This window comes from Zeus faber, assembly GCF_960531495.2.
Source record: "Zeus faber genome assembly, chromosome: 13".
In the NCBI taxonomy this organism is placed as follows: Eukaryota; Metazoa; Chordata; class Actinopteri; order Zeiformes; family Zeidae; genus Zeus; species Zeus faber.
This window is the reverse complement of record NC_137198.1, coordinates 9874567-10004566: the sequence shown is the minus strand read 5'-3', so window position 1 is coordinate 10004566 and position 130000 is coordinate 9874567. Positions and strand designations below refer to the sequence as shown.

General features: G+C 45.8%; 2 protein-coding genes across 3 annotated transcripts; both read right to left on the bottom strand.

Annotated features, from left to right (window-relative positions):
* Positions 1-9923: 9923 nt before the first annotated feature.
* fermt2 (FERM domain containing kindlin 2) lies at positions 9924-63411 on the bottom strand. Of its 2 annotated transcripts, XM_080012607.1 has the most exons (17): positions 63325-63411; positions 61561-61718; positions 45055-45288; positions 31599-31727; positions 27976-28008; positions 26034-26259; positions 25828-25930; positions 25556-25663; positions 22478-22612; positions 20913-20962; positions 20168-20292; positions 19533-19639; positions 18821-19042; positions 14184-14204; positions 12739-12863; positions 12114-12255; positions 9924-11616 (listed from the first exon to the last, which is right to left on the bottom strand). In XM_080012607.1, the coding sequence occupies exons 2-17, from the start codon at positions 61715-61717 to the stop codon at positions 11443-11445; spliced, it is 2091 nt and encodes a 696-aa protein (XP_079868733.1). In that variant the 5' UTR covers position 61718; positions 63325-63411; the 3' UTR covers positions 9924-11442. The 2 variants fall into 2 exon arrangements, with proteins under 2 accessions (XP_079868733.1, XP_079868734.1); XM_080012608.1 differs by lacking the exon at positions 14184-14204.
* A 6697-nt stretch (positions 63412-70108) lies between these two features.
* Positions 70109-90360, bottom strand: ddhd1a (DDHD domain containing 1a; the record flags this gene model as incomplete). The annotated part of the gene is made up of 14 exons (XM_080012750.1): positions 70109-71150; positions 71303-71497; positions 71859-72046; positions 72149-72213; positions 72838-72987; positions 73112-73187; positions 74439-74701; positions 74815-74921; positions 75528-75637; positions 78508-78655; positions 79771-79899; positions 82948-83049; positions 87584-87760; positions 89496-90360. 14 exons carry the CDS (start codon positions 90358-90360, stop codon positions 70963-70965), a joined length of 2763 nt encoding a protein of 920 aa, XP_079868876.1. The 3' UTR covers positions 70109-70962.
* Positions 90361-130000: the final 39640 nt, after the last annotated feature.

Below are 130000 nucleotides of genomic sequence, written 5' to 3'. Positions count from 1 at the left end.
ACATATATACACAGAGACACAGACACACACACACACACACGCATACACACACGCACATACATATATACACACACATATATACACACAGACACAGACACACACACACACAGACACACACACACACACACACACACACACACACACACACACACACACACACACACACACACACACATACCAGTGGAGAGGGTTCCTGTTGGTGAGTCTGGGAATCGAGACATGTGCGTCCCCCCAGGGAGGGTTTGGCCGGCGCGAAACTCTGACGAAAGACTGAAAACACAGCGCAGAGCCAAGGCGGGCGTCCTGTGGCACTACCAGCCCAACAAAACAACAACCCCCCCCCCAAAAATAATTCTGCAAATTGATTGCAAAAATTAAAAAAAAAAATCTACTCAAAAGTCCCAACGGCGGCCGCTGCTCAATGCGAGGCTAAAAGCTTTATTTAGGAACCATGACTCACGCCACGACCGCAGAGACCGGACACCCTGCTCTCAGCCGGTGTACGTGGAGATGAGGGATCTGTGGGAAGGGGAACACGGCGTCAAACAACTGTTTTCAAAAGGTCTCCAGTGATGAGCGCAGGCTGTTGGAGGAGGGAGGCGATGCTTCACTTGTTATATTCAATTAAAACCTTGCTTCCCCTCCTCTATTTCAACTTTATTTTCATTGATAGATATGTCATTAAGAAGTCCAATTTTTTAGTACAACACAGGGTTTCTTGATCCACCTCTGGAATGCGTTTGTTATTTTTTTTTGGGGGGGGGGGGGGGGATCTCACATTTTTCTGTCTATCAAACCCAGATTTGGGGGAGAAGGTCGATCCCAATTTCTCTCCGCTCGGTTGGCCTCATCACCTCGCATGCTTCTTCTGTCTTCCTTCTGTTCCTCTCTCTCTCTCTCTCTCTCTCTCTCTCTCTCTTTCTCTCCCTCTCTCTCTCTTTCTCTCCCTCTCTCTCGCTTTCTCTCCCTTCTTCCAGCCGACCACAACATAAACATCCTTCCTGTCAGCCAGGGATGGAGGGAGTGTCCTCAGGAGGAGGGAGAGCAGGGTAAACATGGAGGTTGGCGAACGAGGGTTATGTGCATCTCCCGCTCAAACTATCTTTCATCTATTTAGTTAAAACCCATACTGCATTCCAGTGTGTGTGTGTGTGTGTGTGTGTGTGTGTGTGTGTGTATGTGTGCGTAGGTATGTACACATGTCCACTCTTGAACACCAATTACAAGTGTATTTATTTGAGTATGTCCGTCTGAGAGCATGAGCACATGTGCAGATGTCAGCTTCACACACACGCACACACACCGACACACACTCACACACGCACACACACACACACACACACACACACACGCACACACACACACACACACACACTCACAAGTTGAATATACATGTCACAATTCATTCCCAAAGATGTTCGGGAGGTGGACGCTGTGTTTACGTGAAGAGGCGTCTGATTCATCTTGTTTGGATTGCCTTTGTAAACTGAGATAAAAACCATGTGCGTGTGTGTGTGTGTGCGCGCGCGTGCGCGTATTCTCCTCTTTGCAGCCTTTTCTTCATCATTTCTCCATCATTAAACTAGAGCGTAACAATCCACTTTGTCAAAAAAAACCTTGCACGGATTTAGATTCAGAATTTGTCAGAGATCCCTGCGCACAAAAGCCCTTTCTGTCTGTTTTGTTTTCAAAGATTTGGGCTCTGCCGTAGCGTGTATATTTTAGCTGCTTAGAGCCCGTTGGCTCATTTATTAGCTCCACATCCATTTCAAACTCGAAGGTAATTCCGATTATTATTTTTTGGCAGGGATACAGAATCAGAATCAGTTTATTCTGCCAAGTACATTTTCATAAAGGAGGAATTTATCATGCTGAGGATTGGTACATTTCTTTTCAGGCGATTAGCATGAAATAATTTTAATAGATAAAAAAGAAAGAAATGAAATAAAATTAAATTAAATTAAAATAAATTAAATTAAATTGGATTGAATTAAACAGAAAATTACAAATCAAACAGAAAATGAAATATGATAAAATAATAAAAAATGATAATAAAATATAAATATTCAAATACCCAGAAACAGCCTAGTAGCCGTCAAGGTTCTTCAAACTGTGTCTGCAGTTAAAGGGAAACGCCAAAAAACCTTTGAAACTTGCCCAATAACGCTATATTCGATTTTTCCAGCGCCAGAACTGACCCTTATTCCCTTCCATCCCAATTCCCGCGGTGCCATGTTTGTGAAAACACTTTCTAATGAGCCCCGTCTGGGCACAGATCCCTCAGATAAAGATAAAGGGGACTTTGTCCGCATGACCCATCACCACGGCAACAGACGGCTCGGTGGCATAGGGAGGAATTTAAGCAGCGGCCTGAACTAGGGCCGACATCAATCCCGACAGGCTCTCGGTTTAATTACGTTTGAAAAGCAGACGTTCTTGCATCCATCACCTCCACGTCAGGGCGGTGCCACGGCGGAGTCAGATCCGGTTCAATCAGACTCCAACTATCTGACGCCAATTGTCATCTTATATATCTGATGGAGGTTTTTTTCTTGTTCAAATTCCCATTTTATATTCCATCTCATCGGTTAAAACGAGGCTGATAAAACGCTCGTGTTTTTTTTTTTGTTTGTTTGTTTTTTCAAATTGAATGTTTGAAGTGTTTTTTTCCAGGTTAGTTTTCATTTGGGAAAACCACATTTGGTTACTCCACGTCTCTTCAACGGAGCTCGGGGTCCTCACCTTTCCATCTCACATCAGGCAAAACGTCGTCCTTCCTGGAGATCGTTTTGCTTTGAGTCCAGACAGTAAGGAACAGTTCTGCTTTTCCCTTTTCGTCACCAACGCTCGTCTTCTCCTCAGCAGGTGAAGTGCTTTTGCTGGTCCAGTGGTCATGGAAGGGGAAGGTGAAAAGGCAGGAAGCAAGTGGAATATATGTATGGAATAGATGGAATACATGGAATATATGGAATATATGGAATTCACGGAATATATGGAATATATGGAATATATGGAATACATGGAATACATGGAATATATGGATGTGGCAGTTTCACCTGCCACACGCCACCCAGACCCTCCGGCACAGAGACACCTGACGACGGGGTTGGAAACGCCCCAGTTTATTGTAGAGATGGGGCAAGATGGAACAAGCCCGGAGCAGATGGACACCATGTCATGACAAGGGCTCCTCACCTGTGTGTGTGTGTGTGTGTGTGTGTGTGTGTGTGTGTGTGTGTGTGTGTGTGTGTGTGTGTGTGTGTGTGTGTGTGTGTGTGTGTGTGTGTGTGTGTGTGTGTGTGTGTGGGGGGGGGGGGGGGGATGGGGGCTTCACCTGTTGCTCATTAGACCAACCAACCAGCAACAGGTGTGCAGCCACACTGATCCTGGGCCACAATTCTCTAGACCCAGGACAGGTGTGGCTGCTCAATCCACACCACCCCCACACCAAAATGTAATACATGGAGTGTATTTAATACATGGCATTATGGAATATATGGAATACATTCCATACATATGGAATTAATGGAATATATGGAGTAGATAGCATATATTTAATATGTGGAATATACAGAATATATGGAATATATGGAAGGGAAGTTTTTTAAAGTAAATATCCACTTCTCAATCTCCACAATTACCATTGCAAATGGATGTACTGTATATCTATCTATGGCCTGCAGGCGCTCTGTGTTAGCGCACAGTATTGCCCACATGTATGTACACACACACACACACACACACGTGCACACACACACACACAGGACCTCGCCGCCTGGGAACGCCATGCTGTCTTCAAACAAATAATTAAAGACAAGGTTAGGGGGTCGCGGGGAGGTCATTGCTCTGAATGTGTACATTACTCTGGGAGGGAGGTGGGGGCGCGGGGCCAGACTGCTGTTTCATTTAGGTAACCGGCTTCACGCAGCCCTCCGGGCTGTAAACCCTGCTCTTTAAAGAGTTCAAGTCAAAAAGCTGCACTTGTGTCCTTTTCGCCCGGTTCCCGGCGCGACGACGGGCGGGCGTGTCTTTGAGTGCGAGCGTTAAAACTAATACAGCATGTGTGCGCGCACGGCGTACCCGGAGCGGCGGGTGTGTCTGTCTGTGTGTCTGTCTGTCTGTCTGTCTGTCTATTTATTATAGAGCTTCCACTGAGTACAACATTCCACAACAATGCGATATTTTAACATTTCATTCCATCGTAGTTTCTATGTAAGGTCACGAGATGACCCCACCGTCTAGTGTTAGCATTAGCATTAGCATGAAGGCGGAGTCATACGAGGGATGAGAACACGCTGCTCTGAACACGCTGCTCTGAACACGCTGCTCTGTTAAAGCCGTTATCAACAGACCAGCGGTCGTTTTCCAGGAATGACCGGCCGCTGGTTGCAGCTGTTGACCACTCAGAGTGGAGTATTCCGGGGCGGGGTGCAGTAATAGGTCTTGTCAAGGCGTTTTTCAGTAAATATTACAGGATGTACGACTATTATAGCAACAGTAGCGGTGTTATTATCTTTGAGTCACAGCGTTGTCGGGGTTACCAGTGATGAAATATTTGACTCACACACAAAGGAAGTGGTGTTTGTCCTCTGGAAAAACAAAACAAACCTCTAATGTGTGTGTTGCCGTCGGCAGCAGCTTTATCACGGGAGTGAAACGGGATTTTCAAAAGGAGAGTTTGAGGATGAATTCACACACAGCAGACTCCACAACACACACCATCCATCTCCGTCACCGCTCCTCCGCTGACAACTGTGTGTGTGTGTGTGTGTGTGCCTGCGCGTGTATGTGTGTCTGTATGTGAGTGCGTGTGCGTGTATGTGTGTGTGTGTGTGTGTGTGTGTGAGTGTGTGTGTGTGTGTGTGTGTGTGTGCGCACGTGCATGGGTGCGTGCGTATGTGTGTACACGTGTGCATCCGTGTCTGTATGTGCGGGCATGTGTGTCTGCACTTGTGTGCATGTGTGTCTGTGTGTGTGTGTCTGTATGTGTGTGTGTGTGGTGTGTGTGTGTGTCTGTATGTGTGTGTGTGTCTGTATGTGTGTGTGTGTGGTGTGTGTGTGTGTGTGTGTGTGTGTGTGTGTGTGTGTGTGTGAGGCTTGTTTATACTGCGTTATGTGATGAACCAAATGACTGAAGAGAAGTACACTCTGAGAAGTACACAGTGTGTTTTCTGAAGTAGACTTAGTGTTTGTAATCTACTTGTTATTTAGTCACTATGCATGTAGTACAGTTATAGTCACTACTTACTGTATGATGTCATTCAACATGGAAAAAAAACGTTTAACGACCAAGTACATTTTTATTAAGTGTACTTTCACTCCACCTAATGTATATTCAGTAGTAATATTAAGCAGTTCAAATAAATTGTACGTCACCTTTTCTATCTCATACGTTGTCATATAAAACTGTTTATTTTATGTGCTTTTATTTTTTGTTGTTTTTTGTTAATTTTAGGTCATATTTTTCACATTATTGTTATTATTACTTAAAGATAAGTTTGTGGTTTATTTTTAAATTTTTTCCAGATATTGTCATTTGTTTTTCATATCATTATTGTTTTGCTTTGTTATTATTTTGCTGATGTTTTGATGTGAGCTGTCGAGACGATGCAAGTTCCCTCCGGGCTTGAATAAAATATCTGTCTATCCATCTATCCGTCTATCATCAATCTGTCAGTCTGTCTGTCTGTCTGTCTGTCTGTCTGTCTATTTATCTATCTATCTATCTATCTGTCTGTCTATCTGTCTGTCTGTCTGTCTGTCTGTCTGTCTGTCTATCTATCTATCTATCTATCTATCTCTCTGTCTGTCTGTCTGTCTGTCTGTCTGTCCATCCACTTCTCTGTGTTTTTATTTTTTATTTTTTTCACCTCATTTCAACATGTATTTCAGGAACGTCTCTCGGAGGACGACCGCTGTCACTCTTTTCCTGTTTTTATTCAAAGGATCCAGTAAAACAGAGACAAACAGCCTCAGGGAGAGACACCGTGCCCTCAGCAGCAGCAGCAAAATAAAAGCATGTTTTGTACTACAAAAAAAAAAATATATATATATATATATATACACACACAGTATATAGTACCAAACATGCATTTAACCCTTTCCCTTCCAGAGCCATATCTGTCCCTCGGACTGTTTACAGGTAATCATCATGCATGTGTGCTATCACCGGGTGCGTTGCATTACATTTCACTGCATATATGTATGGAAGTATGTATATGTATGTGACAAATAAAAATCTTGAATCTTGAATCTTGAATCTTGAATCTTGAAGTGATGATGATGATGATGAGGATGATGCTCACACCTGGGGCCACGTCAGCTCGGTGCAGGGGACACGACCACCTGAGCCCAGGAAGGAGGACAGACGCCCTCTGGACCCAACGACATTATCGTAACGTCTCGTGCTCGGAGGCTCGGGGCGGTGAACACAGATGGAACGACCGACCTGTTCCACAGGTGAGCCTGGAGCCTCAAACCTCATTAAAGAAAGCAAACTGTGGTTATTTGTTTTAACCCCTGGTCTCGGCACTCAGCTTGTGACACACTGGCAGTTGCAGCTGCGATCGCCCCACTGATGCCAGTCACTCGGGTCGACGCCCAATGACCAATGAAAAATAAGCTTCAGGAGTTTTCCCTTTATGATGTTAAAATGTGAAATATGAATGAACAGACACCTGTCACCTGCATACGTTCACCATCTTTACAGTGAACTCACAATGATCTGTTTGTGTCAGCGTTTTGGGAGGAACTGAGATATATTCAAAAAGTTTTATTCCTGCATCGTGCACTCCACCCCCACCCCACCCCACGCCACCGACCCCTGAATTTATACAAAAACACGCCATTGTTCCAGTGTTTTTGTTTGCATGCCGCTTGCTCCTTATTGTGAATGGAATTTGTGGGGGGGGGGGAGCACAAGAATGAACCAGGGAATTCATAAAAACACTGGAAACACACCAGAGTGGGAGGAGATTTAAGCTGCTGCCCTCAGTTTGCCCTGAACAAAAAAAGTGAATAAATCTCTTAAAATGATCAGAGTCAGCTTTTATGATTCAAAGAATGTATTTTACAAAACAAAAAAATCTGAATCCTCTACACGAGGAGTTTGTCATGGTGAGGGATCGGTGCGTTTCTCTGCAGACAAATGCCATGAAAGAAGATCAACACATAAAAACAATAAAATATACATATATATATACAGTATATATATATATATATATATATATATACATGTACAGAATGCATGTAGCATGGCTGCTGAAAGTCGGTTATCTCTGAAAGCAAAACAAGGAATGAAAGGGAATCAACAGAACATCTTATCTCTCTGGAACATATTCACAACAAATATTCCATCACGAAGCACAAAAAAAAAAGAAAAGAAAGAAAGGATTTCTTAAAATGGCCTTTCGTGGTGAAACCAGCAACTGCCTGGAACAAAAGACAATAAATCATCTTTCCAAAACCATGCCTCTTCCAGGAGACGCCTCCTTGCACTCCGACCTTGACTTAACCTCAACTTCAACAACTCATTCTTCCCAAATAAACAATTTTGACGCAATCAAACGATCCTCGCCAGAACTGCATTCACACCCGGGAGCCGAACCGACTCATTAAAGTGAAGTGTTTTCCTCCTCTATTCCCTCCCGTTGGTCAGCGTCCTCTCTCCCGGTTGGAGTTCCAAAATGGGGAGGCGATCCCAGGTGGAGGGACGTCCGTCATGTATCCCCAAAGTTCCCCCTAAAAACATACAAACAAAAAGGGTGGAGGGGTTCTCGCAGACGGAGGTCAGGACGGCGGTCGGACGTGCCGCACCGAGCTCGGCCCGGAGATGGATGAGATCGTAAACGTCCCGGGCGGTTTTTATTGTACCTTGTTTAACTTTGAAAAGACATCACGCACAACCTTCCGAGTCCGACCCGGGCCCCCGGTTTGATTTGATACGATCTGGACGTCGGATTTTAATGAAGTGGCCCGAGTGTCGCGTTCAGCAAAATTTATTGTTCGGAACCCATTTCACCTCCCCCTAAAACCAAGGATACCGGCGAGCAGGCTCAGCACCTGACTCCGAATCTACGTCCTGCCAAAAGTTTACTATTGCACTTGGTGCTGCCACTCGACATGAGAGGAGCGCTGCGGTAAAAGGGACGGTCCAGGGACGAGAAAGTCGATACCAATGTGATCCGCGTGTGTCCAGTACAGAGATGGCGACGGGCGGCATGCTCACTGTGTTAGCGCCATGCATGGCCGCAGAGGGAAGCAACTAGCCTAGCTCCTCTGACAGTGGGGAAAGAAACACCTTCCAGTAACTCAAAAAGTCAAAACAAGACCATAGTTTTAAATATGGCCACGTAACATACTATTTTTGACGCGTCTTCATCCGGCGCCGGCCGGACACATAAGCGAACCAAACGCCTGCTTAGGGCCCCCATGGCCACCAGAGGGCCCCCAAGAGTGGTGATGGGGGGGGGCCCTCATCAGTGGTGTCACTAGGGTGCGCAACACAACTGGAAATGGGTAATGGAGAGGGAGCGATCACCGTTCCCCGTTTCTCCAAACAAACAAATATAAACAGTGTGTTTTTGTTTTACATATATTTTATCTCCCTCCGTTAGTGAGACCACTGCCCCCAAATCAAATTCCGCTTCGGGCCCCATAAAGGCTTTGAGCCGGCCCCGACAACCATTTATCCATCAGCAATTATTAGCTGTGAAGTGAATTGGCGGTTGCCAGGTATGAACTGCAATGATTCGGTCAGAATATTAACAATCGACAAAACTCAGCTGACTGAACTGGCAACCCACGCACTGAACTTCACAGGTGGCTTCAGAAGATAATCATAATCAGGAATAATTACTGGGTGAGGAGGGCAAAAAGCGAACCTCCCCTCCCCAAAAAATCTGCAATACGCCTTTGCCGCTTCCGGTGATTCCCAACCTTTTTCATATCAAGGGCCCTCACTTTGTCCCCACGTTGGGGACACTGCCCCAGTTGAGCAGCAGGTGAAAACTATGACAATGAAGTCAGAAGTATGAATAAGTGGCTGTCTTCTGCCCTCAGGTGGGGGAACAGCAGCGTTGCATCACTGCTTCGTCAACATGTACAGTAAGCTCATAATAATAGAGAACTGGTGATCACATGCAGAAATTTCTGGGATTTTTGTGATGTATAATGAACAATAACATAAATATAATGATTAAGACTCAAATTGCAAAAACAACAATAAACCAAGGATTTTTTTTTTTTTTTTTTTTTTTTTTTAATAAAAATTATTTTTTATTTTTTAAAATAAATGCATTTTTACAGTCTGAAAACAGCAGGACATGCACCGCTGCTCCGGGACGAAGGAGTCAAACACAAACATGGCAGAGAGAAAGAAAACAACGTGTGTTTCTCCGTTTATTCCAACCGCTTTGTCTCAAACTCCAGGACTGAAACTCTGAGGCTCCTTCATACGACACATGCCTTTATTAACTGTGATTAAACCTGAAGCTTAAAGTGATATAAAAGAAAAAAGGCATTGAGCAAAAAAATTTATTTATTTATTTTTTTAATAACGTGTAGTTCATAGAGTGAGCAAAACGCAACTCAGTGCCTCAAATTGCTAGAATAGAAAAGAGAAAAATTAAATTACACTTGTAAGTAGAAGCGATGAGGAATAAAGCGTAATCGAAAAGGAAAAAAAAAACAACAAAAAAAAACAAGAAAAAATAATCATAATATGTAGTGTGAGGACAAAATTCTTCATAAAAATCCTAAAAAACCTGGAGTTTGAGACTAGTGTCATCTTCATATATATTTATATATATCTTCATCTGAAAACTCAATAAGACAGAACAATTGGCGGCCACAAAATTTACTAGACAACGTCGACAGCCGGACCCCCGACCCCACCCCACCCCGCCCCCGCAATATTCTCTGCAAAACAATACACTTAAAATAAAAAGCAGCAACAAAATCAACAACTGTACAATTCTATAAAACCTGTGTTTTTACATTAGTTACAAAAAACTAACACTTCATTTACTGATCCTTCACACAGAGGACAAAACAAAAAAAGAGGAAAAAAAAAAAAAATACTTTTGCATATTCCTTCTTCAAAAACTCAGTGACCTATTGCTGGTGCATAATGATAATAAATGATAATAATAATAATAATAATAATAATAATAATACTAGATGGTGGAAAAAAAATAAAAAAATTCCTGCGGTGTAGTTCACATGCACTAAGCATCATTTAATCTGAGTGCAATTCACTACATGCTTATTGATAAACTGGATAACCACGGATGCATGTTTTGGCAAAATACAACTCCATGTCCTTGGATTTCATAATTTAATAATTTGCATTCCAGGTACAATACTTGTCTTGAAGAAAAAAGATTAAGAAATAAAAAAAAAATAAGAAGGAAAAATTCTGAGCCAGAAATTAATTCATAGCAGTTCCCCTGACTGACCATAAGGGGGCGACTGGGAATCTCTGTGCATGAATTTTTAGTGTTTTAAATGTAGTGTTTTTTTAAGTGGGGGAAAAAAATAAAAAAAAATAAAAAAAAAATTTGAGCTTGGTTGTTGTCGTCGTCTCGAAACGAAAAAAATGAGAACGTTGAAAGCATGAAAAGAAGTAACAGTTAACATTTTTTAACTACAGCTTATTATTCGCAAAACCGACTTACTGTCTTCAAACTGTAAGAAGTGCTTAAATGTGATTTTATACAAGCTACTGAGGATGAGGTGAAACGAAAAGTCCTTCATAGAAATGAAGTGTGTGCGTGCGTGTGTGGTGTGTGTGTGTGTGTGTGTGTGTGTGTGTGTGTGTGTGTGCGCGCGCGCGCGCGCGCTGTGATAAATAATTCAATGGACAGTGGGTGTTTGTTGGACGTCAAAAAGATATATTCTAGTTAATTATGTAAAAAAAATAAAATAAAAGGAAAAAAAAGACAAGATGAGCTCCCTCAGCCCGGATGAAGAAAAAGACAGAGAGAGAGAGAGAGAGAGAGAGAGGGATGGAGAGAGAGAGAGAGAGAGACAGAGAGAGAGAGAGAGAGAGAGAGAGAGAGGGATGGAGAGAGAGAGAGAGAAGGTCTTTGGGATGAAACAGATTCCTGCGAGTTTGAGCAGATCTGATCGTTTCTAGTTCCCGTCAAGGTTTTCGGTCGGGGTTGGAGAACGAACAAGAAAAAAAACAACCAAAAAAAAAAACAATAATACAAACAAAAAAACGTTTCGCTGATGTGCGAGTTCGGCATCTTTTCGCGAAACGGAGGCCGCGGCGGCGGTGGACATTCTGGGATTCGCACTCGGGGGGGGGGGGACTAGTGTTATTATTACAGGAAACGACCTTGTCAGTGTTAAGGGGAAAAACACGGAAAACAGAATAATAGAACTTCATCCAAACCCTTCCTCTTGACCCCTCAGACGCCCCCCCCGGGCCGCGCCCCCTCAGACCCAGCCGCTGGTCAGCTTGTAGAACATCTCCTCGTCCAGAGACTCGTTCTGGTCCTTGGCGCGCGTCGACAGGAAGATGTAGCCGCCGATGAACTCGTGCACCACCTTGCAGTCCACCTCGGCGCAGGTGAACGCCAGGCTGGGCTCGTCGGCAAACTCCACCGTCACCTGGAGGACGGAGGGACGTCCCCAAAAAAAAAAAATTAAAAAAAAAAGTTAAAAAAAACAGTTAAAAAAACACACACACACACACACACACACACACACACACACACACACACACACACACACACACACACACACACACACACACACACACACACACACACACACACACACACACACACACTTTATATATTTTTTTTAATTGTTAAAAAAAATTCTGAGCTGAATTCATTCTTTTTACTAATATAATATAAATTTGATTATCATAATATAGAGTGTATTATAACATATACTATAATATAATATATATTTTTTATATATATGAGAAAAAATACAATTAAAAAAAAAAACATTTAAATATGTAAATTCTTTACAGTGGTATTGATATCACTACCGGGTACAAAAACAGAAAAAGTCATAAAACACGTGATTTTCCACAGCTGTATGTATGTTTGCCAGCTGGCGCGTTCTCTGCGCGAGGTGTGAAGCCGACTGCGTACCATCTTGATCTCCCAGTTGACGTTCCACTGCTTCATGTTGCTGAAGCGCCAGGTCTTGATGGCGTCGCCGGTGCCGGCGTCCATGCGGATGAGGCGGTTGTAGGTGATGCCGATCAGCTCCTCCCTCTTCTCGCCCTGGAACCTGGGGAGGAAAGTACGCGAGGAAAAATTGAAAACACGGTTAAACACCTACTCTCAAATAAATACATATTCAAAAAATAATTTTATATATATATATATATATATATATATATATATATATATATCTGAGAACATCACAAGGAGGCTTAACTCAAAAAAATACTTTTTTTATGAAAATCACAAAATAATAAGCCAACCGCGGCCTTAATGATGTTTAAATGTTGAATTTATTTTATAGTCAACCCTCACAGATCCTATATTCGCCACTTTTTCAGAATTTGGGATTCCAGAGAGCGACAGGCTTTGGAAAGCAAAAAAAATGATTGGGAGGTTTGTCCTAAAATAACATTTACAGTACAGGAGAACCTCGGCCTGGGTAGAAGAAATGACGAGGGCTTTGAAAATCAGATGGGAAAAAAAAAAACAAACACAACAACCCAGAATAAAGGTTGAGTTTGAGTGTGGTTTCAGGGACGGGACCCACTTGGCCAGGAAGTGGGTGATGCCGAACTCGGGCAGGGACTGCCAGGCCTGGATGAAGCGCATCTTGGCCTCAATCAGACTCATCTGGGCCACGTTCTGGTGGGCTTCCAGAATCCGGGCGGAGATCTGGACATCACACGGGAAAAGAGAGAAGAACAAAAAGGTTGATAGAACCGTCCCAAAGCGGCGGACAGACGCGCCCCGCAGCGTCCGTCCACTGTGGAACCGGAAGCCACCCAACTGGAGTGCATCTACGCCCTGGAAACCACCGCGTCGTGCCCGAACAGTCAGGAGGAACCCAGAGGAAAACACTACGGGACGATGAGGACTAAACAAACAACAATTAAAAGGATACTTTCGCCGTTTTTCAACCCAGGCCTTATCGACATGTTGGTTCCTGTCATTTATAACTGTTACTACTGGGGAAACTTACCACTGCGCTTCAATGCAGTCAAATGGGTAAAATGAAAATGGGAAAGTCACAATATGGACCGTCTTGGTATGTTAAGGAGGAGGGTTTTTGGGGGGGCTGGGGGCTGTTGGCTTAAACGCTTGCCCCATTGGATTGCATTTAGGTACGGTGAGAGAGCTGCAGCAGAGTGGTAAGTTTGTCACTCGTAAACTAAGTTCAGAGAAGTTGTTGCTATGACCATGGAACTTACCACTCTGCTGCAAGCTCTCCTCACTGTTCTCCAGTGCAGGCCGATGGGGAAAAGCGTTTAAGCCCTAAAAGCCTTGTCGAATTTCCTTTTTGGAAATGGGGAATGTCAGAATATTGACGTTGTTGGTATGTTGAGGAGATTTAACTTTTTGTTATTATTATTTATTTTTTTTAAGGTTTGAACATTTGCCCCATTGGACTGCACTGGAGCACAGTCACAAGCTGCAGCAGAGTGGTAAGTTTCTCAGTAGTAAAGTAAAGTTCCGTGAGCCGTTACCAATGATGGAAATATACATTTTAATTAGACCTGGGTTGAAAAATAATGAACCTATCCTTTCAATATAGGCTCAACACGTGGATTTCTGAGCCATAATTATCTGCCTCCTGGGGTGAGTGTCCTTTACATTCAAAGGAAAACTCTTCTAGCTATTAATACTGCTAGATCCATTTTTTAAATAGATGCCGATTGCCACAATCACTCTTGTTCAATCCCAATAAGGTTAAAAGAACAACAAAAGAGTTTTCCTTTATATGTAAAGCTGGCAAATCCAACCTCAAACTGCAATCCATATCATTTGATAGTATTTACACCGCTGTTGTAAATGTGTTAGGAGGTAAAAATAACAAAAAAAAACACCCGCAGTGTTGTATTGAACACTTAAAAATAACACAATCTACTGACACACATTAGAAGGTGTTAGGGACCGACGATTTGACCTAAATCAGACTAAAAACTACAAACTAGAAGCGAGAGAAACTTGGATTTCGATCTCGACTGAACTTACCAGGTCCCTGATATAGCCTGGCTGAAGAGGGGAGGAGAAAAAAAACAAACAAAAAACAAAACAAAAACAGGAAGAAAGAAACAAAAAAGAAGAGAGAGAGAGAGAGAGAGAGAGAGAGAGAGAGGGGGGACAACAGTGAACAAGCAGGTGAGAAACAATGCTCAGGCGAGAAAAATAGAGAGAAATAACACTGTTTTTAATGTGGAAGAGCCAAGAGAATTTAAAGGGTTAAAAAAAAAAAAAATTAAAAATAAAAGCTTGCTTCCACACACGGGAGGAGGGCACCGAGTTATACAATGAGGATTCAGACAGAATAATATTTATCAAGATACTACTCAAAAAAATCAATGGGTAATGATTATTCAGGGCATCAGCAGGTGTGAGAGAATTACATGTGATCATTTTTAAGGCTTTTTAAAATCAAGAATTTTATGGATACCTTTTTTTTTTGTGAAAAATAACTTAATAAATCTCCTCAAAATCTAAAAACAGACAAAATGTTCATGTTGAAATGACTATTTAATGACATTGAAGGCCTTATATTTGTGAAAAATATTTTTTTTATAAAAGGACCCGTAGACGCCCTGCTATTCCTTATCCAACTTTATATAAAGAAATCCATTCAATTGTATTAAATGAAAGTTGAATTATTTCACTACCACTTGTCTGTCTGGACACGTGCAGTGTCCCTAAACCGCCGCCAGATGGCGCCACACCCCGCAGCAACACACCCTGACCCCAGCCGGACCCCTCCACCCTGCTGAGTTTATTATTGCAGCCTCCATGTTTGTTTCCTCTCGTGTAAAATGATACGTCGTGATTCCCAACGTCCGAAAGCAGCAGCGGCCTCCGTGATCTGAGAGATTCCGCCGCTTGATCTTCCTGAGGACGGAAGCGATTTTCGGAGGGCGTGTGGCGAGGAAGTGGAGTTGTAGAGGGAAGGGGTGTCGACGATGAGGGGGTGGCGTAAAGGGGTGGAGGCGGTGATGAAGGGGTGGAGGAGGTGATGAGGGATGGAGGTAAGGGGTGGAGACGGTGAGAGGTGGAGGTGGTGATGAAGGGGTGGCGTAAAGGGGTGGAGGCGGTGATGAAGGGGTGGAGGAGGTGATGAAGGGATGGAAGTGATGGAGGTAAGGGGTGGAGACGGCGAGGAAGTGTTTAAGGAAAGGGAAGGGGTGATGACAAAGTGGTGGAGTAAAGAGGTGGAGGTGACGATGAAGGAGGGAAGGGGTGTCGACGATGAAGGGGTGGCGTAAAGGGGTGGAGGTGGTGATGAAGGGGTGGCGTAAAGGGGTGGAGGAGGTGATGAAGGGATGGAGGTAAGGGGTGGAGACGGTGAGGAAGTGTTTGAGGAAAGGGAAGGGGTGATGACAAAGTGCTGGAGTAAAGAGGCGGAGGTGACGATGAAGGAGGGAAGGGGTGGAGGAGGCGATGAAGGAGCGGACGTAATGGAGGAAAGGGGTGGTGCTGATGGAGTGAAGGGACGATGGCGATGACGGGGAAGGGCGGCGGAAATGGGTGGAGGTGGTAAAGGAGTGGTGCTGATGGAGAGAAGGCGTGGTGGCGAAGGGCGGTGGTAATGGGCAGAGGCGGTGAAGGGGTGAGGGAAGAGAGGGTGGCGATGGAGGGAAGGGGTAGAGGTAAAGGGTGGTAGTGATGAAAAGGTGGAGCGGGTGAAGAAGGCTCCCACAGCTCAGACTGGCAACGCTTCCGTGCACAGCTCATTTCCTGCACACACACGCCCACTCTGCAGATGAAGCACACACACACACACACACACACACACACACACACACACACACACACACACACACACACACACACACACACACACACACACACACACACACACACACACACACACACACACACACACACACCTTTCATGTTGTGCACTGTAACAGTGTTTAACTAGAGCTGGAGCAGCACAGACAGGACACCCCGGCCTCCTGCTCCAGTGTGACAGCTCGCCGTGGCACCGATCCCACGTCCCGTATCATTATCACGCCGGTCGCAGCAGAAAATGCAGGATCGGTCGTCGGGGGGTGGACTTTGTGATGATTTATGACGTTTTGGGGGTTTGTGACTCGTTCAAATCCTTGAAATGACTCAGAAGTCGGGAGTGACTCCCGACTCCGAGCTTGTGCTTGTTCTGATGGAACACAGAGCTGCTCTGCTGCTGGCAGTGATGAATTACTGCAGCCTTGCAATTTCTACCATTATTCAAGTACTTTAAGTGGAATATAATACGTTTTCACGGCAGCTCTAATGGCAATGTTGGCACAGGCTTTTTGTTGCCACATAATGTAGTAGTCCACGGTATAACGGTAAATATTTTTGTTTCAACAGCTCTAATGTTGCACCAATTTGCACTTAAACTGATATTGACTTTTTTCTTTTTAGCATGTTTTGACTGTTGTGGCGCATTTCTAAGTTGCATTTTTGATACTTGGTACTAATGGATGGCCATCATGAATGAAGTGCATCAATAAAATATGGCTCGTACCAGTTGAGAAAATTAATATTGGATCGCATTGGTATCGGTGTCGGCAGATACTTGAGATTTAAACATTCGGTACAGGAAAAACAAAAAGCGCCATCACTCTTTTTATCTTAAACACGTTTCCCGTGAGTTTTTGCAACAATAAGTCAGCATACCAGTAACTTTTTGTTTCGTTTTCCAATAATAATAATAATAGGGGAAAGGTTCCATTTTACAAGCTAAAAATGGTGCACAACCCTTGTCTCTGCCTGGCAAACATTTCCTGTCTGAGGGCTCTCCCCCGTCCTGCTGTCTCTCTCTCTCTCTCTCTCTCTCTCTCTCTTTTCACCGGGCGACGCACTAGAGTCCAGACAGACCATCACTGAGTCATCACCAATGACGTCCCCCAAAAAACACTCCTCTTTTCCTACAGAGCTTAATCAGAGCCAGATTGAGTGAGTAAGGTCCGGAAAACCCTCCCCCCCACTCTCCATCAGGTATACTATATGTATATATACATATATATTCAGCTGTTCCAGTGCACGCACATGGACACACGGACACACACATACACACATAATCTCAAAACAAAACAAAACAAAACAAACAGTGATGCAGTATATGAAATCTCGCCCCCTGCTGGATGCCCTCAATCCTGACAATGCAAAAAATTGGAGAAAACGAGCGCCTTATTGTATTTAAGGGTGAATTGTGACCGTATTGTCTTGTCGGTTATATATAGCTAAATATAACTACGAGAAATGGAGAGAAACATTTACATATGTTTTTTGTTGTCTTGAGTAATATAAATACTAAAATATATACAGTAAGTATAAAATATTCACTCTAAACTGCATATATATATTTAAACTCTACATACCTTTTAAAATATTGGCACGCTATTGACTTGATGACTTCTGAACGGACCTAACGCATCATGACATGAATATTGTGAGTTGTAGGAGACAATTTTTACTTGTACATTAGAGGGTCCGTTGATGGTTTTAGCAACTGACCGCTCAAGGGTGACCGCTTTATACCGCTCGATCTGGGTGTATGCCGTAACAAGCAGTTTTGGAAAGATGCGTCAAAAAAGAAGAAAACACAGGTACAGACAAGATCCGGATCCATCCTATTTGTTTCTTTTGTTTCTTTTGTTTCTTTTGTCTGCCGATGAAAGGAAGGAGGCGGACGGGGAGAGAGAGAGAAAGAAGGTAAGGAATCTATTACAGCACTGACTGGAGCAAGTCTACTGAAATCAAGCTCAGTGGTCGGAGCGGCTGCTGTCCTGGTTTCCCCTCGGTGAGAGAGAGAGAGTGAGAGAGAGATTAAGAGAGAGAGGACTGGCAGAGGAGTGCAGGGGCGGTGAGGCGGGTGGTGGTGGTGGTGGTGGTGGTGGTGGGGCGCATTCCAAGGCGAGACAACCCCGATGCCAAGAGGCGTCCATCTGGGAACCATCAGGCGCTCCATCCTTCTTACTCCTCCTCCTCCTCCTCCTCCGTCTCACCCCTCCAACGTGTAAACCACCTCCTCCTTGTCACTCCTCCACCTCACTCTTCCATCTGACTCCTCCAACGTCTCGCTCCACACCTCGGTCCTCCTCCGGCTTGCTCCTCAAATGTGAAAACAACCTCCTCCATCCCACTCCTCCAACTCGCTCCTCCTCGATGTCGCTCCTCCACCATCTCGCTCCTCCACCGACTGAGCACTACTCCATCTCATTCCTCCTCCTCCTTCTTGCTCCTTCTCCATCGCACTCCTCCTCCAACTCACTCCTCCAACATGTAAACAACCTCCGCCATCTCGCTGCTCCTCCTCCTCCACCACCTCACCCCTCCTCTATCTCACTCAAGTCTTATTGGATCTCATCTTATCTTAAACATTGTGATTTTTAAATTAATTTGAGAAAACGTGAGATATAATTTGACATTTAACAATTTATACAACATAATATATATGAAACAATATACTGAGCTTTCACAATGTATCACAAACATGTAGTGGGTCAGGCCGCCTTTAAGTGATTTAAAATCGCAGGGCCAGATGAGGCCCCCGGGTGTATGGTTTGAGCCCCCACCTGCTGTACTGTAGCATCAGAGCACACATCTGGAACAAACAAACCCAAAACATTTGAAGGTTAAATCGGGTCATGTACCTGCTTGTTCTTGTACTTCTTCAGGTATCGGGGCGACACCAGACACTCGGGGTTGATGTCGGTGGTGATGGGCTCGGCGATGAACTGGGAGTCCGGGTTCATGTGCTGCATCTTCAGGAAGGACAAGATGTTCTGCACCTCCAGGTTGTACGAGCTGTCCGCCATCGTCTTCCCCTTGGACGCCAAGCGGCACGCAGCCATCCAGTGGGCGTACTGCTTCTCCTGGAGGAGGAATAGAAGGAGGAAGAGGTGGAAGAGTGGAAAGAGGAGGAGATGGAGGAGGAAGAGGAGGAGGTGGAGGGAGAAGATGGGCGGGAGGACAAGGGAGAGGTGGAGGAGGAAGAAGAGCAGGAGGAGGAAGAGGAATAGGAAGAGGTGGAGGCGGAACAGCAGGGGGTGGAAGAGGAGGAAGATGGGTCGGAGGGAGAAGGGAAAGAGGAGGACGAGGAAGATGGGAAAGAGGAGGACAAGGAGGAGGTGGAGGAAGAGGAAGGAAAGCATTAGGTGGAGGACCACAGAACCTTGAACAGGTGGGTGCAAACTCTTCTTGGACATCCATCTACAGGTCCAGTATGAAGGCCAGTATTGAGCTCAGTGTTCTAGGGTTTTTACAACTTTGGAAATTCTGAGTCTGAGACATTTTAGGACTTTCTGAAAGGACACTGCACACGCCCTGCGTGCAGGGTAGGAAAAGCTTTTATTTTGGTTTTACCATGTCACACCGCAGCCAGATCTCGTTCATGCCGTCAGCGACGGGGATCAACAACTTGATGTTGAATTTCTGACCCGAGATGTTGACGTCCGGAGTCACCTCACAGCCTGAGACACAGGACACAGGTCAGAGGTCACGCTCGCCCTTCCTCCTCTCCCTGTCTCACTCTCTCTCCCTCTCACCGCCCTCTCTCCCTCTAACCACATCCATCCACCCCTGCTTCTCTCTCCCCCCTTCTCTCATTCTCTCCCTCCCCATTTCTCTCTCTCTCTCCCCATTTCTCTTTTCTCTTCTCATTTCTCTATTGCCATCCCTCACACCCCTTCCCCCTCTCTTCCTGCCTCGCTCCCCTTGCCACCCTCCCCATCTCCCTTAATCTCGAGCCCTCCCCCCCCCTCTTTCCTCTCACACCCCCTCCGTCCTTCTCCTCATCCCTCTCTCCCTCCCTCACTCATCCCTCACACCCTCTCCCTCTCTTTTTCTACTTTTTCCTCTCTCCCCCTCCATCACATACACACAACAGAATACAAGTTGCAGTCTTGTGTACAAGCATATACTGTACATGTACTTTGCGTTTGTGTGTGTGTGTGTGTGTGTGTGTGTGTGTGTGTGTGTGTGTGCGTGCGTGTGCGTACCTCTGAGATTCATCTGCAGAGTGGGTGTCCCGTGAGCCTCCTCTTTGCTCTTGTAACAGGAAATGGTGATATCCTTGAACGTGCACCAGTACTGCTTATAACCCTTCAGGGTGAGCTTCTTAGGCCTGGAAACACACACGCACACAGAAATGAAGACATGAGGTTTTTCCATTAGACAGGAGAGAGTGAGAAAGAGACACCAAATGAGCCCAGAAAAAGGGGGGTGGAAAGAGGGCTGGATTTGGGAGAGCGGCCAGTGTTGGGTGTGAACATTAATGGAGGAGCATTATAGAGGAAATGCCTCTTGAAATAATTCCCTCCTGCAGTTTGGATTTATGAGCCAATCAAACCACAAGGGCCACCTGCCTATCAGCGGGGGCTTTGATCCCCGCCCTTGCCAAAAAAAAAATAATAATAAAATAAAATAAAAAAACTGAAACAGAAACAAAACAGGCCTCTTAATAATTATTTGGGACCATCGGGCTCTGAAGCTAAAAAAAAAAACCGAAAACTCAGCTTGTAATGTCCTTTGGCACATAGAGATGTGTCCAATTAGCCCTGACACGAAACACAAAACAGACACAAAGCCTCAGATTTAGCCGAACTATGTTACGATACAACCTCCTTGGAGACAGATGTGATCTTTGCACGCACAGACAAATGTGTTCAAGCAGGGATAATAATTGTGGATGGGTGGAAGGATGGATGGCTGAAATGGGAGAAATATTTGAGCATCTGGACTTACTTGAAGACCTTGACGTAGTCGGCCAGCTCAGGAATCGACGTGATATCGCCCTGGGAAGAAAACAAGAGAAAGAGAAAAACTGAGGATGATTTTTTTTGTTTTGTTTATAGAATGAGACACGGTTCTAGATTAGATAGATGAAAAAATATATAGAAAAATTGAAAATAAACAATGAACAACAAAATGTGTCAATATGCAATAAATAACAATTCATAACTTTTATCACAGTAAAAACAAACCTGACCATAAACAATATACCAGAAAAATGTAAAAAGAAAAAATAAACCAATAAAAAAATATCATCACCCTATAAAAAAAATTTCAAATCAGTGTGGGTACAATTGTTTTTCATTTTTTATTTTGCAGAGCAAGACACGGTTCAATGTAACTAGAACAATGGCCTCCTCCGTCTTGACTTTCCAGGTTGGGATCAGTCCTTCTTCAGATTGGGAAAACTCTGCATATTATGTAAAAACCTCCAAGCTCAGCTTCCTGGGATAAGCTGAATAAACAGCGCAGCCGAAACAATGGCAGCGTGTAACATATTGCGCTCCCGTTAAGGTTAGTAACTTTTTGGGCTACTGTACTTTTACTTTGGCGCAACTTCCCCCTGCCCATATAGGGCAGGGGGAAGTTTATTCATTTTTTAGCATAGTGCTTCCTGTTAACTGCCGTTTGTAGATTTGTACATATGTACATATGTTTAATTTTATTTCAATACCGTATACATTATATCGCTGTACCCATTTTGTTTTCCACCCTGGTGCACACAGTATATATACAGTTTTAATTGTATAGACATCGAATACATTTTTATGCAGTACCCTACACAGTGTTATGCAAACTTGCACTATTTCCTATTAATGTCAGAATGTGAATGGTTGGTTCAGAGGTTTACTGTTAATATTTTATGTTTATTGCATATTGTCAATTTCGTGTTCATTGTTTATTTTTAGGGCTATTTTTCTTGTTTCTTGTTTATTTTAGGTTTATTGTACATAACCAATTTATTACTATTCTTATGCTTATTTTACATTGCCAATTTCTTACAATTTTTTCTTCTGCTACTTTATTATTATTACCTATTGTTTTGATGCTGCTCTAATACTGTCATTTCCATCTGGAGATGAATAGTATCCATCTATTTAACTTCCATCTCTTTTATTTATTTTAACACTCGCAACTGCTCCGTCAATTTCTGCTGCAATAACACCTGAATTTCCCCCTCTGGGGAAAAAAAAGTGTTATAGCTCATCCACACACACACACACACACACACACACACACACACACACACACACACACACACACACACACACACACACACACACACACACACACACACACACACACAAATAAGTAAGTAAATAAAAACATTTGAATGAATGAATTAATTAATTAATAAATAAGTAATTAAGTAAGAAAGTAAGTAAGTAAGTAAATAAATAAATAAGTAAGTAAATAAATAAGCAAGTAAATAAATAAATAATACGTAAGTAGTTTGTTAGTAAGTAAGTAAATGAATAAGTAAAGTAAAGTAAAGTGAAGTGAAGAGCCCTGGTTACCAGTGCGTTGGAGGTCTTCCCTCCCTCCAGAGTGATCTCCAGGTCCGACAGGGCGGCGTCCACCTCGTCCACCTCCTTCTCGCTGTTGTTCATGTGGTTCTCTGAAGACATGATGGACAGCTTGTTGATGTGGTACTGCGAGGGAAAGGTAGAGAGAGAAAGAAGGTTGACTCTGTGTTAATGTGAAAGGCAGCGACCGGGCAAAAGAGGAGTAGGAACGCATAAAGAAATAATAATAATGACCGTGGCCAAAAGCGGATTCTGTAATAACATGATCACCACGTGTGCATTCAGGAAAACAAAGCCTGAGAAGATTCATCTGCCATCTTGTCAAGCTGTGCCTGAAAAAACAGAATAAGCCAGAGTATGTTTGTCTGCCCTTTTCCTTCCTATTATGATAAAGGATGGATGAAAATGGCAGACTGTAATGAAATTGTCTATTTTACTTGCACTGCTTATCGTATTATGCAATGCAGTAGCTAGTACAGGCTTCAAACTATTACTGAAAGGAAAGTGGGACTGCTGCAGTTTAATACATGGCAAGTGTGCGGGAAACAAATATTTTCTTGCTCAAGCTGTTTTGAATTCATGTAAATATATGTATCTACTTGTTTGCATGCCTGTCATTATTATGTGTGTTACAATGCAGTAGGGATTGATCCAAACGTGACAATTGAATCAATAGTGCAAGGCACGTCTCTGCCTGATTTAATGATTACATTGAACCGTAATCATAAAATCACGTCACTGTTGAAGCCTGCACAAAACACACATCACAGTTACGTTGCAAAACTAAATTGCCAACTGCCAATAACTTCCCAATAAATAAATGGATTCCGGGCGCTGACCAGTACAGTATGTCCAGTGAGAACACTGTGAGACAATGTCCAATGTCAGAGATTATGCATTAGTGAAGCACTCATAGTACACGTCTTTAAACTATCACAGGCTATAAATTTGCCTTTACTTGGACCATAAATTATACTACAATTGGTTATTTTTTTGTATTAACAATGGAAAAACGGGTCGTTCCACAGTGACCATTTTATTAAAACGCGACCATGCACTCCCATGAGTCACACACACTAAATACAACCTGTTGACAAATGGTATTTATAATGTCAACCTTCCATCACTAACTCCCACAAAATATGAATTAACAGCTGTCGAGAGAGAGAGAGAGAGAGAGAGAGAGAGAGAGAGAGAGAGAGAGAGAGAGAGAGAGAGAGAGAGAGAGAGAGAGAGAGAGAGAGAGAGAGAGAGAGAGAGAGAGAGAGAGAGAGAGAGAGAGAGAGAGAGAGAGAGAGAGAGAGAGAGAGAGAGAGAGAGAGAGAGAGAGAGAGAGAGAGAGAGAGAGAGAGAGAGACAAAGCCAGAGAGTGAGAGATTTGAGGCAAAAGCCAGCTAAGGTTACACAATGTGGGACAAAGGGTTCTCAGTGACAACAGTGAGCCCTCTTCAGCCTCACTTTGCCACACCCTCTCGGCTGGCTCTTTAAAAGCCATGTAGACGCTGGTGAGCTATGTGCTTGTGCGTGCGCGCTCCCCGAATTGACTGACTGAGTGACTGATCGCATGTATTTTGAGATACAAAGCACAACACCCATCCAAGCTCAAGAGTCGTAGACCTAGTCCTACCGACATGGTGAGCTGATGGCTAATTCCTATGGTGTTGCCACATGCCAAAGTGACACATCCAGGTGATCCGGGCTTCGGTAACCCAAGCTAACCAGCTCTCGGGTCTGGACAATGATTCATCTTTTTTTATCAGCTCCCCCAGTAACATGCAACCATCTTCTAGCCCCCTTTCCAAACGTCGTCAGTGAAAACCATAGCCACCAGCCCTGAGCGAAGGTCGCCCAGCTGAAACAGAGTAAGAGAGGCAGCACAGCGCGAACAGACAAGTAGCGACAGACTAACGCCCCAGTCTAAACACACCAAGAGCATCAGCATCTTCGCTCCTTTCTAAGAGGGAAGTAACAGGAAGCCCGTTAGGTGTAATTATAACTGGACCCTCATGAGACATAACCCGCACCTCAATGTGTACGCAGGATTTTCGGGGAATGCCAGTGAGTCTCCCTGACTCTTGCTAACTGGAGTGGGTGGTCCCGGTCGAGAGGCTGCCTCATGGCCCAAAACACTCTATAATTACCTCAGGGGTGAGGACAAGGTGGCGTCCCCAGGTCTTGGCACCCAGGCTTTATGAGGGGTTGGAAATAGCAGGGGCACCAACCCCCAGGCTGAGGGTGCAACCCGAGGGGGCAAAGGGGGCTCACATCCACTCCGCTTCCCGTGTTCCCTAATAAATCAACGGACACAAGTTCTCTTCCTCCCGCTCTACTGTTACAAAGATCAGAGAATATGGTGTATTACTCAACAAGTTTAAGCACTTTGAGTTAAGGTCACAGCATAGTCTTGGTTATTGGAAGGCACTTCGACTAGACAACTTTTGAGGGAGGGAAATTAGGTTCTGGACCAAAGTTTATTTTTAAATACACCTGTAACAAAGTCATCGGCATTAAGAAACACTTCGCTGTTTGCTTGGGTTCGAATAACTACATATAAAACCAAGAACATTCTCCAATTTCTGCATTTCCTCCCTTGTTCTGACCAACCAGTAGATCCGAGACTTAAAAATACCAAAGTTCCATAAGAGCAAAGTTGTACTTTGCTAGATCATAAACTGAATGTGACAATTAAATAAATGCCTCCCCAGTCATGAATCATTCATAATGGATGTTTTCCAAAGAGGCCCGCTGAAAAAGTTGCCAACTCAGCAGCCCATTTGGAATATACGTGATAATAACCTCTATTAGCTTCTTCTGCAACAATGTACAATAGCCAAGTTTAAGTGTGCCTACCACAGCAGAAGAGGAAGCCATATGGCTCAGGTCTGGGCTGAAAGCCCATCCAATTCATTAGCTTGTGGTTGAGAAGGCAGTGTGCCCAATGAGAACAGGGTTTGCGGGTCCTCAAACTGCATACCCTGACGAGGCAATAATTAATCGGGCCAAGTGAGATCCCACACAGACATACACAAACCAGCCCAGTAAGCATAGACGCACACATGCACACCTTACCTGCAGGGCAGCAAACATCATCATTTCCTCCTCGGTGCACTCAATTTCCTCCAGCAGGATGGCCCATTTGGCCTGTTCATAGAGCTGGTTGACCCGGATGGCATCATACTGCATGGGAAATAAGGTTTCAGCGGAAACGTTGGATGAGCTAACATGCATATAGCGATGAAATATATTATCCAGACATAGACCCATGGACCCATGGATAGTCACACTCACACATGCTATTGTGTAAAGCTAAGTTTTATTTTGAAGAGTGCGAGGAGTCGTACCTTAGGGTTGAGGTCAAAGAAACTGTGGTACTTAAACCGCAGGAGCAGAACCTCATTTTCTTTCACATCCTGCTCCATGAGGGACCTGGATGAGTCCAGCCACCTGCACAGACATGCATATTTACATTGTGCATACAATTTCTTCATACATAAAATCATTCAACGTTACAGAAGCTTTTCTTGTGTTTACACAAGATTCAGCTCACCCCTGGTTGATTTTGGCTTTGTCGAGGAGCGACTGTGGCTTGTAGAGCTTGACCAGAATGTCAGGAGAGGAGATAGGCTGGCTGACGGCGAGGATGCTGGGGTTGCCCTCGGACAGGGGGCTGTCCCCAAACCAGGCGGAGGTGGGCGACAGGGGGCTGCCGTCCCTGGAGTCGTAGGTGGGGGTCATGGTCTTACTGTACAGGCCTGGGCTGGAGTAGATGCTCCCTGGAAGCAAATACACATCAGTTAGCCACTTGATGGTCAAAGTGCAAAGACTTTCACAGCTACTAAATCAAGTGATCTCACGATATTTAACATTATAGCGTGGTTTAGTCGTTCAGTGACTCTAAACATTGACACGATATCCTCACAAAAGAAAGCACAGTTACAAAGACATAATCACAACAAGACAGCACGCACGCCGCAGCCTAGCCAGGCCAGCTAGAGGTCAACAACACACTGTGACTACCAGCCAGGACTTTGCAGATAAGGGGCTTCAACTAGGTCCTTCTGCTGTTTGCTCAGCTATTGCAGTTCAGCATGCAGATAATGCACCAAATGATGAGGGTCACCGACTTACTTTATCACAAAAACCTGCAGGAGTGCAATGCACACAGCAAACTGCAGCATAACCAGCCACATAGAAGGGAGAAAGGAAGGACTGGGGTATGGCACTAGAGTGCAAGAAGTGGACAAATGATTTAGCAATGTCAATCAAAATTTTGAGCTAAAACAGAACGTTTGGGTAACAAATGTTGATGTGCAGACTAATATTTGTTGGTTTAGTTCTTAGCAAATAAATTGATACTGACATTTGGATCTTTGCAGAAAGACAAACAAAACAAGGAGGGTTTCACTTCCTCTGGGATGGCCCCGTGGAATATTTTTGGCCCCATGTCCAGTTCCCCGCTCCCTCTGCAGGTCAAGAAGCAACACTGGCCAAACCACTAAACAGGAAGTGGGCTTGGTTTGTATTTGTGTGTTTGTGTGTGGAGCTGAGGTCATGAGAACGGGTTGCAGGCCATGGCAATCCTTCCTTCATTGAAGAGTTGGATGTTAAGGGCTGCTTTAAAGATTTCTCCCTGGTGCTCGGGGATGACCAGATCAGGGACAGTACTCCCATTTCCCCTGTGGTCTTGCATGGAATCCCAAATATCCAGAGTAGGAGTATGTACAGAGCTAGTAAGCAGAACAGTGAAAACACCACGGGCAACTTCCCATGTTTACACTGATCTCCGCCCTGATGACTTACACAAAGACTAAAAGACATCAAGAATGCGAACATGCCTTCACTCCCTAATCCTCTCACAGTGGGGACTATTAGAAATGTAGAAGGAGCTGGACCACCCTGGGATGCAAGGCCAAGACGGACACTCAGAGTGGCATAAACACATGTTGATGCCACGTACACTAGAGATCGTGTCTGTAGTGTATGTGGCTTATAGACACAGATTGTGTGTGGGCTGTAGTAAAAGATATGTTTATAGAGCAATATTAGAGGAATATCATGAAAACTTCCAAAACAAACTGCACAATCTGTTTTTCTCTAGCATTGCTTTCTGAGCTTAAAGGTGAGCTTAAAAGTGATCCAGCAAAACAGTCATCAAGCACAGTGAGCAGACCTGGAGATACTATAAAAACATTTTTTTTATTAAATTAAAATTAAAAAATAGACGCTGAGCTTTGACCTGAACTCTAAATGGAGGCAAGGCCTTTATGAAGTGACTACCCAAGTCAGCTGACATCCTTCCTGGAAGAAGTCAGGTGTTTTTGGTTCCAGTGGTTGGAGCTAGTCAGGTGACCTGAGCATCATGTCACTCATGGGAGAAGGTGGGAAGCGGTTGGAGGAGGGGGAGTGTAAAAAAAAATAATAATAATAATAAAAATAAAAATAAAAAAGCAGTGCAGAAAGGTAAGGGACAGAAGAAGAGAAAGGCTTACCTTTGACAGGCCCGATGTATATTATCTCAGAAGCTAGGGTGGATAGGGAAAGAATATAACAAGGGAAAGAAAGACAAGAAAAGAGATGAAGGGAAGCACTAGGAAAGAACAAAAAAAACCATCAGGAACACGGATTAACAGTCAGAGACTCTAAAAGGGAAAGGGGTGGAAAAAAGAAGGAGGGAAAATAGAATAGAGGAACATGAGGATGAAGAGATCCATGGGGTTTTCATGGCCATGGCCCAGCTGCCAATCTCGAAGCATATGACTCAGTTTGCCCTCCTGGTAGAGGGAGAACACCCCTCTCATGGACGGTACTTCCACCATTCCACTCCACGTTTCTATTCTTCTTTCCACCTATGAGCGTTCAAGGCAACGTGACAGATTCAAAAACCCACGGCAGGGTGTTGGTGGCCTGGTTGCCGCGACGCTGCCATGCACGCATACCGCGTGGGTGAACATCCAAGGCATGTTGTTGTCCACGACGAAAGGGCAGATCACCGGATCCAGTAGTTAGTGTAGATGTGGTGAGCCCCAGTGGGTCCCACACTGAGCCGGCATCATGGTCATGCTCTGTGCTCTTATAGTCTGAGTCACAGCAACAGCTGGGGATTAGCAACATGGCTTTTCCAAAGAGACTACCAGTGTTGCGGTTTGTCAACGTGCGGGTGGACAGGAGAGCTGGAGTTTCCGAAAATTAAAATTACACACTTTAAAACTGGTGTTGAGGTTTGGAATCAAAAGATTGCAAAGGCCAGTCATAAGGAAGCCTTAACCAGGCTAAAGGACTTCAATGGAGGCACTTCATGTGATTTTACCCTTGAGAGACCATTGGATTTTGCAAAATATGGTTATTTATGCAATACTAATATATTTGAGCGAGTGCAAATGAATTTTATTTGGGGTCCAGACTGCAGGACCGGTTCGAGTTTGATGAGTATCAATGTACATTTGGAGCAGAAATTTTACAGGAAGAAGAAGAAGAATGTTGAGGCGATCCGATTAATTTCAGGAGCGGGCCACTTTGTGACATCATCATCCGAAGTTATACAAGTCCAAGCTTCGTCTCTCGGAATTCCTTCATATCCAGCCACTTGCAACGCGCAGACAGACAATGCAGCCGATGCTGCGTTTAAAGGAAACTTGGAAAACAGTAACTTGTGCTGCGTTTTACAAAACCCTGAAAACTATAATCAGTCGCAGAAGGCGTCTTCACACCGCAGGAAGTGGAGGAACGGTCCTTTTCTTCTGTGTTCGCACTGCATGACCCAGGAACGATCGTAATTAGGGATGTAATGGGCATACCGTTTTAAGTATACCGCAATATCAAGCAACCACAGTTCTGAACCGTAAGCCTTTTCCTGTAATAATACAATGCCCACGGGCTAAATTTATGTTGCACAATTTAAGGTGTAAACTTCACCTTACGTTGCCGCTGCGCGGTAACAGACGGCCAAATGCTGTAAAATCTGGCGTTTCGTCTGATTTAATCTCACCCTCTTCCAAATATGAACAGAATTATTATTCAGTGATGGTGTGATAGAAGGCCATAGTCGATAAGGAGAAGGGGGTAGTACACAAAATAGGTAATATCATCTATAAATGTAAGAATTTCACCCTGGCATACAATAAATTTAAATTTGTCTTGTTGAATCTCAGCCTCGCTCTCTCTCTGGAGGCTATAGAGGAGTATACAGAAGCGTTTTTTGGCGGCCTGCGGTTCCGGTCGATCTCCTGCATGCCGATTACATCGCTGCCTCCCTGGAGAGCCGAGCCCCTTGTGATCCTATCAGGAGACCTGGGGCTTGGAGGCCAGGGCCCTTCCCCACAGAGCCTCAAATAACTCCCTGTAACTTGGCCGTGAGACGATCTTTACTACCGCAGCATGTGATCTGATAGGGGTCAACAGGAAGTGTTTGTATGCACACAAAATTTTTTAAAAAGATAGGAAGAACAGGGTAAAGACCAACTCCTACACATTCCTCGAGGTACTTTAGTTAATCTCCTGCTGCTATAGTATCACCACATTCACCAAATGGGAGGGTGGGGGTGTTATTTCACTGTGGTATAACTTAAATTTATTTTTTATATAACACATTTCAAAGAACAGTATCAACAAAAAGCACAGGGTGTGATTGTCATGTGCCGTGTCCAGAAATAAACACTGGCTATGATTCAAGCTCACTGCATCCTTAAACAGTCTGCAGCTGTAATTATAAAGTGTACGGATTAAATGAGGCACAGGGCTGTCAAACGATGCTTCGTTATTCGAATACTATTCGAATTGTAAAAAAATAAAAATAAGAATAAGCATGCTTTGTTTCAGCAGAAGTGTATAATTTTTATAAAAATGTTGCACACATACGTCCACATACATCCTCTTTGCGCGTGCAAGTGAATGAGCTTTGTCCGTGCGATTTGCTGCTTCTTCCGTCGCTCTCCGGTGTCTGTGTCTAAGTGTATGTACCCGGTGGTGTCGCTGGATTTCCGTAAACACCAAAACGGGCACCAATGACCGCTTTCACCGCCAGGATTACCAGCTGTCCGCCAAACGGCGATTACAGATAAATTGACCCGTTTTCTCTGGAGAGATATGCGGCCCCATTAACATCTGGCAGGGGTGTTGGATTTAAAGGTTCCATCCGCGATTTCATTCCGAATATATTCGAATTGATGTGTTTTATCAGAAGCAATATTCGTACGTGATTTTGGACCAATGTTGACAGCCCTAGTGAGGCAATACTTACTTGGGAGGGGGAAACAGGTCCCAAAAGTCAGTCGTGTGTATACAGCATATATATACACACCCAAACCGATAGCGTATCAGCGTATCGGGGACACCTAGGAGGCTATCAGACGACGGGTTACATTCACACTGCTCATGGTGTAAGCATTAGGGGCTAATTCTAACTCAGACGTCTGTTTCTACTCACATGTCCATCGCTCTCTCATCGCTGTTGGATGGAGGGAAACGGGTGGGGGGGTGGGGGGGTTGGAAAAGGGAGGGCCAGTACAACTGCAGTAGTGTAGCCCAGTTTTGGGTTTAAAATGGCAGCGTGACCAACTATGTGCGGAATTTCAACCATTCTTCACCCTCCCTGCCAAGGAGCTGGGAGCCAGGTCTGCAAGATCCCACGCTGGCCTCAAGCTCACACTTTCATATTTGGTCACTACAAACAGGGTGCAGCGATTTGCACTTATCTCAGTGGTTTTCTAACCACCAGAGCAATTAGAACAAGAAAAAAAAAAAATGGGAAAGAAGCCATCGGACACTCCACCGGAGCCAAACTAGAACCTGCTATCCAACCTGTTGTGCTTATACATTATTAAACTGAATTAATTTCATTAAACTCACAATCGTGTGGGTCATTTCTGACCCATCATATATATATTCTGGGGTTTAAGAAAATAACAATAATAAATGCCCTGCCTGCAGACGGCCCAGGTTAAAGTTTTACATTAAATACAAAATAATCTTGTGATATTGGTGAAAAGAAAAAGTATGAATAAAAATAGGCGTCATTGAATTACGTGTGATTAATGGGGGTTTAGTGTGTGACACAAAGCATACAACGGGAATAACATTGTGTTGTACATTATTTGGGTGGCGTCAGCCGGCTCACCTGATCCGGGGGTCAGCAGGGGCCCCTCGAGCTCCAGAGCCTCCTCTTCCGCCTCCTCCAGCTTTTTCTTCTTCTTCTTGGGATCACGGGGCTTACGCAGTAAAGATAACTCCTCTGGGTGGCGGATATCTGTCGGGAGGAACCAGGAGGGGGGTGGAGGCGGGGGGAGAGGGAAGGGAAGAGAGAGAGAGAGAGAGAGAGAGAGAGAGAGAGAGAGAGAGAGAGAGAGAGAGAGAGTCAGAAAAACATTGTCTAGCAACACAGCTAGGCCAGCTGATACGATGAGACACTAGATCTGATGTCACGGTCATAAGAGACACAATTTGGAATTTTTTTTGGGGTGGGGGGGGGCATTTGGATCAACCGCTGGCTTCCAAAAAGAAAGAAAGAAAACACAGAAAGAGACTGAATCTACAGATTAATTTAATAATAATAAAACATTATAATAATAAATACTTTGCATACAGTATCACCCATAATGTATCCTGTGCATAGAATCGCACTTTGTATATATATATATTTTTTTTTTTAAATATATGGCTATTTCTGTTCATTATTTTTGGCTTTTCCCCCCCAGACTGTTAAGCTTCATTTTTTTCTGAATGCTTATTGTCTGTACAGTAATGCACCCATCCTTACCGCGTCAAATTAAGAAGAAGAAGAAGAAGAAGAAGAAGAAAGGAGCGGTGGGGAAAGAAAGGAATAAGAGATCCAAAAAAAAGAAGACGAGGCGAAATAGAAGACGAGGCAAGACTGAAGAAGGAGGAACAATCATCGACAGCTGTGCACTCGCAGGGGATGGAAAGAAAATCGAAAATCCCTTCTCTCAGGAACCCCAACAAATCTGCCTCAGAGTGTAATCCCCAAATGAGACGGGCAGGACAGAACCACCATCCGTCTGTCTCTCTCCCCCTCTTTTTCCCTGTCAACGCCTCACAGACACACACGCACAGTCACACACACACACGCGCAGTCACACACACACACACACACACACACACACACACACACACACACACACACACACACACACACACACACACACACACACACACACACACACACACACACACACACACAGAAATGAATAATGTTCTAGTAGCAGCACTGTGGCGATTGTCTAAACACCTCTAATAGATTCCCTGATCTCTAGATGCTAAAATATTAAGTAAACAATTATATTGTAACCCTTCTTTTGTATCTGTGGAAGTGTGCGTGCGTGTTCTGCACATGACAGTAATCAAAACAGTGAGATACACACACCAGATTTAGTATATAATGACTAAAACAGAGCAGTGGTAGGAGGCCAGGAGGGAATCATCACTCAGCAGCCATAGTGACGTTTTGGGACGTTGAGAGGGTTTGGGACGGGATTTGGGATGGCGAAGGGGGTGGGGCGGTGAGGGGGTTTGAGGCTGTGAGGGGGTTCAGGACAGTGAGGGGGTGATGGACGATGAGGGGGTGATGGACGATGAGGGGGTCTGGGACGGTGAGGGGGTTCGGGGCGGTGAGGGGGCGATGGGCGGTGAGGGGGCGATGGGCGGTGAGGGGGTTCGGGGCAGTGAGGCTATGGATGGTCAAGGGGTTTGGGGCTGTGAGGGGGTTCGGGGCAGTGATGGGGGGTGATGGATGGTAAAGGGGGTTTGGGACGGTGAGAGGGCTTGGGATGGTCAATGGGTTTGGGGCGAGGTTAGGGCTTTGGAACTTCGAAGGGCTTTGGGACGGTGAAGGGGTTTGGGATGATGGAGAGTTTTGGAACGTTGAGGGGGTTTGGAGTGGGTCGGAGGTGGACCATGAGACACACAGACAGACAGACAGACAGACAGACAGACAGTCAGTCAGTCAGACTGTCAGACTGTCAGACTTGGAGATGGATGAGTTGGTGTAAAAAAAAAAAAAAAAAAAAAAAAAAGACGCAGGGCTGGATGGAGCTACAGCCTCACATGGTCTCTCTCTGGTTCTTGGATGCCTTCAGAAATCAGATCAGAGATGACGGACAATGATGTATAACAACTGTATTTCATTTAAACTTTCATTTTTTATTTTCTAGATCAAGATTAGATAGAACTTTCACTCTCTCACATCCATTTAGTGTCTGGTGGTTATTATCCAACCCTTCTGATTTTTTTTAAAGGAATGAAACTGAGAAATATGAGCGAGCGAGAGAGAGGCACAGTTCGAGCTGAAGCTCCTTGGCTTGGCGAGAATCACTTGTTTAGTTTGCGTAACTAAAGCAAAGCATTCCAGGGGTTTTAAGGACTACCAGATGGGAGTCTCTCTCTCTCTCTCTCTCTCTCTCTCTCTCTCTCTCTCTCCTCTCTCTCTCTCTCTCTCTCTCTCTCTCTCTCTCTCTCTCTCTCTCTCTCTCTCTCTCTCTCTCTCTCTCTCTCTCTCTCTCTCTCTCTCTCTCTCTCTCTCTCTCTCTCTCTCTCTCTCTCTCTCTCTCTCTCTCCCACAATCCCTGTGCCCTTATACAGCCATGTGAGTGCAGGCGTACTGCTGAGCCCTGAGGAGTGTGTGTGTGTGTGTGTGTGTGTTTCCTCGAGCACGAGCATGAGTCTCGCTGAGGAATAGCAGAGGCATGTGGCATTTTACTACGGTGTCAGTCACTTTTATAATTTACGCCGCTGACCTCATAGTCAACAAGACGAATAATTTGAATTTCAGATCCACAGAGATTTGGGGAATAAATCTCTCGACCATCTAGAGCCAGAGCTCAAACAAATACGGTCGTTTCGTGCAGTCAAATTGAACTTTTTTGCTCAACGACGTATGGATGAAGACATCCCAGTACGCCTGAGGTGATTTGGTTGAAAAGGTGTCGATTCCTTTTTAGAATCAGAATATATGAATGAGGGATTTGTTGTGGAAAAGACTGGTGAACAAGAATGGCCAAATGTACAAAGAAAACAGCCAAATAAAAATCTTTTTAAAAAGGCAAAATATACAAATGGTGATTCTATGCAGGCTAAGTTAAGTTACAAGACAGTATCTGGGGACAAGTGGCAGTATTGTTTGCTGTATGAAGTTTGAATTTTTTGAGTGTTGCTCTTTAAATTGTGGAAATCTTACTTTAAAAAAGTAGTCAAAAAGAAAGAAATCTATTTCAGACATCATCTGAGGCAAACATCAATTCATTTTGTAATTTGTTTGTATAATATTTGTATAATATCGTGTGTTATTTTTACCTGTTTCTCAATTTTCCCACATATATAATACGCCAACAGAGAGAAAAATGGCTTGAAGTGAGTGCTAAACAATATATATTTCACCATCAGCGTTGTGGGGTGAGCATGTGCAGTCGCGAAGGTGCAACGTTGCCAAATTGAACAAAATCACTCGTATTTTTCCACCTATAAGCTTTACCTTCATTTTTCATCTGCCATCCACAGCATTATCTAGAAGACCTTTGCTCGATCTCCCTCCCTGTTTGGGAGGTCAATCAATTCAGCATGTCAGTTGCACCAGCATGAGTTATCGCAAGTATTTAATAGCTGCATGTGGACGCAATCAGGATTTGCCCTTTCGTTTCATATTGCGCAAACCACACTTTTATTGTCACTTTGAACTCAATGAAAGAGAGCCGCAACTGTACTGCTTGTACCGTTCACTTTAATGTTGTTGCCTTGCGACCGTGCGAGGGATGCCACGACAGGGGCGCCTGTCCTTTGAAACTAATTTTACTAAAACGTATCAACTTAGAAATATTCATAATATATTCATATATATCGACTGTATATGTTGTTTAAAAAAGTACAAGTATAATACAAGCATTGAAGAGATAAAGACTATGAAGATAAAGAGCTTTTCCACTTTCACACGGTTTCCACTATCTGCTTAATTCATGCGTGGGTGGATGCTTATGAAAGCATTTCCCAAACACACCTCGCACCTTATGAGACACGGTTCCCCCGAAAGACATGGCAGAGGATCTAAAACAGATAACTAAACAAATCAAACAAGGAATGTAATATTTGTAAACCATTTCACAACATATATTCTTTCATATGTATTACGTAAAAAAAAAAAAAAAAAAAAAAAAAAGTGCCAAAATGCGAATTTGTTTTTAAAACCGTTCAGGCCACTTCGGATTGTGGCGGTTGCTGATGAGCAATATTTTCAGGCCCAGTAACTTTTTGAAGTCACCGGCCCTGAAATGATTTTATTTTAACATCAGAATGTTTTTTCGCCTCGTGCCAGGGTTTCTACTGTATATATGTTCCATGATGATTAAACAAACGAGGATTGAGCGATATCCCACCATCTACGATGACTTCAAGTATTTATCAAAATTATTTTGAGTTCTCTCCCCATATCCACTGACCCATTCACTTAGGGGCTCCATTGTACATAATACTTCCAGTTAATTCAATTCATTCACAGACTGTGGTCTGGTGCTTTATCAGCTCTTCTTACTGGACTGAACGGATATTTGTGGCGAGTGGCAAAAGTGTTGGGTGAGCAATGGTTCAAGACCTTTCCATTAGCCGACATGGCACCCAAATGAATGGGCTCTCCAGCTCCCATCTCCAATCTCCAATCCACCACCTCCCACTCCTACGCTCCCGAAGCCGCGCCAGCGTCCAGGCTCGAGGCCCGGGGGAGGAGGTGGGGGGGGGGGGGGGGGGGGTGACTTGGAGCCAGCGGGTGCTCACTACGTCTACTCCTTGGAACTAATGAATCACTGGGGTGAGTAAGGCTAGCCACAGAACAATCACAAACACTGTCACGTTCTAATTTTACAGCACCATGGTTTACCACCTAAAAAAAGACAGACACCCTATATGGGGAGAAAATTAATAAAAAAAAAAAAAAAATTGGAAAAAAAAGTCATATCCTCTCAGCCTCCTCTTAACGACTTTGCCCCCCCGGTGTGAGAATGAGACGGTCGCAGGGCTGGGACCCAATCGATCGGCTAATATGCTGGGGGCAATAAATCAATGGCTTGTTTCCTTGGCGGATTGAATAACACTTAAGAGACTCACAAATTAAACCTATGAGAACAAGTCCATTATAACTCTCAGACAGTCCACGAGGAAATGGTGAAGGGGTACACTCCTACGGTCCATAGCATAATGACTTTGGAGACAAATTGGGTTTTGCACTCGGAAGCCAACTGTCAGAGCATCGAAGCTTGGGCTAGATGTTAAAAGGCCAATCAAAAAGGATAACCTGCTTTAATTTTGGAGATGTAGCTCCAGAGGCCGGACCACACTTCTCCAGTGTTATGAAAACAGTGGCCGGGCCACTTGGGCCAGTGAAGCACGCTGCGAGGAGGATGGTCCATAAATCAACCGGACCACGACGATAAAGCAGCAGTCCCATTCAAACCTCTCAGCTTCGAAAAATATTTCAGAGGACGGAGGACACGAGGTGCAGCCAGGGCGCTTATACTTCAGTCTTCCAACCGTGCGCGATGCCTGCATATGCTACATCCGCAAGTCCAACATCGCCCCTCTCAGTGCCAATCGCTTGAATCGTGTACCTTACGTGCAACCGAGAGCTGATTCCCGGCGCTGCAACCGTCCAGAGAATCCAGACCAGTCTGAGACACTGTGGAGACAGAGGCTTCAATAAACAACTCCGGCTGACGGCGGATAAATGAATCAGCGTGACTGCCGTTAGCGATGAATAGTGGTCATTTCTTTGCCCTGCAGTGGGAGAGAAGGGAGCCGTACTTTATGCTCCCTTCCTTGGATTCATACCCGGCCGCGCGTGAAGCTGCGTGCCTGTATTTCTCAGGATCACCATAACGAGAGACGATATCTAGATTGCGATTAGGATAATCGCTGAGCGCCTTCGTGTCAATGGTGACTTGAAAGAATCCGTGGCTAAACTAAACAGCGCACACACTCATCGTGCGTCACTCCTCATCGGAGAGACAGATCCTTCACAAACCTGTTTCAAAGCCATCCCAGCCACTCCTGCAATTTCACAACCGCATATCTTGCCTTTTATAGAGCCTTTCTGATTTCACAGATGTCGTCTATGACCAGTAAAACTCGCAGCACACCATATGACACTGTGAGAATTCCTCTGGACTTCAGAAACAACAGATAAATATGTCCTCAGAACTATCAGAGCAAGGTCTGCAAAGTTTAAAAGGATGTCTGGAAAGGTCAAGTCGTGCCCTGGCCTCACCGCCGCATGTCTGACACACCAACTAAGCCATACAGTGCAGGATCCAAGGGCAGTCAGTGAGAAACGAGAGATTAAAGCTGGAGTGGAACTGATTTGAAATTGATTCCAAGTATTACAGTAAATTTTCTTTCTGGGGAGACTGCCTCGGTCTGCCTGTCCAATAAGGCCAGATGGACTCTGTCCATTTCGGGGCTGGGACTATACCCAGCTGTTGCTTGCTGCCATGAGAGGAGTTCAGTTATGTGCGGGATATTAATCGTCGACTCAGCGTTATGTAAGTTCCATGAGAGGCTGTGCGAAAGGGGTAAAAAAAAAAAGAAAAAAAAAAAAAAAGTAATGCAATATGAATTTAAAAAAAAAAAGGACGGATAACGAGCTTTCCCATTGTTTGAACGATTACAAAACGAGGGCTGCATATCCAAATGTGTGGGCTGTATCAGCCGAAAAAAATCCCCTCCAAATCAATCATTGCCTGAAATTGGAATACGGATTCCTCTTTTGATTTGCTTCTCATGACCACTTCCCTTTTCCCCCTTCAGAACGTTTCCTTGACAGTGTGTGAGTGCTTGGAATTAGCAGCGGGGTCAAATTGCCATATAAATGCCAGCGCTGGGACAAAGGGCAAATCAAATAAACTTGTCTTGGACAATAAACAGGAAAGGGGCTGGTGGCCGGCTTTTCATCTCCCTGAATATTTGAAGGGAAAATTTAAAAGGAATATTGAATATTTAAATATCCCCGTTTCAGTTTCTCTTCTTCGGTCTTGCAGTCCATCAACCTTCTCGCCCTCCCTTTCTTTGTCCTTGTCTGGACCAAAGGCCAGTTGGACAGACCTCATCTCTTCCTGTCCCTTTTGATTTTTTTTCCCTCGGCTGTGCAGTTCCCAGGCCGTCAGCAGAAAACCACACACAGGAAATTGTCAGACTGAATGAAAAAAACATTAACATTTCCAGTCCAGACCAGTCGCGAGTCACTTAAATCGGTCATCATAACCCTTATGGTGAAGATTGAAGATCCTCCTCGCTGAAGTTATGAGGAAAATAGAAGAGAAAATGAACAAGGCACTCAAACACTTACCAGACGGCAAAACTCAAATTTCACCATCGTGGCATGCGCCGAGTCAGCCAAAAGCAATTTGTCCTCAACAGTTTTTGCACTTAAAATCAATTTATCATGCAGGCAATGGACGCATGCCTGACTAGAACTCGCCAGGAGTAAAGCCTCATGTCAGCGTCTCCCCTGAATCCATTTTAAAGTGGACCTCACTTTTTCAGTGCTTGCGCACGTACATTTGGGTCTCTGGTGGTCCTACTCACACACAAACTGCGAAATAAGACAAGCCAGTCGGTTGTTTGTGAGCTGCGCATTTCATAAAACGTGTGGTCAAACAAGCCATACAGATTTGCGATCCCTTCCTACGTCACTTGTCATTCTCCGCCCATGGCTGGAGAATGACAAGCGCCGCTGGGAACTCCCCTGTTGGCGTAGAGACCAGCACTAATCTTTTAAAAGCAAGCGGAGTTAATACCAGCTGTCGGTGAAGAAACTGCAAACGGTGGAAACATGCGTTTTAATAAATCATTTTATAATTCTGCTGTGTTTCTTGAAAGAAAAAAAAAAGAAAAAATAAGTAGCGGTAGATAGACTGTAGGCTGCGACGCAAGATCCGCTGTGCGTTTCTCCAAACAAAAAACAATAAAAATAGTGTTTTAATTGTAGATGTATTTATTTTATTTTCCTACGTTTACATGAAACAAAAAAATCCCTGCGTGCGGTATCCCAGTTAGGGCTCGCACGATTCTCGCTACAATATGAATCGCAATTTTTCTCCTTATGATTCTCTCACAAGATTCTTATTTTTTTCAATAAAAACATTTTTTTTCCGCTTTTTCTATTTTAAACACAGAACATAACATATATCAAAGTGCTTGGCTTAAACTTAAACAAAATAAACCGTTTCGACTTAAACTCATCCCACTGACCAATTTCAACGGTTATGGTTGTAGCTTATATTTCAATCATTAAAAAAAAAAAAAAATGTAGACTATAAAAACATATTTTTTTTATACTTTCAGCTGGATAATTGCAAGACCTTGTTTACCTTAAAGTGTCTGCAGAGATCATAGGACAGTCTAAACAAGATCAAAATGTTGTAATGTCATTTTTAACCAAATGTATTGTAACGCTGTGTATGACTGTGGGGGAGTTTCCAGGTTCAATGCTGGGTTGTTATAATGTGATAAGTTCATCTTATTGGAGGAGAGGTGTCCAGGACAGTGGGTTATTGTCCCAGGTGTCTAGGGGGCAGGAGAGGAGGAGGGGCGAACGCTCAGCAGCAGCGCTGGGTGCGAGTCGAAGGAGAGAAAGAGAGACTGAAAATAGGCGTTTTTTGCACCGAACAGCTCTGGGACTCCCTGAGGGGAACTAGGAACTGGCGAGGTTCCCCGAAAACTAGATGCCTCCAAGGGCTATTTTTCTGGTTGTATTCGCACCGGCGGTAGTCGCACTGGGGTTTCAGCACGACTTCCGCGTTTCATGTTGTATTAACGCCGTAACTTTCAGCGATTTCACCTTAGCAGTGCACCAAAAGCCGTTTCTGAACAAATTTGAGGCGAGAAATAAGCATTCCAGTTGCTGAATCTTCATTCATAGTAGATCTGCAGGATGTAATTTAAAACTTTGCTTCGACTTTCGTAAGGCACGGGCTCGCATCAGGACACTGCACGGAGATTTTTTAGTTTCATTCAATTAGCGTCAGAAAATAAAATCACGTCCCTCTGACTGTTCTCGGCCCGAGGGACCGGCGAGGGGTGGTGCACTTGTCTGGACCAATCATTGGCACTTACATCACTGAAGGTTCCTCTTGTGCCAGTTAGTCCCTACCCTGGAGTAGGTGCTAAAAAAGTCCCTCAAAACTGCGTTCTAAGAACTACGAACATTCCTAGTTCCTGCAGTGCGGACAAAAACAAAACAAACAAAAAAAAAAAAAAGGAACGGTTCCTCCAAAAGTTCGTGCGGTGTGAAAAATGCTTCATAAGTTTCGTAACAAAACGGGACAGGGCCATCCCAGGTTGTAATTTTCCGACTGGACACCTCAACCCCGGCGTGGTTGTAGGCCTCGTGGCAGGCAATCAAACCCGTTTCGGCTTTGCACGGAGGTTCCGTCTGGATCTCCTTTATTGTGTCTGTCCGGACCACGCCACCACAGTATTGTTAAACGATAGAAAAATATTGAAATCGCTGTTGTTTTCCAATACTCCTCTCTCTACAGCAACATTGACATGTCTGGGTTGCTTCACCACGAAGCTGCCGGAGCCGGTGAAAAACCGATCTCCGCGCCGTGCACATACGCTGCGCCAACACGCCTGATGCACATCTATTAATAATTAATAAGTGTGCATGTTAGAATGTATGCATTGAATGACTACAATACATCATCTGAGTTGTATTTTCAGCAAAAATAAATTCAAAAACATGTTTTGCAAACCTCAGCGCCCTATATTAACTTGTTGAAAATGAGCATAATAGGCCCACTTTAAAATAATACAACTTCAATTTGCCATCAGTATTTTTGCTTTTCACAGAACTCTTTAGCAAAAATCCTAACCTTTCAAGGTGTCATGGACACTGCCCGATGAAAAAGATTCGAATGTTTTTCTTTCCCCACACCTGTAGGCCCGACTGGAGTGGGGACAGTGAGTCAGAGGGAAAGGGAGGGAGGTCCCGAGGCTGAGCGTGCAGAGGTAGGAAGAGTGGGGGTCGGGGGTCAATGGGCTAGCGTGTGAACTTTGACACCTCTCCGAGTGAACAGAGTGGGATATATGATGGAAGATATCCCTACTGGACGCTGTGTGTGTGCGTGGCTTCACAGTGCTTCCATCGGAGTCTAGCACTACCATCGGATCCAGTTGCTCCGGGCAACCGGATTTGAGCCATTGTCAACCATCTTGTGTGGTCTGGCTAGTCTGGTAACCAGCATGCTAAACCTCACCATCTGCCTAGAAATATCAATCAGGGCTCAACACTAACTTTTAAAAGTGGTTGCCAGGCCAGCAACCAGGCATCATCTCCTGGCTGCCGAAACCGGAAATACGGTTGCCATTTTTAGTCACCTTATATTTTGAGTGATAATATACTATGCAGTTATATGTCAACTTAATAATGAAAATATGACAAAATGAATGTTTGAAAGCTTTATTACAGTTTTATCTGATTTATCTGATTCACGATAAAATTCTTCCATGATGAGGATAAATTTATGAGATTTATTTTCAATACAATTTTGAGTACATTTCCTCTACCTACTGACCAGTGTTGGGGTCTAGGTGCACTGGGGCTTCCTACGCTCTCCGGCTGGACAGCACGCAGCGGCAATTAGATAAATTTGCTTCGCCATTATCCCCAAAGACGTGCCTGTACGCACCGGTGCGCACGTGACTAAAAGCACCAATGCACATGCAGCGTTCTGGTTCCGACTGTCACGGCAATATTTAAATACCACAAATGCAACAAATGTATTTATTTTGAGTGCGCGTTTTGCTGTTTGTGGCTCCTATTTTATATGTGCAAAAGTGGTTGGCAAGGGGGCAACCGGAGGCCACGGACAGAACGCAGCGGCCATTAGACCCCCCCGGAGCAGACGCGGCGGGTCTTCCTCAAACACCAACTTGCACTGGATCTCGCTCTCCTCCCAACCTGAGCCCGGCACGACCCCCATCCCCGCAAAAGTAGAGCGATTAAAGAAAGAATCTGCGATTTTCAATGATGTCTGGTCTGACCGATCTGAGAGCGTCCCTCCGTCTCCTCCCAACGTCCCCCCCCATATAATCACAGCGCAGATTCGGGAACATATGGGACTGTTCTTTGATGACGATGACGAAAATATTTTATACTTAAATGTATATATAATATTTATACATCATTTATTATTTATTTAATTATATAATTTTGTTTAAATATTTATTATTTCATTTAATTTATTCAGTGTTTAACGTAAAGCCATGAGAATAAACTTCAAACTGTAAATTGAGCACCATATTGAATGTTGATTATTATCTACATCGATCAATATTTAAAAAAAAAAAAAAAACATATCGTGATAACATTTTTGGCCAGAAGAAACATAAGTTAGGAGAGACAAGAGCTGTGATAACACTAACTCCTCTGGTCACACTCAGCTGATCACACTTAGGCTCTCTCTCTCTCTCTCTCTCTCTCCACACAGACAATAAGACAACAACACACAGACAACAGTCCTGTTTGTGCGCTCATTGTTAACAATGGTGAATTCTAATTTGCGTCTTTCCATTTAAAAGTAGCTCTCCACCAGATGAGGTACAACTCATGCTCATTATTAATGCTGTCTGTCTACAAAGATAAACACTGGTAATTGTATTGTAACGGCTATATGTTGAGAAATTCGGCCAAATTGACTAGAAAAAGACGAAAACAACATTTCCTCTATATTTTTATTTTAGTTTGTTTTGTAAGTACACAATGTTGTCTCAGTTAGTTTTCATTTTTTTCTGTCTAGTTTTAACTGGAATGTTTTTCAACACCTGGTTTTAGTTTTTAGTTTAGTTTAAGTCAACCGTACAGGGAAGCAAACGCATTTATGGTTAAAAAAAAAATAATAATAAATAAATAAAAGTTGTAATAATACGTTAGAGCTATCAGAGTTCCCACTAACCCATCACTTCCGACCAGAATCACAGTTTACCGAGCCCATGAATGCAGCATCGCTTCCTGGATGTTTAGAGCACTTTCAACTGGAGACCTGAAAAAATAACAAAAAATGCTAAAAACTCGCAAAAAAGATTCCCCGGTGAGCAGGGATTTTATAACTGAACTATGAGCAGGACGCACATTTTAAATTTCTCCAACTGTGCGGAAATCTGATGTTTTCACATGACTGATGATGAAGAAAGGCATTAAAATGACAACCTTACAGGTAAAACATGAGACTCATGTAGGCTGATAAAGGAGTTTAGTGTGGTGCTGAACAGGAAAAAAACGAAACGAATAATCAGATTAGACACAGCCCTACCATATAACATACTAAGATCGGACGTCAATCTCCAAAATGTGACTGAAAATTAACCTAATAAGTTAATAGAGCAAACGTTACCTCTTGCATGCTTGATCCGTCCTGTAGCTTGTCAGTCACACCAAATCAGATTGGCTTTGCAATACTTCACTAATTTCCTTTTTGTTTTCCATCCAGGTACATCTGGTTCTGTGTCAGTTGAATCAGCTTGCACATTTGTTTGTGATGCTGACGGGTTTCGTCGAACTTTTCACCCCACAGTCAAACAAATTCATTTGCTTCGCCATTATCCCCCAAAGACGTGCCTGTGCGTACCGGTGCGCACGTGACTAAAAGCACAAACGCATGTGCAGCGTTCCAGTTCCGACTGTCACAGCAATATTTAAATATCACTAATGCAACAAATGTATTTTATTTGGGGTGCACATTTTGCTGTTTGTGGTCCCTATTCATTATTATTATTTATTCAAAAGTGGTTGGCAAAGGGAGCAATCAGAGTCCACTAAATGGTTGCCAATTAACTCAATCTGGTTGCCGATGGCAACCGGGCAACTGTTACTGTTGACTCCCGATATCAATATAAATTTCTCTCCCGATCAACTGATTTGAACCAGCTTGTCACTCTTGTCAACCAAAATGCAAACCTGATGATTGGTTACCAACTTTGCAACCACTTCAAAATGTTGTGTATGATGATGTGGTGAGGAGACAGTCGGCGAAAAGCGAGATTAGTTGAAAGGAGGCATAAAAAAGAGACTATATGAGAAGAGAGCGAGAAGCCATGTGTACTTGCCTGCGTGCGTATGTGTGTGCGTGCTTGTATGTGTGTATGTGTATGCCTGTGTTACAAGGCTGAGTCTGATTAATAACCTGTTTACTAAACAGAGGTGAATGTCTCTAGAGCCGATACAGGATTGGAGCGGTTCTGTTTGATAAACACAACAAATGACAAAGACAGAAAAAAAGATGGAGGAGGTATGACTGTATGGAGGATATGGAAAGAAGGCTCCTCACAGGAGCTTTCTATAAAACATAGAGAGAGAGAGAGAGAGAGAGAGAGAGAGAGAGAGAGAGAGAGAGAGAGAGAGAGAGAGAGAGAGAGAGAGAGAGAGAGAGAGAGAGAGAGATTCGGGAAAATCCAAGCAAGCTTGTTTCAGTCTGACCATTTGATTTCATGCCTCAAAATCGATTTTAAACCGACTCGAGCTCGCCGTTCATTCCTCAACGGCTACGAATGCTTCCCGAACAGAAAAAAATCCCGCCACTTACTGAAGGTTTTACAGATGTCGGAGACGGCCTTGAACACACGGTCGGAGAAGTTGACCTTGACCTTCATGTGCTTCATGTTGGGCAACTGAAGACGCAGGAGCTTGTGCTGCGGCGTGAACAGCAGCCTGGCGTCGGCCTGGATGCCGTACTTGTCCAGGGTCCAGTGGGTTTTCAGCAGCCAGGTCTTCTTCTTCTCCCACCACAGGGCATGGTCTGACCAGTCCTTCTTCACATCTAGAGAGGGACAAGGAGATTAACACGGGTCGTTTGGCTGAGTTTTGGTCATTGCACCAGTCTGTATGCAAAATAACTTTATTCATTATAATAACAATAACCTATATTCGTGTAGCACCTTTCAAAACACAATACGCAGCTGAAAGTGCTTTACATCAATAGAAGGCAATTAAACAGTAACAACAAAAAAGCAAAAATGCATTTAATAAAAATACATAAATGTTATACTCATTTTCAGATTTGAGGTCATCAATTTAGCGCTTGAAGGATCACAATCATTCCCTCAGTGAATGACTTTCAAATCATAATTTACTCATCACAATAGTTTTGTTTTAGCGCCCATTTCCATGGAATCACTGTCATGCCTCAGTGAATAATTCCTCTTGAATAGCTGCTCTTGAATTCCCTCTATTCTCAAGGAATTGTCCAAAGAAATTCACTCACAGCAGATTCATTTAGGGCCCTTCCTCAACAAATTCCTCTGGCGGACTCATACCCTCAGCACCCGGCCATCGCTGCAGTCACCAACATTGTGGTGCTCGTACAATTAAGGACATACAAATGGATTCAGTTTTACTTGGATTGTGATCCTTCCTTCGCTCAGTTTCAAAACATTTTCCTCAGCTGCCCTTGACATCATGCTAGCACTAGCCGTGCCAAGGGGCGTCGCCATGCCGAAGCGCAGCACAGACAATGAAAAGTGTAAGGAGAGCCTCCTATACGTGTCATGCCATAGGGACCTGACATCACCAAATATGTCCCTCCCGGGTGGAGGGTCGTGTTTGGGGTGAAAGGGTGCGGGAGTGGGTGGGGTCCAGAGGGGTTCCCGGAGTGTCTCACTGGGTGTGTGTGTGTGCGTGTGTGTGTGTGTGTAGAAGGGCGGTGAAGTCAAAGTGAGTAGGAGGAGAAGACCGAGGCAGTGTGAATGAGGCTGCTGTTTGCGTGACACCGTGGGGATATCAGGTTCATACCTCCCCCTTTGTTCCAATCACGCCACCATCCCTTCTAAAAAGCCTGAGACATGCCACCCAAAACCCCAAAATCCGCTCGTAGCCCTCGGCTGTGCGTGAGGGGGGGGGGGGGGGGGGTGGGGGATCAATGATGATGATGATGATGATGATGATTCACCGTGCACTCCTGACCTGACAATATCAGAGGGGAAGGTGAAACTCCAGACAGCTGGTGGGACTCATCTCCTCGCTTTGGATCCTACTTTGTGGATCCAGCACGGGCGAGGGGCGGAATCCTTAAATTTGGGTTGTTTTTGATCAAAGATCAAAGATCAAAGATCAAAAACAACCCCAAACTTAAGGATTCCGCCCGTCGCCTGTGCTGGATCCACAACGTAGGATCCAAAGAAAGGAGATGAGTCCCACCAGCTGTCTGGCGTTTCACCTTCCCCTCCGATATTGTCGTGGCCTTAGAGAAGAACAGAAAATTTTGAAATCCTTGCCCCTGGAGCTCCTCTCGGCCCCCTTACCGGACGACGTACAGTATAGCGTGTGAAGTATAAAAGAGGTTTTGACCCAGCTAATGGGAAACATTCAGAAGGAAGCCCAGTAGATCGGGCTCAAGGTCCAGGTCCTATTGACTTATCCAGTGTTCAAACCCATGATGTTCACCTGCTGCAAGTGTCAGCTTTGTATCAAATAGGACAGTAACCGACTCGGCTGTTCAACGTGACTTTTCAGCAGTGGCAGTGTGTTTTTTTTATTTTAGGTGTAGGTTATTTAATTTTACTTCTCCTTATGGAACGAAACAAGTACGAATGGAATGAAACCGTGCGTAATGGGGACACTTCCTCTGCGACCCTCTCTCCGATCGCCCCCCTCTCCATGCGTAACGCGCAGAAAAGACTCTTGACGACTCTATGAGTCGTGCCCCGTCCCTCCGACACTGTCTTTTGTTGTTTTATTTATTATTAACGGGGCACACCGTGGATGTTACCTGTTTTATCTTGTTATTGTGATGCACACTGACTGACAAAAAATTAAAAAAAAGAAATAAATAATAAAAAAAAAATAAAAAAAAGACTTCATTCAATCTCAGTCGACTGACGGGTTTTGACTGATGATTCTTTCAGGGGGCAGCCCTAGTGTCAAATTTAGTCAAATTACTTGTGCGATCACAACACCGTAAATGTTAAGAGTATGTTCTCTGCTCTTGGACGCACCCTCTGAGCTGTGATGTCGTCATTCTGGCATTGGTGGAGGAGGGAAGGCACTCTCCTCTCCAGATCTCCTTCACAGCCTCGTCTCAGTCACGCTTTTCATCAGTTCTCTCTCTCTTTTATTGGCGTGGAATCACTGAGTCACTGTGTGTGTGTGTGTGTGTGTGTGCGTGCGTGCGTGCGTGCGTGCGTGCGTGCGTGCGTGCGTGCGTGCGTGCGTACACCAATGTCGTTTCAATCAGCCCACCATTAAGGGGGCCTCAAAGCCAAACTGTCTTACTTTCTACTTAAACACCATCTGGTCCACGTATTCATCTGTGAATATCATGGGGAATTCTGGTTTCCAATCATGAGAATACAAACTCCCTGACAACTGAGAGTGGGACGAGGTGTTCAAAACCTTATGATTTGTGCCTTGTATGGCATCCTTGTCCTATGTTTTATGAGTCTTAATAGTTAAATAGGCCCCAAATAGCATATTCCACAGGGCCAAACATGTCATATATCAATACTGAATCCTTCCCCTTCCATGTTAGAAAGCAGTAATGGACCTGGCTATGACCCGGAATTTAATATGCCAGAACAGTGTCTCATTAGCTTAATGCTCCATCACCATATTTCATCCATTTATTATATCCAGGGACAGGCACCAGCAGCGCATGTGAAAAGCTCTTAAATCCATTAAGGACAATCTGTATGTGCTGTCCCTGAGATAGCTAGGTAACCAGCGAGGAGAACGCTGGAAGAACATCAATGCGTTTCATGATTTATGCACATTTTGAGTGGATGAAGTCGATCACGGTCAAGGTTCGAGTGTATGCGCATGTGTGTTTGTCATCGACAACAGGGCATCACAGTAACTGAAACGTCCGGCGGCAGCATTCTGTTTACATGTTGTGCCATCGTTTTCTGTTAACCTTAACCATACATAGCGGCATATATGCATACGAATATGCATGGGGGCAATGCGTTTGATCCCTCTTGTTTTTTTCTTTGTTGTTTAAAGGGCTCAATGAATGAATGGGTGGATGGATAAATGGATGGATGGATGGATGGATGAATGAATGAATGAATTAATTAATGAATATTAGAGGACGACGCCCGACGGGAACAGCTGCCGAGCCGAGCGCCAGTAAACAAGGTCGCTAATCAAACTATTTCATGGAAGGGAGACACCAGGAGATTATCCCGGCGATTAGGGACGGAGGGAAGTTAAAGAGCAAGAGGCACCAGCATCTTACTTTGGAAGTCATTGTGGAGCCCCAGGACCCCTGTAAATGGGGGCAGGGGTGTGTGTGTGTGTGTGTGTGTGTGTGTGTGTGTGAGAGAGAGAGGAGGGACACATTGTTTGTTAAGCTGTTTGCCTTTTAAACTGTTTACTCTCCAGGCAAACGCTTGGTACTTGACAGCAAACATTCCAAGCTTTCTTTTCAGGACCCCATGTGAGTGTCAATGTGTGTGTGTGTGTGGGTGTGGGTGTGGGTGTGCGCGTGCATGCGCACGCACGCACGCACGCACGCACGTGGGGCATGGGGTGTAGCTGTCATCGGTTTGCTCTGGTGTCTCAGCTGTGCAGGACACAACTTCATTGCAACCATTCTCGTAGAAACTCGCTCCCCCACCGGTTCCAAGGCGCGCTTGGAGGCCAAAATAATGAGAGGGAGCTAGGAGGAAGGGGAAAATTAAAATAGACCCGAGTATATTTTTATAGCTTTCCTCTCAGTTTTTCCTTCTCTTAGCAGGTAGCAATTTCGGGTGTCTGAGAGCCTCGCAGCAGCAGCTAGCCAGACAGAATTTGGCAGGGCTAGGCCGGGTCTTGACCACAGTCTCTTCTCTATAGGAGTTGCACAGGAACACCATGAAATCTGAAGGAAGACACGTGTGGCTGTACTGTACACGTGGACATCTAGCGGTTCCGGGCCTGGTCAGGTACATTTCCCACTCGGCCAATGAGTGCTCTGTGGTGGCTGTATCCCCGAAAGACCAAAGATCACCGGCCTTAGCTTTTCCGACAGCGTGCGATCAGACAATGCGATTGGACGAGGAGGCCGTTCTCGTTGCCTTCCCTCGGGTTCTTTCAATAACACACTGGTAATTTAATCGGCAGAGCGGGAGTGGGAGGGACAGCGGGGCCAATGGCATCTCCCGGCTAAAAATATACAGCGGGGCAGGCCTGACGTAATGCACCAGCAGGTCCAAGCACGGGCCTAAGTAATTGGCTGTATAAAATACGGACATGCAGTCCTTTAGTAGAGTGCAATTGTGAGAGAGAGCGTGTGAGCGTGTGTGTGTGTGTGTGTGTGTGTGTGTGTGTGTGTGTGTATGTGTGTATGTGTTCGCAGATGTGTATAGAAGATGGGTGCTAGAAATGGGAGGGAGGGGAAGAGGACAAGGAAACCATGACCTCTGTGGGAACGGGGGAGAGGATATGGAGGGTGAGTGTGTGGGTGAGTGTGTGTGTGTGTGTGTGTGTGTGTGTGTGTGTGTGTGTGTGTGTGTGTGTGTGACCAAGTTTCTTGTGCATCTATTAAATATTTTGCCTCGTCGCTACATGTGTGTTGGTTCGTGTGTGTGTTCTAATAAGCTCCATTAATCCATAATGCCGACAAACCACCTGCGTTTCATTCACAGTCACCATGGTCATTAGCACAGGGTTGAATAACTGCCCCTCTCCCTCATCCTCCTCCTCGCCACCCCACAGTGTGCCACAGAGAAAATATTTCAACCGATTTTAATATCCATAAATCATAGAGAAATGACTTTCCCTTTCCTGTGGTGGTGCTGTGCAGAGTTCCACTGAAATCACAGGGCACCGTTGGAAAGACTATTTGCTGATATTAAGAAGAAAGTGCAGCCTGCAGCCTCCGTCCTCCGCCTCCTCCGCCTCCTCCTCCTCCTCCTCCTCCTCCTCCTCCTCCTCCTCCTCCTCCTCCTCCTCCTCCTCCTCCTCCTCCTCCTCCTCCTCCTCCTCCTCCTCCTCCTCCTCCTCCTCCTCCTCCTCCTCCTCCTCCTCCTCCTCCTCCTCCTCCTTCTTCTAGCCCCATCCCTCGCTCCCAACTCTCCCTCAGCCTATCTGCTGTTTACACTAGGAGACAGCCATTTTTATGGAGGCCCGTCTTTTGGGGGGGCGGGGGGCGGGGATGACGGAAGAAGAGGAGGAGGATGGCAGGAGCAGGGTAAGGAAAAGGCCATGTGGAGCAGTGGGGGTTGGTGGTGACGGCCATGTGCCTGAATTTCTGTGGTTCCAACAGTCTACTATACTAATAACAATATAATTCAAGAAACGATGAACTAAAGAAATATGACATGGCGGGCTAGATTAAGCAAATTGTAAAATCAATACCTTGTTTCGAAGTTATGCACCCATTTCTAATTATTTAATGTCATTTCTGTAACCGGTTGTATTCTTACGTGAAATACTTTTGTAATGCATGTCAGATGCAATTCTCTTTATGTATACAATGTCAATATATTGATATAGAATAGAATCATGACCCTTTGTATCTAAATTGAATCGAATCGTGAGATCCTTCCCAATACCCAGCTCTCATGACAATTGGAACCAGTGATATACTTCAAACATCAAACCATACAATACCTTAAAATGTGCAACAAGAGACTGTAAAACAAATGGGAAATAACATTTACTCGCATGGTAAGTAAACAAAAAGTCATTCCCCAGGCAGCAACTGTCTCCTCAGCCACAATACTGGTGTTGGTGTTGAGCAGATACAGTAAGTGCAGCAGGTTTTCGAGCCATATCTCGACAATCAGAGATAGACGACAACGAACCTGGAGTGAATAACAGGCGTAATGGACCAGGACCCTAATGTCACTAGAGGCCTGTTTAGTTGTTGACAAAGTATTTTTTTCCCCAGTATGGATGAGATATAGTCTTCCATCAGCTTGTCTGCTGTTCCTTGTTCCCGAGTGGCCATTCTACGCAAGGTTATGAGGTTTTCTGCTCATATCAGCTGATAAAAATCATCCCAGCCTGGTGAGCCGGTCATACTGTTGCCCTGGAGACTCCCGGTTGACGCCATGGGGGTAGCAGCATGGCGGCAATCCTGTTTTCATACACAACAACGACACGGACCTGTAAGCTCTCTTGCGTCGTCGTCTTCAGGCACTCTCCAAAATGCTTTTATTCCTTCCCCCCGGAAAACATGAAAGACATTCTGTTTCTATATATGTTTCACGTCTGAAATAGGGTGAAGGTCAATATTGACAAGCCAGCCAGGACACAGGAGACAACTGCTCTGCATCGCCCTAAAATTAGATCAACTGTACGGGGCTTATTGGAATTCACTGGAGTCTGGTACAGTGAAGGCAGGTGGCAGTCAGACTAGATTCCCATCGTATGGAACAACCAGGTGACAAATAATGATGGGTGACGACAATATCTCTTCAGTGTACCAGCCGCAGATTGAACTCTGATATAGTCTATTTATCTGGGGTTTAAAGGGCACATCGAAAAGAATGAGTGAAAGAAACGAGTCGTTGTAATCACTACTGTGGAATAACAAAGAACACCACTGAATGGACTGGCATTCAAAGAGCAGAAAAACTTGTTTCTTGTCTCCCGAAAAAAGATACACAGATGTTAAAAGTCACGGGACATCTCCAGACACCGTGAATGTTAACACTAAAGCACAACTTGCATTGCAACTTTTTTTTTTTTAATCTTAACATGAATCTAACACACAAGACAACAAAAGAATGTTCACACCATAAAGTAATTTTCCCTAATGTATACAGAAGCATTGTGTGCAATCACTACATTATGTACTCGTCTGGCTATTTAAGAAGTGACTTCAGAATGGCAAAACTCAAAAGTGCTCTGTATTGACAGGCACAGACATTAGCAAGGTGAAGAATGCTTATTTAAATCCTTTCAAAGACAGTTTCATGTTGCTGCCAATAGAAAATTGAACACTAGACTGCCAATAATCGCCTATAAAAGCATTAAATATGCAACATATACAGTTGCTTTTTGATCAATCTCTCGTCTCGAGAGGCGGTCAGACCAAGCAGTGCAGCTTCTCCTGCTCCCCTCACTAAAGCCATCAGGGCTTTTTAGGCTCCAGAAAAGAGAAACAGGAGGTCATGGTAGACCGTGACCTCTGTCGCTGATGGACCGACACAGAGCCGCCATGAGGGACTTGTCCTGTAAGGTCATGGCTGTCTAAAGAGAAGAGGCGTCATGGGACAGGCAGGTTGCTATCGATCCTGTTGAGTGTACAGGTTCTCGCACACAATCCATCCCCTCTGGGACCTTTACTCACAAACAAAAAAACAAAAAAACCCTCACAAAAACCAATATATCCAAGTTGAGCCATCTTCGCATTTTGCCAAGAGAAACAAGATAGTAAAACAATACATCTGTCTGGAGCCTCGGGATTAAGAGGAGGAACCAGAACTATCCTACAGGATCAGGCCAGCCGAGACCACTTTAAAGCATGAAGGCTTTTCCTCAGAGGCTGGCCAGCACTGGAGCTTTGCTCCATCTGGATTTTGGACCTTGCTCACCTGGGATCTCAGGCGGATACGATTTATAGCCAGAGCCAGCGATGCAGTAGACAGGACCAGAGACTAGGGCTGGAGAGCAGCATACTGTATTAGGGGGATTGTTGATGTAAGAGTTGGCTGTTCGCATGCAAAAGATCCATCTGTATATGAACTGGCCATCATGCATTACGCTGTATGATGAGTATGCGGTAGTCTTACCATCAGCCAAAACCTCATCCTTTTCCCCAATCTCTTATAAATAGGTTGGGTTTGCAATAGTGCTCTAGCTGTGAGACATTAGGAGAATAGGCTGGCAAGCTATTAGCCAAGGCCTCCGCAGAGACGGATAGTTTATATCCATTTGTGTCATAAACCAAACAGCCAAACAACAAGGTTGCACCCCCTCCGCCCTGACGCAGCTTTATACAATTAGGTGTTCACGGACCCACTGCGGTAATGACATTACAAAGTGACTTTTAGCCCGAGATAAATGGAGCAGAGAGAGAATATCCATCCGGCCTTCTATTCCATCCATCCAGCCTGACAGACATCCCCCCCAGGACGAGGAGATGGGTCGCCTTAGCCTTTCTTCCTGTGTGACATGGCAGCTCGCTAATGCCTTCTAAGTTGTGGGTGCAACCACATACAGTACATCTCTCCAGAGAACCCGGTTTCTCAATATGTGAAGTGCCTTACAGAACATGTTGACAGGGACAAAATTGGGGAAGGACTACAGCGTATACATTGGAGAAAGTGACGTTAGTTCTGCCCCACAACTAGTCTACTGGAAATACAAACAAAGAAAAGAGACAAATGAGTAGGTTTAGACCCTTCACATATGAAGCATATGTGCGAAAAGTGAGAGATCACATCAAACATTTAAGGAGGAGGCCCATTAGGCCTGACACTAGCCACTGTTTGAAGCACCTATAGAGCAGAGAGGTATAAAGAATAGCTCTGCTGTCCATCTGCTTTACTGGCCTCCAATTAGTACTTTACTTAGCTGGGGGAAGGCGGGCCAGGGTTGTGAAAACCTACACCTCAGTAGCTTCCAGCCCTAAAAAAAGCGAGAGTCCAGACTCCACTTGGAGGGAGGGACCGTTTAAAGTGAATGGTATAGGACCTGGGAGCCTAAACAAAAGCACAATACAATTTACTCCATTAAACCACAGGTGTGTTGTTACAAAAACACACCTGTGGAAACCTCAGTGCAACATCTGCCACGACAGAAGGAGGAGAGGGACAAAAAAAACAAACAAAAAAAAAACACACATTCCTAGAGGAACAAGGAAAGTGTACTTCACACATAACTAGTTAAATCTGCCTGGTTGTTAAGAGCATTCAGAAAGCAGAACCGTCAAGGGGAACTGGTCAATTAATGAAATGGCAGGGATGGCCAATTAGACTGTCACTGAATATGTAACATCCTGCGTGCATCACAGGACAATTGGCCAAATGACCACAATTTGAATCAACTTCTATCTAGCATTTCCCTCGTGACTTGTTCCAAGAGTAAAACGGACAGTGAACGCCAACTAGGAATCCCTGGATTTTGTGATTGGGCGAAATCAAAGGCAGATTCTTTTCAGTGTCACAGGAAAGCTTTGGCCTGGGCAGGACCCTACTTACGCCAACTACTTCCTGTTAGATTAGAGGACCGGGCCAACACACGGTCAACTGGGCTATCGCTCACACTGTAGAAGGAGCCCTTTTGAACAACTCCGAAAAGAGATTTAAAAAAAAATAAAAAAATAAAAAAATGATCAAGTAAATAAATGAATCTCATAATACGAGGTAATGTAGAACATCTGGACTCCCAATGTGAAGACAGAAAACTCTAGTGACCCCGTTATGAATGTAATTTACGACCTTCCTGATGTGAAATGGCAGCAAAGGCGTGGCCGCCGTTCACCGCTCTGCCACTTCAGAGAAATCTTTATCACATCCCTTCATCTTTCCCTCCAAAGGGACTATAAGGAGCCTCCTTCCACGCCATCCATGCAGACTCAATGTTGGGAGGGCAGCTTTTAACCCTGGAAAAAAAAGGGGGGGTGGGGGCCTTAAATACTCAGAGCCAACTCAGCCAAGATGAGGGGGAGGGAGGTAAACGAGTACGGAGAAGGCGCGCAAAAAATAAAGCCAACGGGAAGTTGAGCATCCTGTGTTAAATTGCGTCCGTTTCCTAACGAAGCCCGGACTCCATTGTCGATGGGAAGCCATCTTCCTCTGGCCACCACTACCTCTAGCAGAGGCTTTGGGAACCCATGGGACTCATGACACGATAAGAGTTATAGATTTAGAGTAGCTTGTTCAGTGCTGAGCATTAGAAGAAAAAATTAAAACAACAATAATCACACCCTTTTGAAAGAGGAAATATTAAAGAGGCTTATTCCAATTGCCTGGAATATTAGTTTCCCAAAAGCTATGAGAGATGCCTGGGATGTAAAATAAATGTGTGTGTGTGTGTGTGTGTGGGGGGGGGGGGGGGGGGTGAAACGTGCTTTTCCACTTGGCCTATTGACGAAACCCTGAATATTGATTACATTCCCCCATGCAACAACCATGTGGAAATGTAGGTCATCTCAAATGCAAAATGCACATTTTCCTTGGAAAGAGCTCTGCGGCCGGTAAGGTTTGCAGCAGCCAAAAACTGTCTGGCCGCTTTACGAAAACCACCACGTGAGACGTATCAACATCCCACTGCTTTAATTAGCCGGCGCTTTTTCTGTGTATGAAACTTTCAACAGCCAGGGAACAATGAGGCAAACGAAGCAGGATCCATCAACTGCATTAATGTTGCAGGGTTTGTTTCTATTCACGTCTGTCTTGTATAGAGTTTGACAGATTGTGTTCTTCATTGTATTTATGTTTTAAAAAGAATGTTTTGCCAACAGGTTTGACAGTATGTGCCCTCAAGTGGGTCAAAATGTTTTAAATTACAAATCTGCTAACCTAATAAAAGTGAATGAAAGTCTGTACTGGAGGCCTGGTTTGGGACCTTGGGTTTCTGGGTGAGCAGGTCTGGTCTCTATGTGAGAATGGTGTTCATTGACCATAGTTCAGCTTTTAACACCAAAGACCCCCAGACTGGTCACAAGCTCAAGGAACTTGGACTGTACAGCTCCCTGTGCAACTGCGTCCTAGACTTCCTGACCGGCAGAACCCAGGTGGTGAGGGTGGGCTGCCACACCTCAACCCCTCTCACCAGCAAGTCAACCTTAGGGGAGACAACGTGGCTGAGATTTGGACCAGACGGCAAAACCTCCAACAAGACCTGAAACCACATTCAGTCAACTCCGCTCCAAAGTGTGCTGGTGTCATCGTAATCCTGGGATCTTGCACAGATCTTTGATAGGAAGAAGAGGTCAACCAAGGAGCTGGTCGTGGACTTCAGAAGGACATACACCCTCCCTCATCATCATCAACTGGGCCCCAGTTGAGAGGGTGAGCAGCTTCAGGTACTTCGGTCTAAACATCACCGAGGACCTGGCGTGGACATTTCATACAGACACCCTAGTGAAAAAAGGCGAGGCAGCGCCTTTATCACCACAGACAACTGAGAAAGTTCACAGCCTCTCCAAAGATCCATAAAACCTTCTACTCTGGTGCAGTCGAGAGTATCCTATAAGGGTGCATCACCACCTGGTATAGGAACTGTTCCTATCATAACTGTCAAGCCCTGCAGAGGGTGGTACGCTCGGCTGAACGTACCATCAGGACAACACTGACCCCCGTACAGGACTTATACACCAGGCGATGCAGGACCAGGGTGACCTGACCACCATCCCAACCATGGACTGTTCCAGTGGCTGAGGTCAGGTAAAAGCCTCTTCATCCCCAAGACCAGAACAGAGAGACTCAGAAAGAGCTTCTTCCCTCAAGCCACAAGTACACTGAACTCTGTCCAGTGCCCAGTATATGCCCATGTGCCCATGTACTATGCCCAGTACTGTCTCTGGAGTTTGCCACAAAAGCATTTCACTAAATGTTGTATGTACAGTGCAATATGTATATGACAAATAAATCTTTTCAACCTTTGAATTAAGAACAGAACAGAATATTATTGTTAATTCAGGGGCCAATTGTCCACAACCACAGGGCTGTCTATGCTAATTCAATTTCCCAACAGCAATTTTTTTTTCCAAGAAACAAGTGTCAAGAAAAATAAATGAATGAGAAAGAGGAAATAAAGAGAAAAGAACGGGTGACAGAGGGAAGCAGGGGGGATGGCGCGGGCAACAGAGAATCCAGCAATGACGGCAGAGACCAGAGAGCGACATGCCAAACCCTGGAAGTCATTTCCTGCCCCGCACAAGACTTTTATGGAATTCTGGTGCTGTGGGTAACGTCATAGGAGAGGGAGGGGGGGGAGAAACCCCACCTCTCTCTCTCTTCTAGTACAGAGCCACTGTTTCCTCCCCTGTCCTTAGCTGGCCGGCTGGTTGAGACTCAGCAGAAACAAGTAGAACTGGGACAGAGGCAGCAGATGGACTCTGACTCTGATAACGCCACACTCATTCAACGTCCTTCCACTTACTTTATTAGTATAATAAAAGGGGCTTTTTTGTAGCTAAATAACAAGGAAGATAATAATAAGAACAATAAAGGCAAAAATAACAAAAACAAATGATAACATATAATAACGATAAATACGGCTGCGGGCTGCCATAAACAGGGTCCAGTTTGGTCAAATTAGGTAGGTATTACAGGTTTCCAAGGTTCCGTAATCCATAATCTGTTCCTGAATCTGCGCTCTGTAATTATATGCCGGGGACATTTGGAGCGGACTGAGGGACTCTGTCCGACCGTGGCAGAACAGACGTCACTGAAAATCTGGGATTCTTTGTGAGTTGGCGTTCAAAGTGGCGTTTGAGGAAGACCTGTCGCGTGTTTTGTAAAACGCAGAACGAGATACAGTTTTCCAAGTTTCCTTTAAACGCAACCCCAGCTCAAGCTGTCTGTCTTGATGTCCTACTCGCAAGTGGCTGGAGGGGAATGACCTCCGAGAGACGGAGCTTGGACTTAGATAACTTCGGTTGATGATGTCATAAAGTTTCCCCCCCGAAACAGTTTTTCACAAATTTCTGCTCCAAATGTAGATCGATATTGATCAAATTCGGACAACGAGACATCTGAAACGTCCCGGCTCTAACGAGATCTCAACCATATCTGTCCGTTCTGTCTTGTTTCAGATACCTTTAGCGCAAAAAATGCCAAGATTAAAAATAAGAAACGCCGAGCAATAAGCAATCAAGACAAATGCATCTTTTAACTATAAAGGCAGGAATCTCTGTATGTGAGTATGTCCGTCCATTATCTCGACAACTGTTCATCCAATCTACTTGACACTTGGCTGGTGTATTGCTGGACACCCAAGGACGTGCACTGTCACATTTGGTGCAATTTTTACCTACGACACATGTTATATTAATAAACCCTCAATAATGCGACTTGGGTGTGTTTTTTCCCATGAGAAAGAGTGTTTCTCTCCGGTATTTTTCACCGCAAGTCACCGCGACCTTTGAACAGGCATGTTTTGACGGGCACCGCACTAGTTTTATAGAAATAGGTAGATTCAGAGTCATCAATTTTGAGTTACGGCTCTTGAATTCCCTTCATTCTCAAGGAATTCTTAAATATATAAAATAACTCTCTCCCAATGATTGATTTAGGGCCTTATTGTGCAGAAAGTTGGCTCTAGAGAAAGCGACAGACAGAAGGGTAAGAAAGATTGACCTAGTGCTTTTGAAAATAACCTTATTTTGGTAAAAGCACAACAAACTTTAAGATAAAAGCTAAGCCAATGTTGGCTGTAAATGTATAAGATCAAATACGACTCTGAACGACTCATGATATTTTTAGAATAGTAGTTTTTTTGTCCACACAGTTAGAAGGGATGGAGAGATGAAAGGATATTGAAAAGGTTGGAACATGGTGGTTTTCAATCATTTGACTTTAAATACTGATCTTCTGGAGCACTGCGGGAGGGGGGGGGGGGGACGGAGGCCTACTTTCCCGCAGTGATCAATAACTGAGTGCTTTCCTGGCATTTGATTATTTAATCCATTATAGAAGGCTATGTAGAGGGGGCGCAGAAGATAGAAGGATGGAGACATGTGGAGAGGGACACGCCCACCCAGTGATCCCTCCATGTGTAAGCACAAAAAATAACTACAAACATATACTATTAATTCAGGCAAGATACTCTATGTGATACTCATAGGGACTTTCACATTAATATAAACTGCATATACAGTATATAAAATAATAAAAAAATATATATTTAAAAATCTCATGTGGAAAAAAAAATCAAACTGTGGCTTATTGGATTCGACTACGGACAAATACAAAGTATGAACTTCAGCGATAACAGCAAAAAAAAAAAAAATAAAAATAAAAATAAAAAAAAAAAATTCAATTTTTCAGATTTCATCTTGCGATAACATTTTGGCCATCTTTATATCAGCATTCATTTCCACTATAAACTGTGCATTACAATATGACCAGGTCTTAAATAAAATACATTATTGTAGCAACGAAACACACATATCAGCCAAAAGAACTGATTAGTTATATGTCTCGTGACTATTACACCCAACCAATCGGTGAGTGTGTCCGCGGGGACTGCTCTCAAATGGAATATCATTAAAAATTTAATTGAAAGTCAAAATGTGGAAGTCATCATGACCTTTGATATAAATTATGGTTTGAACATAATTTCTTAAGAATTATGACACGCCCACTATGACAATATGTGATATTTAAAAAATGCCATAGATTGGCACAGCGCCCATAGTACCCGGGGGGGGTACTATGCATGTCCTAGTGTGAAGTCCGTGCTGCATTAGTGGGTTAATGGTTAATAAGCACAACAACCTGTTGACTCCAGATAGAGGGCAGACAGTGCCCAAATTCTTCACATACAGTATGTCTAAACAGCGGCAAGGAGTGACTTGGGATTCATTTTAGAGAGTTTTTGAATCCATTAAACTGGTTTCCAGTTGAAAGAAAGAGGGCCTGCTGGGCAAACAAGTATGCAAACACAGACAAAGCACGTGGCAAAGAAACAACAACTTGACGGCCGATCCACGATCTACCAATGCAGATTATTGTCAACCAGAAAACTCTGTCATGAAAGTCCCCACGGCTGGCGTAAGGAACCAGGTTTCAGAACAAATTTTCGCCTGTGAAAAAGGAAGGAGGGGATAGGGAAAGCCTTGGAAGTGTCAAAACGCTGTGGTGTAAGTTTATGGAGCGCTCCCACCCAATATGGACATCTTCAAAAGACGGAACCGTTACGGATTCCCCACATATCTTATCACGCCGGCGATCGGTGTCGCTAGACAGACAGCCCTTGATGCTAATCCACTTCCAAAAAGTCCTAACCTTCAAACCTTCCATGTGTGAACAAAGAGCGCACACACAAAGTCAAACAATGGATAATAAGACCAGGCCTTGAGAGAGAGAGAGAGAGAGAGAGAGAGAGAGAGAGAGAGAGAGAGAGAGAGAGCTGGACCAAATGGTGTTTCTGTCGTTCCTTTGCACATGAGTCTGGTTTAGATGCAGGGACGACCACAGAGAACAAAGACCTCAATTATGTGGCGCTCCAACAGGAGAGCTAAAAACAGGACCAGCGGGCAAGGGGAATTAAAAAACAAAAACAAAAACAAAAAAAAACAAACTTGCAGCGCTGCAGGAATGTTCAGCATTCAGCCACCATCCGTCCATCCGTCCGTCCATCCATGCAACACAACACAACACATTGTCCCTCCCAGAATGCACGGCCACCATGCGCTGACCCCTCCATCCCCTCCATCCAACAGGGCGGTGCTCAAGTGGCTGGAACAGAGAACTCTTATGCTCGCTTCACGGCCAGGACTGTCAAGTGCGTGGTTGGAGGTACGGAAGTGTACGTGGGGTTTTGGGGGGGAAGGGAGGGTCCACCAGGCTAACACTACGCCCACTTACTGACCATGTCATACAAACTCCTGGAGAGCACATTGGAGTCTGTGCCACCGGCGTACATTGGTACAGACTGTTGTTTATCCATTTAAAAACAGGCTTTCAATGATCAAATATGGACATGGAATACGGCCCTTGTTGTTATCGCGCCATCTGCTACCAATAATTCAGACTTTGTGGTAAATGAAAGCAACCCCAGATTTCATAGATAGCATTCTTAGTGCGTGGGGGGTGTTCGCATCTGCTAAATAACAGATGAGGGTCTCAAGAAGCAAGCTTATTTTGGCCACAACACAAGGTCTAGTTTGAACTGTAGCCCCAGATTCAGAAGCAGGAAGAGCTGTTTATCTGGGGCTGGAAACCTCAGATCCGAGAAAAGCAATGCGTTGCAAAGATAGGAATTCAATGTACCATTGCACAACCATAAACATAACGCACAGAATTGTGCAATGGAAGGAATGCACAGGGGTAAAAAAGTGAACGCAAAGCCCGGTTTACCCAACAAAAACCCTCTCCAGTCCAAGACAGAAGGAGAGGCCGTGAAGCAGCACTTGTAGGTTCAAAGGAGAGAACCGTCACTTCAAGGTAAACAATGATAAACGTTGCGAGCGGCTTGTCCCTCGGCGGCTTACCGAGTTTCTCCACCAGCTTGAGCATGACTCCTCCGATGTGGATTTCCCCGGTCACCCTCAGGGAAACGTCCCTGTGGAGGTCGGTGACGTGCATCTTCAGCTCCCACGTCCCGTCGGCGTAGCAGCCGTCGGGCATCCGGATCCCGTCCAGCGCCATCCTGCCCAAACGCACCCAATAAACCCAGGATGAGGCTCTGTCGATGGGTCTGGTTGTGGTTCTGTCACAGTGGGGTCGGCCGTAAACACGGTGACCCTCTTTCTTCCCGACTGAGCTCTGATTCCCCTCATTTTTGGAAGAATTAAAAAAAAAAAAACCTACAGTAATTAAATGCACTTAACACTATGGTTCCATGTTTTGAGTTCTGCAAGAGGCGTACCCGCTCCCTATGTGGATAAAAACGTCTCATTCGAAGGTAACACCAACACGATTTGTTATTTTCATGGGAATATGCGATAATTAAAACATATTTATATCCCGTAACGTCTACACACTGCACCTTTAAAGTAATAAAAGTAAAAGTACTTATGTAATATTCAGTGCCCTGATATAACACAGCTTGTATTAAGTGTTACTGTACCATCCATTCATGCATATAGTCCAATTTACAAATAGAAAAATACTACAGGGAGTGGTAGTTATTTACTAGGATATGGACCGAATGAATAATTGCTTAAATTTGAGAGAGATATATACACGCCTATATATAAATATCGATTTTTTTATTTTTTTTTAAACTAAGAAGACTGTGTTAGAAATGTAGAGTGGAGATATTTGCTTTGAAATGTAGTGGAATTAGCAGTATAGATACGGCCTAATGAAGTAGACATTTTAAAAGTGTACTTAAGCACTGTAAGCTTACTCTCCACCACTGGTCTAAAACCTGTTGACCTTCTGCAAAAAGAGATAGACAGATAGATATACAGACAGACAGACAGATACACACAGACAGACAGATAGATATATAGACAGACAGACAGACAAATAGATAGATACACAGACAGACAGACAGACAGACAGACAAATATACAGACAGACAGACAAACAGATAGATAGATAGATATATAGACAGACGGACAGACAGACAGACAGACAGGTATATAGACGGACAGAGACATAGATAGATAGATAGATAGATAGATAGATAGATAGATAGATAGATAGACAGACAGACAGATAGATAGACAGATAGATAGACAGATACTGGCAACATACAATAAACTGAAGATAGTCAAAACATTTGACACAATAAAAAATTCAAAATATCAACAATAAAGACATGCATCAACATTGTCAAAAATGGAAATTTGTGCAAGTTTGCAATCACACACACACACACAGACACACACACACACACTATGTCCAGAGGCTGTGTGTGCCTGGGCTATGTGTAGCCGGGTGGAAGACAACATGGGTAACATGGTGTCAGGGCGGGTGACCCAGCGCTGTAGGTAGATCTAACAGAGCATAAAGATGGTGGAACAGAGTGTGTGTGTGTGGGTGTGTGTGTGTGTTCACCTGTTGGAAGTAACGGTAAAGCTGCCCGGGAGGGACTTGCGTGAGCGGAGCGGCCACAGCGAGTCGCTCGGTCATTCAAAACTAACTTCATTTTACAGGGGGGGGGGAAGCAGCGAGCTGCACCGGGGGCCAGCGGCGTTCACAACACCCGCGGATTCAACTCGGAAGAAACCCCGCAAATTAAAACCCAAACGTTCGGCCCTAAAAGCTTAGAAAACAAAGAAAATGAAATATCCTTCCCCACTCACCTTCACAAATACTCCGAAGCAGAAAAAAAAAAAAAAAAACCTTCAACCCGTCGACGAAAACAATGGCGAGCGACTTCTCCCTTTAAATCACGTGGAAACGTTGTTCTTTGGGGATTTTTTTTTTTTTTTTTTTTTAAGAATTAAAAATAAAATGTAAAAAAAAAAAAAACCGAATCCAGAGAACTATCCGGAGTGAAGTATCCCGGAGTGTTTCCTCGGGCTCGGGGTAATGGAGTCCAGCCTCCTGTTCCTCCTCCTCCTCCCAGCGGACCACGTCACTCCTCCAATCCCACTTTTCCTCTCCCTCTCCCGCCCAGCGGCCGCCCTGGCCCGCGGCCCATATTCAGCACTGGAACTAGGACTTAAAGTGGCAATCCCCAACATTATTTGGTGTTGAAAAATCTTGTATTTTATACCTTTTTTTTGCTGCTATTTGTAAGAAATAGCCTGTCAGTGTATTTTGGGGTATGTATGTGCTCCTCTTATATGCTGTTGCTGTTGCTTGGTGGCGGGGTCCGCCAAAGTATTAAAGTACAGCAATACTGTATTTAAGTACATTTTTCAAGTATCTAATTACTAAATGCATACAGTTATGGAGACTCTCGGCTTTTACTTTACATTTCAAAGTAAATATTTCTCTCTATCTGTTGACCCTGCTACACTTTTAACACAGTTGTGTTACTTTAGTTTGTAGATATTTATGTTTGTATATCCTTGTTAATTACTGTGAAAGCACCTATGCTGCATTTTATTGTAAATTGTAACCAGAATATACATGAGCGCTGTTCTGCAGAAAACTAGGTGACAAATACTTTTGTTTGTAGTACTTTAAGTACATTTAAGAGCAAATACTTGTACGATTTCACTTTACTAGAAATGTCAGTGTGGTACTTTTACTTGTGTTGTTTTGTGTCAGGGTCAGTGTTTCCACAACTTCCCACATTGTACACATAAGGGTCCGTATTGAAAGTGAGGTACTTTGGCCGTGGAAAAGTCCCGGTTTTTAATCACCTATAACCAGGGTTGGTATATCATTAAAGAATTTCCACAAACGCTGCACTCACAATGAAAAAAAATAAAATTAAAAAAAAATAAAAATCAAAGAAAGTTGAGCTGGAAAAGAACATTAAGATAGACAACGGCCTTTTATGGAAATAGTATGGGCCTGCAACTTGCATCCGGGAGCCATTATAGACGTCTTTTCCACTGGAAATAACATACAACCTATCATTTAAGAGGGGTCCCCTGCACACCAACTAATCTGCAGCACACTTATCAATTCATGAAAAGTATGTGTTTGCTTCGAGTATTTTCCTACCATATTGTATTACTTTACTTGCACTTTCTTGTTGTATTTTACGCACAGCGCTGTCACATCCTTTGAGGTATATAAATATATATTTTTTAAATGGACTCTTTTTTCAGATTAAACATCATCATTTCACATATGAAACTTTTACAGGGATTCAGTTCATTCTATCGCCAGTCTTTATTCAGGCTCTTTCCCCGTTTGCTTATATCCGTCAGACATCTAGTCATCCATCCAACTCGCTTGATGTTTATGTTTCCACGACATGGATTTCAAACAGTTAAAAAAAGAGAAGATGAAGTTATAGAAAACCAAGAGACACATCTCATGTCGGTAAGGACAGCGTGCGGTCACTGCAAACAATGGAATGACACATCATCCCCGTGTGGAATTTCACAGTTGTCCCAAGGCACCAGAGATTATATGTCGTTTTCCCAAATAAACACAATTTATTTATGTGCACAACGTGGAAATGACCGAGTTAAGCAACAAAAAGAAAGAGAGAGAGAGAGAGAGAGAAGGGCTACTGTCCCATTTTACAATATCTGCTCCAATCGCTCTCTAGTGAAGAACCATATGAATCATCAGCGTTTCTGGCTCCGACCCATGGTGAACTTGCTCACTCTGGGCCTCAGCCTTCCAGCCCCACATCCCCACAGCTCCACAGCCCCACAGCCACACAGTCACCCAGCCACACAGTCCCAACGGTCCCACAGCTCCACAGCCCCACAGCTCCACAGTCCCCAAGCCCCACAGCTCCACAGCCCCACAGTCACCCAGCCACACAGTCCCAACAGTCCCACAGCTCCACAGCCCCACAGCTCCACAGTCCCCAAGCCCCACAGCTCCACAGCTCCACAGCTCCACAGCTCCACAGCCACACAGCCTCACAGCCCCAGAGCTCCAGTGAAGGAATTTGGGCCTTGAGACGATGGTCTGCATCAAAGCAATTTATCACCTCTCTCCCCGCTGCTCTGACCCCCTCGACGGTGTCTGGCGGCCGAGCCGTTGCCTTTTATAGGCTCTGTTTTAATTGCAGGGTAAACATCTGAGTCAGTGAGATGCAGGGGAGGCGGGGAGGGAAGGAAGGAGGAAGGGAGGGAAGGAGGGAGCTGACTGGGCTCCTGTGGACCAGGAGGGAGGAGAGGAGAGGAGGGAAGCAGAGGATGGAGGAGAGGAGGGAGCTGACTGGGCTCCTGTGGACGACCCGGAAGAGAGGAGGGATGGAAGAGGGGAGGAGGGAGGAAAGGAGAGGGGAGAGGGGCGAGGGAGGGAGGAGAGAAAAGAGGAGGGGGTAGAGGAGTAGGCAAGCGACAAGGAGGGAGGAGGAAAGGAGGACAGAGCAGGGGGAAGGAGGGAGGAGAGGGACAGTTGACCGAGGTGTGAGGAGGTCCACAAGAGGTCTACACTGTCAGGCGTGTGTGTGTGTGTGTGTGGTGTGTGTGTGTGTGTGTGTGTGCGTGCGTGCGTGTGTGTTGATACAAGGAAAAATCAACAATCAAAAATTATTGGATTTAAAATAAAGCTAAAGAAATTGTGGATATCACTATGTGCAATGTGATATTGTTATGTCCATACTATTGTATTAATATATACAATATATACACTATAATTATATATAATATATATACTATTGTATGTATATAAATATCAATCATCATGTACAGAAATATTCCAACTCTATTATATTTATACCTGGGCATTATGGCGTCTATAGCCTCTGTCAAAGCCTTAATGTTTCTTTATCTGGTGCATGGAGCACATTTAATATATTCTGTATACAGTACAGTACTACAGTATACTGTATAGTATGTGTACATACTGTATAAACCCATTCTGTATACGCTACTGCCCTCTGTTGGAACAATCCAGAACAGCGGGACATGATGCATTATTGATGCACTCACTTTAACTGCTTCCATCTGTGACTATGGCTCTTGCAGACCTTGTCTGGCCGTATTAAAGCACTAATAATTCATGATAAACCATGTGAAGCTCATAAGCTACAATGAGGCCCATTCATGACCTATCAATCAGCCTCATCCCCCAATGTGGAGGAGCGCCGTGGAAAGAATGTGGCCTTCATTTTTACATGAACAAATGGATCCATTGTCCTCCTCCAGAGTCAAGCTGGAAACTGGAAATCTATTTGTTTTTGAAGATTAGAAGAGTATCCCCCTCTCGCGTCCTTAATATTAGAATGCCTGACCCTAAAATGACCCCCATTGTGTAATATTTTGCAGAATCAACAGATATTACCCCTTGATATTGCATGCTGCCTACTCATCAATTTGAAGTTCAAACTATTCTACAATTCCCAAAGAAAACAATGCTTTTGCACCCCCTTTTGGTTATCAAACTCCAAACGTCGCACTGGGATTGCAAATAAGTGTGATTTAGAATTGTTCTATTGTTCCCCCTTAAGGTATTTTTCAGAAAGGCCTTTGTCCCTGCGAATAATGTACTTGATAAGATAACTCCAGTTGTCATGGAAACAACTTAAAAATCTTCCAACTTGCCATCGTCAGCCTCTGGCAAACCAGCACCAGGGCCACAGTGCCACACACAGAGCCTGCAGTGAAGCATACAAAGTCTAAAAAATAGATTTAATATGCATTGACAAACTTTCGCCATCGCCTTTGTATTTCACTTGCAGAAGTACACATTTGAGGTGAAAAATAAAATAAAATTCGAAATAGGAATACAAAATCAATAAAATGATGTTGGATAACTCTATAATTAGGAGTAACATTCATCTCAGTACAGGTCATTTTACCATCCTCCAGCCATGCAATTTAGGGTCAACTACAATATGAATCCCTGGGCATATCTGCATTCGACAGGAATTTGCAGAGGATCAAACTTTTTAATTTGCAACTTTTTACGGAATAACGACCCATCGGGGCCAAGTGTCGGACGTCAGTCACAGTGAAGCGAGCGGGGAGCCGCGAGAGAACAACTTCAAAACATCTGAACTAGCCGCAGGGAAACCACGTCTGCGGGCCCCCGGCCAGAGGATCTGGCTTTTATTTGTCAGTGTCACCGGGGAATATCTTAACCGCGATCAAAGGAGAAGAAATAAAAACTCGGTCCGATGAAGACGTTGACACTTGGCTGAGGACAGGACGATGAGGTCAGGGGAGGAAAAGTAAACTGTGCACATGGCAGGTCTGTATCAAACTGAGGACCTTTGACATCATTATTTGATAATAAAATTGCCAAAATGATTTAATATGATCAATATCAATAATGTTGGCAACTGTATACACAATCCACCTTTTAATTGCATTTGAGCCTCAATTTAGACATGTTGGCTATATCCACATCACACGTCCATAGTGTAATCAAGCTGGATTTCCTTCGCAGTATAAAAATGCAGACGTTGAATGATAATACCCCCCAAAAAACGTTTTAATAAAAGAAATAGTGTTTGGATGGCAGGTTTGAACGGGTTACAGGCATGGGGGGGGGGGGGGGGGGGTTAGTGCACAGCTCCAGAGAGAAGCACCTTCTCGCACCTTCTCCCAAAAGTTACGTCCGACACGTCAACGAATCAGAATCGAACGAATCCCGGGTCCCAGGAGATGTGGAGTAGAAGCGGGTCCTTGCACCAGAGCAGCGAGAGGTCCGCACGCACGCACGCACGCACGCCTCGTTGTTTTTATCGGTGTCCAATCCGGACACTGCAGCAAAAAAAAATAAAAATCCTCCACTTCCCAAGAACAAAAAAAAAACAACAGCGGTGCAATGAATAAATATAGTTAAAATCACTGTATTTTGAGGTTTATCTATTATTGATTTTCCAGTTTATTAGAACAACACATTTGGGAGTGAGCATTCGCCCCGTGGTAATTCCTTTCGACAAAATAAATTGCGATTTTTGTTTTTGTTCCTTCCTTTAGTTTGGGAACAGACTCACAAAACAAAACAACTCTAGATGTGAAGGTGCAGATGTGACAGTGGGGGCTCCGATGTTCTTTTAACGGGATTCAAATGAAACAGACTAAGCGGGTCGAAGAGTCGACTTCCATTTGATGCTTCGTTAGAAACACAAATCAGAATCGACAAATGGCCTTTTAGTCATTTTATTATTTTTTTAAGTAGATCTGTGCAACACGTATCGAGTTGGCGCAACGCCCAGGTCACTCAGTCAGTCACTCGTACGGTCCCGCTGAAGGCGGACGGACACACACACACGGACACACAACCTCTCAAATGTCTCCGGCAGCTTCTTTTTTTTTGTTTTAACTACAACCCGAAAACAGCGGAAGTCGCTCGGCCCCGGAGCGGCTCCGCAGCCCTTTGATTGTGCCAAACAGCAGCTTTGTTGTCGGAGCCGGACCCCAAACAACGACTCCCGCAGCGGGGACGAAGGCAAGTTGACACCGAGAAGGTAGAGCTCGGCTGGACGGCAGGAGCCCCCTGGAGACCACTCGTTTGAGGTCGGCCGCATTCCTCCTGAGTGTCGAGAGTCCTACGCGGGTTAGTTTCGAGTCGGTAAAGGGAACGAGACTTTTTGTTTGTTTGTTTGTTTGTTTGTTTTTAAAAAGCTGCGTCGAAATTCCCGTCGCCGCGGCGAAAACACGTTTACCCCCTCATACACACTCTCGTGCGTAAACTCTGTCGTCTTGTCCACGCTCCAGCCAAGGTTCGTAGCGGTATATACACCTGAGCGGGAAGGACTCACACGAAAAGCCAAAAGCAATAAATAGATGCTCCGCTTCAGGCAAAATGAGCTGCCGGGTCTCACCTTCGCCACGCGGTTGACCTCGAGCTTCTTTGGGAAAACCCGACGCGTGTGCTCGTCGTGACGACATATTTGGCTTGGGAAAATAAAAAATTAAAAAAGAAAAACATAAAATAATAAAATAAATCCGTTCAAAAAGTCCCTTTTGAGATTATGCGATTGGGGTCGACACCCACCGCCTGCTTAAAAAAAAACCACAGTCATTTGGAAAAATATCACTTTTCTGGGTAGAAAAAATAACATCTGTAACATTTGTCGGGTCGCGTGGTGGTGATCGCGGTAAAAACAAAAAAACCAACAAAAAAAAAAACAAACCGATGGACGCAGAAAGATCCTTCAAACCAAAGCGGGACGCGATGCGCGCCTCGTCCAGACCCCACGCGGGGTCGGATCCGGCCTCACGTTGCTTATCCAGTGGTTATGGCTTCGTGCGTTACTGCGCGAGAGGACGTCTCTGCCAGGCCTCTGGGAAGCTGTGTCCCCGGAGAGCGGATGATAGAAGGGTTTGTGACAAGATAAACCGAAACATAGAAAAAATAATAATAATAATCATTGAATCGAAAATAGAATCATTTCAATTAATTAAAAAAAAAAAGAAAAACGAGGGGCTTGGCCTCAGTTGGGGGCCAAACTCTAAAATGTAATAAAATTATTATTATTATAATTTTTTTTTAATCAAAGAATGTCACGTTGGATTCCTTTTTAGATCGGGTGTAAACACACGTCACTTCTCAAAAAAAAACCAAAACAAAAAACACGATTACACGAGGGAATGGTTTTCAAAAAGCCTCGCGCACGAGAAACAGATTTTTGCTCGAACGTTGCATCGGTGGAAAAACAGGACGAAAAGAAAACAAACACGTTCCATTAAAATAAAGTAAAATAAGTCAACACTTGTGTGGTGGTTTTAAGGTACAAGAAAAATAAATAAATGCTCATTGTCCTTTTTTTTTTTTTTTTCCCTCCTACACTTCCTAGAACCAGTAGAATTATGGCATTTTTTTTGCAGTGAGACATAATAATAATAATAATAATAATAATATTCTACATAAACAATGACAATGTTTGACCTCATTGCTGTATTGAGTTTTGGGTTGTTATTTTCTCCAAAAACCCTGTAGTATCACAATGCCTCCATTTTCAAACTACAGCAACACACAGAAAAGAGAAAGGAGATGACGCATCAAAAAGAATCTGAAGGAGAAACGGGATTGCAGGTGGGGCGGCTCCTCTCGGAACCTTTTTCAACACAGGAATGAACGGTGGACTCTTCTTCATGTGCGGGACCGGCCGTGATAATCCTCGTTGTGCGCCGTGTTCCAAAAGTGATGTGCAAAGGGTCTGTGGGTCGTAAGTGGCACGAGTTTCACCTCCTTAGGGGTTTTTTCTTGGTATAAATTCACCCGTGGGGTGAACGATTGCGCATCCGTCGTACAAAGAGGGACCGAAGTCTGTGTGTCAGTTTGGGGAGCGGTCGTGATTCAGGATCGGTTTCAACGCTGTGACATAACAAAGAAATATGAATAGAAAGTATGGTTGAGAGAGAGAGAGACAGTGCTGGGGGGGGGGATGTCAGCCCTCCTCAGTCGGGCTCCAGATTGTCCTCGCCGCGTTCGGGGCGAATGTCTCTCTGCTTGTAGATGAAGGTCAGGAGGAAAAGTGCGACGTCGTGCGAGCACCAGTAGCCCGTGTGCGAGGTCACGGCCGACCAGTAGCGGCTCTCCACCAGCCCCTCCCGCAGCTCGAAGTCGATGCGGCGCTCCAGCTCCACTGCGGGGCGGAGCAAGACGAGGTGAGATAAGAGGCCATGACCACCAAAGATACACACACACACACATATATACACACGGTACTCTTTTTAGGATTCTGATTGGCCTATAGGAGCGACACCTTTCAGTGGGCCTGTCCGGTTTCAGCCTTACGTGAGGTGTCGGTGGAGGTGGACTGGGCCATGGAGGACAGGCCGTACGCCGACTGGCTGTCCGTCCTCTTGGGCTCCTCCCCTTCGGGGGGCCCTCCCCCCTCCGCCTCCCCGGAACCGGTGGACGGCTGGCTGCTGGAGCGAGAAAACCGGGAGAACAGGATCCCGCCGATGCCCTTTCCTATGCTGGCAGCTCCTGGAGGAAGAAAATAAAAAATAAAAGAGGTGTGAATGGAGAGGACGCTGAATGTGAGCCTGAACAAGGACAATTATTGTGTGTCGCCCCCCCCCCCAAAAAAAAAAGTAAAAAGGGGAAGATAAAAAAAAAAAGTACAGAAAACGATCCCATTACATGCTGTTCTCTATTTCTCCACAAGGTGGCATCAGCGCCCACTGCTGCTGCCACCAATTTCCAGTCACAACAGCAGTGTCATTACATTCTAGTAAGTGAAGGAAGTTTCCCACCGATGGGCGATTAAAGGTTGGATCAGACAGTGGAAGGCACAGTATTTCTACAATTAAAACCATTGCGGCAAGAATGGGAATTTGTGGCTCACCCAGTATGCCGGCCTTGCCCAGGCTGGTGATGGACTCGCCGTAGTGCCTGCGGAGGAGGACGGGGGAGGTAGTGGGGCTGGGGAGGCTCTCCGTGTCCGACGTTGGCTCTTTTCCCGACATCGGGCACGGAGACGTCAGGAAGGTCGGCCGAATCTCATCGTACGGCATTGCGTTGGTAGCGCTGCACCTGATGGCGGGGAAACCCCAAACAAGGTGTAAAATTACATTTTGTGACACCGAAAATCAATGAAATAGGAAAACCATTGAACTTGAAGGTGCCGGTCCTCACCAATTTATCTGGACTGGAGCGATGTTGCTGTAATGTTTGAGGATGAGAGGCTCCAGTCTGTAGGCCTAAGGAACAGAACCCGTTTAAAAGAAGCCTTATGTAACTTTCTGTATTTGATGCCCCTACAGTTTGAGTGCAGTTGTACTTTTACACCACTGTCCTAAGACTCGCCCAGAAATACAAATCGACCCTTGACAACCGCAGGTTGTGAGGGAGCAGTGCGAGCAGAAGCTCAGCGTTAGCAGCTTGCCGGCTACAAGTGTAAACACACCGTAGGGTCGCCAGACTGGACACCTGGTGGCTGTAACGGGTATTAACCGGCCAAAAGCTTCCGAAAACAGAAGTATTTCGGATAGCTGTTTATAATAGTAATAATAATAAATATAGCTGCAGGCAGCAATATATGGGGTCCAGTCTGGTCCTGTCAGGTAGGTATTTCATTTTTCCGGGTTCTGTGATACGCAACACAAGTTGAAAAAAACTTTCAGAGTTGAGCAACCAGGTCTATACAGCGAGGTTGTGCTACGAACAGTTATGAATGATGGGAACCAATATTTTAAATAATAGTTAAAAAATAGTTAACCTGTTTTTAGGTGTATTGAGCCAATTTTCTGTGGATGTGTGTGTGTGCATGTGCGTTCAAAATCGTGAAAATGATGTGTAGGTGTAGAGCGGATGAGTGGACTGACCACAGGGTCCGTGGGGTGGAAGACGTTGAAGAGCCGGTCACAAATGGAGGAGGGCAGGATGTGGTCCTGGTGGCAGCTGGTCCCGGGGCGGATCCCTCTGAGGGCCAGGAACACGGCCAGAGGAGAACCCATGCAGAAGAAGTTCTGCACCTGGAAACCACAGGATGAGCACACGCAAGTCAGGAACATCAACGGGCTGTGCACCAAAGAAAATTCACGCCTTTATCCCCCCTTGGTTTGATATGAGGTGTCGATTAAGTTCTCTTTACTTCACCTTGAATTTGAGGACCGGAGCTGCAAGAGGTTTGGAGGCCTCAAGGCCGAGCAACTGATCCTCCAGCTCCCGTAACCTGATATATATATGAGAGAGAGAGAGAGAGAGAGAGAGAGAGAGAGAGAGAGAGAGAGAGAGAAGAATGAGGGCATGGCAACCTGAGGCCATCGATGCATAAGCTGAACAACTGATGAGGAACCTTCCACAGGGCTCTCATGACTCAGTCCTAAGGGTGGTTACACTTAGCTGCACATTTCTATGACAGATAGAAAGTTGACATAAAGTTCACATCTTCATGATATGGGTTTGTTATTTGCCAAGAAGGAAGAAAATATTTAAGCATTGACCTGAAGTTACAGAAGATAAATGAGACGTTTCCACCTCAGCAACCCACCCAGGGACTTAGGCCTTTTTACCACAGGGAGAACTTGATTCTGAAACTTGTTCCTTTTGGACAGTCCCCGGCCCCAAAAAAATAATGGTATTTTTCGGGAGGAACGGCTTTGTAGCACTAAACAACATGAATTGGTGAAACGCGAGCGACGTGAGAAGCACACCAGCTGCAAATACCAGTAAAAGACCGATTCACACAGACACAGACACACACACACACACACACACACACACACACACACACACACACACACACACACACACACACACACACACACACACACACAGACACAGACACACACACACACACACACACACCTCTTCCCTCTCACTACTTAAGTTTTATAAAAGGAAAGCTGGAAACGGAAATGCATTGTGAAAGTGACTGTGAATTGAACCCAACATTCCTAAAATACCTCCTCCTGAACTTTTTTCAGGGGCCCCTAAGGTTCCTGTATCAGGAGGTTCCTCATTTTGCTCCTTTACCGTGGTCGAAAAGCGGCTATGGTTGGCAAAGAGGTTTTTTCCCCCTGGAAATACATCTGAAAAAGTAGGGTTGTCTTATATTCGGGGTCTAAATGTCAATACACAGTAGAATAAAAAAAAAAAGTAACTTGTGCATTAGGAGGAGAGTTTCAATTTGTTTCCGCACACACACCCTACAACCGTCCTCCTGCGATCCACCACTCGCTTGACATTGCTGTCGTAGTTCACTGGGAATCCAAAATGTTCCCACACGGCTGATTTAAAAGAGGCAGGTGGCTCTTCCAGCTCCCGTGTGTGTCAGACTCATTTGCACTCGCCATAGTGTGAGTCACTCAGTCAGACCTTAGCTGCTGAGCTTAGCTTAGCATGTTGCTAACGGTCTGGGAAAAGGGGGAGTCGTCTTATATTGCGGTCAATACGGTAGTTGAACATCTTTCTTGGGGCCTACCTGTTCCTGGTGATCTGCAGCTGCTCCAGCAGGTGCCTCTCCTCGTAGGAGATCCAGCGCAGGTCCAGCTCCTCCTCCATGGCGCGGTGCTCCTGCAGGCAGAAGCGCACCGGGTCCCAGCCGGTCATGATGTCGAAGGTGATGACGCAGCCCAGGGAGTGGGACACGATGGACACCTTGCCCCCCCTGTCCTCGAAACCGGGGTTCCGGGAGCAGAAGAGCGAGTAGAGCCTGTTCAGCTCCTGAGTCAGGCCCTTGGTGATCTGGAGAGAGAGACACGTATGTGTGTTGCTGTGAAGGCAGGACGGTTCCTGGAAGCCGATTTAAACAAAACCGCTATTGATACGGACTCTCCGTGTGTGTGTGTGTGTCTTACCTCGTCTCTGTACAGAGGGCTGGTGTAGTACATGATGTCCATGGCGCTGCTGTTGAGAAGGTCCCTCAGCCCACGCACTTTGTCTGGGGTGATGGAGTCCACAGTATCTACAACGACACCAGTCATTTGACGAAACACAATCAACATTTTAAGAAACCAAAATAATTAAAGTACATTGACATCCTGATAAATATTTGCGTAAACAAATATTTAATAGCTTTGTCGAACCGAAGAGCAGTCTTTTGACACTTAAAGGACCCTGGACTCGTTCCGCAATATTATATGCATTTTTTTCTCTTATTTAACATTTTTATTCTGAGAAAAAATGGCTCTTATCACACTGCAGAGCAGCCCTTCTCCGCTGCCCTGACCGCGGAGCCGAGACCACTTCTGAAAGAAGCCCCGCCCGCCTTCTCACGGCCCGGTGGCAAATACCCCATGGCCCGGCGGCCCAGCCGTTGGGAACCTCTGTTCTAAACAACCAGAGATAAACTCTGTACTTTGCATTTAGCAGCATTGTGTTATTGATTTATTGAATTATTATGTTATTGAATTTATGGATGCAAATCTTGGAAGCACTATGCTTCCATTTGTCAAGCCAAGCATTGCCATTCCCAAGGTACCCATCATGGTCTCACACACACACACACACACACACACACACACACACACACACACACACACACACACACACACCCCCCCCCCCCACTCACCACCATCCAGTGCCAGCTTGGAGCGCCACTCCACAGGAAGGAACTCCACGTGCTCGTCATTGTGCTCTGAAAAGTGTTTCTCCTCCATCTTCCTCACCGCCTCCCTGAGCCTGAATACACGTAACACAGGATATTAATGGTAATGATCATCATGGAAGCAAATATTTACACATTCCATTTTTTGTTATTCATGAGGAAAGAAAGAAAAAAAAAATGGTACGGACATGGTACGCAAATTTGGGAAATCTGGGAAACAATCAATGGTGCACAAGCTTTTTTTTAACCCTCTTCGCTCTAAAGCGGGCACTTTCCTTTCTCCTAAGTTTACCTCCTTCTGATCAACTGATTTGGGTTTTAAGGTGCGAGGAATATATTTGCTACTACACACCAACTACACAGCTCTATAAAATCCGCCACGACTGCCTTTCAACTTCATGCCCGGGAAAGGCAGACCCTGCCACCAACAATGGAAACAGCCATTCGGTGTTTTTTTGTTATGCAGGTTCTCCTCTATACACTGTTTTTCATAAGTAACAGCTAAATAATAGCATCAAATATAGAATTTGACAAAATAATCTTACAGATTACCACTTGAAATTATATCACAATACCAATAACACAGTATCATTAATAAAGTTCTATGTTCTCTCGGCAGTGGTGCATTAAAATGGGTGCAGCATCTCTCTCGCCCACTTTCCATGACAGGTCAACTATGGCGGCTGTTTGCATTTCTCTTTGTGCCTGACAACTGTCAGGAGAAGAGCAAAATGGCCTCCATTATAAAGCTCGATTGCAGCATCTCTCCTCGGACCAACGTCTCAATTGCTAGACGTCCCTGCATCACAATGGCTGTGCTGCCCCCAACCTTATATGGGGCAGAGTAGTCTTGCAGAATAATACTCTGCACACAAAAGAGAGCGAGGGAGTGACAGCTGTTGACGTAGGCAAATGGAGGCTGAGAGCGAGTGGCTTTTAGATGAAGCAGTCTGATGCAGAGCCCGATTGGACTCTGTAGGCGAGTGTTTCTGCAGCGGCGCTCCTGCTGTGAAGGTGAGGCAAAGCTTTTACAGAGCTCTTTGCACCGGGCTTTTAGGTTCGTCATGATAATCATGAGAGTAGCCGGGGCAATTATCTCCTCACATTAAATAGCTTTTAAAAACAAGGCTAGTGAGGAAGCGCTGGTCTGCATGACTAGTTAGCAGAGAAACAAGCTCAGAGAAAATGCCTCGGTAAGAGGGAGCCTTAAAAAATTGACTCACAGCATTGACTGATGAAACGTACAAGATGGAAAAATTGAGACTGGCCGGGAAGGGGGATAAAAGAGGAGGATAGAAATGACAGAGGATGTAGAGTGGTACAACTTCTGAGTGTTGCTATACGCAAAAAAAAAACAAAAAAAAAAAAATAAAAAGAATCCCCAAAGAAAAAATAAAACAAAACCAACAAAGTAAGGAGCTGTTTGGACGTGAACGGCTGATCTTTCCTCTTAGAGCTGTGGAAGAACTGTAGACTGTAATCCACTGGAGCGGGAGTGAGGCTTAGAGCCAACGTCGGCCTGACTCTGTCTACTTTACCTGCTTAGCGGGACTAAGCTCCTGGCAGAGGCAGCAGCGCAACACATGCTCTATATCTATCTATCTATATATATAGCCACACACACACACACACACACACACACACACACACACACACACACACACACACACACACACACACACACACACACACACACACACACACACACACACACACACACACACACACACACACACACACACACGTTATGCTATGGCTTCTAGATCTCAATGTTAAAAAAAAAACAAAAAAAAACACAGAGACACACCCTGCTTTCTTTGTCTGGTGACAAAAGGAGTGTGATGCGTTTGTTTAAAATCCAATTAATTCCCAAGATAGAACTCTGTGGGATTATCACAACGAACAAGTCAACCTGTTCATAGAGTTCATTACAGGGAGGTCCGCCTTCATGAGTAAGAGATAAACACAACAAGATTAGGGGAGGGAGTCGGAGGACGAGATAGAGCGATGGAGCCGGAATGGAGAACAAAGGAAAATAACTGCAGGTGGTGGTGGAGGAGTGATGGTTGAATTGATAGACGTCACAAGAGACAGGCGGAGTTGGACTGGGCGGAGATACGGCTGATGGTGGTTTCGGATGAACAATCATTGATTGAAACGCATTCAAATCATTTTCAGAGACATTTCCCACAACAAACCCACATGACACGCATGATCCATGACTTGATACGAAAATATTCATTCCGTACACCTACCTGAGTAATAATTCTGAATTAAGTGAATTCTCTAAATAGCTGCTAGGCACCATGTCAAAAAATAGGATCAGTCAGTCAGGATGACCAGGTAGACACGGCCCCTCACGAGAAACTATTTTGGACAAACGGTAAAGCTCAGCGGCAGGTAAAGGAACACAGATTGAGCCTTGTACTTGGATTGGAACAAGATACACACTGTGTATGAGAGTTGAAGTAGCAACAGGGTAACAAGAGGGGAATGTGAGATACAGAACGAGATTAGAGGAGACGCACAAAGCACAGCAAAAATAGAAAACACTACGTGGAGTGGCTTACTCCGTCACGTGTGTCACATGTTGCTCATCAAGTCTTGTTGGTAAACTGTGGGGTGTGGATAAGCGTCGCTTCTTTCTATATGTACAATATTAGATCGAAGAGGTATTTGGTTGGCAAGGACGTACTAAAATCAAATTCACTTTAAACCATTACAAGGAGCCATTCCACTATGAGCGCCTATGAAATACCACTCATATCAGTGCTGCTACATCTCCCCCCACCTCTCCCCTCAAATCAAACACATGTGTCGGTGTTGAAGCACCTCTTTTCAACAAGAGGCAATGGAGCTCATGGGGAACGCAGTCTTCATTCGGGGAAAACACAACCTCTCTTTTCACCTAAACTTGTTTTGGGGGACTTGAGATGGCACTCACATGCCGGTGTTTTTAATGATGCGGCCCTGGTCCATCTTCTGTCCGATGCCGTGAACAACAAAGACGACGTGCGTGGTCTGGGGGGGCCGGTCCTCTGAGGAGGCGTCCTCCACGTAGCCGCGGTGCAGCCGCGTTCCACTGCTGGAGGCTGCCGCGACAACAGGAAGACGGGATTGGAGGGATCATGCGTTTGATTTTGATTAGTTTTCATCAAACTACTACAGGCAAAGCTCAATTGATTAGAAACAACATATACAAAAATAGTCTTGTTTATTTTTCTTTCATCTTTACACATTATAAGCCTGAGTAGCAGGCTACAAAAATATCTTGAGTCACAGTCGGAATAAGCCGTTCTGGATCCAAAGAGGCCAGTGGGTGAGACGAGGCCTCCCACTGACACTGAGGCCGTGTGGGAACAGCTGTAGTGTATTTAGAGGACGGCGTGTGCGGCCTTATTTATATTCCCCACTTCGGTTCAGGCCAGTCATGTGCTGCGTGCCAGGGCACCGGGGGCCAATGAGATTGGCCGCTGTCTGGACAGCACTAAGGAGATTTCCCTACTTCCAGCATTTGTGTGTCAGGGGAGATTGAGATAACCGCTGCCAGAACCTCCCCCCTTAATCTGGGAGCGAGGGGATGAAAAATGCACCGCAGAGCCCAGAGATTGTAGATCGCCTTCCACAGGGATCAAACCATCAGACCCGGGATCAACACTAATTGTAATGTTTTTTTTTTGGGGGTTTTTTTTAATTAGTTCTGGGTGTTTTCTCTGAAACACCAGATGGACATGGTGGTTGTGTTTTTCTGGGCTACTCCAATTATTATGGTGGACCGTACCAAACCACATTCAATCAATCAATAACTGAAAACGACAGCATTGCATACTGTCCTTTGGTCAAACAGTATACTTATGACTCGGGGCATGTTAATATAAACCACTCTATACTGGGCAGTCTAGGAATAATACATGTACATTATATTCATTTAAAAATACATTTTAATTTCAATCATATTGATAAAATGTTTTTATTTTATTTTATTTTTTAACAAAATAAAATAGATTTATGTTGTTATCAAATCAATCTGCAACAATTGCAACAGTTCTACATGAAGTCATTCTGACATGTGCTTGTAACCATCATGATTGCAACAGTGAAAAATAAGAACAAAATAAAATATCTTACACTAGGAATAATATTAAGGCCCTTATTCTTGAGGGATTCTTAACTTTTATAATAAATTTATGGTAAAAAGAATACCCACCTTTGGAGAAGCCCAGTTTTTGGGTGACGGTACGTGCGATTTTGGAGGTGGTTGCATCGCTGTAGAGATAGACCTCGTCCACACTGTGCCAGTCCACATGATTGCGACTCAGCTTTAGACTGTGCATGGCTGCAAAGGTGAGGCAAACAGGTGAATGTACGAAAAGATGGGGGGTGGTACGTGGGAGGGGATGGGGACAGTGGCGGACAGTGATTTAACAGGTGAATGGACGGAACGGCAAAAAAGGTGGACGACCACACCAGAGAACAGCAAGGGAGGACACCGAGCAGAGGCAGAGAGGATGGAAGCGTTAGAACTATAAAAGGGTGTGCACATCTCAATCCCAATACGAGACAGTTTGAGGGTTTTAAGTTTGGGGTTTGTCTAGTACAAGTGCACGATCAAATACAGCGGAGGGCATTGATCTGCGGCGTCATCCGGAAAACACATCACGGCAGCACAACCACATTTCTGCATATTCCAGCTCTTTCTTGCCAATCGTGCTTGGGCGTCAACGTGCAGGGCGGAAATTTATACGACGTGATATATTTGAGAAGTATTGGCACGAAAATGAACCGCCTGTCGCCTCACATTAAGTCACTCCGCGGGCCGCCTCGCTCACTTGAAGTGCAGCGGCGGGAGCGAGTAAGAGCGGAGATAGACTAGAGGGAGGCTCTGCGCGCTACGGAGAGAAAAGATAGATGAAAGTGGTTGACTTGAAGGATTAGGTTCTGTCCTTTTCGCTGTCCGTTTAGACGTCTCCCACGGTCAAGTACAACCGGACGGGGAGAAGGGAAGACTTTGGCGTCGGGCCAGGGTACAGTCATGTTTGTGCTTCGAAAACCAAAAGGGGATTTACAAAAGACCTTACAGGACAGGGCGGGGTGCCTAAAGGGAGGACTGGTTTTGGTACTCCATTGAATAGGACACAAACAACATTAATATATATTATTTTACTTTATCCATCACTGTATGACACTATGGACATAGTCCTCATTTATTAAATGACACATGAGAAATATAAGCGGGGACAGGTGCAAGTGCATTGGATGTCACGCCACGATTTCTGTTCCCGGGTGCTCCAGGGACCAGAGGGGGCAGGAACGATTTGGGATTTGATTTAAAGTTCAGATAAGGAAACCGTTTTAGGATTGATCCCTTTTCCCTCGACAGAATGGTCCGTATCCATAGAAGTCAAACAAAGAGGAATAACTGCGGAAAAGATTCGCAAGCGTTTGCATATCTTTTCCCATTTATCGTCGCAGATACCCAGAAGAAATCACGTGGGAGGAAAAAAGAAAGCTTACTGAACACCATCTACCAGAACACCAAAACTCATAGTACTACTCCACGAAAGCAGCGGGGGGAGAGGGAGGGGGAGCGAAACAAACCCTTTGCGAGAGGAAGAAAAGCACCTTTTACCAGCCGGTAAGGGGCAAGTCTCAATCAGTTTAAAGTGGCTTCCTTTCCTTTTCTGCTCTGTGTGCACTCCAAGGTCAAGACACAAAATGAGCAGTAACTAAAGACATCAAAGGCCGGGGTGATGCAATTAACTGTCTCAGCATTTGAAAGATTCAAACTAAATTGATGTGGAGACACAGAGCCACTTCAGACTATTGAGCTCTACCTGTTGTCTTGGGTCCATCGTAAAACAGGATGTCTTTGAACCTCCTGTACCAATTATCTTGCCATATTCCGTAAATAATACATGGGGGCCAGATGGGAAAGTGAGGGGCAAGAGTGAGTGAAACTAAGCAGTTCCGCAAAGACACTTCATTTTAAAATGAAGCACAAGTGCCGAGCTGAGGAAGAAGAGGAGGGCGGGGAGGGGTTGGGTTTGACAACCTGGCGGCCAAACAGCTTGGAAAGTTCATGGAGGGGGTTCGAGCACTACCCTTGACGACAAAGAGAGACAACAAAAAAGGGCGAGAGAGAGAGAAAGTATAAGGACGTAAGGAATGATAAAGGGAGCAGAGGGGAAGAGAGAGAGGAAGTGACAGTGAATTGGACAATGTGTTACATAAGGAGAAAAACAGGAAATTGGCTTATGGAGGAAACAAAAAGAAAGGGACACAAGAAAATATAACCAAAAGAAAGGGCCCTTGGTTTGTTCCTACTGTGGTGCGTTATTACACGTTTTTAAGTCACCGTCTGACATTAATCACAGATGTGGCTATTTTTGAAAGAACAGCATCTGCGGTTTGTTGTAGCAGTTAAACATTTTGCTTGGCTGGGGCCTGCAAAACAATCTCTCAGCATAGGTGAGGATTCCTGACCTATGCTCCTTTAAAGGAGTTCCCTATGATGTGTGGGGGGATGCGGGGGCTGGTTCAGCGCTGTTAACAGTCTGGATGGGCGCAACGTGCAAGTCCTACAAACCGATAAATCGCAAGCTTATACCTTTCCTGTGGAATTAAACTACGCTTTGGATGCCATGCATCCGATTTACCATAATATGAGGAGGCAGACCTCTAGAAATGACTGCATAGCACTTTAGATGGAGTTCAATGCGTCCAGAACTATGGCAGCGCTGGACCTCAAAGGGGCCACAGTGCACTACATTTGTGTCCTCAATGGCTCTTCTGTTTGGCTCCCTTTAGTGCACTCGCTCTCAACAGAGAGCTTTGTTCACGACCATCTGAGTGAGAGTGGGGGATAGTTGGTTAATGATGTGGTCCTACTGGGGGAGTGGCAGGAGGGTGGAAAGGAAGGGAAGAGAGAGGGAGTGCCAACTTAACGGGTATAGAGCAGGATGGCTTGTTTTGCGGAACGAGCTCATTAAGATACTTTGTTGTATAAGGCCCTTGTTTGTAGTGATCGAATGGCCGGAGCGTGTACATTTCATGGCGGAAGCCGGGCTTTCCACTCTCTGGCCTAAAGCAAACAGAGCAGAGCAATATGTGCGGCTTTCCACAAAAAGTAATATTTTCCACAGCGGTAGCACCCAACTAAAAGCCACAGCACAGAGGGAGACATTTTAGCAACTGGACAGTTTAGGCTTTGAATGGGGAAGTCAGGTAGGAGTCTAGATAAAGCTTATTTATTTGTTTTATAAACATTCAGAGTGAGGAGGGCGTGCTCTCGTAAGAACCTAAAATCTACAGGGAGAGAGGGCGTAGGGCTTTGAGAGCTAAGGTAGCAGATAACAAAATGAAAGCAGTTGGCGTTGTACAGTACCTTGGCAGCGTTTGCGCTTGTGACATGTAGTTTTAGCACCCGTCTGATATCCGCTCCATTTGAACAGAAAAGGGAGGTAGAACGGGGGCAGGTGGGAGAGAACTAACAACCAAGAGACAGTGAGTAATGGACACGACCGCTGGCGACAATCACACATGCTACCACCGCCATCCCTCTTGAACAAGGGCAACTGTCGAGTAGCGCTGCTCTCAGGTAACAACCTCAAGGTCCTGGCCATAGTGATCTTCCTGGATACCAACAAAAGCTGATGGCCAGAGGAATATATATCATATACAGTTGCATCACATCGCCTTGGACAAGTTATTAATGAAGGGGTTGAGGCTAATGTGTAGATGCAACGCTACTTGAAATTTGCCCAAGATGACCGAGGTAGCACCTGAATTAAACTCAATAAACAGGTTTAGTACATTACATTACATTTCGTCATTTAGCAGACGCTTTTATCCAAAGCGACTTACAATTTTTCAAACACCGACGGACGAAGCCATCAGGAGCAATGAGGGATTAAGTGTCTTGCTCAAGGACACTACAGCATGCTAGCAGGAGGAGCCTGGGATCGAACCAGCAACCTTTAGATTACTAGACGACCAGCTCTACCTCCTGAGCTACCGTCCCCCTTAGTAACTATAAAGCCAGTTCTTCTTAACACAGTAATACTCGGATACACTTCCCCAACACTGTATGATGATTCATTGTGTAACCACTATCACGATCACACAGGAAAACATTAGTTGTTTTTTTTTTACAGCATGAGTATGTGCAGCTGGAAGTAGTCAAGTTTGGGCTCTAAAAGGGGTATCTTCCAATTTGGGCCAATTTATAACTCAACTCAAGTGGAGTCAGCATTTATTTGAAAAGCAGAATCACGCAAGTGTCTCAAAAGTTTATATTAAAGGAGAACTGAACATTGCCAATATATATTTGAATTTCACCAATAATATAATAAAAATAAAATATTTTGGTTTACTCAGAGCAAGACATTTCTTTCATGTCTCATATTGTGACAGGACTGCAATGTGTGTATTCAATTGTATGCCTGAGTAGCATCCATTTACATTTGGATCTCAACAAGACCCATCTGGACAGAAGAACACTGAGGCTTTACACCAATGAATAGAATATCGCCCGTTTACTGTAGTTGATGAATCTGGATTAGAGAGCCAAATCTTAACTCTTGTCTGGGTTGTAGCCCGCTTCCTTTACATGGAAGAATGGCGCCGTTTGCACTTTGACCTATATAGACTGAAACACTGATGTCCGGAAGTTAGACAATGAGTACAGACACGTTTATTCAAGAGACTTCCAAAAGATAAAAACGATTGGGGGGGGTGGGGGGGTGGAATTGTGCACAACTTCCCTGTCAAAGTACAATCTATAAAAGAATGTACTTATTGTAAGTCGCTTTGGACAGAAGCACGTGCTAAATTACGGAACTGGATGCAATCTCACAACCTCTTTTAACAAACACAAAGAATAGCCTCAGCAGCAACAATCTACACAAAACCTTGTCAAGAGCCATTCTCAGTTCCACTATGACATGGGTTTAAGAGCCAAACATTTATTGTTAGCCTGTGCCATTAAAAAAAGGAAAACAACCAAGTGGGACCATCAGCCTGATGAGCTGAGATTTTTTGCTGTTTGAGGGCGTTTTCAGACCCGTCGTTCGTTTGCTTTGTTCCGATTCAGGGAATAATATATTACAAATAATCTTGCACTTGGACCTTGATTCATCTTCACACGGCAACGCTTAACAGCGGACCAAACCTTTAAAGCAAACACCACGTCAGAATCTTCCGTGGCGTGTCTGATCTCGGCCTGTCAGGGGGACTTCCCTTCCCCAAGGTTTGAACCTCCTCCGGGGAGGTGAAGTACCTGCCCACGTACGAGGAGACCAGGCAGGAGATGCACCGGCACCCCTCTGATGACTATCTGCTGGGGGGGGGGCTGGCAGGGAGCAGAGCCGCGGAGCAGGTCTCAGGACACGGACACAGCGTGTCACCAAATTCTGGATGATGATGGGAAAACACCCATTTATGCTCCAGGTTTCGGAAAAATGCTCCAAACGAGCTAGGTGTTAATACATACACCCTTATGTTTTAATGTTGACAGATGATTCCTCTGCCAAGGCTGTCGGATCTTGGACATTTCCAGAGACCAGACGGTGCCCGACTCTGCCCCTCTCTCACGGCACAATGTCACTGGTCTACACGTAACTTATTAAAGTTGTTTGCTGTTTACTTCTAACAAAGTAATGCTTTCTTTGTAAGAGTCATGATTCACATTCAGCAGGGCTCATTTTGGACAATAGAGGAGCAGGACAGTAGACCTGCCCGCATGACGATGACATGCCAGCGTAGTACATAGCATGTCTCCGCGCCTGCCATATGTCTGCCTCATTACGCCTGAGCCTCTCAATGACGGAGGAGGCAAGAAGGTACGGCAGGGCTGGGAGAGAACAGCTTGCTTTGATCTTCCATTCAACAGTGACATAACTCCATGTAGAATACCTACCGCTGCAAGCATATTCCTTCCGCAAGTACGAGGACTAAGGAGCTCTATTTAAACAACTGACAGTTAAAGACAGATAGAACAGCCAAGGTGCGATGTACACGTGAGCTATATTTTGAAAGGGGTGCAAATCCCATGAATGTCACAGAGCCCAGTCTCACCGAACCCACAGGCAAGACTTTGAATCACATTACCAGCACCTGACTGTCTTTTACATGTCTTAGAATGTACGCAACCTTTAGTTTCTGCATGCAATATGTTTGTGCGCACGTGCCTGCACGTGTGTGACCTTCCCGTCTTTCCACAACGGTCACATGATTTGATTTGAGAGACGTGGCTGCGTGGAGGACTATGAGAACATAGCAGAGAGGGAATGCCGGCGAGGCGGGCTGGCGGACTGAAGTCAGCACCGACCGCCTAATGTGCTGCTCTGCTGATTGCTTTACTTCTAAGCCCTTATGACTTCTGAGCGAAGGAGAGTCACAGCTCGTCTTAGCGCGTCAGCTAAATTGCAACATTCTCAACCCCCACAGGCTGATTAAGAGAAAAAGTTTAAAAGATTTCGAATACAGGCAATGTTAATTTGTCCCTATATCACCAAGCTTCTATTTGAACGGTGAGGCAGACTGAAGGGCCCTTCACATAGGACGCAGGGCACGCTGCGCTCTTAACTCCACTGTGTATCGGTTGCGCCGCGCAGGATCTGCGCCGGGCAAAGTGCAGGCACAGCGCCGCATATTTTGCGCAGAGCAGCGCGCTGTGACGTTATCCCCACTGGGCCAATAGAAACAAGAGGTGAAGCAAACAGGAAGTATCTGTGCAAAATGGAGGAGAAACTGATTTTTAACTCTGTCCGAACTCCCATAGCTCTACAACCCATCCGTACGGGTTTATCGAGACCTTGGAAGGAAATCCCTGTCGTGGAAACAAGTTTCCTACGAAGCAGGCAGACCAGGTGCATGTGGAGATTAGCGCTATATGACCAATGGCCAATAAATATAACCTGCAACACAAGATGTGATTATGACTATTTCCTGTCATTAAAATAAGATGATTGTCTGAAGGCATATATAATATATAAATATAATAAATGTCAAATTTCATACAAACCAACTGAACTTAAAATGATAATACCATAAACAACATTCCTGTTGTAGAAGTAGTCACAGCAGCCCAATTTTCATTCCAATCGATCATTTGTTTTCGCCTAGCAACCAAAAGCGTGCATCAGTGCGCTACATTGAGTGCAGATCACACCGCATCCTATGTGAAAGCACCTTTAAGGTTGCAAATGTGTTATCTGAATAGAGCAACTTGTGGTTTAACTCTATCAGAGTATTCAAATATGACTGGAGTAATTTCCTTGTTATGATCTATAGTTGGAAAAAAAGAGCTATAACTTTTGTCCAAAACACTACTGTGAAACATCCTCATACATCACACCGTGCACTCCCACACGCACGTGTTTGTATTTGTGTATTTCCTGTCTTTTCTCATTCTTTGAATTCTCATCATCTCTTTAACACCTTTGACCAATTCTAAGAAGCAGACATTGTTTTTTTTTTTGCTTTAGTCATGCATGTACAGTACTTCTACACATCCACAACAGATAAAAGTCCTTCTAGAGGTTGGAGAGTCCACAGTGATCATCTTCCTTATTCGCTTCCCACATAAAAATAAATAAATAAATCTTGCCAGATGCTTAGGGCTGGACTGTTTAAGATCAGATATCATGAACTCTAAACACCCATAGAACGCAAACACCTGCTCTGTCACAAAGGATTCTCGGCAAGCGGTGCAATTTACTTTGCCTTTAAATAGAACCACAATGAACAGACGGCGTCATTGGAAGGTGTTTTTTTCTCCAACAAACCAAGTTAGACATGTTCCACGAAGGAAAGGCTGCCTGCCAAGGGTAATTATTACCCACGTCTGTGCAAAAAGGCTGAAGACCATGGGTTTGACTTTAAACTGAGTTGATTCTTCCACAATAAATCGAATTAAGCAAGCAAGAAAATGAGTATGCTATAGTGCACAATTGCATCTGATTTGTCCATTGTAGAGACATTCAATGGTTATATTCCACTACCCAAAAACTCAAACTCACCATCTTTGCTATCGACGGTCTTGGCCACCACATCCGACTCAAAATTGTCCTGCATCGGTTGCCCTCGGAAATGGTTCAAGTGCTCCTGTTCGATGAGGTCGCTCTCGTCTTCCTCCAGCGGAAGCCAGGTGCCGTCAATGAACCACTGCCCCCTCATCACGGGAATGCAGTCCTGCTCTTCACAGCCAGAAACAAAACAGAAGAGTGATTAGTTATGAAAGTACAGACGGAAATGTGGTTACAATTAAAGCCATGAGTAAATCCACAAGGGCCGGGTCACAGTGGAAGTTGGGCGAAATGAGTTTCATCACACCCTCGACCGGCACAATTAACTTATTCTCTTGTGGGGACTCAGAGTGTAAGTACAGTCTTGTGTATCAGGAGATATATAAAAGTTAAATAAAAGGCCTTCATACTACTCATTATTGGCCTCCAAATGTTGTGGCCCAACGCAAAAACACACGCGTTCTAGTTGAGACCAAAGAAATCTGTGGGAGGGGAAATAGACGCCATCCACTTCCTTTCTGGACTTTCCCATGTCTATCCAGAGAAGATAAATCTACAGATCATCATTTTACATTTGAAACGACACCACTGGCATGGCGGTTGTTGCCATAAGGGAGATAAAGTTGCTACATAACAGAGAAGGCCTAGGAGCCGCGAGGAGACCCAGAAGGAAAAACGCTCCCTAAAGACTGTTACTTGGTGTTATATTTAACAAACCTCTACCACCAGTTAACTATAGGTCCCTTCGGGAAGGTCACTATAGCAACCAACAAATCTAACTATAGGGTGGGTACGTAACGTCTAACAATCTCCATGAATTAGTTAGTGCACTGCTCAGCTGACTGTATTTCCTGACGTGGTAATGTTTAAATAAAAGCCAATACCATAACTGATGAATAGTTTTATCATGTACAGTTATTTATATATGTATACAGTGTTATACATTATAAACTTACTTACTACTCCCTCAACATCTGGATTAGTCTGGAACTTGACAGCAGAGGCTACTTGCTTAAGACCTTTGCAGACATAAAATGTTGTGCCGCCAGCTGTGTAAATACAGGGTGGCAGGTATGAGCGTTACATTCAATGAAAGTATTGCAGCCATGTCTAAAAGGCAGGTTTGCCATTGTCACTCTTGGGTAGAAACAGGGAAGGTAATGAAGCAGATGGTTCTATGAATCATTATTGGAACGGTTTTCTTCGGGTCAGACAGCAAGGCAAGCGATGAGGAACTGGAAACGATCGAGCCATCAACTTTTTAACTCTTCGCAGAATTCTGACTGGCAGGTAAAAGGAGATTCTTGGGATTTCTCTACACGGTAAGTATGCAGTGAGTTGGGTTAATCTAGAAGAGTGTGTGCGGCTGGGTAAAGGCTTAGGGGTTTTCTAACACCAGAAACACTAGACTGATGCAGTAGAACTTGACTCATTTTGACAAAAAAAAAGAAAACTAAATATATGCACAAACAAAATCAGATAGAATTTTACATTTACACTGAAATCAGAACCTCAAACAAACCACCAACACCAACAAAGCTAAGTGTATTTAATTGTTGTTGTTTTTAAGGCCTGCAGACACCCTGACATACATGCATTTATTTTATATGTGTGTATATGATATGCATACAATTCTCTTTTGTCCAAATTAGTCAAGTTCCTCTGCGTCAGTCACCACTAATGATGTTACAAAACCCTCAAAGCCTTACCTGCTCTACTTACCTGTTCTAGATGAAACCCAACTCACTTTCCTGCGTTTCCTACCCACCAAATCTCAAGTTCTGTGGAAAATAAAGTCGCGGTTGAGATTTATTCCACATCCTAAATCGCATACCTTGAACCTGAAACGTTCCATACCGTATCCGGACCAGGAGGAATAGCTGACGACGGCCCCTGCGGTACTTACGGTGCCAGTAAACCGGGTAACACTCTCGGCCCCTGACATCCACCTCGTAGAGCCCTCCCCGGACACACACGGCCTCCACCCGGAGCTTCACGCCGCCTGGGTCCCTCTCCTCCTCCAGGGACGAGGACGACGTGGATCCCACCGACCCGCGGTCTCCGTGCACGCTGCTGGTTCTGGTGTCCACCGGAACCGGTCCGGTACTCTCCTCCACCACCACCACCCCGTTCGACCCAACCCTGCCGCCCAGTCCGTTCGCATGCCCCCTCTCCGACTCTGCGGCGGTCCCGGTGCCGCTGCCGGGGTCCATCTCGCACAATTTGCGGGACATTCGTTCGATCCGCAGCGAGTCGTGCCCGGCGAAGGGCTTCCACGTCCTCTTGTCCTCTTTGTAGAACCACCGCACCTCCTCGGCGCCCAGCTCGGCCACCACCTCGTTGTTGTTGTAGCGGGGTCTGGTGCCGTGCGACCGGGTCCTCTTCCGGCTCTCGAACAGCGGACCCGCGGTGCTCTCGTTGCCGTCGTCTTCGTCGTAGTCCGGCGAGCCGGAGTCGAAGTAGGAGGCTGGCGGACCCCGCCACTCGGCGGGGTAGGCGTCATCGAGGGCGCCGCCGTGCAGCAGGGGCAGGGGCAGGCGATGCCCTCCGTCCTCCAGTCCCGGCTGCACGGAGGACATCCCCGCGTCCATGGTCTCCCCCTCTCGGGGCTCGTCCTCGTAACACAGGTAGGCGTCGCTCGTCGTGTCCCATTCCCCGCGATTGTTGTTGTTGTTGCCGCTGCTGACGCCGACGTCAACCGGCGAAACTCTGCTGTCGTTCAGGGGAGAGCTCAGCGCGGAGCTTTTATTCGCAACGTCCAAACTGTTCATAATTTAAAAAAACAAAAAAAAAAAACCTTCCTTCAAGTTAAACCCACGGAAAGAAAAGACCCGCGGGACGTCATGTCGGCCGTGGCGAAATAAAAGAACAAAGTGTGAATAAAACTTGGCACCAGCCGCCTCGGTCCACCGCCCGCCATGCAGTGAAGTGAAGCGGTGCTAGCCCGTTAGCCCGCTAGCCCGTCTCCACCAGCGCGCTGGCGCCGGAGCCCGTGTCAAATTACGACCGCCGAGTGACTGTGACGTCAGACGCTTCGCCCGTCCCCGACCGCGCCGGAACCGGAAGTGATTTGACAGGCTCGGAAAGCCGCCGCGCCATGGCCCGTTCACCAGCCCCGCCCGGCGGTGAATTATTGTTTTTTGTATTATTATTATTTTTTTTTCGGGATTCGCTTCTTGACGATTTTCTTGACCTTTCGTTCGTTTTATACACTTGGGGTGAATTGTAGTGCGATGGGAAGTATTTATTTACGTCACAATTATTTGTTTTGGTGGAACGTGAAAGGGTAACGTCTCGGCCTTTAGTGTGTGTGTGTGTGTGTGTGTGTGTGTGTGGCGGGGGTAATGGCGGCTTTGTTTCGCCGTTGGGACTTTATTTTAGTCCTCGGTAACTCTTATCATTTTGGGAGTGGAAGAGTCACTCGGCCTCCCACTGTTTTGCCGGCGTGACTGCCGACCTCCTGTTGGTGAGGCTGGCATCCCTAACTGTCAATCAGGCTTGAGCTGAAGAATTAGAGGAGGAGATATGAGCAAAACTAGAGGTATTAACAGAGGAACAGACAAATACTACAGCGGATCCTGTCGGAATTGGTGGAAAGGAGTGTGTGTGTGTGTGTGTGTGTGTGTGTGTGTGTGTGTGTGTGTGTGTGTGTGTGTGTGTGTGTGTGTGTGTGTGTGTGTGTGTGTGTGTGTGTGTACTGTATGTGCCGTGTTCCTTTCTGGCCTAAGCTGCACCCACACATGTTTTATAGGGGGAGAGTTATGACATCACAAAGACATCAGGCGCCGCTGCCCCTCTTACCAGGGAGGTTGACGTGGGGAATCCCCCAAACGGTGGCATGCGAACGTTTTGACACCCCCGGGGCAAGAGGGGACCGCCCGAAAACCTGACAGTCGGAAAAATGTTGGATTGGAGATGGTTACGTTTAGGTATGAGGTTAGAGATGGTTAAGTTTAGGTATAAGATTAGAGATGGTTAAATTAAGTTATAAGGTTAGAGATGGTTGAGTTTATGTGTGAGGTTAGAGATGGTAATATTTAGGTATAAGGTTAGAGATGGTTAAGTTTAGGTATAAGGTTATAGATGGTAAAGTTTAGGTATAAGGTTATAGATGGTAAAGTTTAGGTATAAGGTTATAGATGGTAAAGTTTAGGTATAAGGTTATAGATGGTAAAGTTTAGGTATAAGTTGAGAGATGGTTAAGTTTAGGTATAATGTTAGAGATGGTTAAGTTTAGGTATAAGGTTATAGATGGTAAAGTTTAGGTATAAGGTTATAGATGGTAAAGTTTAGGTATAAGGTTATAGATGGTAAAGTTTAGGTATAAGTTGAGAGATGGTTAAGTTTAGGTATAATGTTAGAGATGGTAACATTTAGATATAATGTTAGAGATGGTTAAGTTTAGGTATAAGGTTATAGATGATAAAGTTTAGGTATAAGTTGAGAGATGGTTAAGTTTAGGTATAAGGTTATAGATGGTAAAGTTTAGGTATAAGTTGAGAGATGGTTAAGTTTAGGTATAAGTTGAGAGATGGTTAAGTTTAGATATAATGTTAGAGATGGTTAAGTTTAGGTATAAGGTTATAGATGGTAAAGTTTAGGTATAAGGTTAGAGATGGTAACATTTAGGTATAATGTAAGAGATGGTTAAGTTTAGGTAGAAGGTTATAGATGGTAAAGTTTAGGTATAAGGTTAGAGATGGTTAAGTTTAGGTATAAGGTTATAGATGGTAAAGTTGAGGTATAAGGTTAGAGATGGTTAAGTTTAGGTATAAGGTTATAGATGGTTAAGTTTAAGTATAAGGTTAGAGATGGTTAAGTTTAGATATAAGGTTATAGATGGTTAAGTTGAGGTATAAGGTTAGAGATTGTTAAGTTTAGGTATAACATTAGAGATGGTTACATTTAGGTATAAGTTTAGAGGTGGTTAAGTTTAGGTATTAGGTTAGAGATGGTAAAGTCTAGTATAAGGTTACAGATGGTTAAGTTTATGTATAAGGTTACAGATGGTTAAGTTTATGTATAAGGTTACAGATGGTTAAGTTTAGGTATAAGGTTATAGATGGTTAAGTTGAGGTATAAGGTTAGAGATGGTTAAGTTTAGATATAAGGTTATAGATGGTTAAGTTGAGGTATAAGGTTAGAGATGGTTAAGTTTAGGTATAAGGTTATAGATGGGTAAGTTGAGGTATAAGGTTAGAGATGGTTAAGTTTAGATATAAGGTTATAGATGGTTAAGTTGAGGTATAAGGTTAGAGATGGTTAAGTTTAGGTATAACATTAGAGATGGTTACATTTAGGTATAAGTTTAGAGGTGGTTAAGTTTAGGTATTAGGTTAGAGATGGTAAAGTCTAGTATAAGGTTACAGATGGTTAAGTTTATGTATAAGGTTACAGATGGTTAAGTTTATGTATAAGGTTACAGATGGTTAAGTTTAGTTATTGTAGCACGCTTGCTACCCAGGTTCCGGCAAGAACTCTTTTGAGTTTTTTGGGGGAGCGCTCCCGCACGTTCCCCGCAGCGGGTTCCTCATTGGAAGACAAGACAGATACGACAGATACACAAGACAGATAAGAAAACTTCCCAGCTGCTGCAATTGGCCAGTCAGCTCAACTGGCCACAGCTGGCACCGAGGCAGGGACCGTCAGTCTACCACGCTGACTTCCCTTCACCTCCTGGAGCTGGCTCGACCACGGCCGCGAGTCAGCCACATACCCCCACCGCCCGACCTAGGGTGGAGAGCTTTGTGGCTGACAGCTGTTTTATTTACTCGGGGCCACACCAGCCCCCACCCAAGTGATACCCCAGGTACCTCCCTTCGCCCAACTGCACACTTCTTTGGGTTGGCGGTGAGCCCCACCCGCCGCAGGGTCTCGCGTACTGCCCCTACATGCTGCATGTGCCGCCCCCAGCTGTCACTACGAATGGTTACGTCGTCTGAGGAGGCGACGACGTATGCCATGTGCGGGTGCAGAACCCTGTCCATGAGACTCTGAAAGGTGGCTGGGGCCCCGAAAACAACGCGAACAGAAGCATACGGAATTGGTACAACCCCTACAGAGCGGAGAAAGACGATTTTTCCCCGGACTCTGGAGACAAGGGAATCTGCCAGAAGCGCTTGTTTAGATCCAAGATCCAAGATTCAAGATTCAAGAGGTTTATTCGTCACATTCGTATACATACTTTCATACATATATGCAGTGAAGTGTAATGCACTTCACTGCACACAATATGATAACACACAATATGTCCTAGGGAGCCAGTGTTACCCAGTTAGCCCAGGAGCAGATATAGATGTGTCACGAAAAGGGCTCCTATCCTGAGTGTGGGTGGGGGTGGGGGTTTTACCTGCAGCCACTCTGATCCCGGGTCCCCAATTATCTAGATCCAGGTCGGGTGTGGATGCTCAAATGACGCCATCCCCACACCACAGTGCGATATGTGGGAACTAATCGTGGCCTACGCCAAATGCTTTTTTCCTTGGTGATGAATTTCCAGCCACACCAGTGGATATACGTGATTATCCTCATGCACACACCGAAACTGTAGCACAAATATCTGATAAAGGTAATGCTGCCTATGATAGAAAGGCCCGTCTGTGCCTGTGTGTCAGAACACACGGTGCACATGGGCATTGTGCCGAGTGCCCATGCTGACCCCTGTCCACCGCCAAAAGCATCTACAATGGGCACGTGAGCATCAGAACTGGACCACGGAGCAATGGAAGAAGGTGGCCAGGTCTGATGAATCACGTTTTCTTTTACATCATGTGGATCATGTAAACTGGCTCCCTGACCCTGATGATTCTCACCTTAGTAGCGGGGTTGTGTCATTTGTAGTTGCAATAGGAGGAGGAGGAGGAGGGCGAACGAAATACGTCCAATTTTGGAAGTCCCCCCCCCCCCCCCCTTTTTTTTTTTTTTTTTGTCTTTATATTTAGAGCTCCACTTTTGTGCTTGGACATAATAATCATCTCATGCTGTTCGCCGAACTTGGATCACCGGACACAAATACCTGGACACCGAAACGGAAACGCCTTCTTATCGATTTTCGTCGCGCACGCACATACGGGATTGGAGCTACGACGCAAGCGACCCAGGCCAGGTGAGCTGCTGCAGCTCCCGCACACCGACTGGTGTCGCTGTGTCAAAACTGGGCGACGCTGCACTGCCGACGTGTTCGCGTTGGACAGCTGACGCACGGAGCGCGGAGGGTCCCGCGTGAACGCGCACGCAGATCTGTGCGCGGGCACGAGGCAAATGGCTGCGCTTGGTCCGCGCGTCCGCCAGATGACGACAGAGACCCGCAGTTAAAATACACCCGCGGCTTGAAAGGGCCGTTGGTGCGGGATTTTGACTTTCCACTGGGGCGCAGCATCGGTTTATCCTCAATGTGGGCTACTTTTAAAAGTTTGGATTATTAAAAAAAAGAAATATATATATATATATATATATATATATATATATAATTATAATTACTGTCTATAAATATCCTTGTTGAAAAAATTGTTTATAAAATATATTGCTTGAATTGGTATGATTGTCAGAGAGAAAGCTGAATATATTTATCAAAGTTTGGGTTACTTTTTCATACAAAATCAAAACCCCAGTAAAAACGGTACAGCAAGCTAAAAATATCTCCTTCTTGAAAAAGGTTTACAACATATATTACTTCAAATGGCATGTTTGAATTGTATTATTTTACTATTTCTTCTTATCATCCTATAATTATTCTAATCACTATTATTACAATTATTATATTTGCCAATCACGCCGTTATATACTTTACAAATTTGCCATTTTCCAATGCAAGTCACATGTTTATGAGCAATTGTCCCACTTTCATTTGTTTGTGTTTAACTTACAAGTTAATGGTGCCATTGCACTCAAATCTCCATTGTTATGCATCTATTCAATCACTGTGGTGGCGTGTCTGTCTGTTAATGTGTGTGTGTAAGTGTGTTCTTGTTTGCCCGTATATTTGCATGTGTGTGTGTGCGTGTGTGAGTGTGTGTGTGCATGTGTGAGTGTGCGTGTGCATGTGTGTATGTGTGTGTGTGTGTGTCATGTTGTTTGTTTATGCAAGTGCATGTGTTTTGCATAATGAGTGTTTTGTGTGGTGCTATTTGTGTGTACTTCTGGTCCAGGTGATCCTGAGGCCATGGTGTGGTTTGTGGGGGAGAGAGAGTGTGTGTGTGTGTGTGTGTGTGTGTGTGTGTGTGTGTGTGTGTGTGTGTGTGTGTGTGTGTGTGTGTGTGTGTGTGTGTGTGTGTGTGTGCGCGCGTGTATGTGTGTGTGTATGTGTCAGGGGGAGAGGGGGTGGGGGGGTTCGGAGAGAGGCCCTTGCAGCTGTATTTGGAATAAACAGACATTATCCTGCTGTGTTCTAATTTACTGCAGAGTGGGAATCAAACTTTAAAACTAGTCCCGCCTCTTTGCAGCCCAGCGCTCAGGCGTCTGGCCATCAACAACCAATTGCACAATGAGTGTTATTATTTAAAACGGGACAATACTTCTCACCTTCAGACATGATTTACAACCAGTGACAGTCTAGTTGTTGCATTGCACTGCAGAGTTTTTCGGCAGATTACACGGGAACAGTCTGAACGGGTGAATGTCATATTCCTGATTGTAGCGTCTGGTGCACTCGGAGCCAACTCACCCTAAAACAACATTTTCAGATTATAGATTTTTGATATCATCCTGATGTTATCCGCAGCTAAAGACCCATTGACAACATAGTTACTGTGCAACTACTGAGCATGAGCAGAATAATGTCTGGGATAAAATAAAAAAATAAAAAATAAAAAGCAAATGAGATCTTTGTGCGAGCTTAAAGATGACATGTGGCTTTCATATAATAATTGGTCAAACTTCTCATTTTTGGCAGCCATATTCCACCAACTTAGCCTAGCCCCCCCCCTCTCCCCCTCACTCTCTGCTGCTCTGGAGTTTTGCAACCAGCAGGCCCACCACCTGGATGAGTGGATGACAAACAAACTGCAAATTTTCCTTCCAGTAACTGACCAAATAGATATTTATAACCAGCTGGTCACCTCCCACCTTCCCTGCCCCCCCCCCCCCCTCCCCCGCGTCCCCCCCTCCTCTCTGCCGTGGCTGTGAGAGCTCCCTTTAAAGACCAGTTGTGTCACTCCTGGCTTTGTTCTTAGACAAAGAGAACTGCCCGTAATTGGGCCGACTCTTGGAATGTGCTTGATGTCTCGGCGTGGGCCACTGGTGCTCCAGCAGACGGGACAGGGCCAGGGTCGCTGGGACGGGTGGAGGAAACCCACTCCGTCCGTCCATCTTTGCCCCCCCTCTCTCCCCCGACTCTCGTGTTCGAGTCTTAAACGATTCCCTTTTTCTTTCCTTCTCCCACCCCTCCCTCCCTTTCCATTTTCTCCGGACACTGCAGTGTAGTAGAGGAACGCTACGCTGGCGCTAAATGGAACAGTCTGGGGCTGGAATTGGCCCGGGTGCGGCAGCGGCACCACCGCCGAGCTCAAGCGTTGTGGTCGGACACGCCACGAGGCCGATCTGCGTGTCACTCGCGGTTACTGCCGTGACTTTGACCATGGACAGATGGCTGGGAAGGGAACGGAGGGTGTTTACTGCTTTGTTACTAAAGGGAAGCAATTTAAAGAGTTCAAATTCCACTTGCGAGGGAAGAGATGTTTGAAACGGTAGTTGGCAGGCGCCCAGAACCCTGAAGCCCTAATTGTTTTCATTAATGGCAAATAGTCACCGTCTGCAATAACTGCTTACTCTGTATTCCGAGAGAAATTATGGTGTTATGCGCGGAACATTTACATCTGGCAATTCTCTACAGATTGGCTGAGACATTTTTTTTTTTTTTTTGTAATATTCACATAAGCCCCTGCCATCAGGTGAAGCGTTTAAGACCTATTACTTTCCACCAGGATATATATATATATATATATATATATATATATATATATATATATATATATATATATATATATATTCATTCATCATTTTTTTTATGCTGTGGCAATGATAAAGGGAGTGCTCTCTGTTCTGCCGGTGTTGCGTACCAAGGGTTATTTTTTTTTTTCGAGGAAGCCTGCCCCTAAATTCCAACCCTTTGGTTTTGGTCATGACTCATTTACTCTTGAATCCTTGACCTTTGACCCCCAGCTCCGCTTTCCATGTCATGCGCAGCACCAGCTAGTTACCCTGGATAAGTAAATACATGATGTAATGTGTGGTTTTCTCCTCCACCCAGCCCACCAAGCCCTCCCTCACCCCCGCCCCCATCCATCCATGTCTACCGGTGATTAAACTGGAGCGGGGCGTTTTTTTGGGTGGGGATAGTTGGTTGAGGGTCACCGAAGTAGCTGAGGTGTTTTTGGCAGAAACGACCGAGGGGAGGGGAGTGTGAGGAGCAGACTCCAGGGGCCAGGCTGCTCCTTCCTTGATGGTTCTCCCTCTTTCACTCATCTCCTCGTCCGCCCGGCCTATCGCTCAGGCCAGGACCAGCGGCTCCGCCTCCCCTCCCCCCTGGCTGTCTGGGACCCAGGTTCCTGGTGGGTGATAGGGGTCTGTCGTCTCCAGCACACGGCAGCCGCTGCCTGGTCATTGCCATTCCCCTAATGACCTCCTCTAGGGCCGCCAGGCCCATTGTGATTCAACCCTTCCTCCCTCACACCCACACCCACCACCCTACAAATCCTTACAATTCACAGGTCTAGCTGTCCCTCCGCGCCGGAGCCTAGCCACTGATGGGCTGATGGGGCGGGCTGTCTGACAGTTGTCACCATGGGTGTGTGTGTGTGTGTGTGCGTGCGTGCGTGCGTGCACGTGAGTGAGTGAGTGAGTGAGTGAGTGAGATGACAGAGTGGCAGAGTGGGAGAGAAAGTGTATGCAAGTGTGTCAAGGATAAATGTGGGGGGAGGGGGTACGGAATCCTGAGAGTCGCAGTTTATTCCAATAACAATGCATTCTCGAGGGAGGGGTCTCCTTTGCAATGGTAAGAAGTTAAGTAGACTACTGTAAATAACAAGACATTCGCAGCAAATTGCATATAAAGAGGACTGAGACGTCCAGACTTCTGCCCTCTTTGTTAATTGTGCTTTGTAAGCCGTTGAACTACAGATTTAAAAACAAAACATTTGCCACGCCTTTGTGTGAGGTGGTCAGCTCTGCCTTCCACCTGGGTTCATGTCTGAAGAAAGAACCTTCTTCCTTTTAGAGAGAGCCCTCATCGCAAAATGAAGTTAAAACAAAGCTAAGCTAACAAAGTCTAATGTCGTCTGAGGGAAGAGAGCGTGTGTGAAAATCACTATTTATGTACATTATTGCTTGCGGTGGGTGCGACACTGAACATTTCTGAAGTTTCGAGGCCCCCGATTCGGGGCATCAGTCACTTTCACCTCCATGTAAAAGTAAACGCGCCGCTAAAACAGACACAGCACAGAGTGGAAAGTGCCAGGAAGATTAATTAAGTGTGTCCGTCCTCTCTTTCACACCATCTTTGTCTTTCTCCCTCTGTTTGTCTGCGTGCGTGCGTGCGTGTGTGTGCGTGCATACTTGCGTGTGTGTGTGTGTGTGTGTGTGTGTGTGTGTGTGTGTGTGTGTGTGTGTGGGGGGTAGGTTTGGGGCGGCCGTGGCCCGGCGCTGTCACTCGCTGAGGTAAACAAGTAGAGAACACAGGAGGGTGATGTTCCTCACACTTGAATTCACAGACTTCAAACAAGAAAGCGGTGTGATCCTGCTCTGACAAACATCCTCCTCCTCCCCCAGTTTTCTCCCACTCCTACACCAATGAAACTTGGAGTAAACGTGGACTATAATGGAGAAATGAATAAACTGCGCAAATGTACTCGAGCTTTACATTTCCCTCTCAGAGCATCGAGATGACGTCCTCTAGATTTCCCCTGTTTTGCTTTCCCGGTCTTTCCGTCATTTACAACGCCGACGCTCCTGCTGCAGGATCTCCGTGGCCTCTGTGTGGGGATCTACATGTGTTTGGCTGGCGCCTGGTGTTTTCAGAGGTTATTACGTACTGTCAGGGTTGACTTATCTGAGCGGGGAAACGTTCCCAGGAAATAGACATATCCCACAGACAGCTTTGGAATGTTTTGACAGAATGGCCAGGGGACCCTGAGAGCAGGACCTTCTCGAGACGCTGCTGAACTGCAGCTGCGGTACCCACAGCACTCTCCTTTTACTTTGTCCTCGGGTCACAGTGGCCGGGGCAATCCGAGAACTGTATTCGCCGCCGACACCAATCGGGCCTTTCGGACGAGAGTACGACCGCATGGAAATTGTGGGTCGACGCACAATCGATCAGACAAGATTCACAATGAAAATCACCATTTTTAACCACCTATTACCACCTGTACACAAACCAGACAGTGAGGTTCCTTTCAGTTCCGTGGATCGTCTATTGATAAAATCGTATTTGTATTTGATTCCTGCATCACATGTTGTTGTCAGTCCCCCCACCCCCCCATAATCCTCTCCTCTCCTCTCCTTCTTAATCTCTCCGCCCTCTCCCCTCCTAGGAGAGGAGCTGAGGGACGGAACCGCGCATCCCCTCCGAGGGCTCCATCCTCCATCGGTGTCCTTAATGGAAGTCAGATGTGTGTGTGAGGACGGCCGTAGCGTGAGTGTGTTTCATGTTAGCTCCCAGCGTGATGAGCGGCAGAGCAGCTGGAGATGAACAGAAAAACGGCCATTTCTCCGTACCCCTATACCCCTGTCCCCTCCGAGTCAGGCTCCTCCGCTTTCCCCCGGTGTAATATATTGGTATTAATAAAGGCAAAACAAAGGCAAAACCTGTGTAATGGCTGAGGGAGTATTTGGAAAAGGAGGTATTTTGGTTTCCTGGAGAGCCGGGCGGCAGAGGCAGCCTACTCTCTCTCCCTCTCTCTCCCTCTCTCTCTCTCTCTCTCTCTCTCTCCCTCTCTCTCCCTCTCTCTCTCTCTCTCTCTCTCTCTCTCCTTCTCACAATAAATCTCGTGGCAGTTTCAATGGCTGGATGGTCACGCTCTGTGGTAACGTTTCACTGAGTTGATTACAAAGGAGTTCAAGGAGAACTGGCCTGTTATTGCTCAGAGCCCTGGTACCTAATGGTATGCTGTGGTGCGGCACTTCAATCACACGCGCTGTCATACAATATCAATTTGGACTTCCTTAGGAATTTGTTATTCACTGGAGCAATTGTTGCGCCGAGATGTTCCCTAAACCCGTTTATGGCTGAATGGATCCCGGGGGCTCCGTTTCCTGTTGGCAACGCAGCTCACGACCCCGCCGCTCGCTCAATAGGAATTCATTTTTCCCACAAAGGTCGGTGCTGGAACAACATCCTTTTTTTTTTTTTTTTTTAAACCACGAGCATTAAACGGCACCGCTCACATTTCTCCCGCACCCCCCTCCACTCAATAACATTTTATTTGCTTTACCGGAGCTCTGTCCTGAGTAATATCGCTCTCTATAGATAGCTGAATATGAAGACAGGACCTGGCTTATTCACGCTGGGAACCCGGGCGATTGATATCCCGTTGCACGTTGACTCCATTTTTACAAGGTGACGGGGGAAACCAAACCTGCAGGTGTTTGGTGAAGGAGAAAATGCAAGTCATGAGTCCAACCCAGTGCAAGTCGAGGCGGTTCTTCTGCCCGTGTGCCCGAGAGGGAATGAAGAGAGACGGGCGGAATGATATCGACGTGCACGGCGTGTAACGTCGGTAAATCTGGGGCCGCATGACGTGACTTTTTTCAATCGTGAACGACAACGGAAGGATTTTCGGTCTCCTCCGCGCACGCACATAACAACTGCCGTCTTCCAGGAGCGCAGGTCCAAAGACGGAGAGCAGACGGGCGGAGTTGTCGTGCTCCCGGGTGACTCTCGCAAGAGGAAAAAACATCTTGCGATATTTAGACGCCCCAAACAAACATGGATGCCGTCCGGCTCGCCACCGTGGTTGTTCATGCGGCAAACTTACGGCGCTGACGTTCCGCACGAGTCAGACCCCGGTGAGTCCCAGCCACTGTTCCACAAGTCGCTCCTCCATTTCCGAAGTCCACGCTCCGCCCACTCGTCGCTTCCTTTGGCTTTGCCATCGTGCGGGTGCACAATCCCATTGGCTGTCGAAAATTGCCGTTGCGATTCGAGGCTTTGACACGCGCGCACCAAAGGATGTTGGAAAGACTCGCCCCGATAAAATCAGACCTGTTTGATTGCATCGTGACCTGGCCGACTGGGATCGAATTGAGACAGATTTGGGTGTCATCAATATGTGTGAGCTGTCATCGATATGTGTGTGTGTGAGGGAAAGACTCAAATCTGAGTCTTTCCCTCACACACACACATATCGATGACAGCTCAGATTCAACAGCGCGACTACCCTTGGACAACCCAGACTCCGCCCGGTCTCAAACCATTGCCAAATCGGCCTTGAAAATCACATAACGTGGCCCTAGCTTAGATGGGTGAAATTGTGTGTGAGTCGGGGTGGTGGGTGGCTCGGCCTTTCGCGGGCCTTTAAACTTGGGTTTGAATGGCAGGGCCGGCCCGTTTGGAGGCCTCCCCTTGCTCCGTGCGGGACGGGGGCGGTGGGGGTCTCATTATATCTCTCTCCATGGCGGGCTTTAAGTCCATCTCCTCAGCGCCTGCTCTGTTTGTTTAGAGGGCCAGAGCCTTTTTAAGCTACGTTTGGCCTAATGAGCCCATTATCTGCCAATGATCCACAAAGAGGCCCTCCTCTCTCCCGCCCCATGTAGTAGATCCCCCTCTTTCTCCCTATCCTCCCATCTCCCTCTCCCCCTTTTTCTCTCTCCGCTTCTGTCACCCTCTCTGTCCTTTTCAAAACTTCTCTGTAACTCCGTCTAACCATCTGAATATCGAATTTGTTGCTCTCTCTCTCTCTCTCTCTCTCTCCTCTTGATTGTGTCAGAATTCTACGCCCCCGTCTTTGCCTTTAAGCGTCTTGCGTCTCCCTGTTCCCTCCAAAACACACACACACACACACACACACACACACACACACACACACACACACACACACACACACACACACACACACACACACACACACACACACACACACACACACACACACACACCTAACCTCCTTCCTTTTGAAAACACCCCTCGCCGCCTCCCTCCCTGCATCTTCTTCTCCTTCTTTGAGGCTGTACATTTTTATGTAACGGCCTCACACCTGCAGATACCATTGCCTCCCACCATTACGGCCGAAGGGACGAGTTAGGAGTAACGACAGAGGGCAAGCTCTCCGCGGAAGATTTGTGGAGACCTGACCGCGTGTGAGCTCCCTTCGGAGCGGGGATGTGCGTTTGGGGAGCCCGAAGTCGGATTTGTGGGTGTCGGACGTGCTTAAAATGCACATGCAACTCATTGAAGGTACATGTGCATTTGTTGACCCCTTCATACTTTCAACCCAAACCCAGCACCCACGTAGCCCCCCCCCCACCCGCATTCCCACCAGTAGCAACAGGAAGCTGCTGTAGACCCCCCCCCCCCGGTTCAGGCCCGGCCGCTCCGTTAACACTGAAGACTTAATTACGGTGATCTGGTAATAGCGGAGAAAATGGCAGGAATGCTGTCCACATGGCCGTGCTCACAGCAGGATTAACAGCGCGAGCGCACTCCCCAACCTCCGAAATGCTCGACAGCCCTTCTCACAGGTGCTTTTGTCTCGCGCACCACGGAAGGAGGGAACGAGGGAGAGGGAGGGAGGGAGGAGAACAAGAGGGGGGGGGGGGAGAAAAAAGGAAAGGGAAGAAAAAGACAAAAGAAAATTAATCTGCTGGGTGCTGGATCTTAATTCGATTTAATGAAGGGGGCTTGAAGTCTGAGAGGCTTTGCAGTCACACACACCTCAGCACACACACACACACACACACACACACACACACACACACACACACACACACACACACACACACACACACACACACACACATTCACGTACAAGCCTCATGCCCACTCTCTCACACACGCAGCCCTCACCCATGTAGGTCCTATTGATCTGTTGGAACAAAACCTATTATGGGCAATTATGTTATTCAGCAGCCATGCCAAATCCATTTCTTTGCTTTCATTATGAGCTAATAAAAGGAAAAGGAAATCTGTTAAGCTTAAACGTGACGTTTCCGGTTCACTCTGTGAGTGTGAGATCAGAATCGGAACCAAAGCGGCGGCGGCGCTTTGGTCTTTGAACCCGACGGTCGAGTCAAAAACAGCTTCAAAAGGGAATCAATGCGCGCGCCCCGTTCAGAACTGTTTCCTCTTCCCTGCCGCTCACCCCACCGAGGCACGGCTCTAGAGGTATCCCTAAACGTTAGGAAACACAAATTGTTTATCGGCGACGTGCCGCTCCGCCGTCACAGATGTACCTGCAGCGCGACTCACACTCTCGTTCGTCACAAGAAAAGAAGGACAAAAATTACAAGAGGAGGCCTGTGTTTGCACCCCCTTATTACCCCCTTTCTCCCCCCTTAAAGGGGCAAAAGCAAAAGCCAGTCTCTCCATCTCATCGCCGATGTGGGAGAAGCCCATTACTATGTTCATCTTCTCAACGTTTGACAGGTGGAAGTCGAACTTTGGGGTTTACGTTTTAATTATAAAGAATTCCAGATGTGGAGGGGGGCTCATAAATTAGAAGCAGAGCTACTCAAATGTCTTTTTTCAAAGGGACCAAGCGGGTCAGCATCTGCTTCTCATTGTAGCCAATGTTATTAAGGACCCTGACTACAGAAAGAGCCTGAGTCCCCCGTCTGGCCCCACAATAATTGACACTATTAAATGTGCCTAAACAGATTTAGAGCGTCCAGAAAAGTTACATTTGTCTTGGAGAATGACTCTAATCATCTATTTTTGAGGGACAAGGAACCCAATGAGGAGGATCCAAGCGGCTAATCCCGAAACGCGACAGAGAGGGAGTGAGAAAGGAGGCAAGGCTGCTGTGGCACTGTGTGGACCAGTAGGAGGAGGGAAGGGAGGGAGGGAAGGATGGAGGGGTGGGAGGGAAGGGCGGAGAGGAGAAAAGGACTCCAGGACAATATTCAACACCGTGTTGAGGAAAATGCACATGGACGGCTTCACAAAAGCGCCAGTCATGAGACGCCATCTTCTCCGGGACCTCCGGAACCACATGAACCTTCGGGGAGAACGTCGGCCGTCTGAGGATTTTTCCCTTTTCCGCTCTCTGGGGTCCCATTCATTCCGTTGATGCAGTGGATACATTTAACAAGGTGTCATTTTTGATTTTTGCTATTTTTGTTATTTTGCGCCGGCCCGTTAGAACCCTCCCTCCCGTCGTTGAATTTCGTAGCGAGGGGGGGGGGGGGAGGGTCCCAAGCGGCGCCGTTTGCGGTCTGTCGCCGCTGACCGGTCGGGTAGAAGCAGGAGGCGCTCAGCCGGATGGGGGTGCGGGCGGCGGGGTCAGAGGGGGGCGCGCTCGGGTCGTCGTGAGGGTGCGATGTCTCCCCACAGTGTGAGGCCGAAAACCCCCCCCCTGAAAGAAGCCACCCCCTCGTCCGAAAAAACGAGGAGCCAGATCGGCAGAAGTAAAGTGGGGCAGGAACTCTCAGGGGTGTGATTGAAAGGGTGAGAAGTTAATTTGGCAGCTTTTCCTCCTCGCTTTGCTAATGTTTCCTCTCAGGACTAAACACCCTTGGCACCCCCCCCCCCCCGCCCCACCACCACCTCCACCTCACCTCCGCCAAAACTCTCTCTGAACCACCCCCCTTCCCAAAAAAGCCCTACGACACCCCCTACAACACGGACTATAACGTCATCCACACATCCCGTACCCATTCCCGCTCTCTTCTTCATCTTCCTCTTTCTTTTTCCTTCTTTCCACCGCAAGTCTGACACCGCCTCACGCCCCCACCCCCACCCCCCAACCCCCCCCCATGCCCCCTCCACCCCACCACCCACCCCGCCCCCCCTCCACTGCAGCGGTGCACATTGACCCGAGACGAAACCTTTTCTCCCCGGGAAACATCCTGCTCCGAAACACTTTGGCTCAAGTGTGTTTTCTCCTGGGATGTGGGGTGGGGTGGGGTGGGGGGGTGGGGGGGCGAGGGGGGCGAGCGGGGTGGGGGGGGTGTGTGTGTCTGTGTTCCGAGGTGATGGCGAGCGGTACTTGAGCTAAATGGAGACCATGTTGGTGTATCTTCACGGCCTGTCAATCAGAAGCCTCGCTGATTCGGAGGGGGGCTCTGCTACAGCTCAGGAGAGGATGAGGGGTCATGTAGGGCAGTGATGGGTGGTGTGTGTGTGTGTGTACATGTGTGTGTGTGTGTGGGTGTGTGTGTGTGTGTGTGTGTGTGTGTGTGTGTACGCGTGCATGTGCATGTGTGTGTGTGTGTGTGTGTGTGTGTGTGTGTGTGTGTGTGTGTGTGTGTGTGTGTGTGTGTGTGTGTGTGCGTGCGTGTGTGTGTGTTGGCGGGGCGGTGGGGTGGTCAATGGTCGAAGGTGTGTGGGTGCATGTGTGTGTGTGTGTGTGTGTGTGTGTGTGTGTGGAAGGGGTGGAGGTGGAGGTGGTGGTGGTCGGTGAAGCTAACGCGTCGTGTCCTTGCTCTCCTCACTCACCACCTGCAGGATCGCTCCCGTCCTAAGTCAACAGGAATATACGGAGAGAAGGAGGCAAAGAGTGGGAGAGTGAGAAAAATAAAGAACTGGTAAAAAAAAAGAGAGAGAGAGACGTCGTCTGGTACGTCGTCTGAGATTCAGTCGTCTGGTACGTTTTGCGCTCTCTCGGCCTTCGTATGGCTCAGTACATGGATTTGATTCGCTTCACTTTCGTCCAACTAACTGACTAACTGAAATAAAATACACAAAGTGAAGGATGAAGTACGATCAATTTTACGGCGCACTAAAAATCCAGATTTTAAAATGATTTCCCCAGTTTATTCCAATTGCAAGAGGCACTAATAAGGCACTGATATAGATGCACCTCCTTGCTTTCCCCGTACCGCAGGTGACTCGATCAGCAGTATCTGATTCCACGCACGCAGATCCATTAGTGTGACTAGAAGCGCTATGCGGCCCTAAAGGAAAAGAGATCCACCGGAGACTTACGACGGCAAAAATGTTCCATATAATAAACAAGGTTACGGCCTCGTGTGAGTCAGTGCCAGATTCCAGCGCTCTACGCATGGGAACGGGAAACATAGCAAATCAATCAATCACCGAAAGCTCTCGAGCAGATATCCTCGAAATCAAGTCCTTCGCTCCGAAATTAAACGTTATGAGCTGTTAAAAGCGCCGGTGTGGGGACATTCTGCCTCAGAGCCCACGGCCCGGAGGGTGGGGGTGGGCCCCGGCGGTTTTCTGATGGAGCTGATGTCACCTTGCGGCTGTAAGTCATTTCCGTGGATTGTATTGCATGTTCCGTAACACTAATCAAACATACTCAGCTGGTCCTTTGCGCAACCCGTGACCTCAGACACGCATGTATGCTCACATGTGCACACAGACAGACCACATCTGCCTGTATACACGTCATCTCGCACACGCAAAAGATACCCCAAAATAAATCATGAGCGCACCAAAAAAGACACGGTCATCCCGCAGACACGCGAAGCTCCATCCACGCGCACGTCGCCGATGCTGTTTTTCCCGGCGTTTTTTTTTTTTTTCGGGTCCCTTCCGTGTGTGTGTGTGTGTGTGTGTGCGTGTGTGTGTGCATGTGTGTGTGTGCATGTGTGTGTGTGTGTGTGTGTGTGTGTGTGTGTGTCTGAGAGTGTGTGTGCGTGCGCGAGCGCCACCGGGGTCCCCATCGCGTGAGTGGCGCGGTGTGGGTGTGTTAGTTCTCAACATTCCCAGACAATCTCCGTGGACAGATTGCAGGAATCTCACCGTGACGTAATTTGATGTGACACAACGTCTGAGCGCCGGGTTCGGTGCGCAGAAAGCGTGGAGTCTTTATTAGTGACTTAAATAACCACCCGCGTTGCCCAAAACTCTCGGTACCGGCCAGGCCGTCTGTCTCTGTCCAAACCTGCAGCCACAACCGCCTAATTCTGTTATTAATTCATGTCGGGCAGGTTGCCACGAAATGAGAGTGTATTTTTTGAGTCACTCCTGTTTGTATGTGGACACCCTGTTAACTTCTGAGCGTCGTGTTTGGGATTTTGCACATGCATGTACAGGCATGCACGTACCGCGTTTATGTTTTGCTGTGAGTTTTTGTCCGTGTGTGTGTTTACAAAGGTGTGTGTGTATGCATGTATGTGTGTGTTTTCCCCGCCCGAGGCCAGCCCTGGATGCCGGATGGAGGCACACGCGGCTAACACACTGCAGGTTGCACCGTGAGACAGGCCAGGTCGGCTGGTGACAGTGTGCAGCCCCTCTCCTGCCTCATTTATCTGCTATGGCAGTGGACAGAATGCAATTTCCTGCAAGGGTGGGGTGGGAAGGGGGGGTGGTGGCGGTGGGGGGGGGGGGGACGCGGGGAACATCAAAGGGTCCTGAAAGCTATCAGGAACTTGAGTACTGCCAGCGCTGCGTGCCAACCCACCAGCCCTCGCTCTCCCCGCGGTGCACTCGGACGTCAGCCACAGCCACGCAACCCATGCAGGGGCGCACAAGTGGTGGCAGGTATGCATATTTATATATATACTTATACATATACATATGCATATATATATATATATATATGTGGGCGTCTGTGTGTGTGTGTGTGTTTGTGAAGAGAGTAAAAATACTCGTCCATTTAGAGGCTCAGACACCTTGTGCCCAGGCACTCAAGGCGGCCATTAGGCCTGCCGCAGCCACAGGGAGCGGGTCACAGTTTATCACCCCCGCCACCCGAACCTCTCCAACACAAACACCCTCCACACCCCGCCCCACCCCGCCTCCACCCCGCCATCTTCTTCCCCTCTGTGTCCGTCTGTCAGCTCGCTGGGCGTCCTCTCGCTGCTATTGGCGGAGGTGAGCAGCCAGGGCGAAGCAGGGAGGCTCTATTAGGACCATTTGGTGCTGTGCGTGTGTGAGTGCTTTGTAATGGAACCTTTAAATGAAAACCAGATTGACTCACGGTGTCCGTGGCTGTGTAGCTTGTTTTACATCTGTGTGTGTGTGTGTGTGTGTGTGTGTGTGTGTGTGTGTGTGTGTGTGTGTGCGTTCGTGTGTGTGTGTGTGTGTGTGTGTGTGTGCATTTGTGTGTGTGTGTGTGTGTGTGTGTGCGCACGCGGGCGAGTGAGTGAGCGAGCGCGTGTGCGTGTGTGTTTTTAGCACCCTTGTAATCCTGTTGTCTCTCACCTCACTGTCTTGGATTCTTACTAGAAATTCCTACCTCTCTATTTCCATGCTTGATTCATGCTGTTTTGCCCATATTTGCAGTCATGTGAGGGTGTGTGCGTGTGAGGGTGCACGCGTCTCTTTATTCGAATCGCATGTGTAGGTGTGTGTGTGTGAGTTTGTGTGCAAGCATGCAGAAGAATATGTCTGATTTTATACGTGCATACAGTTCAGTACATATGGGCTTGTTTGACCGGTGTTCCCGTCATGTATGCAGATGTGTGAGTGTGCGTGTATGGGAGGAGGAGGAGGAGGAGGGGGGTCGGGGTATATGCGAGGAAGCAATAAGGTGCCCCCTGGATCCCATCTCTGCCTTCCCTTCTTGGCCCCCACTAAATTCTTTTTTTATGTGGCGTTAAACAGGCCCTCTCTCCAGAGTAGAGGAAACAGGTCCGTTCACGTTGATACACTGGCTGGGCCCATGTGAGAGCACCTGCAGCTTATACAATGGGGAGGATTCAGAAGATGACTTTTCACTTTGACACGCGCTGCGCCGTAAAAGTGCGCCATGTGTTTGCGTGTGGATGACGGGATAGTTAGGCAAGCAAGCCTTCTGGAGAAGGAAAAAAAATATTTTCTATTTCTGGAGGATCGAGGTTTGCGTCACCTAGAACTGCTAGCATTTGCGCTACAGCCCCGTCACTGACCCAAACACCAAAAATCCCACAAAATGAAAGTGGGGTTTAACCCCTCCTTGGGAGGCGGACATTTATTCTTCCTTCAGAGATCATTGGACAACTTTCACGTCCAGAGAACTTGGAAGTACTTTCTTCACAATCAGAATCAGAATTAAGGGGGATGGTGGCTCAGGCGGTAGAGCTGGTGGTCTAGTGATCTAAAGGTCGCTGGTTCGATCCCAGGCTCCTCCTGCTAGCATGCTGTAGTGTCCTTGAGCAAGACAATTAACCCCTCATTGCTCCTGATGGCTGCGTCCGTCGGTGTTTGAACAATTGTAAGTCGCTTTGGATAAAAGCGTCTGCTAAATGACTAAATGTAATGTAATGTAATGAATCGTCACAATCAATTTATCTATATTATAACATATCTATAATATATACTCCAGTATGATGGATGGCAACAGACCACACAGTTGACCTCTGTATATCTAAAATTCCTTTATAATAACTGTAGCCTAGGTCTCGGTCACAGAAGAAGTGACACAATCTGCACACAATCCATATAGAGGTGACGCTATCTACAGACTATGGCTATCATCACGGCCGGTCTTGGAATGCTTTTTTCTTAGTGGTCCGTGCATTACTGTGCTTGGTAGGTCATGTATCTGACCCCCTTTCCGTTTTCACTCAGGCCCTTTACATCTGTGCATTGCGATGATGAGGGACCACCTTACTTTGTCTTTCAGTACCAGCTCTCGGAGCAAAGGTTAACTTGGTGACTTAAAAGGCAGGGAGGGGGCCGGAGGTCTGATGGAGGATAGATGGGCGTTAGGTACCGGGAGTGGGATATCTTATCACAGCCATCAGAAATGCCTTGTCGGCAGCCATTCATTGGTCCGGGGAAAAATAAACCAACCCCCCCCCCCCCACCCCCCACAATGACTGAGTGTTAGACAGATAACAGAAGACCATGGGGGTCTGCTCTCTCCTTTCTCCACCCGTCTATCACTCCTGCTTCCCCTGCCTCTCCATCTATCTTCCCCTCTCTCTTGCGTGCAGCCTTTCTCTCTCTTTCCATCCCTCTCTCCGCGTCTCTCTTTCTCTCTCTCTCTCTGACTGGTTTTATTGGAGAGGAAACAGAAAGCCTCAGTGTGGTAAGCCACTTGTTATCTGAGAGTCTTGGGAATCGAGGCCTCCGCAGAGGCTTCACTCAGCGCACTAATGAAAGCGGGACAATTTGGCCGCTTTCGTTCCCAACATGCTAAGACCTCCCGTCCCCATCTTCATGTAGGTACCCCCCTGCTCTCATTGTCCCACCTCTCCTGCCCCGACTCCTTCCCTCTGAAAAAAGCCCCACACCTTGACCCCTTTCCCCCGTACAGGAGCTCAAAGTGCATCCCAGTAATCCACAAAATTGCTTTTGTTTGGAGAAGCTTTGGGAAATGCCTGCCAAGTTAAGCTAAAACAGCTTTAGGGTTTCTCCAAATACCCCACAAGGCACTGACTTCAATTTCACAATGGTGACTTGTCTCCTAATATTTGAATTAAAAGTGGTCCGTACATTAGCGGTACAACATTTCCTCGTTGAAAATAATCGATAACTTGCTCATACAGTACATAATCCGTGTGATCATGCCAGAGTGAAAACAGTCGAGAAGAATGTTTAGTTTGACTTTCCCGGAAGAGATCCCGAAGAGACATTGTGCGCTACCTGTTAGTCGGTCCTACCCTTTTATAGAAAGCATGATGGACAGGTCTTTAAAAGTCACACATGGCCCCTTGAACCATGGAAAATCCTTCCCATTCAACGGCTCATTACGGTTGGAAGATTTAAGTTTCCACAATGCGACAATGCTGCAGAGATCCACTAAGTTCGCCTTTGTTTGCCGCATAGCTGAGGTTTATCATCCTCAGGTGAGTGACTGAGAGCCGGCCTCTGTTCTGGCTTCCCTCCGTGCCGCGGTTCTCCCAGCGGAGCCGGGCCAGGGAGGCAGCTGGGCCCCGTGAATGCTGTGCAGTAAGGTAAGACCTGGCCGCTGGGCATCCGGAGGGGAGGGCTCAGCTCCCTTTGTGGTGGATCCCTGACAGGTTGGGGCGATGCACCAACCCCTCCCATCCACTTTCACCTGTGATATTGTCTCGTCCCAGGTGGATGGGGAGGAGCAGTAGAGGGAGAGATTGGTGGAGGGGTTTGCAGAGGAGGCATGGCGACGTCCCCATAGGGCATGGGGTCTGTGTAGCTCGATATCCCAGCGGGCTTTGCCCGCCTCCAGAGAGAGGTTAAATGAAGCCAGGGCTGTCTGAAGGACAAAGGCCGCAGGTCAGCGCCCAGCGCTTTGATCTGTTCCTGCCCTCTTCAGACCACAGAGCCAGACCTTTTTGTTTCACCTTGCTTTTCTTTCCCCGGGGCTAGCCCCCTTTTTTCCTCTCAATCTGCCCCCGACAATGGAGTCACTTACAAAGCATAGAGCGTTGTATGGTCTGCCAGTCACCAGAGGGGAGAGGTTTCAAAGAGAAGGCAGAGGGGCTCAGTGTCTTCCAGGTCCCCAGTGAGGAGATAGATACTGACTCTTTGAGTCCCCAGGACCGGGGCCACAACCCCACGGCTGCACCGTTCACTTTAAAGACCATACACAACAAAGAGGCAGCGTTACAGCCAAGTATATTCATCTATAAGGGACCATAGCGAAGAATGGAGTGAAGACCTCAATCGTCACATACTAGGGTTCTGCTTGAGCAGCTTACTGTGAGAAAAGCTGGTTTTCTTTAGTTTTTGTTTTTTTTCTTTTACTTTTTTTTATGGTCTGAAGTGTTAGGTAATGAAAAGCAGAGCTGAGAAAATACAGTAAAATATCGAGATGGCTGTAATTTCTAGATTTTAGAGCCCAAACACAGCTTGAAGAAATATGATTTTCAATGTTGTTGTTTTTTCATAATGTCTGTAACAGTCAAAAGGGAGGAGAGGATTTATTTTGGAATCCTTCTGCAGGTGTAGTGGGACAGAGCCGTACAAACCTATTTTGGAGGTCTCTCCTGAGTTCTTCCTTCAGCCAAAATCCTCAGGTGAAGCCTTTCAGTGGAACAAGATCCCAGTAGTAGCTGACATTCTCCTTCCTCCCACAAAGACCCCAAAGCATTGGCTGGGCTCCACAAAAAGTAAAAATCCATTTTATTACAAATAGTCGCTTTCATTGCAATGATATTACTTAAGAGATTTATAGCTACTGTTTCAACATTTATTTGTCTTCATTGTGCTGCATCTCAGTGGTTATTATTATATACCCGGTGCTGGTTAATGTCAGATGTGAATCATTGTTTTTTATTAAAAAGCCATGTGCGTAAGTAATGATAAGATCTATAAACATCATGTCTCCCATTGTTTGACGAAAAACACTGCATGAGTATAATAGATGAAACTTTCAGAGAAGTCAATGAGTAAATTACATAAAAGATTATACGATTCTGAACCTACAATTTGATCGGATGAAGATTGGCGGGGACGATGAACAAGTTAGATAAACATATTGAACATATTGATACAACTATGATTTTTCAAAGCGATGCCAAATACCGAGCACATATAATTTTGTTGGTAAATAGTTATAAATAAATAGTGACTAATATATTTATTAATAGTCACAATAATGCTAAATAAATAGTAAATAGTTGGAAAATGGTAAAACTCTTTTTGTTACCATTTAGTCTAGGTTTGTGTCTGTTTTTATGAGTAAACAAAATAAAATCCAAGCGGACGTGTGTAGGTATCTGTACATTTGTGCGATGTGTGACGGGGGCCCCGGATAAGGGCCACAGAGGCTGGAATGTAAAGGCTGGACCGGGGGCCTCTGTGGTGCTAATGGATTAACTGGCCGGCTTGGCATGCTAATGGAGATTGTCTGTGATGTAATGAGCTTCTAATTAGGTCACCTCCGAGCTTGACCCTCTTGTAATGAGGGGGGCAGCAGGCGGAGGAGGGGCCGGGGCCAGTGATAGCACCCTGACCTGCAGGTGTGAACCGGCCCGGGCTGTAAACAGGACTGGACATTCCTGGCATTCCCAGCTCAGCATCCCCTCTCCCGGCTCCCCTCCTCCTGCCTGCCAATAACCCTGTTCCAGCGTTATGGGAGGACACACACACACACACACACACACACACACACACACACACACACACACACACACACACACACACAGAAACAATTGGAGCCACATTTCACGCTCTGAGGTGCTCCCCGGTTTCACCGAAATGAAAAAAAAAGAGCGCTGTAGCCCGGCTACTCTCTGATAGTTTCTTTTTTCTGCACGTTGGATTCAAATGCTAAATTGATCCGCGGGAGGGGAAATATCTTGTTAAATGCATAAGATCCTCATCAGTCCCGGTATTATTGTGCCGAGTCCCGCTCCGAGCGCTCTCTGCTGGGAGGGCGAAAAGCCGTCATTCATCGTTGGTTCTTCTGCGACTCATCAGCTTATGAGCTTCTTGTTGCTCGCCCTCACGTTGTCTCACATTCCTCCACCTTTTTTCACTTTGCTGCCTCCTCTAAGCCCAAAGCCGCCGCTTTAGCACAAAGTGGCGGCACTGACATCACCCCTCCGTCCATCTCGCGGCGAACAAAACGCCTCTTTATCTGGGAGTGAGGGAGAACCGCATGGTGGAGAGAAAGACAGAGAAAGGGAGAGAGAGAGAGAGAGACCAAATCCATTTGCAGCCCATCGCGGACGGCTCCCTTCACCGCCAACGCTTTTTATTGCACCATTTATGGGCAGTGCATTATTAGAAGTATTGCACGATTATTCTAACAGGGCTTTTACAATGCGGTCTAGAGTGCGGTGCTGGAAGTGTAAATAAGGAATGCGCTTAAGGTTTTGCTGCCCTCTCCCCTTAAGTCGATTTATTCTCCAAACAATCCACAAAGAAACACTTGGTTCCAATTAAAATTGTTTGTGTTTTTGTGCGGGCGTGCGGGCGCACTGGCACATGGATGTGTACTCGTGCCATAGGCCTCGGAGAGCTTGAGCTCAGGGGCAGCGCGTGTTGTTCTGGACGGACAGATAGGATCAGAGCGGGTTATCAGCAGAGGAGGGGAGGGACCAGGATGCATGGAGGTGGAGAGAGAGGGTGGGGTGGTGGTGGTGGTGGTGGTCGGGGGGTGGGGTGATTGACGACCTATAGGCGCTTATCACCCTGTTTGTCCTGTAGGACCGAGCACGTGAGAGTAATCCACCGAGCTGAAAAAAGAAGTGTTTGGAAAACTTCCTCCGAGGAAAACTCTCAGAATCTTTGTAATCGATCCAATATTGAGAGAATAGTATAATATATTTTGAGTTGGGGTCGATCGAAATGTAAAGCTCATGTTAAAAAAAAACACCGGTTTTCCTTTTAATTTATTTTGTTCAAGAAATGACACATTTCAAAAATGTATATAAATTATCAAAATTATTTTAGAAATTAATTTCATGCAACACATAACTATATATGTTCCAAAAATTATATTATTAAGGAATATATTTAAAATATGTTAACATTAAATGTTAGGTGATGCAGAGTCATTATATTTTGTAATATAGTCATTTTCATTCATGTCCATATTGCAAAATATATTAAAAAGCATATATTTTTAATATTGTATATTCGATTTTTCAACTAGTATAAATAAATGTTTGTTATGTAAGTGTTCATTCTTGGTCTGCCAAAAGTTGAAAAATACAGTAAATAGTACAAGGATGGGTGCAATTTTGTATACAGGACCCAGTGTGTACTGGTGTGGGCTAGGTAGTGTCTAGCAAGTTATCCTGTTTTTAAATTGACTTCTAAATGTGTGGCCTTGGGCAGAGGAGGATTTCTCCAAAAATAGATAAAAAAACCAAGAGATGACCTGTTTTGGGGTTACAGGTTCTTCACTTGCTACTGCATGTGTAATTTATTTCCCTTTCGAGAGGGATTGATGTGAGATTTGTGCATTAATCACGTCAGGCCCCCGAGAGCGAGGCGCTAAAGTGCCGGGGACCCCGACGCGGACAGTGAGCGCTCACCGTCTCCTCCTGCTTCTCCTTCTCCTTCTCTGTCGTCCGTTCCCTCTCCTTTCCGTGGCCTAGACTTGTTGAGACGCCTATAAATGGCCCGGCCTTAATGAGGAGGCTTTTATAGGGTTTTCCCGGGGGCCTCCGGGGCATAATCAGACTCCAGTAGGAAGTCGTCTGTCTTGATAGCTCGGCCCTTTTCTCAGCGGTGGTCCGACCGGGGCCCGGCTTCCCCTTCAACACATCCTCCCACCTTCTTCTACCTCTCTTTTACTCTCGCCCTCTTCATGTTCAGCCTTTCCTCAGAATTTAGCTATCCCCCGACGTGATAAAGGCTCCGGCCGCTCACGGGTCTTTTAATTGGCCCCTTCCTCTCCATCTCCACGGACCCAGTTGCCATTTTTTTTTTTTTTTACAAGGCCTGGGCCCCAGACCCCGCTGATTGCTCTTTGCTCTTTCTGGGCTCGTCCTCCTCCTCTCCCTAGGCATGTCTGGGGCAGAGGCTCTTCCTGCGCCTCCTCCGCTTATCTGGTTCACGGCCGGAACTCTCCGGGCCATATGGCGCCGGGGGACGGGGGGACGGGGGACGGGGGGCTTCAGAGCGGGCAGGTGGGTGGCACGAGCCAACGTGTGGCGGTGCGCTGGAGACGTGGAGGGAAGGCGTGGGCGTCGGAAGGCGCTGATGCGGCGGGGAGGGCGACGCAGCGAAACAGGCATCGTAACGGGTCAACTATGGTGGGTTTTTTTTGTTTTATGTTTTTATCCAGACCTTGTGTATTTGAGAGATATAGTTTGTTGTGCAACAGGGGACCACCTCGTCGGCGGTAGAAGTTTCAGGGCAAACGGTAGGGGTGGGAAGAAAAAAAAAGAAAAAAAAAAAAAAAGTGAAAATTCCACTTTATACGTGTCAGCGCGGCTCGCTCGCGAGGCTTCGCGAGGCTTCGCGAGGGATTGCGGGACACACTAGACAGTGTTTACGCTGTTGCCTAAGTAGATAATGAAGATTCATTTAATGTGTTGCTTTTGGTGATTAAAAGCGTGTTCATCAATGTCATGTCGGGCCCCGCTGGAGGGTGGGGGGCGTGAAAGCTATCCCCGAACAGATGTTTACCGCAGAGGTCAGGGAGCACGCCGTGTTTACATCAGCCGCTCTAGGACGGGCATGTTTAGAATTGGAAATGCTGCTGTAGGCAATGGCTTTAATCAAATTACATTTTCCCCCCCTTGTCTTCGTTCTCGGGCTCTGTTTCGATCTTTCCTCTTAAGAACAGATTCGAAACAACTGCTGCTTAGCGTCACTGGGTGTATGTCACTTCCTGCCTGGGGGGGGGGGGGGGGAGTAGCAGGCCCCACTTCCTCCCTTATTCATTCCAGAGGAAGGCTATGAAGTCGGGATCCATTTGAACCGGCAGACCGTCCCGCTGCAGCCCCCCCGGGGGGCCCTGGGAGAGGCACTCGGGCGGCGATCTGCAATAAGATATGTAAATCTGCGATGGGCTCCGGCGTGTTTCCGAAAGAGGAAGAGTAACCCGCCAGCTGCTTTGTGTAACTGTTCCTAGAGTCATGCCTTTTAATTCTTGGCACGGCGTACAAAGAGGGGATGAGAGGAGAGGAGGGAGAGGCATGGCTTATGGGAAATGGAATGATAGCTCGACCAAAACAAATTGTTTCTGGTTTCACTTGGGCCCCGACCCTATTATCAGGCTGAGTGTCAGATCAGACAACCGCTGAGGCAGTCCAGATGGAGAGCGCCCTGAGAGACGCTCTGCAAGTGTGGAAGTGGGAATTTAACACACATTATGAATCTTAAATGCTGAGTGTGTGCGTGTGTGTGTGTGTGTGTGTGTGTGTGTGTGTGTGTGTGTGTGTGTGTGTGTGTGTGCGTGCGTGCGTGCGTGCGTGCGTGCGTGCGTGCGTGCGTGTGTGACTTTGAGTTTGTTTGCTTGGTGGGTTTTACACTACAGGTCACAGCTCACTGGCGGAGGTCCGGGTAGGTCTCAGGACTGTCACGTTAAGCACCAGGAACAGAATCCTGCAATTGAAAATATGAACTCCAGTGGGTTGTTTTCCGACCCTACATAGTACGACAGCTTAATTCCTACTTATTCATTGCCGATTTGAATTGATAACAGTATCCAGTTTGTCTCGGGGGCCAAAACATAACTCTGAATTTGGTCGACAAGACGTTACCGAGCCTCTGTGTGGGTGCATTAGTGGGTTTTTGTCGATTTTGTGTGTGTGACAGAGAGCGATGGGGTCTGTTTGTGAGTGTTACTTTTCGGTGTGTTTCCTTGTTTGTGTGTGTGCATGTGTGTGTGTGTGTGTGTGTGCGCGCGTGTGATGTGGGAGGCCAGTAGGTGGAAGGTCAGGTCTAAGGCCACGGTCCTGGCTGCGAGGGGGCGGCGGCCATTACCTCGGCGATGCGGACATGAGGGAAAAGTGAAATCCACTCTCGGCTCCTAATGATGTTTTTCTTTTGGAGTGAAAAATCTAAACATGTCCACTGCTGAGTAATGTGACCCAACACGGGGTCGCAGTCTGGTCACTCCAGGAAGGGCTTGTGTTTCACCGAGCGGAGCTTGAAACAACATGTTTGCTATAGGCCGAGCGAAGAAGGGTGTGGAGGAAAATGCACGCGTTCGGAGGAAAAAGGGATATAAGAGAAAACCGAAAATAGCAAAGACGAGAGACGCATCACGTCTGCATTGTGTCATCTTATATTGCGACTGAGGCCTCTTCGATTCGATCAGAACTGATCATATCGGATCATATTAGATTCAGTTTGACTGGATTTGTTTATAATAAAATATCTAATAATAGAGTGTGCTTTATTGCCCCCGTTGAAATTGTGATCCGGCAGCAGCAAATATCCGCTGTGCGGCATCAACCCCGGTCTCGAGCCTTTTTCGTGCACAATTGTCCGACTTTTTTCGCGCGACACACAACAAAATTGAAACCAATTAATGGGGGCGCGGGGAAGGAGGGGGTGCAGATACGTACACTAAAACTAAAACTAACCTGACGAAAGTACACCACCGCGCACCTGTATCAGTGTAAACACTGACGTTTGTAACCGGTTAAACTGTTCCTATGAATGAAGTTCATCCTGAGGGTGTAAACCTATGTCCCCGTTCTTGCCCATCCTGGAATTAAATGGAGCATTCAGAGAAAAAGTTAAACCGGTGTCCTGCTTTTATTTTGAGATGGTCAGAACTAAATTGAAACACATGCATTTATAATTTGAAAACATCAATGGATACATTTTCGTGACTATGGGCACGAAAAAGCGTTTTCTCATCTTAGGATCAGCTTTCTGGTTCACTGCTCGCTGTATTCCATTAGTTATTGTATATGACTAGACAGTGTGCTTTATTTTTATTTTTTTATTTTTTTGGCGGGGGGGGGGGGGGTCACTTTATTGTATATCCACATATTGCCATTTTATTCTTATTATTTTTTATTCAATTGCTTCATTATTATCGCCCATTTTTTTATGTATACTGGGATGAATATCTATCTATCTATCTGTCTATCTGTCTGTCATAACGATCGATAGATAGATAGATAGATAGATAGATAGATAGATAGAAGTCTGATATTTACAGATACTTAGGGGGACAAATGAAAATGACTGTTAATACCGACGAAGAGTAAATAGTAAAAACAAATGCACCATTTAAACTCACGGTGATTTTTTTTTTTTTTACACTCTGGCGTGTTTCACAGTTTGTCTTGGCAAACATGGTGACAAGAAATAATCCGATATTTAGTTTGGGAATCTTTAAACAGTTGTTAACAGACAGTGTTAATTCTTTAGGCACAGCCCGTAACAAAGTTGTTCTGACGGCTAATTACACTGGCAGGCATTTCCCAAACATGCTTTATCAAGTGCCGGAGCGGCTGAAACTATTGGCACGGGAGTCCTGGAGGAAGGAAAAAAAAGAAAAATGTTACAACCCATTTTCTGACAGTTTGACTTTCTTTGTCAGGGTGAAAGGAGTAGCTATGTTTTCAGGGATGGGTGGGGCATACAAGCAATAAATTATGTCACACACCAGCCAGTAATGGTAATTTATAGCATTTTCATTGGAGGAGGTTGGGGCAGGGGTGGTGCTCTCGCTCTCCTCCAAAACCCCTGTGGTTATAATGAAGTGATATTCAAGCCAGAAACGGAACCACTTCACATTTTTCTCCCTCTGTCTCTCCCTCTGTCTCTCCCTCTGTCTCTCCCTCTGTCCCTCCCTCTGTCCCTCCCTCTGTCTCTCCCTCCCTCCTTCTCTCACTCCGTGCTTCTTTTCTTCTGTTTAACCACAATTGCATCATCAGATTGTGTTTGTACCTCCTGCAACTTGGATTTTTCCAGAGCCACCTCTGGCTGCTGCCGCTGCCCGAGTGCTTCCCAGGTGCTGCCTAGGTGCTGCCCGGATGCTGCCTGGGTGCCGCCGGGTGCTGCCTGGGTACTGCCTGGGTTCTGCCTTGATTGCTGCCCATGTACTGCCTGAGTGCTTCTCTGGTGCTGCCTTTGTGCTGCCTGGGTGCTGCCCAGGTACTGCCTGGTTGCTGCCTGGGTACTGTCGGTTGCTGCCCGAGTACTGCCTGGGTGCTTCCTGGGTGCTTCCTAGGTGCTTCCTGGGTGCTTCCTGGGTGCTGCCTGGGTGCTGCCTGGATGTTGCCTGGGTGCTGCCCGGCCCGGCGTCTGGGTGAGGCCGTCTCTTTGTTGTTGACAGCACCGCTGTGATTAACGTGGCTCCTCCTGACCCCAGCTGCAGCCTGAACCTCTGCCCCCAGAGACACTCTACCTCGCTCGCCCGCCCTCACTCTCTATCTCCCTATCACTCTCCATCGTTTTAGGTGGAGACGTAACCCTCTGCTTTCTGTGTTTGCTTGATTCTTTTCGTGTTCTTTCGTGTAATATAACTTTTTGTTGTTTTTTTTGTTCCAGTGTATGTTTTTTCTCTTGTATGTTTTTTTTATTCTTGACTTGAATATAAAAAAAACATTTTTATTCCTTATTTCTTTCGTTATTTCTTTATTTGTGCCTGTGCCATCGGAATCACAGTAAATACTACCCGAGTTGAATAAAATGTAACTCTTTTTTTTAAATAATAATAAAAAAACCTCAAACTCTCTATCTCTCCATTTAAGTCTACCTCTCTCTATCTCTGCCTCTCTCTCCCTCTACCTCACATTATATCTTTCCCCCCGCTCCCCCCATCTCTTTAGCTCTCTCCCTCCCTCTCTCTTTTTATTCCCCTCTCTCCCTTTCTTTCTCTCATCATATCTCTCCCTCACTCTCTCTCTCTTTCTCTCTGTTATGACAAGGGGTGTGCAAGTGTGTGTGTTAAGGAGTTTGCATGTGTGTGTGTGTGTGTGTGTGTGTGTGTGTGTGTGTGTGTGTGTGTGTGTGTTTTTGAGAGTGGGTTGTGTGAGCTTGTGCGTGTGTGTCTGTCTGTGTTTGATTGCTTGTTTGTGTGAGTGAGTGTGTGTTTTGAGTGTGGTTAAGCGCTTGTGTGCATGTGTGAGTTAGTGAGTGTGTGTACATGTGTGTGCACGCACACTGGTGCGTGTACGCCGCCCTGGGTATTTGGGAAGCAGTAATGATGTGTGAGGGCGGTGGGGGGTTTGCTCAGGTTCCTTAATTACCAGCTAATCGCTTCCTATAACTTTATAGTATTTCCACTGTTTTATAGAGAATAGTTTGAGCCATTCCTGTTTTTTTGGGTGTTTTTTTTCGTCATATGGAATTTGTCTAAATGGTGTGATGTCACCCTTCCCCGCCCCATACTAGATCGGCCTCGGGGCAGCTGAAACAAGGCAAATTAGAGGGGAACTTTCACATAAAAGACAGGGGCTTGGCTGCTTACAAACCAAGTCAGGTGATCCAGAGCAAAACAGGTATTTATTGGCAAGCTTCATTTCTGTTGCTCAGTAGCAACCAATTCATTTCCAATTACGGATAAAGAAAAATCCTGGAAGTCGTCTGATTTTCCGACCTCTGAGCCGTTGTCTATTTCTCTGTTTGAAGGGGCTGGTTGGAAGGATACTCCGCTGCAGAGCCTGCTAGTTAGTCCACCGCATTAAAGTCACTCCGTTGAGACGCTGGATTAAAGAACAAGCCCGAGGCGAGCTCCCCAAACTAGCCCTGAAACCACCCACTGTTTCTGCTGTGGTTCCACCGTATGTGGGTGGGGACGTGCAAGGTGTGTATGTTTGTGTGTGTTTGTGTGTGTGTGTGTGTGTGTGTGTGTGTCTGTGTTTGTGCGTGCGCTCGCGCGCATTTCTCCAGTAGACGTGTCTCAACTTCCAGGTTTACGTCTATGTGTTGGTGGTTCACAGCCGCTGCCCGGCTGTGAACCCTGAACGCGCCCCGACAGCCTGCAGAGCCACCGGCGTTTCCACCGAGCCCGGCGCTCATTGTTCGCCCAAAGGCAACCCTCGGCGCTTACTCCTCCGCTAGAAAACAAATATTAAGAGCGCGAGCGGCTGCGCAACCTCTGCTACTGTGTATCTGCCCTGGCCCTCGCTGACTTCTGTTCCTTCACGTCCCAAGATATAATTATAGCCGTCCGAGGGATGATTATATGTTTACTATGGGAGCTGGCCGACTGCCTGTCCCCAGTCCCCGAGGAGCTGCCTCCCAAAGGGGTTCCTCTTAAAAAGCACCACAGAAGTGGCTCGAGTTAAAAATCTCAAATACACAAAGGGGTATATATATGAAGACAGAGAGAGAGAGAGAGAGAGAGAGAGAGAGAGAGAGAGAGAGAGAGAGAGAGAGAGAGAGAGAGAGCGGGCGAGGGAGGTGGAAAAAGACAGACGGAGAGAAGCTCCTCTCTTATTCATCCCTCCACCCCGTTGGTTTGCAGCGTCTGGCCAAACGGCAGCAAGAGACACGGGGAGGACCTCAGAGGTTTTGGGGGGGTCACAAAATGAGTGCCTGCAGCAGACTACAATACGTTTAAATTTATACCGACATCAATCCTTCCCCGCACAGAGATATATCCACGTTATTGTTCGAATGACGCTAGAGAGAGAGAGAGAGAGAGAGAGAGAGAACAATGAACAAAAGGTTCTAGCGATGCTTCCAGTCCTGGGTTCACATTGGCGACCTCGGCCATATTTGTATCGCGAGTGTTCAGTCAACAGATTGGCCCCCGGAGGAGCCGCCGGCAATAAATACACAAAACCTTCCTGGCGAGCGAGAAAGCCTCATTGAGATATCGCTCGCCATAAACCTATTCCGAGTGCACGCCAAAGGAAACGTAACCCAGCATTAACACGCCAAACGCGCTTCGTAAAAAGACGACTATAATGGTTTAAGGAATGGCTCGGCGGTCCACACACGCTGCGGAGCTTGTGTTCACATGGCCAAATGAAGTGTTTTAATGACTTTAAGACAGAATTTGCAGACCGTTCTTGCACGTTGCCTAGCAATACCTATTAATCTCTCTGTGACTGCCACGCATAAAGGTCCCCATCGGCCGGGGCTAAAAGGTCATCGCTCCACTCCTAATTAACACTCGAAGTTTCCTCCAAGTGTTATTCCATACCGCATGCATTTTTTTTTTTTTTAATAATAAGAGTACAGTACATACCGGGTTTTCTGGAAACCATGCGCCAAAACATGTGCTTATGTCATGCGTTGACTTGTTTACAATTTGGGTGTGTGAAGGCAGCCAACGCTGACCTGTAACTGTTACTTATAATCCCGGGGAATTTTTTGCGATGGCCGATCGCTTCCCCCCTTGTAGGCACAGAGCGCCAGAGCCGCCGCGATGGGGAATAGCAGCAGAACCAAAGAAACAAAATCACGGAATGCGACAGTGTAGACCGGTGGTTCTCAAACATTTTTTTTAGTCGACCCCCTCTGAGATCTTTTATCAGCTGAGCACTCTCTCCTTTCACTGGCATTGGGAGAGAAAAAAATAAAATTTATGTAAATGAGGTACTGTAGGTGCAGTGTACGTGTTTCTTTTAAACATTATAATAATAATAATAACAACAACAACAATAATAATAATAATAATAATAATAATAATAATAATTATTATTATTATTATTATTATTATTATTATTATTATTATTATTATTATTATTATTATAACATATTATACATATCAATATATATTTCTTTAAACTTTTTTTTTTTAATTTTCGCAGTTCCCCCTTCAGTACCCCAAAGTAACCCTGTCGCTGGGTATTTTGAGGACGGGCGGACAAGGCAATAGCTGCACTTTGCGACGTTATTATTGTAATGTCGCAGTCGTCAACACAGCGTCTGCCCGAGGGGGGTTCACGGGGTAAACAATGTTGGCCTGAGTCGGGTTAAAAGTTGGATGTCCACAGCTTGTATATTTGTGAATGTTTGGTTGTAAACTGCTCTGGGTTTCAAATAACCTAATTTCCTGAATGAGAACAAATAAGTTATATGCTGCAAAGAGGCCTTTGAGCATTTTGGAATGCCTCCCCCCCAACACACACACACACCACTACCACCACCACCACCACCACCACCACCACCACCGCCGCCGCCCCAACACACACACACACACACACACACACACACACACACACACACACACACGCACGCGTGCGCGCTCCCTGTGGCTGCAGACATGCTGAAGCCGCGCATCCCGGCTCGCCTCGGTGCTGTCCTCGTAATGGACGGTGTCTGTGGCTCCCCGAGTCCAGGACGCGCGATAAAAGCCAGGACCGCCGTCCTTTATCTGTGCTGCTGAAAGTCAGCCATTGACACCATGCACTTTAGAGGAAGTGTCTCTCAATGGCCGGGCACTTCCATCCCCTCACCTCCTCACCCACGGAGAGTGTCCTCTCTGCCCCGGTAGCGCGGGTCAGAAGCATAGTCACTGATTCTCCAATTTACCGAGGAAGAGCAATATTAGATTTAGTTGAGGACGGTTTTTGCTGCTATTGTGGAGATTTGTGACGTCGCAGCCGCTATCACAGTAGGAGCGAACCAGGGATTAAAAACAGATTATTAAGGCCTTTTTGAGCTACAACATTTGGGTCCTGGGCCTTCCTCCCCCGACCTGGGATGGAAAATGAAGTCAAACAAAAATAGTCTAGCTGCTCCAAGATTAGTCGCTTGAACCTATTCTATAACAATTCAATATCATTACCTTTACTTTTGCGTTTACTTTTTTTTTGTTCCCAGGTAAAATATTGTTTGCGTCCAAATCTTCATTTCCGCTCCTCAAACCTGTCACCCCCGAAACATTCCTCACATGTGAATTCCCTATTTGTTGTGGAGCGCCAAGCTGGTACTGTTGCTAAGCGGCGTCCAGCGTGCTTATCACAGAGGAATTGGATTTACGGGAAGTCTGAGTTTTGTTCCTCTGTCAAAGGGAAGTGTGTGAAATCAGAATTCCCAGTTCTCCCTATGGCGTCCACGTTGGCCCACTTAGAGCCGACAATGACTCAATGTCTCCCATGTCGGCTTCTTAAGCCAACCCAACTGATTGTGTGTGTGTGTGTGTGTGTGTGTGTGTGTGTGTGTGTGTGTGTGTGTGTATATGTGTGCATGCGCGTGCGCGCGCGTGTGTGTGTGTGTGTTTTTTCCTTTCTGTTTAGTTTTGTGTGTGTGTGTGTGTTTTTCTCTGTAGCGAATATGATTCTTCCACAATCGCCCACTTCACCAACGGCAACCTCAACAAAAAAGTCAATCACGGCTCGCACCGGCCTATTTGCCCCCCCGGACGGACAAAAGGGAACAAAAAAGTAAGTAAAAAACTCACACACAAAAAAAAAAAAAATTTGAAAAAAAAAAAACCAGAGGGTCAGAGTCGGAGGGTTTGTCCGCCGTAATTTGATTGCTGACAAGTGAGGGGAGAAATTCTGTCAGCTTAAGCGCCGATACCCAACAAAGGGCAATCTCATTGTAAACGTAGCGCTCAATTGCTGGATGATGGGGCGGCGGACAATGGAGCAGCAGGCGGCGGGCACGGCCAGGGCCCTCCCCGCGGCTCTCCACAGCAGTAATGACAGCCTAAGTGCCAACAGCAGGTGTCTTCCATTCAGCGCCGGGCAGGTTAATAAAGTTTCCCCCCGAAAGTCAATAAACAAGAGCTTGTTCACACACTGGCTAATTGTTCTCGTTCTCTCGTTCCTGTCCTCGTTCTCTCTCTCCCTCCCTCTCTCTCTCTCTCCCTCCCTCTCTCTCTCTCCCTCCCTCTCTCTCTCTCTCTCTCTCTCTCTCTCTCTCTCTCTCCCTCTCTCTCTCTCTCTCTCCTTCTTCCCTCCCTTTCCCTTGGTCAGCGTCCGCTGTCTCGTCTCGTCTCTCCCCCTCGTCCTGGGTCTTTGTCCTCGTCCACCTCGCAAAATGTCTCACCCTATCTCGCGACAGTGAGGTCGGCATGGAGCGGACACGCAGCGTCCACCCCCAACACCCCCCCCCCCCCCCCACCCACACACACACCTTACACATTATGTCGTCGTCTTTCTTGTACACAAGATATAATTGGGCAATTTATCATCGCCCGGCACAGAAATGCCTCTGCGGTTAACACAGTGAAGCCCTGCTTCTTAGCAAAACAGCAAAACAGACTTCCTTATATACTCTGTTCCGTCATAAAATTGACTTCCTTAAGAGGGGACAGTAAACACCCCCCTTACTGCCCATCGGAGAGTAAACCAACAGGCTATTTTAACAAGTGTGTTACCATCCAAACTGCTTGGCCACTTGTTTGATTTGCATTGCATGCGCCCCCTAAATGGGTCTGTGGCTAAGGTTTATTTCCATCCACATAGTCGCTCTATGTGGACTGGAGACACGTTTCCATTCACAGATAACAGCCGGTGCAAGAAAAACACCGAGGTAAACCTGGATGTGCGGGATTCAGGGTATCGGCGTTTAAAATGACCTTCTGTGTGTGTGTGTGTGTGCGTGTGCGTGTGCGTGCACGTGTGCGCGTGCGTGCGTGTTTGAAAAGGGGTGTGGATTGGCCGACTACAAATAGATTTGCATTTGCAAATGCATATTTTGACCTGATGATCCTATCGACGTGTCTTAAGTTATGTAAGCCCGAGTGAGCTATGAGCAAAAGGGCTTCATCAGCATTGCCGATCTAAAGACTTGGACATTCCATTCCCAGGACCTTCCATTACTTTCACATGCTGCTGAAGATTAAACCACAACAGTGTCATTTAAAGTGGTAATCCATAACATCGTCCTCTGATCCATTCATTCGCTTTTTTTTCTTTTTTCTTGGTCACTTGAAGTGGCGGGGATGCTTTTGTTGTTCCATGGCGCTGTACATTTTTGTGAACTTTCAAACGTATGTTCAAATGTATTCATCCATTCATCCGTATCAAATTCACTGCGGCTGCCTTCCCCTTCCTGTGCATTCCCGATCTCTGCATTCCTGCCGGGGAAAGGGCGGCGGACCCTGCCACCAACAACAATGGACACAGAGGGGCACGTGCGCACCGCAAATATATTGAATGTTTGTTTCTTATAAAGTGACAGCTAAACAAATATTGGATGAATATCAACTATTTTTTAAACAAAATAATCTGACGGGCCTCTTTAATGATGGGTGAATGTGAACATACAGCAGGTGATTTATGTGCATCACACAGTGAGGCACTCGTGTATTCATGACTCTGACTATGTTAAAAAAAAAAGATTCCATTCCCTGATGTGGAACCTGTCAAACCTAATTGTAACGCATAAATCCCCTCAGAAAACACAGCTTATCCTGCATGTCATGGATATGTGCCATAGGTGCACGCCGGTGCCATTCATTCCCCACATCACTCCAACAAAGTCAGGTCTCGGAGGCCAGTGTTCCATCCTTAATGAGAGCCACGTAAACAACTCCTTATGTTAAGGAGGGAAACGAGCGGAGAAGCTGAGAAAGTCAGTGGAAAATCTTTTACAGAAAGAACGAGAGAGAAAAAAAAAAGGAAGAGAGCGAGAGAGCGAGAGAGAGAGAGAGATGGAAAGAGAGACTCCCACACCACAACCATGCAGCAAATTGGTTCAGTGCAGTGAACCTGTGTTCTGTGTTTGGGGCCGGCAATAAGCAAAATGGGGAACATGAAATGATATCTCAGCACATTTATCTTGATAAGAGCGGAGGATGTTGAGGCGTAATAGGAACAATATGGCTGGTAATGAGAGGAACCGGGCATGATGGAGGAGTAGACATGGATTACCAGCATTCCTCTTGATGGGGTTTTATGGAGGAAAAAAAAAGAAAAAAAAAAAAGAATAGAGCTCCCTGGTTTTATTTGATTTTAGAGGTTGTGGTCAGGGAGAAAAAAAGCTAGATAAATGCATGTTTCATCAGGGCTAAATATTTCCACCCTGTGAAAAAATGTCGGAAAGCAAACACAAGCCAGATTGTGGACTAGCGGTAGGATGATCGTGGGTATTTGTTTACATGTTAGTGTTTGTGTGTTCTTGTGTGTGTGTGTGTGTGTGTGTGTGTGTGTGTGTGTCCGTATGTAGGCCAGTGTATGTGTGTGTGTGTGTGTGTGTGTGTGTGTGTGTCTGTCTGTCGGCGTGTTTGCTTGCGTCCGCGTGCGCGGCGTTGTGTTTGCAGAGCCAAGCCTAACCACTCTCCGTGGCATAGCAGGTGTTTCTAAAACAATGGTGGCGTAGTGTTACTGTTTACCGACGCTGCTTCCCCCTCCCTCGCCCTCCCCCGGAGCGCCCGGCGACCGGCGAGAGAGAGAGAGAGAGCGAACGGAACATCGATGGGAAGCGAAGATGGGCCGACGGCAGAGAGCGAGAGAGAAGGAGAGAGAGAGAGAGAGAGAGAGAGAGAGAAGGAGGGAGAGAGAGGGAGGGGGAGAGGGAGAGGGAGAGAGAGAGAGAGAGAGAGAGAGGGCGGATTTCATCCCGGCTCAACGTGAGCACATTCACTGCTGACAGGTTTGCTAAAAGGCTCCCATTGAAGTTAAACATTTTCCCATAGTCTTCCCTGTCTCCCCACGTGCCAAAAAAACCCCGTAGCTCCCACTGTTTGCTTTTTATTCCCGTGCTATGACCCTCAAGGTAATCAACCACCCATTCCTCCTCTTTTTTTCCTTTTCCTCCTTTTTCGACTGCAATTGTGTCCAAGTCTCGTTTCATTTTTTTCTAACACATTCTTGCCCTTGCTTTCACTGACTTGCTTTCAGCGTCACATATGCTTCTAATATATTTTGTTAAACGGAGTGTGTGTGCGGGTGTGTGTGTGTGTGTGTGTGCGGGTGTGCGTGTGTGTGTGTGTGTGTGCGGGTTTGTGTGTGTGTGTGTGTGTGTGTGCGTGTGTGTGTGTGTGTCTGTGTATGAATTCGTTCTGTGTGTGAATTCATCGTGCGCTCACGTGCATGCGTGGGCTTGTGCTTCCACTAGTGAGATCATGCTGTGTGAGTGAATGTGTGCACGTGCGTGTGTGTAGGTGCATATGAGTGTGTGTGTGTGTGTGTGTGTGTGTGTGTGTGTGCGCGTGCGTGTGTGCGTGCGTGTGTGTGTGTGTGTTTGTGTTTTTTTCATGTATTGTACAGTGTTGGAAAGTAATTAGGTACATTTTCCAACTATCTGTACTTACTTAAATGAATTCCGTTTCAGAGACTTTCAACTTATAGAGTCTTAGGGTTCTAAAGTTCTAGTGTTCTAGAGTTCTAGGGAACTGAAGATCTAGAGATGTTACGTTCTAGACATCTAGAGTTGCTAGAGACATTGAGTTCTAGACATCTTCATTTGTTGAGTTCTACAGATTACAGATCTAGAGTTCTACAGACCTACAAGTCCTGGAAATGTGGAGTTCCAGAGTGGTAGAATTTCCAGAGCCGTAGACTCGCGGATGTCACATTTACATTACATTTAGTCATTTAGCAGACGCTTTTATCCAAAGCGACTTACAATTGTTCAAACACCGACGGACGCAGCCATCAGGAGCAATGAGGGGTTAAGTGTCTTGCTCAAGGACACTACAGCATGCTAGCAGGAGGAGCCTGGGATCGAACCAGCAACCTTTAGATCACTAGACCACCAACTCTACCGCCTGAGCTACCATCCCCATCACCGTCCACAGATCTAGACATCTAGAGTTCCAGAGACATTGAGTTCTATTGATCAAGAGTTACAGAGTTCTAGAGCTCTAGACATTGAGCTATCTGCAGTTCTAGAAGCCTTGAGTTCTAGAGATCTTCAGTGCTAGTGTTCCACAGACCTACAAGTCCTGGAGATGTAGAGGTCTAGAGATCTAGATATCTAGAGTTCTACAGATCTAGAGTTCTATAGATCTAGAGCTACAGCATTCTAGAATTACGGCGTTCTAGAGCTCTAGAATTTGAGCTATCTGCAGTTCTAGAAGCCTTGAGTTCTATAGATCTTCAGCTCTAGAGTCCCACGGACCCCAAAAGTCCTGGAGATGTAGCGTTCCAGAGACCCGCAGCTCTAGAGCGGTGGAATTTCCAGAGCCGCAGACCCGTGGAGTTCCACAGATCCGGAGCTCAGCGCGTCCA

Bases quoted from the DNA above. Each gene is read 5' to 3' on its own strand.
- fermt2 (XM_080012607.1), bottom strand. From the start codon at position 61,717: ATGGCGCTGGACGGGATCCGGATGCCCGACGGCTGCTACGCCGACGGG. The intron at 31,728-45,054 runs GTAAGTGGCGGG...TCCTCCCGACAG, and splicing joins CGACATCTGTAAAACCTTCA to ATATCCGCCACCCAGAGGAG. The intron at 20,293-20,912 runs GTAAGTCCAGAT...GTGTGTTTCCAG, and splicing joins GACTACGTCAAGGTCTTCAA to GCCTAAGAAGCTCACCCTGA.